At 37.8% G+C, this 144,179-nt stretch overlaps 3 protein-coding genes across 4 annotated transcripts; 2 read left to right on the top strand and 1 right to left on the bottom strand.

Annotated features, from left to right (window-relative positions):
* Positions 1 to 6,285: 6,285 nt before the first annotated feature.
* On the top strand, positions 6,286 to 37,871 carry HCRTR2 (hypocretin receptor 2). Its single transcript, XM_041410702.1, has 8 exons — positions 6,286 to 6,514; positions 19,967 to 20,145; positions 21,587 to 21,830; positions 29,059 to 29,174; positions 33,432 to 33,652; positions 35,063 to 35,184; positions 36,263 to 36,463; positions 37,678 to 37,871. Exons 1-8 carry the CDS (start codon positions 6,286 to 6,288, stop codon positions 37,869 to 37,871), a joined length of 1,506 nt encoding a protein of 501 aa, XP_041266636.1.
* A 4,896-nt stretch (positions 37,872 to 42,767) lies between these two features.
* GFRAL (GDNF family receptor alpha like) lies at positions 42,768 to 67,183 on the top strand. Its single transcript, XM_041410730.1, has 10 exons — positions 42,768 to 42,789; positions 45,916 to 46,050; positions 51,813 to 51,965; positions 53,458 to 53,892; positions 54,593 to 54,649; positions 55,711 to 56,038; positions 57,992 to 58,251; positions 60,903 to 61,001; positions 65,953 to 66,034; positions 67,053 to 67,183. The coding sequence occupies exons 1-10, from the start codon at positions 42,768 to 42,770 to the stop codon at positions 67,138 to 67,140; spliced, it is 1,659 nt and encodes a 552-aa protein (XP_041266664.1). The 3' UTR covers positions 67,141 to 67,183.
* A 7,240-nt stretch (positions 67,184 to 74,423) lies between these two features.
* Positions 74,424 to 143,501, bottom strand: HMGCLL1 (3-hydroxymethyl-3-methylglutaryl-CoA lyase like 1). Of its 2 annotated transcripts, none has more exons than XM_041410626.1 (9): positions 143,346 to 143,501; positions 124,061 to 124,138; positions 122,988 to 123,095; positions 119,527 to 119,622; positions 117,682 to 117,830; positions 102,776 to 102,839; positions 98,177 to 98,365; positions 77,447 to 77,572; positions 74,424 to 75,360 (listed from the first exon to the last, which is right to left on the bottom strand). In XM_041410626.1, exons 1-9 carry the CDS (start codon positions 143,448 to 143,450, stop codon positions 75,247 to 75,249), a joined length of 1,029 nt encoding a protein of 342 aa, XP_041266560.1. In that variant the 5' UTR covers positions 143,451 to 143,501; the 3' UTR covers positions 74,424 to 75,246. The 2 variants fall into 2 exon arrangements, with proteins under 2 accessions (XP_041266560.1, XP_041266561.1); XM_041410627.1 differs by having other exon boundaries at positions 124,061 to 124,156; positions 143,346 to 143,456.
* Between the last annotated feature and the right edge of the window lie 678 nt (positions 143,502 to 144,179).

Raw genomic sequence — 144,179 nt, 5'->3', positions numbered from 1 at the left:
GTTCACTTCCCATTCCTAATCTGTCTCATCTGCTTAAAATGTCTATGTTGCTAAAGGGCAGATCCAATGCTCTAATCACTATGAAAATATTGCAATAAATCATACATTTTTTGTGCTGATTTTCCTTTAAAATAACCAAAGTATTTATTCAAAAAAGCTGTGCTCCTCTTCCTTTTTGTTCCTAAAAGACATATGAAAGCATCTATCCAGTCTCAGATCACACCACAGATGCTCTGCTATTTCCAAATGGGTCAGAAGAACATTCCAGGTAAAATAATTTTAAGAAAAAGTTTCTATTCGAAATTATATTTTCTCTGGCTTCAGAGCTCTTGACTGCAAAGTAGAATTCAAACTGCTTAATTTAACAGCTTTTATGGACTTGTAATAAATTTGTCTTACCTTCTGCAAGAATAACTTTCAGTGCTCACATATATTTATGAGGAAGAGATTTTTTTATACATATTTAAACTTGCTGACTGAAATTAACATTGGACATGCCTTGACTTAACAACAACAAAAAAAAAGAGTAAACAGACATCTCTTTTTCAGCTTCTATATACAGTACAGAGACATTTTCAGGAAAGGCGTCTTGTAATTTGTTCTATCTATGTTTGGATTTGTGCCCTGATCATTAAATGTGTTTGCTTTTAAATATTTGTAGACTTGGTGGAGGAAAGAATACTGCAGATGGTACACATTCATTTTCATATATCAAAGCCTTTTTTTTTTTTTTGTAAAATAAATAAAAAGAAGTTTTAAAATAAATAAAAAGAAGTTTTAAAACCCCTTTTAGTATTGGCTGTTTATAAGCACATGGACCAAGAAAAGCATGGTACAGCAGTGTACTTTTTTATATATTTGCATTATATTTCCACCCTAGGAAATGATATCTTTAACAAAGAGGAATGATGTTAGGCAATTCTGTTCCCAGCTGGACAACAGTTTTCATCAAGAGTTTCAATATTGCTTTCAGTTCATATGAATTTAAACAACAATGCATTATATTATTCTAATTTTGATTACAGCAGCATAACTCTACTGACATGAATGAAGATACTTCTAATTTACAGTAGAGTGAATGAGACAGAATCAGAATTTTTCACTCCAAATATGTTCTGCATTGGTGGATATTAATAATGAAAATGGCATGAGCTAACCAACAGCTAATTTTTCTTATCTGATCACTACTAGAAACACAGCAAATTATCTAAGCTTTGACTTATTTTAATGGTGCTAGTCAGCTAATAAATCAATAGAGTGTTGCTCATACTCTTATTATATTGGGGTAATAATACCTTTGCAAGTTTTTTAATTGTTTAAAACCAGATCCTGCTTAACAGGATGCTGCTTTCTACATTCAAAGAGAAAAATGCCAGAGGTTGCCTAAACAAGGGTAATTGCTGGATGCTTCTCATATCCCCAGTTCAAAAAACTTAGCAGCAGGTTTGAGGACTATTTCTAATGTTAAAATTAGTTTTGAATCTTCAACCTACAATTCATCACTGAACCAATGCTAAGACAAGAACAGATCTAAAGGAAACATGATGTTGGAAATGCATTGTGTGATGGAACATTGTTTACTTATAAGGGTAACTGGTTAATTCATTCAAAAAAGTACAGTAAATTATCAATTTTTCTTTTGTGGTTCTTTTCACCTCACTATCTGATGGCCACTATCCATCACCCTAATGAAATGTATGGCTCTATAGATTTCTAACCCTGGCTTTTTCTTTCCGTCTTCCTTTCTTGCTATTACTTTGTTTCTGCTTGCTCATTTATCGTCTTCACTATTTAGTTGATAATAGCCCATCTGCTTTTCAGAAACTACTTAGAACTGCTGCCAGGGAGCAGCACTTCCACCTTGAAATACCATTATAGGAGGAAAGATACCAGAGGATCTTCATGCGCAAAATCTGGAATTTGACCAGGATGATGCAAATAAATAAACATTAAAGCAGGTGCTTTTCTACTCTTGGGGGCATATTTCATGAGAGAGACAAAAGAACAGAAAAAATTTGTTACATGAGGACTGAGGGAGGGAGGGAGGGAGGGAGGAAGGAAGGAAGGAAGGAAGGAAGGAAGGAAGGAAGGAAGGAAGGAAGGAAGGCATTCACACAGTCTGTCTCTACTGCCAGCACAGCAGTCTGTTTCTCTTAAGTGCTTGTGTTCATGTGGTTTGCTTCTCAACAACAAAATCACCTGCTAAAATGTTCAACAAAGGCAGAACAGAAACTCCACAGCTGAGCTGCCTCTTAAACCAAGTTGCAAAAAATTCAAAATTAATTCTGGCCTGAGAAAAAGGCTCCTAATTTAATATGGTATTTGACTAGTATGGAACTAATCCTATGAATCAAATAAATTTTAAAATGAAAGGGCTAGTCTCTGACAGAAGAGGAAAATGCTGTCTATTTGTGTGATTAATAAAAATGTATGTCTGCAATAAAATTATTGTTGTGGAGAGGGAAATGTGTTTGATGAAGTGATAAACTTGGATGCTGAAGTAAGGTTTGTTTATTCTCTATGAATGTCAGTTCCTGTGAGCTATCAGATGCAATAAAGCATAAAATTCTGTTTGATTTATATTCACTTGGTCTAATATCATATAATAAGTGATACTGAAAGCCACAAGACATATCTTCTAGGGCTGGTAATTTAATTTCAGTATTTTTGGATTAGTGATGGAAAGTTATGGATTAGATATCAATGTATGTGAACCTTTTAGATAAATAAAGTACCAGAAAATACTCTCCTGAGATAAGAAGGTTAATAGATATACCCTTGAATTTAAGCTTCTTTTAAGTGCTGTGTCACCAGTATATTCTTTAGTTATAGAAGTTTGCAAAACCATAAGTTAAGCAGGCTTTGAACTGAAAAAAACCCAACAAACCAACAAACGACCAGTTAAAATAAGACTTACATAATTTTGAACATTTGCTGTACACTTCCATATGAAAGGAACAGATTTAAATTGTTGCATCAAGCTTGATGCAGGTAGTATAATTAAAAGAAAAGATAAATCAGAACCAAAATTCATCATTAATTTAGCTAACACACTTTCACAAATTAGAAAGCCAGAGGGTGACAACCATAATCATCTAGTCTGACTTCTTGCATTCTTTGTCGTGTGATTTTTCTGAATTAATTCTCATGTCATCTAGCACTCATCTTTTAGAAATACATTTGATCTTGATTTTAAAATGCATAGCAAAAATGGCTGCATTTGAAAACCATTTCCTCAGTAGCAGAGGTTTTGTACATGGTGAACATTTTCACTAAGTTAAGATTCACTCATACTTTAAAATTTACTATGTTTTCACAGGTATACTCATTTATACAACCAGGGATCAAATGAAGCTTTCTGGCTCATTTTGTGATGAGCATGTGTGTTTAGCTGATCTTTGCAACACCTGCCAGCTTCTTCAAGGTCACTGAGGAATGAGCATAACAGAACCAAGAACTGACAGTAGGAATTCATAGGCTCAGCAAGGATTCTTTGTCTACCTTTTCATCCTGGGATCTGTTAGCTAACCCATTTTTCATCTTTATAATGTGTGCTACATTGATTTTTTTTACTAGCCTGCTCCCTGATTAGAATGTGTGGTATCAATCAAAACAAAGTCTTCCTATTCTTTAGGAATACTGAATTTAGGCAGCTAATTAATCTGCATAATCTATTATGTATGTATTTATCAATCAAATTTGTAATCTTGTTGAAAAAAAGAATGAGTCTCATGACAAGTTTTTCACAAATTCATGGTTTTTTCCAAATATTTATGCTTTTTTAATTCAATTCCTTACTATTCATAGGAATCATAGAATGGCTTGGGCTGGAATGGAAGCGACCTTAAAGATCATCTAGTCCCAACCTCTGTACTACAGGCAAGGAACCTTCCAGGAGGCAAGGTTGCTCAAAGCTCCATCCAACCTGGCCTTGAAGACTTCCAGGGATGGGATATCCACAACTTCTCTGGGCAGCCTGTTTCAGTTCCCCACCACCCTCACAGTAAACAATTTATTCCTCATGTCTAGTATAAACCTACTCTCTTTCAGCTTAAATCCATCCCCCACCTTGTCTTATCACTGCATACTTTTGTAAAAAGTCCCTCTCCATCTTTCTCTTCAGGTACTGGGAAACTACAGTTAAGTCATTCCTAAGCCATCTCTTTTCCAGTCTGACCAATCCCAATTCTTTTAACCTTTCCTGGTGGGAGAGGTGCTTCATCCCTCTGATCACCTTGATGGCCCTTCTCTAGACTAGCTCCAAAGGTCAATGTCCTTCTTGTGCTGGGGACCTCAGAGCTGCATGCAGCACTGCAGATGGAGTCACTGCTGGTGACAGAGGAAGAAACATTACGTCAAAAAAGACATTACTTGATTTTTTTTGGAAACTTGGAATCAAATAGTGGAATTACAAACATTTTAGCAGAAGAAACAAGATGGAGCATGAGTGTGATTGTCTGTTATTGATTACCAAATGGTCATTCTCTAAATCTTTTTGCCACTAGTAAAGACCCTTAAATAGGGCTGTTTTTGTGTACCAAGTAATCCTGCATTCCCACGTTGTCAGAAGAGTCTAAATCACTTCCCAATATTCATGCCTCAATTAATATAACCTTAGGTGTTTTCATTAGCTACAGACTAATCTTTCTTTATGGTGTTTTCAAACTCTACCCTTCTAATTTGTGTAAGATAGATGCTGATCTCCCCTGTATATCTGAGTATATTTCACTCTATAACATATTTAGGCTAAAAGGTTCACTCAGGTTCCCTGTGGAATAGGAAAGAAATTTTTTCTTTGTTTTACAAGGAACTAAAGCAAAGTAAGTAGGTCTATAGAAATAGGAGGAGGTATTTGAGGTGTAGGTATGCTGCATTGAACTTTGGAGGCAGTAGAGAAGGCTAAACACTGATAAAAAACAATTGGGTAGCCTAAAGTACTGTCTAGAGGTAAGCACTCTATGCACAGTGTTAATGAATGAATATCTGCCTCCCTATTATGCTTATGTTGGAAGTGGCATCACAACACTTTCTCCATTTCTATGGAGGTGCAGACCCTGCACTGAAATGCTTAACTGAGCTAGTTGTGCCATGTCCCAATAGAAATGGCACTTTTATCAGACTCATTAAATTATTCAAATATGAAGTGAACAGATGGCCTGAATGAGAGGGGATTTTATCAGTCATGGAGGGACAAGTTCAGACCTGCTCCTTCTCCTTCAGAGATTGTACATTTGGCAAAGTGTGAAAATATTTTAAGAAGTACTGACCAGAAGCCAGGAAACCTATCATGCTGTTTAACCAGCACTTCTGGGTTCTCTTGAACTGCTTTCTGCCAGCCGAGCCCCTTTCAGAATGGCTGAGGGGCAGTTGCTGTATCGAGATCCCAAGTTGGATGTTTGAAACATCCTCAGCGCAGTGAATGCATGCTAAACTCAAGCTACAGTGAGGTCTCACAATCTTCAAATCCAATGAAACCTCCCATTCATCTACTCAGCTTTCTTAGGGATTTTCCCACCAGTGTTGGGAAACCCGCAGTGTTCCTGCTTTAGCCTAACTTTCAAAGCTGCACAGAAATGAGGCAGCCTCATTAGCCACTGGTTTTTAATGGCTCCTTTAACCCTGTTCTTCCTCCCACCGCAGCCTTCCACAGCCTTTAATTTACAAATATCTTGAATATATCTGGAATCTAATGTAGAAATGTCTAAAGGAAGTGCTTGTGTAAGAGAGGGTGAGAAACCGAGGAGAAGCAGAGTCAGAAGAGGGATGGGCAAACTGGAAATAGGGTTGGGGAGAGGTGAGGAGCTGGAGATGAGCTGAAGCGGGGGGATGAAGAGGGGGGGAGGCATGCAGAGATGCGGGGGTGTGTGAGGGTGCGTGTGCATGGTTTGGGGAACAAAAATCTACATCGTCTGAACCGGACGTGACTTTTCCGCCGGGGGCGGGTGCACTCCGGCACCTGAGGCATGCAGCCTACCCCGACCAGCCCTTTCCACGACGGTGCAGGGGGTGAAGCCTCCCCCGCGGAGGCTGCACCCCTTGCCCGGTCGGGGAAAAGGCTCGTCAGGGCGGGTTGGGGACCGACGCGGATCCCCAGCCTGTTCCCGCATTGGTTCCCGTAAGTTCCCGCGTCATTTTTCTCCCCACACCCCGCTTTTCGCACTGGCAACCACAAGCCTCGATGGACGGGCGGGAGAAAGCTCGGATTCTCTGAGAGGGTCTAGGTTTGGGTTTGTGGGTTGTTGTTTTTTTTTTTTTTTTTCCCAGCCTCCGGAACAACCACTAGGGATGTCCGGGATTCAACCAGAGGATGGTTCCCCTCCGTACAGGAATTGGACGAGTGGGTCGGAACTAAATGAAACGCGGGAGGCTCTTTTAACCCCTTCCTCCGACTACGATGATGAGGAGTTCCTGCGATATCTCTGGAAGGAGTATTTGCATCCCAAGGAATATGAATGGGCGCTGATCGCCGGCTACATCGTCGTCTTCATTGTGGCTCTCGTTGGAAACGTCTTGGGTGAGTCGAGCTCCCCAAAACTTCCCGTTCTCCCTTCCCGAGATGGGTTTTGCACGGAGGGTGGCTGGAAGCCGGGGTGGGTTTTGCACTCCCCGCTGGAAAGGCGGCAGTGCCCAGCCGAGGGGGAAAGTCCGGGCTGCGCGGAAGGGGCCATAAAAACCGCTCCCCCTACGCGGGCGAGGGGCTGCGGCGGCGGCCGCTGGCGCCCAGGGCAGGGCACGGGGAGCGCGCTGGCGGAGCGCACAGCCGCGGCTGCCGGCCCTGTCCCCCGGGCCGAGGTGCTGAACCCTCCCGGCACGGCGGCGGCTCCGTCTCGCAGCCCGCTCGGGAGGATGCCTCTCCCTCGCGCAGCCCCGGCCCGGCGCTGGGGATATCGAGCGCGGGGTGATTCTCCCGAACAGAGACAGGGGCTCCGGGACGGATTCCGGCCCGTGAGGGCGGCCAGCGGGGTCCCCTCAGCTGCCGGCGGGCGCGAAATGCGCGGCTCCTTCTCCGGCTCGGAGCGGCCGCGCTCCGTCCCCCGCGCTCGGAGCGGAGCGGAGCGGGGACGTGGGGCGGGGGCGAGACGGCCCCTCCCGTGCGCTCATTGAGGGAGCGAGGCGGGGCGGCGCCTCTCCTGGAGCCCGCCTCCTCCCGCTTCCATTCATCCTTGAAGGAGGTGGTGGCGGGGGCGTCGGGGCTGCTCGGCGGCCGCCTCGAAGGGAGCGGTAGGGGCGCTGGAGTGTGGCGGAGAGCTGAGGATAGTGCAGGGAGGGAGGGCACGGGTGGGCTGTGGCAGCGGGCGGGAGTGGCAGAGGGGTCTGGCCGTCAGCAGCCCGCCCGCTGCCCCCACCGCTCCTCTCCGCTCCCCACCTCTCCTCTCCGCTCCCCCGAGTCCGCTGCCGCCCACGGCGAGGGCTCTGGCCGGGCTGTGGGAACAGGCTCCTGTGGGAGGGCGGCCACGCAAATGCACACCCCCGCCCGGGCCGGCCGTGCCCCCGGTCCCACGGCGGCCCTACTCCTTGTCCCAAGGCGGCCCTGCCCCCGTCCCAAGGCGGCCGTGCCCCCTCCCGGGCTGCGGGTGGCCGGGGGAGCGGAGCAGGCGCTGCCCTCAGCACTCTGCGTTTATGAATGGACGCGGTGTGAGCCGGCAGCCGGCTCCGCCAGGCGGACCCCCTGGGCTGCGGCCGCGGCCATTGGCGTTCCCTGTGTCCATCCCTGGGATACCGCCGCGAACGGAGCGCGCTGGGCCCCGCCCCGCCATACGGGTCCTTCATTCATGTTTTTGAGAAGGAATTGTGCGTGTCAGGGCTGTCGCTGCGAACTCTACAGGCTTCCCGAAGCGGCATGCAAATGAGACTGCAGCCAAAGGCAATATTTAAAAGGCATTTTTTAAAATTTCAACGGACTGATGATGGTGTTTGGGGGTTTTTTTAGTAATTCTGTAGCGTTGAGTGCCTGTGTGCACGTTCGCTCAGTCCATTGCTCGGCAGCCAGCTTGATCGACAGTGTAAAGATAACAGCCCTGGCAAAGAGGCTTTATTTTAAGCTAGGATAAAAGCTGTCCTTTTTCATGATTTTCAGCAAAAAACTTTTAGGAGTACCACCTGTACTTACCTATTATCCTCCACAGATTCTGTAGACAAGCTGTCCTCTCACCTGTAAAAATTCAAGGTCAAATCTTCAGCTGTAGGAGCTTTCGCCCTGTTTACACTTTTCCCCTCTGATGCCACGAGGAGAAAAGCTTTCCTCTCTGTGCACTCACAAATAGAGATTATTCCACTGCAGATGTGCAGCTGTTTTTCCTTGCGTGTTAGTACATTAACTCTTTGCTTGGGGTGGAAACTGGCATCTGGCTCTGCACTCACCTGGATTCCATCTTTTACTGGATAGAATGTGCACCGTTTGTCCTCTGAAATCTCTCTGCAAGTTGTAGTACATGGTAGCAAATCTCTGTCTTAAAATGGACAGAGAAGCAGAGCACCTTTCTATCTACTCTAAATCCTACAACAGGTCATTTAGCTTTACAGCTGGACTCAATGATCTTAAAGGTCTTTTCCAACCCAAATGATTCTGTGATCCTCCTCAAGCTATTTGCTCCATATTGCTGGTTCTGTTCATGGGTGAATTGTTTGTGGTCTCTGCAGGTGCTTGGTAGCTGAATACTGTCTCATCTTTATTCAAGGAAGCTCACACTGCACTGATTGCAGGCTCATGTGATTCTGAGGAGAGAAATGGATGTGATCTAATGCTCTTTACAAAGACATTTTTGAGGAACTTTTTTACTACCAGTGAAATCTGAGGTAGAACAGTGCACATGTTGATATCTCTGAGAAACTGATTTCTGCTGCTTGAAAATCCATATTCAGGCTTAATCTGGGATTTAGTCATGGGCTTTCTCAAAGAGCAGGAGTGCTTCTAAAGAGTGTTTTAGTGGCTACTAGTGCTTTACAGTATCATCTGTAATGCTTTATAGTATCATCCTTAATGATGCATTGAGTTCCTTTGCTTACATTTGCCCAGTGTTGCAGAGCTCGTGGCTTGTGGAGTCAGTGCTTAGGTATTATTTTTACACATCCTATTCAAATAACAAGCAACTGGGGAAAACCCTCCCTTTCCCTATGTGATGCTGAAAATTACATTTCTGCTTCTTATTTTGGTTTGTGCACTCACATGGGATAAGCAGTGTCTCAGAAATTGTATCTGTCCAAGTGGAAGGCACAGCACACTCCTTAGATATTAGTAATAAACTGGATTGAAGCACTCTGGCAGTTAATTAACAACCGAGGGTAGAATCAGAAGCTTGAACTTTGATTGACATGTATTGGGTTCTTGAGTGAGAGACACAGCAGGAATTCCACTAATAATAGCATATAACAAGGGCTGCATTGCTATTTAGCTTTCAGTTTAATTAGGAGAGTTGACACAAACTGTCCGAGCTGCTGCACAAACCAGATAAAATGAAAAACAGCAAGTCTCTGTGTTTGAATGCAGGTTTCAGTATTGCACACAGTGCTTCATGTCAGTGATTCTCTTGTGTGTCTGGGTGGGCTGCTCACCAGGTATTTCAGTGTAAGTCAAGGAAAAGAAACAGATTTTAAGATGATTTTATGACATATTTATGTGAACATTAAGGGAATCTGAAATCTAGATGGCAATATCAGTATGATGATTTATCCTATTTTCTTCTTCACTTGGTCATTGTTTATCGCTAGAAGCAGAACAAGTGTAGAGGGTAAGGACTTTCTGTTTTGCAAATAAAACCAAAAATGTTCTTTACTACTGCAGACCAATGAAACTCTTGCAATTTCTTTGCACATCTAGTGCAAAACTTAGAACTTCTTAATGCAGAATGTATGTTGACTGTAAAGACCTTTTTCTTCTTTATTTGAAAACAGTTCATTAAAAACATTGCTTGAAAATAGGAAACTAGATCATTAAAGAAGAAAAGGTATTTTTAGGATGTCTGGAGGCTCTGGTTACTGATGCCATTCCAGGCTGATCAGTTGCATTAGTTAATAACTGCAGTAAGACTACAAGGGATTGAAAGGCAGTGTACAGCTACATATATTTAACTCTGTTTATACATATGAAGAATGCAAATGACCCTTGTTGAAGTTACTCATTCACGTGGGTCAGGATTTTTCTAATGAAATGGTTTCTCTCAGGGAACATGCATTAATCAAAATGAAAATGTGCAGCAGAGATCACTTGGTTTGATCAAAGACTGAAGGCAAAACAAGCAACCTTGTGGCATGCCACCAGCTGGGCTGCTGGGCCTCTTGGCAGGCCTTCTCAGAGCTGGCAGGAGCTGCAGTTTTTAGCACATACAGCCTGCCAGTGCCCAGCTTGAAAGTCCTCAGCACTGCTGGCTTCCAGGGGTAAGAGACCATGCAGCACATCAGTGAGAGGTCTCAGAAACTTTATTTACTCACACAGTTTGGTGATACTTGTTTTTCATTCCAACTCAGAAGGAGATTGGGAGAGACTTATCCCTCTCTGGATAGATGTATTATTTATTATCTCTTTTACAGTAACTGCTAGTTTTGCTGAGATCTGTAAGAACCCAACTATGCTCCTTTCTTCAAAGAGTTCATAGTCTGACTCATAGAGTTCAACAGCCTCCATTTCATTTTTCTAGGGCTAGAGCAGAAAAAATCAGTGTATGGTTCTAATACCAGAGTCCTGCTCAATGCCTATGAATAGGCAACTCTCTCAGATGCTGCTCTGTTGTAGTTTTAAAGATATCCACTGAATACTGAGGTCTAGGCATACATGTCTATGTTGGTAGAATTGGATGAGTCATGTATTCTCTTAAATGATCTTCATGAATCCTATTTTATTGCTGTAGATGAGGCATATTTCATTTAATTACATTTTAAATTATTACATTTCATTTTTTTCAGATTCCTTGGGGAACCTGGCATTGAAACGACTTTGTTTATAATATCAGCATGAGAGTCACCTTTATCTGTTGGATGAATAACTAGAATGGCTTTATCACTGTTAAGAAGACAGCACATAGGAAATGAGACAATATGTATATTTTTTTCTACCTAAAATAGAGAAAGTATGAACTCAGTTTATAGAAGAGTTTGAGTATCAGCTGAAGTATATTGCTATTTGTATAATATAGGGATTACTCACCATTTTTCAAAACAAAAAAATTTTGAAGGGTTTGGGATTTTTGTTTGTTTGTTTATAAAGCATATTTTATTTTTTGTGTTGCATGTCAAGTGAAACTTTGTTTTCTTGGACATAAACAGCTGACTTACTGCCTGTCTCACAAGTGGAATGTGTCAGAAAAGAACTGTGATGGACTGTTCCCCAGGGGAAGGGGTGCCAGGAGCTGAGGGCAGCAGCAAGACTCACAGGGCAGTGAACTCACCAGCACAGTCCCACAGAGACTGAGAGCTTGGTAGGTCTGGGGATGTTTACCAGCTTTCAGTCACCTCCCAGCAATCACCAGACAAATCTATTGTGATGAAACAGGTCTGAGGTTAAGCCAGAAAATCAAGTCTGTGGATGAGTTTTACAATCAAATTCAGCGAGGCAAAAGCATACTTGCAACCTGGTCTTTGCCTGAGCTTAATGTGAGAGCCTGAGCTTAAATGCAGCTCTGGGGCATTTAAGGCTGACTCCCAAAAGAGTACTCCAAACTCCAAAAGCTCTGTTCCCAGAAGCCTGGTCCCAGCTTGCATGCTGCCCCATACCAGTGCTGGCCTCCAGCATGGACAGCCAGCTCCTGTGCAGGGGCACAGGTTGCAGAGCCTGGGGGTGCACTCAGCTCTGACAGAACTGTGCTCTTTCTCCTGGTCCTTAGCACAGTAGGACTGCAAGTATTTTAGCCAGTTTGTTATATTGACAATGAGGGTGTGTGATACAGATTCAGAAGTTTTATAATATGCAAGATATTTGCTGGAACATGTCACTAGCATAGTGAGTTGTATTTTCTTTGTATATCCTGCAGACAAGGCACTAAGTCTTACATCTCCAGTAGCAACAGAAGTGGACATGGAAAGGTTTGTCCTAGTCCAGCTCATGTTGCAGTGACTGATGGATGCTTTTTGAAGCATATTTTTTCAAAGTTACACAGCATTTCAGCTCTGAAACACACCTTCATTTTAATGTCATGCAGCTTTAAACTGATTCAGCCAAGTGTGAAATCTTTTTATCATAGTGTCATATACAGTATGACATCTAAATTTCTGACTCTTCCACCTGTAATAGGAAGTGTGAATAAAGATTTTCTGGGCTTTATTTTTAATAATATCAATTATTATTAAACATCTAGTCAATCAGTATAGTCAGCTCTGCAGAGATTACTGGGTTTACCCGTTAATGCTGGTAATGATTTGGGGGCATGGTGGGTGGATATTTTAAACCAATCTGTCTGTCTTAATCAATACAGTTAAATTAGAAAAACTCTGTGATGGAACCTTTTGCTTCCTCTAGAGCTGACCAAACCAGGCATTTTGGCCAGTCTGTTTTTGTAGCATAGCTGATCCTCTGCTAATAACTTCCATTTCCATTGGATTGTTGAACGCCTAAGATTATGTACTGTGGCCGAAGTAGAAAATTATTCCAGTGCCACTTAGATGGTTGTGCTTTTAGTCCCAGTTGTGATCCATAGAAGCAAACTTCCACTGCACAGAATTCAGTTCTTGTTTTCTCCTCTAATGCCTTGATAAGCCAGTTCTTAAGATGTAGAAGTTTGCTGGAGCACATGAGTAACCCAAAACCACAACTCTTAACTCTGGTACAATAGAATGTGTGGTAGGTAGAAAACCTCAGAAAACATATTGCTGCAAGCAAATTAGTTGCTGTTATCTGTTTTTCTTATTCATGTAGATCCTTGCTGTATTTTGTGGGTGACAGTTCCCCATTAGTACAATCCAGTGAAGCTGATATTCAACAAAATACTTTGGGATTTCATGTGTTCTATGTTATTCAAATACATTTGTTACAGTTTGGGTATTTTTCCTGTGTGATGGAACCTACATATGCACACTTGTTTATATGTGATACATAGGGAGCATGACCTAGCCACCTGCTCCTTTTGTCGTGTTTCTAAGAATTTCTTCACACATGTTTGAACACATCTGGTGTTTCCTGTTGTTGAGGAGCTATTACCTCACTGGTAGGCCATGTAATTCCTTTGCTCAGAGTATTGTCTGTCTTTTTAGCTATCACATCATGTATTCAAGGACAGTCCTTATCTGCCAGGCATTGTTACCAGACACAGGATTTTTTTTTTCCCAGTATTTCCTTCATAATAAACATTGTACAAAACAGTGTATTTTCTTTGTGCCATTCTTTCTATTACTTTTCAATTTAAGCCTGGTCTCATGTTGGTCTCCTTTCTTTCAGATAAGATTAGTTATGTAAAAATGAAGTAATGTGTGAGTTTAGAGCTTAATAGTGGGTAAGAGATGGACAGCCTAAGGATTAGATAGCTCCCTATTCACAGAAGATATTGCTTTGTTTTAGATCTTTTGTTCTCTTTGCTGTTTTCAAAAACTCCTAATTAAATATACTCTGCAATTTAAAATGCTTCTTTCCCCTTAATCAAGATCATCAATGAAAATTATTGAAAGACTCATGAAAAGCCTTCCTTAAATAAGCTTAGTCTTAAGCACCTAATTTTTAGACTTCTAAGTCAAAGCAGAAGAATCCCTAATCAGGAGTTGTTCATAATGAAGGTAGTTTTAATGACAGTATTATACAGGTAGTTTTTCCTTCCAGCAGTATACATTCTGTGTTTTCACAGGGGCTCTAGCTCTCCAGAATTCCCTTTGCTAACATACCTACTTAGCCTTCCTTTCAACCTTGTGTTGCTTGACACCCCACCACTCAGATCTTGATTTGCAGGGGGTAATATCACCTAAAGAGAAAAAGATGAAGAATTCCACACAGAGAACCAATTAATTGTGAGGAGAAAACAATTGGGAGTGGGTGGGTTAGGAGATAGAGAATAAATAACGTATAATTCAAAACTATTTATCCTGTTTTGTCACTCATTGTAAAATACTGTGAAAGCGTAAAGTTTTTTAGAAGCTTTCTGCCTAATGCATTTGGAGATGCTGATTACCAGGTCTTATAATCACAGGCATCAGTTCCAAGTAACTCCTGGATGACTATATTATGATATTTCAGTCAAACAGTTGTGAGACTGAATTACCAAAGTAAAATAAAATCATTGTAGTTTAGAATGAAATATGATAATTCTTTGTTTACTTCCATCTGGGATTTATTATTCATCAAAAATTAGATAAGAGATAAAGTCATTCCTTTATATATGAAAATGTCAGGTATTGCTGGTTATGGAAATTACATTTCTATTTTGGCCAGGAAGTTGCACTGAAAGATGACCCACTGAATAAGAGATTGACAAGACTTCTGGAGTGTAAGGGAAATGATTTAGGGTTGACATGTAGAAAACAAATTGACAGCTGACCCAGGAGTCCACCAGTGGAAGGACTGCAGCACAGTGTTTAATATGCTCAAGACAGCGTAAATCTTCCAGGAGGCAAGCAGCTGCACTTTATACCAGATGGAGCCTTTTTATTGTTTTCATATTCCATTCAGCTTGAGATACAATGAGCTGTGCTAATTGATTAAACACCATTACAGCCTCTAATTAAAATGCCTCAGGACACTAAGCCACAGGGACTAAATTTGTACGTGCAAAATACCAATCTCACTTTATTGTCATATTAGAGAAGGTTTTTTTCTTCAGGAATATGAGGTGAAGCTTTCTTGATGGATTTCTAACAGCAATCCATCTTAAATTTTAACTTAGATTTTAACCTTTTATTTTTTTGTCTTTTTGGGACTTTCCTGTGAGACTTTTTTGGGGAGTGGGAGATCATCAGTGTTTGGGGGATGGCTCCAGAAAGCAGCTCCGTTATCACAGAACTGTCCTGGCTTATGAAGAGCCTCCACAAATTTTTCCAAATGCTTTCAGCCTGGCGACTCTAGCTGGTTTCCGAGCCTTTACTGACCCTGTGTGGAAGAGGTGGGAATAACAAGTGCTTCGCTTTTTAAAGCTCTGCTAAGTCTGAAAAAAAGTAAAGGGACCCTGGTGAGATGAAGGATCTAACAGCCATTAGAAAAACAGCTGCTCCTTGTGAAACCTGGCCTGCCTGTTTGCACTTGCAGGAATAGCTCTAACTCTGACTGGTTTTGTAAAAATAAAAGCAAAAATATGGAAAATAATACAATAGATTGGACAGGTAATTAGGTTCCATTAGCAGTAGGGAAGATCATGCACAGGAGAAGCATGTTTCAGAACTGCTTTTTTACATTTCTCTCCTTTATAATCCTCTTTTCTTCAGTGTCTGTGTTAACACCACTTTCCACACTTTCTTTCTCAGTCCTGTTTATAGCTAGGAACATCAAAGGCTGCATAAAAGCTTTGCACATAATATTGAAATGAAGTTTTATTAAATTATTTTTACTATTTCACAGATGTTTTGGTGGAGGTCTAAAGAGCCTAGTTTGGGCCACTCTCCTGTGCTCCAACTAAAGAGGCATCCTGCTAACACTGTGGTATCTCCCAAGCTTTTTAGGAAGGCTGCTGCTGGCCTCATCTCCTCTTTTATGATTTTGAAGTACTTTTTGATAGAATACACTTTCAATTGAGAATCTTTACTACCTTTCTTATCCTTTCTTCTGTTCTTCAAGATAAGTGGACATTCACAGCTCTCTGGTATTTCTGTTTGGGTAGGCAGATGGCATTTCACATTTCACCTCCATGGAACTTTCTTTCTCTGACGTGTTCCTTGAGTGTTTCTATGTGAGCTGAGTGCTTCTCTGTAAAACTGCCTGGGATGAAAATGTGTAATCAAAGGAGTGTACAGAGTGGAGAGTATATGAAATTCTTTTGTTCTGACACTTAACTAGCTGCACAATATTCAGTGGCATAGTCAAACTATTTTTCATGCCTATAAAATAGCAGGTTTTGAGCACAGGATAGAGAGTCTTTATTGATGAGATGCTAGAACATTATCAATGAAGCTATTGTCCAAGACTACTGAGGAACCTTGGACTGTAGTAAACTCAGAAAAAGTGAGTCTGGAAGGAATGTATTCAACTTACCTTGTGTCATTTAGGACTTATTTATGACGTTTTATCTTTCTGTCCTATTCAAATAACTCGTAGCAGATCCTCACAGCTTTTTAGCGTTGCACTGAATGAAAACATTACCAATGCCTGTGGCAGGTTGAAAACAGGACTGCAAACAGTAGAGGGCAATAAGGGCAGAGCAGAGAAAGCTGAGTTTGTTTTAAAATACTTCCTCTTCAGAGGCTTTTTTTTCCACAAGCTCTCTCTTTTTTTTTTTTTTCTTTTTTCTTTTTCTTTTTTTTTAAATACATTAATGGAATGAGTTTCTGGGATATTTAATTGCTGTGGTAGTATATAAATACTTACATAAACTTAAAGCTGATTAAGGTGCTCTTGTGCTATGTGCCATAAAAAGAATGGGAAATATTTTATGCTGCACAAAAGAGAAGAAGTCAAAAGGGGAAAAACACAAGCATAAGCAGAGAAATATAAAGTAACAAATTCTCTTGCATTTCTATGCTTGTAAACTATTGGGCTTTTTCATGTTCCAGGTTCCTATCCCTATGGATTAGAATTCAATGGAATTCAGGGGTAGTTTCTGTGCCTTGGCTTTCCTGAACACTGCTACACCCTGAGTAGCAAGAGGCACAGTCTTTTATGTTACTCTGAGGAACAGCAAGTACTGAAGTTCATCCGAATTCCATCTGTGTTAGGCCAGTGGGATCTGGAAGGTTTAGTACACGACAGGGAATTAGGAGTCCAAGTTTCTCATTCTGTGTCTGATTTACTGTAGGGCCTTTAACAACTTCTTTTCTGCACTTCGCTTTCTTTGTGTCAGAGATGAAAATGGTAGTAATTCTTAGGTCTCTGGTGTCTCACAAGGTTTCATTTGCTCCTACAGCCTTGAACAATATGCAGAATGCCATGAATTGATTTCTGATACAGCTGGCTGCCCGTGAGATTGACCTCATATTTGTCAATTTAATGGATTTGTTTTACCAGAAATAATGTTTATGTTCAGGTCTTTTTCACGTGGACGAGCACAGGAATGGGAATAAGCCTGGTCAAAGACTAAACATGTCTGCTTAAACCTTGCACCTTTAGGCACTGACATCCATGGCTGTAAATGATGTACTTGTCTGAACTGGGTAGGACACAGGACTGTTGAAACCGTAATATAAGAAAAAAGTAGCTAAACTCTGAACTTTTAAACAACTTTTTATTTAATTTTTGCCTGTTGATAAAAAGAATAAGAAGTACAGAAAAACATTGCCATTTAATATCAACTTTTGACCAACCAAAAGACAGGACCATACTTTCAATATGAATTGCACTTAGGACAAAGAACCAGCCATAAGTAAATGTCCAGATCTTCAAATTTTTACAGTTAAATATTAAAATTATCGAAAGTGAAATGGTTTTTGCATTTTTTTTCCCCAGCATTGCATTTCCAACCCAAACAACGTTCCAGAGTGGGCAGCAATGTATTACTTCCCTAGTAGGTGCTGCCTCTGTACTATCAGACTATAACTGTGGTAACCCCATGCACAAACAACAGTGATAAAGCTCTGATTTGTTATGTTGTAATTATCATGCAATTCTGTATAAATATTTACTGTGGTAGGTACTTTAAATCTGACAAATGGGAAAAAAATACAATCAATATGATGTTTCCTTTAAGCCTTTAATTTATAAGCCTTGCCTTTTAGGTATCTGAGGCCAAAACTAAGAAAACCTGAAATTCTGTATTTAGGAAGAAAACAGTAGAAGAAATGTACACTGTATTCTTTTCAAAACCAGTGCAAGAACAGTGAAGGTCTTTGTAGAGAGGTTTTAATTTGCATTTATGACAGCATGATACATATGTAGCAAAAATTGAATTTATAAAAGCAACACAATCCAGACCTATCTCTGCAACACATTAAAATATATGAAGAGCATATGTTGAATCACAACAGAGGTTTTTGATGAACCTTGGAAGCCTATATCTTAAGATAGCTTATAAAATCACCTGGTCTTAGAGAAACTGAAGGCCACCTAGCCTCTCCCTTTCTCTGTGTCCTAGTCTAAGTGTGTAAACATAGCCCCCATGAAGAAGTACTGCAATCTCAGCTCCTGACACTGCCCTGGTAAGATCTTGAAAGGTTATTCTGCCAGTTTTGGTCACTGCATTCTCACCAAAAAGGTTAAATTCCATCTGAAAGTGTCCAGAGAGCAGCAACAAGGATGGTTGCAGAAATTCTAGGAATGACTGAAAGTAAAAGATAAGGAGCTCTGAAATTCTGAGGAAATATATAACAAAAATCCTTACATATGTGAACCATTGCTGCAGGAAAAAAGGTCTTCCTCATTCCTGCCTATGTGCAGAAAAAAAAAAAGTATATAAATAGCAGCAAAATAAAAGTAGATTAGACATGAGAAGAATTTATTTTTTTTCCTAGGGAAGATAATGAAACAGTGCAACACATTTAAGAGATGTGTGGTATCTTCAAATATAACACATTTTCAAATGTAAACTTGCCAACAGTTGCTTAGTTGTAGTCTTGCTGTAGTTCTGTTGCTCTAGAGACATAAGACAAGATTTGTGGAATGAAGTAATATATTTTATGAGATCAACTGATACAGCTGGAAGATAGACAGAAGCTTTCAGGCACATTATCCTTCTTAGGATCTAAAGAAGCTTCTGATCTCAAGAGCTTATGTGCCTTAAAGTCTGTGTATTTTTTTTCCAGCTGTTTTAAATAGTTTAATGACTACAAGGGAGTGGCTTAACTCTGGCAGATTCCATTTTAGATTTGGGCAACCTCTTGAGGACCTTTTTAGCTCACTTTTTTAACATTCTCTGATCTGTTTAGCATATCTAAATTATGCACTGTGCTATATCCTGACAGATTACGAGACTTTGAATCTTCATCTAGATGTGCATGATGGATGAATAATTGTTTGCAGGGAAGACCCTTTGATGTACAATGAACTGTATTCTTGTCTTAAAAAAAGTATTGTGGTGTTTCTGGAAAATTTTGGGCATCAGTTTTTAAATATCTTTGGGTGAATGAATTAAAAAATCTAAATAATTCAAGAGCTTTGATTGTGCCAGTCACTCAGTTTGACTTCCAAAATTATTTTTAAACTTACTTTTCTGCTACTTTCTTAGACTTAATTATGGCATTTTTAATTCAGCAGTTTATGAATGTACTGTAGTGATTTTAAAGATTGATTTGTCTCATTTCTAAAAGTCTTTCAGTTTGAAAAAGAATGACATAAAATATACAAAACAAGTTTTAAAAGCACATCTTATAAAGTGTCTGCTACATGCTGCTTTTGATCACCATCAAAAATGTAACATTTAATGCAGCAAAAATTACTTTTATTAACTTAATTCAAATCACAGTCATCCAGAAAATTGTTACAGATTCTCTGCAGATGCAATAGATACATTAAATCCAGCAAAATATTTTATAAAATTATATTTGTACAGCTTACAAGATTCTGTGTTGTAGTAATTTGATTTAAGCATCATGCTATCATAAGAAAATAGATTAACTTTTCCGGGTATAGATGTGTCTTGTAGACTAGAGCCAATGGCTTGAAAGAGAAATGAAGAAAGTTGTATGAGTAGTTAGTGAAGACTAACTAGCAGAGAAGTAAGATGCTTTATATATTGGATTATTTCCCACACTGCAGTCTGTGAAAAGCTATTCTTTGTGTATCAAGAATCTCTCTACATGTAGTCTCTTGTTTCCACTCTAAAAGAAAACTCATGGTTCTTGCACTGAACCCCATATTCAGATATTCTGTGTTAAACAAAGGACACAAACATTTCCTTAATTCCACAAAGTCAAATGTTTTCCTCTTAAAGCATTTCTAAGTCATTTCCATCTCACTAACTTGTCTTTCCAAATTCAGTTTGCCTTGCAGTGTGGAAGAATCATCACATGCGGACCGTTACCAACTATTTCATCGTGAATCTTTCTCTGGCTGACATTCTGGTCACAATTACTTGTCTTCCAGCAACTTTAGTTGTGGACATCACAGAAACGTGGTTCTTTGGGCAGACCCTCTGTAAAGTGATTCCCTACTTACAGGTATTATTTTTCTGTTTGTGTACACATAATCCATTTTATGAAAACCAGAAATGACAATAGCGTCTTCCTAAGACTTCTAATCCAATGGAAGTCCACACCTGATACTGAGTAGGTAGCTCAGAGTCCATGCTGAGGCCTAAAAGACTGTTCCACTTGGGAATATGATTATGCGTAATAAAGACTGGTTTTCATCCATCTCATTGTTGGACTTTGGCAATACACCTTCTGGGATATTTTTCAGATGCTCTTTAATTTTGTGATATTTTTAATGAAGAGATGTAAAGCAATAAAAATGTCTATAAATAGAAATAAAGTCATTAATATTCTCTCTGTGTGGATCTGAACAGCTACACAAATGTCCAGGACATAGAATCCAACTTCTGAAGGCAGTATGGGCTTTTTTTATGTTTACTGAGTTTGTGTCAAAGTATCCAGGTTCACTGGGACTTGTTCAGATTGTCTGCCTTAAGCAATAATTGCTTCTCATTTATCCTTGGACTTAACTGGTTTTGAAATAATTTGCATCAAAATTATTGATAAATACCTTTTCTAAGAATAGGTGTATGGATGAACTGACTGGGTAAACTAGAATGACAAGTGCTTGGCTTTGTAGTCATTAAAATTCAGAAGAATTAAGCAGTACTCAGAGTGTGTGCAGATCATCAGCTCTGTGCCTCCAGCACAATTTATATTTGCAGAAGATACCTCAATGGCCAAAGAATAATATTGCCAAAGGCAAAGTTCTTCAGCAGCTATGAGCTCTACTTGATACAATCAAAATCACAACTTTTTTTTTTTTCAAAACCTCCATTCTAGTGAAAGAAAATCTGAAGACTGAGTGATCACCAAGCATACAAATTGAAACAATAAAACTGAAGTGATAGGTTATTTCCTTTACTGAATGAAAGGTAAAATGTCTTAGTCTGCTTTAAGCTGATTGTTGTCAAGGACTTTTGAATGAGATCCTGAGTTTCAATGTTCTTGTAAAAATAAAAAGCAAAATTATGGCTCTGGTATGCCAATATAACACAGAAACCAATAAATTTTTTTTTGACAAAGAAAAAAAGTTAAAATTCACTGTCTAATGTTTTAAAAGCTTTTTTCAGATAAAGTTTTATACATTCCCAGTTGATTAAATTTTCTATTTCAAAATTTGATTTTGCAACACCTATTCTGTTTAGTTAGCATCTTAATGTGTGAACTGTCTTGTGGATTCTAGTAGGAGTACAGCAGATGAGGATATCTGTTGTTATTCTGTAAGAAGTTATTTTAAAAGGAGTCTTTGTTCTGGGAGTCTGTTTAACAGTTGCAGATAAAGAACTAACTATGCTGAAAATATAAATAATTTTTAAAACACTTTGGGGAAAGTATGATAAATAAATTTTCGAACTCTAGGTAAAAACCCTACATTTACATTTATATTATATTCCTTTTTCTTTAGACAGTTTCAGTGTCTGTGTCTGTCCTAACACTCAGCTGCATTGCTTTGGATCGATGGTATGCAATTTGTCACCCTTTGATGTTTAAAAGCACAGCCAAGCGAGCAAGGAACAGCATTATAATTATCTGGATTGTGTCCTGCATCATAATGATTCCTCAGGCTATTGTTATGGAGTGCAGCAGTGTGTTCCCAGGATTAGCCAATAAAACCACCTTGTTCACAGTGTGTGATGAGCACTGGGGAGGTGAGTCTGTCATTGCCCATACAAGCTGACTTTGTACTGCTATAAAGTAATCAAAATATCAGGAGGTGTTAAATAAAGTAATCAAAATATCAAGAGATGTTAATATGAAGTCAAGTCGTATAAACATAACACAAAATGTTCTTGATTATATAAGCTTTCCTGGAACTATCATTTTTAAAATTTTGTGAAATTTCTGTGAATTTCTTTTGTGTTGTTAAGGCTTAAAATACATTTTAAATTAAGTTTAAATGAATGAGGCTGACTAGTGTCTTGACCATGTTAATGCTTCCCAGAGGGTAGAAATGTTCCCACCCTTCAATGCTTATGCTTATGTAATTCCGTGACTGATGTACATTGAAGGTTGACAAAGACTTCAGTACTTAGTACTTTCAGTACTTAGCCTTAAGAAGTAACTATGCAAGAACAGATTTTTCTGTTTACCTGATATTTTGCTAATTGCTGGCATTTGACTAGTGTTTATAGGTGTCTCCTGGGAGTTCAATGCAAATTACATGTCATTGCAGAATTTACAGAGATGTCATCGATATAGGGTAGTGAGTTAAACTAAAATTTGAAATTTGTCATGGACAAAATAATTTAAATAACTTTGTGAAAGTAATCAGTTACAAATTAATCTACACAAGAAGTGTAACCGTGCCATTCCAGATTAACTTTGAATCTAACATGTTCTGTGTCTGACTGAAGCTGTGAGAGGCTGTAAGGATTGCCAAGGAGTAACTACTTCTATTTTGTCTTCGTTCACAGCAAGTGGTGTGAGCCACCCACCCAAATGGTTAGGGCTCGACTCTGGTGGGCCTTGGCACACCTCCAGTGCTAACAGAGTGCATGAGCTACACGCTGTGACTCTGACACTGGATATAATGGCCATCAGTAATACCATTCTTCACACACAGGAAAATAAAACCAAGTTTGCCAAAACACATAACTAAAAGGTGCCTGTTTAATAGCCTTGAGTCTGGCTGAAACACAATCAGATATTCTCCCAGAGCTGTCTCTGTAGAAGAAGATTCCAGTCCTGTCAACAGTTGTGATAAAATACAACTGGCTCACCTGTGCTTAATTATCATGATAAATTAGCTTAAACAGCCTGAACTGCTGGGGGCTGTTCCTTGTGCTATTCTGGAAGTTCCTTTCCTGCTAACGGCTTTCACAGAGCCACCAGAGGATTAATGAGAAGACACTTGGTATCACATTCCCTGTTCTTTCTCTCCTTCATCCCAGTTAGTCCTCTGGGACAAGGCAAGGGGCAGAGGTGGCCAGCAGCTCACTGGTACTCACTGCTGACAAAGGTGTGCTCTAAGTTCGTAGCTGAGAGGAAGCCTCTGTTAAGCTGTATTGTACTTCATGTCTCATTGGAGAGCGCAAATCTGCTCTTTACTTCTGGTATTCTTCCTTCATCTGTGAAAAATTGTGTATCCCCTTCTGCTGCAGGATACTGCAGTAGTTATGTGACTATTTTCTTTCACAGCATTCATTCCAAGTACAATTTTTGTCCACTCATTTTAGCGCAGAAGCAATTATTCATGCCTTCATCACTTCAGGGTTAACTCTGCAGCAAAGATTCTTTTATCTCAGCCTAGGAAATGATGTGGTTAATTAATTAGGAAGTCAAGAGAGCATTTCATCAGGGAATGTAATCTCCGAATTTCCAGATCTGTATTGGCCACTTTTTGATTCCCAATGGAAAAGTGCTGCTTTTGAACTACAGAGTCTGTAGTAGGTTTAGAACTATTTTAAAGAGTGCCTCTTGTTCAGTTGTGCTGAAGTAGTTGCAGCCTGGGGTAAAGCACCCACTATACAAAAAATCCCCAACAAGAAACAACCAACCCAAACTCCCATGTGCTTGCAAGCCTCTACTCCTATGGAGTGTATTTGTCTAAATTTAAATCTACTGGTCTTCAGATGATGATGTGAGCCTTCACTTGGATGTTTGGAGAGATGGAGGAATAGAATGTCTGTGTAGAATCAGGTTTTTTGTGTCTGGCTTCAGAAAGGGAATACAAACACTACAATTATTTTAAATTATTATTTATATTGAGCATGAAAATAATTTTATATTTAAAAGTTTTCTGAAATGGGAAGCTTTTCACTTCACTGGAAGATAAGAAGCCTATTCTTATCTTGCTGCCTTTTTAATGAATAATTCTTCTAATGGTAATACACCATCATTGCTAGTTATTCTGCTGGTATGTTTCAGATATCCTTTAAAAAATCTCCATGTTCTAATAATAGCTTATCATAGTAACTTGAAAGAAGAATCTTTATATGCATTAAATTATGAGCAGATTTCTCAAAATTGTGGAATTGCCTAGTAAAAGTAGGGCTAACTGTATTTTTTCAATGAGGATTTTATATATATATATATATATATACCTTTCAGACTGTAGTGAATAGAGTGTAATTTAAAAATAATTTCCATTCTCTTGAAATTTTCTAAGGACTCTGATTTAGTTCAAAGCATAGAATATGCAGTTTTTCTACTGAAAAATAGGGTTGGAAATCATGAAGATCCACAAAAAGAAGAACAGAAGAAAAGGGTAAGGCAGTGGTTTGAAAAGAGTGGTGAGCTTTAAAGCTGGAAGAAGAAATTAAAAACTAAGATTTTTAAAGAAAATAGCTACATTTTTGTTGGATTTTGTTTTGCCTCTTTTGATTATGCAAATATAGAAGGTCAAAGAAAGAGCTGTCTAGGAGGATGTTGAAGGAGAAAGAAATTAATGCTGCTACAAATAACCTATATTTGCAAAGAGAAAGTGGAGATGTAGATGTTGCATACACTCAAGAGACCCTGAGAAAGTCCTATAGGAAAGTCAAATTTGAGAAAGGGATTGCATTTTGGGTGTTTATTGCTTTGTATAGAACTGCATACAATTAATGCTGTCTAAAATTACAGTACATCTGATAAAATCTTTGCAGAATACAATGCACATCATATGTTCTGAGGATGTTAAACTGTGGATGTTAAAGTCTGAGACTGCAAAAAGAGAATGCTTAATAACACTTTCCAAAGTGTTTTGGAAGTCTGTTGTAATTCTGGGACCCCAGGGCCATTGAAGCATGAGGCACTGTGGAGGAGTCACTGGAAGCCATGCTCAGGAAGATGTCAGAGATGCCAAAGCAGAGGACAACACTGTACCCTACACAGACTTAGGACCAGCTGCTGGAGGCCACAAAAGACTGATGGGTGTCTGGAGGGAAGGTCTGATCAGCACTGTGACACTTGGGCTCCTCAATGGTGAACAAATAGTCGCCACCCTGACTAATAAGATTTGACCATGCTGTTGGAAAGCTGCCAGTGACTGCAAATGGAGCAATAGTTCAGCTTAAAACAGGGCTCAGTTTCTTTATAATTGCTTCTGGCATTCTTGAATGTAAAATTCATTGCCAATTCTAGGCTGAGGGTTTTTCATCTTGAGTACTGTCTAATAACAATATTTTATTTGGGAATGCAGAAGGATCCAACATGTGACCTATGCAGGCTCACTTAAGGAGCCAGAGTTGGCCACAGCTTTATAATAGTCTGTAATTGCTGTGCTGAATTTGATGATAAAGTGCCAAAATAAAAGAAATGTATATTAAAATGAGTTCACCATGTGTCCAAGTCAGCTAAGTACATTGTCTTAGAGCTGTTCAGGAAGAGAGTGTTAGCCAAAGTGCATTAGCCAAGCCCTTTGCAAATGATAAAAAGAATATGGAGATAATTCTTTCCCAAAACTGCATGGCTCAATGGAAACAAAGGGAAGACTTTGTGTTCCTTTTCCTCTTAGACTATTCATACAATAGTACAAAACCACATTGCCTTAATTCTGGAAAACAAATAGCTGGAAATTGCAGTACTAAAAGAAGATTTATACATCCTGTTTATCAAAGTGTTCAGAATTTAATGAAAAACTCGTGGGATATTTTAATGTAGAAGGAAGTCAGAATATTTCTAATACTAAAAGTATGCTGAGTGTTATTATAAGTTGATAACTCAAGCACAATATATTAGGTTTCAAGTTGTAACTTTAGTATTAGCTAACCCTAAGTGCCTTGACATAGGAACTTATCTTGGAAGCACTGCATTATGTGTTTGATTTTTTTTGTCCTCTAGGCACCCACTTTATAACATCCCTAATTATTAAGCTTTATTTTAAAAATATACACTTTTAGTTGCATTGCTTCTCTATGTTGGTAACTCCAGAACCTCACAGGCATTTTCCTGAGAGTAGGGAACCTGGGAACTCTACTGATGCTCAACAAACTTGATAGTCCTGTTTTGCCTTAGTCTTAAGGAAGCTGTCAGGAGTACCAATTTCGTTAAGCACTATGGCTAGAGGGACTGTTACATTTGCTAGACATATCAAAATGTTTTGAGTGTTTATTTCAATTCGATTAAATATGCATATATATGCTTGTATGTATATATGTATTTACACAAATATAGTAAAATTTTGGCAAAATCCAGAAGCCGTAGTTTCAATCTACCAATTTCAGGCTGGTACTGGAAGACCACATGGAGAGGGAAGCTTTAGAAAATTTTAAAATATGTTTAATAATCCCTGCAGTAGACAGATGAAAGCTTGTTTTACCAAACTGATCCTTTATCAGGTGGGGTAATTACAGTGTATGAATGAAGATGAGTAGGAATGCTGATCTGAATCCAGTCCAACCCCTATGACCACCTGTTTGCTTTATGTTTTATTCTCTCTTTTCAATAGAATAGCAGCCAGAGACATGAGAGTAATTGTTTTATTCTTAAAGAGGTGGCTACTCCAGCTAAGAACAATCTTCCCCTGTCCTGAAGTCCATTACATGACCATAGAAGGCAAGAACACTTTTCTCCTCTTCTGCTTGGCAGTCAGAGTTTCAGTCAGGCAGGACCACAGACTGATTGATGTTTGCATTCAAGGAGCCTGGAACTCACTTGATAAATGAATAGTATCCTTAGCCAGCCCTCCTCCTTCTTGCTGCTGTGATTGTCAAACAGCTTTAAAGCTTTTCTTTGGCTTGAGAAGCTAAACAGAGTCATGTTTCTTAGGGAAAAGTTCTGCAAAGGGCTTTGCCCTGGGTGGAGGAGGGACAGGTTTCCTTTGATGTTTAGCAGCTGGCACTTTCCAGGTGGCTAAACTTCAAAGGCAAGTGTTGGGATCTTCCTCCAACCTGGTCCTCAGTTCTTTGTAGATAGCTAGGCTCATTTAATGTTTTACTTTACTTGGAATGCTAAATTGGAAGTCATAAACTCCAGATGGCCTTTTAAATATGTACCGTCCTTCTACCTGAAAGGGGCCCGGCTGCCGGCAGAGCATTGATGAGGCAGGTGGCACCTCCTCCTGAGCACAAAGAATGTACTTTCCATTCTGACCTCCTGTGATCCCAGTAAGTCACGTTGCTCCAGTTTCTCCGTAATCTCTCCACCTGTGAAGCATGCATGTCAATACTTCCCTGGCTAGCAGGACTGCTGTGAGGCTGCATTTTCTGGAATGCAAAAGCAAGTTGGAGATCATCAATCAACATATAGTCTCAGGTTAACGCCAAATCTATAAAACCTGCCCCAAATGGTCTGGCTCCCCCAGGGACATTGACAAGAATTAGTAGCTGCAGCTGCTAGTTAGGAGCTGGCAAACAGGTTTGCTACAGGATCTTGGAGCAAGTAAGAAGTCAAATACTACTCATCTGAATTTTTTGAACCCTGATCTATCAAAACTATCAAATGTCAGTGGCAGCATCTCTATTACCTTTGCTGGGAATGAACATCAGCTGGATTTTGCTGTAGCAGGTTTCCATCTCCTTGATACTGAAGGTTTTCTGGGTGTACCATCAGGCACTTTCAGGTCCAATGGCAAGTGTGAGATTACTTGAGTCTGCATTTGAGAGTGATCCTGGAATTTACATTATGGTGTTCTCCCTGTTATGAGGATTGTGGGGCAAGTCTTTCTTTATCTTTGTCTGAACAAGCTCTGAAATTCTCCTGACATGCTCTTCTTTGATAGGGTACACAGTCTCAGTCAATTTAATAAGCAGAAAATAATTCTGATGCACCAAAGTTTTGATCTCATGTAACTCTTTTTTTTTCCCCCTTTTATTTTTCCCCCTCTTTTTTCTTTTTTTAATTTTTTTTAAATTAAAAATAAATCAATACAGGATTTCACTTGCAGATTTTATCATCCTGAAACATTTGGGAATTCCAGAAATTGACACAAAATTTCCTTCTTTATCCAAGATGCAATGTTTAGGATTACCTTGCAATTTAACTGCTCATGGGGTGCAGTTTCTCTTCTACTATGTCCAAAATGTTCATTCATTGTCTGAGGCCATCCACAGATGTTAAGTTGTAATTAATACCAACTGTTGGTAATAGCAAATTATATTTAATGTTACAAAATAGAAGACAAGGCACTGCACATTCTGGTGTAAACTACTAATGGAGCTTAAAATACAACATTCTTAAAAATCAATACACTCACAGCACTTCTAAGATGTGTTCTCTAAGCAAATAACATTCATAAGTTATCTTTTGAAAATATATACATGGGAAATTAGAACACAACACTACCAAACTCATTGTTTAATCTGAGTTTAAAAACATCTCGGAGTTTTCCTAGGTTTGAAGCATTTGAATGGATTGATTCTATTTTAAAAACTTAATCATAATAATTAATTATTGCTTCTTAATCAGATATATTCTGCCACCAGTGAGTGATTTATGAAATGCGTTCTCTCCTCCTCCCATCAGTGTCCTGTGTGCTGTAGTTTGCAGTTGCACTCTTTGTAGGAGAGGATTGTGCAGTTTACTCAGGGATACATAGTAGCCTTTGCAGAATTAAAACTAATGACACTTACACAACCTTTCAATATGCCAAGGACGAGGTAGGTTGGCTGATTACTTACTTATTTTTAGATAGAAAAATTTCTCATTTTTACATAACAAAATTAATCCATCACTGTTTTAACAAAAAGTAAAACTTCTTAAGACTCTGTACATAGAGTAATAAGATGATAAGAAATCAGTAATGTGATATAGGAGATCCTTGAGATAAAAAGCATGTTTCTAATAGAATGTATCTAGAAGTGATTAAAAAAACCAATCTTGACCATAATATTATTTGGTACCTCTTCCTGTTGTCTTGAAAAATACATGCATATCTATATGAACAATTTTTCTTAAGGTGATTTTGAAATGTATATATATTTAAATGCACCTTTCCTATTTGAATTCTCTTTCCAGCTGAGGTTTACCCCAAAATGTATCACACATGTTTTTTTCTGGTGACATACATGGCACCACTGTGTCTTATGGTGTTGGCCTATTTGCAAATATTCCGGAAGCTGTGGTGTCGCCAGGTAAGTCACTTAGCACTGGTTCTGTTCAATTGCCCTTGCAGCTTTGTGCAGACTACCATGTACAGCCTCTTCCTTTATAAACTCCATTTTGTCACTTAGGACTTTGCTTTTTATACCCATGCAGGTATACAGCCACCCTGGATAGGCATTGAGATGTATTGAAAAATGAAGGCAGTCAGAAAGTGAACAGCTTTTTCCTGTCTATGAAGGGCTTTCTCTTGGAGAGAAAGAAAGCAAAAGGCATCAGAAAAATTGATTATCGGTAGAAGGAAAATCTCTCTCACTGTATCTGAAATGTTTGCCAAAATACCTCAGGTGATTTTATTTATACTGCTAAAATCTCCTTCTAATTTTGCTAGTTTTATTTTTACTTTTCTTACTCAGTTGATGGCAGGTCCAATCTGAATGAAATGTAAACTAGAAGGTCCAGCTATCAGTACTGGCAGACTGGAATTGCCTGATGTGAAGCTGGCTGTTACCAATAACATTTGTTGTGAATTGATGACAAATAATTGACACAATTTCTAACGTGAACATCTTTTTTTCTTTCAAGATTCAAATAGAAAATACAGGCAAGAAATCAATAATGCAAGATATTCCTTCTCAAGTGGCTCTAATATTGTTCATATTTCCATCAACATATGGGCATGAATCACTTCTCTCTCACCAGCATGTTTGATACCATCCAATTCTGAGGCTGTCCTGGGCAGGGGAAAATACCTGTCCGATCAGGAACATTTTTCATGCAGCTCACAATGATTCATCAGAGAAATCACAAATAGACTTTGTATTTCTAAATATGCCTATGATTAAAAATCAAATCTTATACTGACAGAACATATCTCTCACAAGTAGCTCATAAACAGGAAATATCAAATCCACTTTAAGGCTTTTTGTTATCGTCCATAAGTCATAAGAGCAATTTTTGTCACTTCTAATCAGATTAGGTTAAACCAGAATTTCTGTTTATCCTGCTTGTCAGCTTTAAATTATTATTTTTGCTTTTAATTTCTTAGGTTGATAAGATTAAATAACAAGATGGCTTGGAGATAAAATTTAACCTTTACAGTTTGAGGGGACTCTTCTCCAGAGCAAAGGATTTCTTGCTTAGTTTTGTTATTAAGTTCAGTCTAAACATAGTTCTAATATGCTCTGCCTTACTGACTCTGTCCTGTATTACCCAATGATTTTATCACCATAATCCTTCTCAACCTTCTCTTCTATACCTTCTTTACAATCTACCTACCCTCTCAAGTTCTTCATTAACTAAGTTAATGCAAAGCAATTGTTCTTAACTTGCATGTAGTTGAAATTGCTGGCTCAGATGCAGAGCAGAAGTTGAATGACTGAAAACCAACCCTTTTTTTTGGGTTCCCCCCACCTCCACTCCCCAGTTGTTTTAGCTGATCTATTGGTTCTTCACGATATTTCTTCTCCCTATTCATCTTGCACGCTGGCAAGGTGAGGATGATCCTTTGTTTTTCAGTAACAAAAGGGAAAATCTACTACAGGCTTAGTGCTATCAGTGGTGCCAAATTACAGCTGTCTCTGCCTGGCCTAGATGATAGCACTATGTATAAGAGGCGGCACTAAGTGAAATTACAACCACTGCACATCTATTATCAACGGTGACTTGGCTGCAGGCATCAGGCACTTTTCTAAGTACAGCAGGTGTGCTCTAATCAGTCATGTAGCACAAATGAATGAAGTGCTCTAAATGTATTCTTTGGTAGCAGTTTCAATGAAAAATCATGCTGTTTACCAGAAATTCAGTTAAATATGGTGATCTTTTTGCAAGGTACAATGAGCCTTTCAGATGTGCATGATAGAAGAAACACAACTAACAGTGGATGCTTTCAATGCCCTACATTTTTTCTAAAGGTTATTTTTTAAAATGTAATGTGTTGTGCATGAAAATTTTCAGATGAAACATAGAAGACTGAATTACAAGTTATTGTTGCTCTACTTTGTGTAATAGCTCTTAAAATTTCTGATTGTGTAAATCAAGCAGATCTTTGAATTAATGATTCACCTTTATAAAGACAAGCACAATCTTGCAAAAAATACTAGAAATTTTGAGTCATTAATTTTAATTATTAGTAAGGAAATAGTAATTTAGAAGTCTATGTTCTTGTGTGGATTTTAAGAAGATTGAAAACAGCTTCTGTACAAATAGAACTGAATGAACTGAATATGATTAAAATGTTGATACACAATTTGTAATATCAAGTTCCTAGTATCCTTAAATTTTCTGATATCCAAATGCGTTGACACTAAAGCACGTTTGTATTAATAATTAGGAACTTTATCCATTTTCTTTTTGGTAGTTGAAATATACCCTTCCAGTCTTTGCAAGTTGATACTATGTTTGAGATATTTTCTTTGAGATTTTAGTGCTTGTTTATTCACAGCTAATAGGCTTTTCATAAAACGTTGGAATTGCACAAATGCTTCAAAATTATCTCTCTGACTGATTAATTACTGACAAGCAAATATATGCATTATGCTCCCATGTGTACACTTGTGTCTACTTGTACATACAGAATCACAGAATCATAGAAACATTTATCTTGAAAAAGGCCTTTAAGGACATTGAAGTCAACCGTATCAACCACAACACTGCCAAGTCCACCACTAAACCATGTCCCTAAGTGCCACCTCTACTTATCTTTTAAATATCTTCAGGAGTGGTGGCTCAACCGCTTCCTAGGCAAACTGTTCCAAGGCTTGGCTACCTTTTCTGTGAAGAAATTTTTCCTTAAATCCAATCTAAACCTCCCCTGGCTTAACTTGAGACCATTTGCTCTCATTCTGTCATTTCTCTGCTACGCCCCACAGCCAAGTAGGGTAAATCCTGTGCAATAGTACTGATGTGCAATTGTCAAGCTGGTAATTGCTGATTTCGTGCAAGGGGCTGAGTTGTTTTAAATCCATGGATACATTAGAAAAGACTAAATGTTATATAACTTATCCCAAATTTTTCTTCTTGGATTTCCTGCTCATTACATGGCAACTTTCCCAAAATGTTCCAATAGTTGTCTGATGTGTACATAAATGCTGAACTAAGGGCTTCTCTGAAGATATTCCCACACATACCCCCCCACCCCCAGCCAACAAATAAGTAAATAGACCAAAATCAAAAAACAACCAGAAACCCCCACCCAACCCCACAAAACCCTGACATAGTAGCTTTTCTAGAACTATTCTGAATGTGCATGCTTTTTAGCTTACTTTTATCTTTCTTAAATGAATACAAAATTTTCATAATTTTCTGGTCAGTTTGTCTGGATAAGCCCTGTTTAAAAAAAAAAAAGTTACAATAGACAATGTGAACTTTTCTGATACTTTTGAAGTTGAAATATTTCTCATGAGATTAGTCACCCTACACACAATTGTACTACACATAAATAAAACTGTATTTCTAGCCAAAAGGTTTTCACACTGTCTGACATTGAAAATATTATAAATGTAATTGTAATAGAGTTCACTGTGAAAGTCCTTGACATCTGCAGTCTTTCACGTTTTTCTGCAGGCAGGAAGCAATTTAGAAGAACCGAAGCAAAACTGTTTTACTTGGCTTGTCTTATGTGAGGGCACAGAAAACAAAAAAACTTTTTTTTTTTTAATAGCATGGTCCTACATGCAACTCATTGCAACATGTCTTTGACTAATCTAATTCTTCCTGTGTCTTGGCACTTTTCCATTATTTCCCTCAGTTTAGAAGAACTTTGCAGAGAGATCCACACTTCAGCTGTGATTATTTCTTCAGCTACTTCACTGTCATATAGGTTGCATGTATGGAAGTTTTATGGCACTTAAAGCTATGCAGGCTTTAAATCCCTGTTTTCCAGTGCTGAAAAACTGTTTAGTATAGCAGCATATTAATGGGAAAAACTACTCTGCTATACAACAAAACATTTAATGAAGAACTTTATAGCAATGTAATTGCAGCAATAGGGTTGATAATTTTGATAGTCTGAAGACGCAGGCAAGGCAAGGTATGTGGGAAGTAAAGAAAATTTGAGGACATCAGTTGATATCTGTGTATAAAACACAATTTTTTATGCAGTCCCTCTTGTGTGTCTGAAATTCAATTTGTTCCCTGCAGCTACATCATTTAAATTAATTAAAAAATCCTTTTTATCCCTGTGAGCTTACATTGTGTATGTTAAGGTGTCAATTTTTCTTGTTATATCTGCAGACAGAATCAGGTTTTTTAAATGTTTTCCAAAATGCCCCTTATTTTGTTTGCCTTAGATCCCAGGAACTTCTTCTGTTGTTCAGAAGAAATGGAAGCCTCAGCAGCCTTCAGCACAGCCCCGAGGGCTGGGACAATCAACAAAGTCAAAGATTAGTGCTGTGGCAGCTGAAATAAAACAGATTCGTGCAAGAAGGAAAACAGCACGTATGCTAATGGTTGTCCTTCTGGTTTTTGCACTTTGCTACCTACCAATTAGCATCCTTAATGTCTTGAAAAGGTAAAGTTTATCTCAACATATAAACACTTGGTAAAGCTTTCTGTCTAAAAACAGAATTCTCTGTTACAAGATTCCTTTTATTCTGACAGATACTTTTGAAGGATAAGCTTACTTATTGCATCATAAAGAAGTGGAAAATAAGCACACCATTGCAAGAAAATATTATATATAATATATATATGTATATATATAACCTATCTATAGTACTTAAACTAGAGGTCAGATTGTGGAACTCTTATTAACAAGATCTTCCTCATGAAAATGATCTAACCTATCTCCTCACTAAACCTCATCATGTACGTGGCATTACAGCTTGTTTGCTGTAAATGCCCCCATGGAAGTGCAGTCACCTAAAGCAGCAGCTGAAGGTTAGCAGCAGAGTGCAGTGTTGTGGCTTGGCTCCAAGGACTGTGAAATGCTGAGTTCAAATCTAAGCTACTCATGTACAGTTTTGAGACCTTAGACTAACATTTCCATTGGTCCTATGAAGCTGTATTTTAATTTTTCATCTTTTTCTCTCCATGCATCTTGTATGTAATTGTGTACACTTTTGGTTTTTGTACAGTGCCTGAAAAACTGAGGCTTTGGTAAAGTTGCACCTCATGAGCCCTCTGGAATACCAATAAATAATGGCACATAGCAGAAGATTTGAATATCCTAACAACAATGAGCATGCTATTGGTGCTTTTTAAATTGGAGTGTTATTGGAACATTTTAGTTTTTAAGGGATAGTTTCAAAGTTTAAATACATCCCACTCAATTCTGGCCCTTCCTTGAGGCCTAATTGAAATACTTTTCATTCTCAAGTCCCTTTGTAGAAAATTTAGAGAGAAAACTGTTTCCAGAAGATGGTTCACACCACCTACAACATGAAACAGAGGAAATACACAGGCTGCCTCAACAATAACAGTGTAGGCCCAGAGTTAGATTTTCATTGAAATGTCAGAAGTAACATGTAAAGAGTCTGAGAAATGCAGATTTCCCTGGAAGACAGAAGCTCCTATGGCAGCCTCAGGTTTGGGCCAGTTCAATGCCTTTTCAATTCCAGATATTTGGAGAGTGGCCTAGAGAGCGTCTTGGAGTGGGCCGACAGCCAGGAAGCTCAGTGACATAAGTACATCAAAAGCAGCTTGTCCTGTCTTTTCTTGGCTTATGTGACACCAGATGACCTTAGTTGCTTGGCAGAAAAGTTCACCATAGTAAAGTCTCAGTTGTGCCAAACCACCAAGACAGGAGGCTGAGGGCTGGGGAGAGGATTTCTTCCTCTAAAGTAAGAGAGCACTGCTGAATCAGCCTTTTTGTGGTACTGCAAATAGATCATCAGAGATAAAACCAGGCTAGAAGTTGTAAAATCTTTTTAAATGAATTCTACTTTTGCCATTTTTCAGGTTTGCTTTTCTCTTTCTGTAGGGTTTTGGGGATGTTTAATCATGCTGATGACAGAGAAACTGTATATGCCTGGTTCACATTCTCACACTGGCTTGTGTACGCAAACAGTGCAGCCAATCCGATTATTTATAACTTCCTCAGTGGTAAGTTACTGTTACCTGGAATTCAAGTTTAATGTATAATTTGAATGTAATGAACCATAGCAAAAATTAATAACTGTGTAACTTCAGCTCAGCTCCTCCAGTGGGAGCTAGATCCTCTTCCCAGAAGAAGTTGCCTGAAGTATCCCATTACCCTCAGACTGTCTACCAACAAGTAAGCTAGAGTGTGCCAGGGCCTGAGTCCAAGTGCTAGAGTGTGACATTAACGTGTTAGTGAAGTTCCTGGCACTTTGATGTGAAACAATTACCATTCCTCTAAACAGTCCTGGGTGCTCTCTGGCAGGTAGCACAGTCCGGGTGCTGTCCCCAGCTGGCGTGCTACATTCAAGTATTGGGATTTGGACGCTATGAGTCTTTAATAGTACCTGCATGGCCAGACAGTGCCAAGTAGGGTCAGCTTCAAAGTCCCAGCCAGGATGCTGTTTACTTACTACTATAGATTTGTCTTAGTTTATATTTGTGTCATTTGGCTTGTAGAGCAGAATCAGGACCTGACCTGGTAGTATTGCAGCTAAATACAGGGAGACAAAACTCTATTGATCCTCACTACATATCGGCCCACTGTAGTTTTTTGTGGTGTGTAGTATGAGAATGATCTGAACAATGTCCTCTGAGCCCCAAAAGCATGGGATTGTCAAACATTGTGAATCTTCTTTTAAAATCTATTAATGATAAAACATAGATTAGCCCTGCTCTCTCATTTCACGTATTAAGTAAGGATTCAATCATTCAAGCCTATATTTGCTCAATTATTTTTTGTTACATATGTAAATAATCAGCAGACTATCTATGAGATAGTTTCTTTAATCTTTCTAGTTTGTCTAAGCCAAGAATAATTCTGTCTTCACATCACACCTCACTAGTCTTCTTAGAAAGGTTGTCTTTTTTCTGTCTTTCTCCAAGTTGCTTAAACTGTGATTTTCTGCTTCTGCATTAGAAGAGCATCTGGGTGGTTCACATTAATTTTGCTTTAGATAACACCTTTATATCCGAATCTATAAAGTTTGATGAAATGCGTTTATAGTACAATTTTTTCATGAGTCATTTTTGTGGTTGACAGGGAAATTTAGAGAAGAATTTAAAGCAGCATTTTCCTGTTGCATCTTTGGCATTCGCAGCCACCGTGACGAACGGTTCAACAGAGGTCGTGCCAGTACAGAGAGTCGGAAATCCTTGACCACCCAGATCAGCAATTTTGATAACGTTTCAAAACTTTCAGAACACGTTGTATTGACCAACATAAACACAATTCCATCAAATGGTACTGCATCTATTACCCACTATTAGTATACTGGTCCCTATGTCTTTTGATCCCATAGAAGTAAATTCTAGTTCTGTATCCATCAATATTGGGATCTGAGCACAAAGAGAGAAGGGTGTTTAAAATTAAGAACTGACTGTAAGAAAAGAAAATTAAAAGAAATATTTTATAGAATATGCCATAACTTTGATTATATAATGAGGGAAGAAAATTTCACATTTATTTCAAGTTGTGTTGCAGATAGCTAAGGAAAAAAGTAGTCATATTTTATACAAATATTTTCTTTGGATACCTACTTCTTTTAGACTCCTAACTAAATACAGAACAAGTACCTGAAAGTATGAAAATTTTTTTCCCTATCATTGGACTGTGTTTATGAACAGCTGTATTCTACTCTCATCTAATTAGCTGAAGTTGTGGTATATTTTATAACAAATGTTTTAATCAAAATTGGCTGTAGAGATTGAACAACCATAATGTCCTTTATTATTTCAAATTATCTGCTTGGCGTGCATTCCGGTGTGAGTTAAGCTGATCAAATAAGAAATTCATATTAATTTATGTTCCAAAATTTTTTGTTCTTTTTCATGTTAGGTAGGGTATTGCACGTGTTCAGGAGCAGCTGGGAAGCCACTTTTCACTTGAAGGAAAAGTAGAAGGAGTGGGGTTTTTCACCTGAATTCAGTAGTAGTGCCATTCCGTTATGTACGGCACAAGCAAAGTTACAAATATGAAACTCATATGACAGTGTGGCTGTAAATTATGTTTTACCCTTTGTTTCTCATTTATTCTCTTCTCTCTGTCCTCTGTTCATGGCAGGGGAGTTAGACTAGATGGTCTTTAAATGTCTCTTCAAACCCAAACTATCAGTGATTCCATGAGTGACTTACAAACAGGAAGCTGTGGTGCTCTGCTGGTCTGATAAGGAACCACAGGGCAATTTACTAAATAGTGCCTATTAATAAGTAGTAGAACACATGAAAATGTTGAAAAGTTAAAAAAAAATCAAGATTTATGCATCAGAAAAGCCCTTAGTCTTCAGTCAAGAAGCTTTCATTGCAAATTTTCAAATGCAATTTGAAACATTTTCTGGAAGACCATTTTATTAATAGGTTATCACTGCATAGTGTTCAGAGAGAGATAATCAGAGAGTCAGTTATCCAGCCACCTGATACAAGCAGTGAAATGATCTTAAAATCTTTATTTTATTACAGATATCCCAGCTATGCTCAGCCCATTGAAGTCAGCAGAACGGCATCTCCACATACCTGGGATGAACATGACTTCAAATATAGATGAAGCCATGAGGGTTTCTGCAGAAGACACTGTCAAAACAGAGAATGCAGAGTGGGATAAATTTGTCCCTAGCATAACTAAACTTACTTCGATGGAGTTACAGCAAGGATGACTTTGGCTCAAAGCACTACAACTGCCACAGAGTGTCACATGCTTTTAGCTGTGGTACAGACTACAACTGGACAAAGGGGTTCCTTCAAAATAACTGCCTATCCTCTTTTTTCTCAGTCTTACAGAAACCTACTTACCTCAGTATGAGCTAAAGAACATGTCTTTACAATTCTTTTTAAAGATTGGATTGTATCATTCTTTGTAAATATTGTAGATATTTATTTTTATATATTTTAGATGCTGTGAAATGTTATAAAATGTATCATATAAAGAAATCTAAGTATTTGAAAGAAGGCTCAAACATCATTTATTTATATCCTCTTTCTATAAATGATTGACTCATGTACAAAGAATGCTTACTTATGCACTAGTGATATTAATTTGCACTTCTTTTCTGCAAATCCACTTGTAGTAAGTTCTATGTTTATTATGGAACTTTCACTTCAGACTGATTTGGGGAGAGTCCACATTACTTTTCTAAGTACAGACCTGCTTCTAAGATGTGAATCCAAAGTGCTGAAAGTCACATATTTTCATAAGATTACACTTAAACAGCCTTTTATTTTTTTCAGAGTGCCTAAAAAGTAACCATTTAAATAAAACTTATGTGATGCTCAAAGGTGCTATAGGCTCAAATTTCCTGCTCAGGCCAATAGGAATAACAAGTGTCAGCACCTCTGAAGGACTGGACATTTTAACTTTGGTAGCTCATTTTAGTCCATAATGTGTAAGTGTTGCTCCAGAAGATCTCTGAAAATCTTTAACGTAGGAAACATTAGCTGTCTTTCATTTTTATGACTTCTCTCTCAACTGCCATTTAATACTAAAGATACAATCAATTTACAAATCTATATATCTATTTATGGGATAATCTCTCTGGCCTGGAGCTTCCTACTATGTATTGTATTTTTCTCCTTGAAGGATGAACATGGTGCATCAGTGGAGACTTAGTCTTCTAGAAGAATGTGGTCTATTGGTTAGAAAAAGTCTAATTATCAGCACCTGAGATACAATTTCCCTGTGGCACTATTCTTGCATTTCAGTCCAGATTTTTCAAAAGAATAGGTAAGATGAGAGGGAGGATGTTTTTATTAAAAAGGGTTTGGTGTAGGAAGAAGACAGTCTCATGTATTCAAATATTTCTATAAAGCCAATTATTAATCGAGCAGGTGTTATTGGATTACCTTTTGTAAATATTTTTTCTAAAAATCTTTTACCTAATGTCATGCAATGTGTTATCTATCATGGCAACTATAGTTTTATGAAGTGCTATATCACTTTATGCTTTAGCCTTCCCCAACAGCTGTTTTACTTGACATTGTTGCAATTCCTCCTAGTTTACATTGGTGTTAAGTGAGAGAAAGGGATTTGCATTCATTTGGATATTAAAGTTTTCTATTTAAAGAGAAAATGGAGAATACTCTTTTTTTAATTAAAAAAGAATAAAGAAAAATATCTAAATGGAAAGAATGTTTAAATATCAAATAAAATAATAGGATTTTCAATATTCCTATGTGTAAGCTTCATTTTTAAGTATCGATATTATATCAATATTATTTTAAGAAATTATTTTGCTTCATCTCTTCTAAGAAAAATAAAACCTAAATAACTGTGGGAAGCACAGCAGGATTTGATTTCATAGCTATTGCAATTCCTTTACCATAAGAAGGCTATTTTTATTCTTCAACCATGGCAAATACAGAATTGTTAAAGAGTGTTGACCAAGATATATATTTTTTCTATATAATTTGAAATGATTGAACAAACACCTGCTGAATTAAAACATTACAGATATGGGAAAACGGAATTTTAAAAATCCTCTAAGCTTTTCTTTTGTTTAGTTATAAGCAAATAAATAGTAATAAAGTTAAGAACTAGTATAGCAACCCAGCTGCAAAATAATTATCAATAATCATTTATTTGAAACATAAAGTATCTCAGTCCATGGCTGAAAAATGTCTGTTATGCCCAAATTTGGGAAACCTATATTTTTATTTCAGAAAATGTAAAATGTAATTTTTAGATTATCCTTGAATAAAGACAACGTAGAAAGCAAAGGTTATTTAAGAAAACTTGGAGAGCATAAGAGGGGAGAATATATACTTTTCAAACATAGAAGGTCATGGGTCAGTGTGGAAGGCCAGCAAAATTTCTATGCCTTGCCAGGTGTGTTTCCCAGATCCCTGTGAGACAAGCAGAGAGGAAAAGGGTTCAGTATTCCTACCTGGGCCACCAAAGAAAGAACTAAAATATCGACGTTAGTGATGCTCATGGACAAATCCTAATTGGCATCTTTCTAACGAGGAGGTGAATACCATCTGCTGACACAATTTGTATTCTTTTTGCTGCTACCTTAATGCCAGGGGGATAAATTGTGTTAGCTGAGTTCGTTCTGAGGCAAGAACATCACTAAAGGTCAATGGCAGTTTTTGGAGGTGTTCTGTGCTGTGTTAGAAGGGGAGCTTCTGGCCTTAATTTTGTCTTTGTAAGAGAAAGCATATCTTGGTTCTCTTTTTTATCCTTTCTTATTTTCACCTAGATGTCCAGAATTAAAGTGTTGCAACAGTTCTGGGAATTTCTTTTAACCACAACTTTAACTTAGCAGTACTTTTTGTGTGGAAAAGATAAATAAAATATGAGACATTCATTAGCAAATGATTCTGGGTTTTCTCTGGACAATTTCTATTGAGTAAACAGCATATCTTTCAGACACAAATTATACAATCAGATGTTATATCAGATTTGAAATTCTAAGGATAGCTAGAGAGCATTAATTAATATTTGCCAGAGACTGTGGCCATCAAGCTAAATATTGGTGAAATATGGTTATCAAGATAAATATCTGGTTATTTTTATGAAAAGATTTTTCATTCAAAAATAAATTTTTTTTATGAAAATATTCCTATGCTTTTATTTCTTTAGTTTTACAAAATTCAAGAAATACCCTTTTTTAATTAAAATAATCACAGGGAGAAATAAACCCAACAGTGAGCAGTAGCCAGCAAAGGAGATAGAAATAGCTGTGAGAAGACAGTGTATAATGAATGAACATTTCTTATACAGCATATAAATACTGAATGTTATCTAAAATCTGAGCCATCATTGGGCTTTGCTACCTCTAGCTGCTTTGTTATTCTAATATTTCCACTATTGAAATGGAGATACATGGAGAAACAGAGTTCTCATGCCATTGTTTCTGCTTGTCCACAGCGGCATTAAACATAGGGTTTAAATCACAGCATATTTGTTCCTGCAGATATAAGTTCTTGTGCCACCATCATGATGGTGCTTTGCCTCTCAACATGTTTCACAGTCTTGAAGGTCTGATATTCTCACCTGTTTCTCCTATACTGTTGTCACTGTAGTGATAAGCTTGTGCCTTGCAGTCACAATGAATGCAAGATAATATCTCCCTGTCTCCACCTCCAAAACCACAATGTTTTTCTTTTTCTTCTGGACTAAATAGAGAGAACCATCTCATTCTCTGATTTTAGCAAAACTGATATGTGTTATTAACCTGGAGAGTGTTTTATAGGATGGAGAATACACCAAACATTTCTTTAAGTCAGACCTCACTCAATGACGTATCATAACCTACTGCTGCATATTACAATGGTTCAAGGCAAAGGCAAATTTAGCTTTCCAGCCTAGAATTTGTCTCACAGCTAAAATTACATTAATCTGTCAAGCCATTGTTTCTGCTTGACAATTAGGTTTTTCTGTGGCTGTTGGATATATTGGGTGAAGTAATATATTATTTATTGAACAATTAAAAAGCCACAAACAAATATTTAGTAATTTTGTCATTAAGAGCTTACACAAATAATGCAGTTTAAAAAAACTAGCTAAATATCTGTGTAAAATAGAATAAAAAGAGAAATTACAGGCAAGATCGATTTTTCCTGAGCTATGAAAAATAACCGAAATCTGGACTTTTGGTCAAGTTTTGCTTTGTCAGTAGGGACAGGATTTCAACCACTATACCTGTCTGTCTGATAGCTGAGCTGAAAATTTTATGACATCTTTTTGTTTAGGCATTTAAGGACCAAATACAGTTAAATATTTGTGAAAATAAGATTAATGAGTAGCATGGGGAAATCAGTAGGGATCTGTTGCTTCCTCCTTCTTCCACTGCAAAAGCAAAGCACACACACTGGAGCAGCAGGTGTATGATTGCATCCTTTATGGTTGACTGCTTCATTGTTAAGTACCAAGTCAGCTGCCGACTTGTATGGCAAACTGGTTTTTGAGGTATTTCAGTGAAACACCTGAGGTTACACTCACAGTCCAGTCTGGGACTAGACTATAGATTAATTATTTGTCCTCCTGGTCTGCCATCCAATATATTCCAAAGGTCTCTCCTTAACCAATCAAGATTGTATTCCACACCTGAGATGAAAACAAATTCACTTCTAAAACGGGTTGAAAAGTGCTTACAGAAGGTGATAGGACATAGCAATAGGCATTTTTCAAGGAGATTATAGGCAGCAGCCAAAGACCTGCTCCTGTTAGTTTCTCAGCAGATCAAATGAGAACTAAGTGCGGAGAGAGTGCCAGATCCCGTGGAAGATGCCGAAAAACTCCTGCGTGTCACTTGGACGCGGTCGGGCTCAGCGTTTGTGGCGAGAGAAGAACTGTAAGCAGAGGGTGTGACGAGGCCGCTCCCGGAGGTGGGAAGCTCCATTCCCTGCCCCTGGCCGCAGGAGGTGGGCAGAGGCAGAGGCACGGCGGCTGTCAGCGCTGCCCCCGCCCGTGCCGCGCTCGGAGCCGCCCGGAGCGGCGGGCGGGGCCGGCGGGCGCTGTCCCCCGGCCGGTGCTGAAGAGGCGGCCCCGCTCGGGCACCTGCGGCCCCGCTCCGGTACCTGCGGCCCCGCCGGGAGGCAGCGGCAGCGCCGCCATGGCCGCGCTCCTCGACCCCGGTAAGTGCGGCGGGCGGGCAGCTCGGGACCCACGCCTCGCCCCGCGGCCCCGGTTGTCCCTTCCCTCCGCACGGCTCCTTGTCCCGCGGTCTCCAGGCGGGAGCGGGGCCCGGCGGTTCGCGGCGGCAGCTCGGCCCCACGGCGGGGGAGCCCCGGAGCGCTCTGCGGCGGGGCTGGGGCAGGGCGGCGGGAAGGAGCGCAGCGGCGGGGACAGCCGGACTGAATGGACAGCGGCTGGTTCGCTGCCTGGGGAGCGCTGGGCGCTGCCAGTGCTACACACAGGGCTGCCGACACTTCCTTTGGGTTTGAGTGGAGAAAAAGGGGAAATCAACAAAGCTGGTACAGAAAGATTTGGTACAGGAGAATATGATGAGACAAGTGTGTTGCATGTTAATTTTTGTTATTCTCCTTTTCTCCTCACTATATACTGTATACATGCTGCTTCTTTTTAACACCCCACTACTCTAAACTTCTATTTCTGTGTTAAAAGTATTCCTTAGGTAGTTCTGCCCCAGGTTTTGTTAAAATAAAGTTGTCTTTTATCACTTTTCTACTATATTCTAAGTATATTCAGCTGTAGTTTGCCATTTTGCCTTCAGAGCTTGTTATCCCACTCCTCTTGCCATCGGATAGAAACCACAGTTTGGTTTCTCAATATTAATTATTACTTATTTGCATTATCTTAGGATTGCTGAATTGGAAAGTGTAATTCCTCCATTCCTCAGTTCCCAATCTGCAAAATGAAGGTGCTAAAATGTTTCTTTTTCTCCCTCCTTTTAATTTTAGGGACCAAATTCTACAGAAAACAGAACTGCACACCTACCTAGTGAATAAATAGACCTTTGCATAAAAATACAAAATAAATCTGTAAATACTTAGATGTGTGTCTTCTTGTCAATATGGATCCCTCCGAAACTTTTAGTTGCAAACTAACTCTTAGATGCCCTCAACTCTTCTATGCAGAATCATGCAGTATTCCAAATACTAGAGTAAATAAGCAAAGAGAACAACTGAAGTAATATCTGACAGTTTAAGGAACTGCATAAGCTACAGTGCCCTGGACTCTAAAATAATATAGGACAGTTTGTTTCATGTAGGTTTCTGGCAGTGTACCCCACTCTGTACTCCTGAGGAATCAAAGACCCATCCATAATATATCATTACACCTAAAGAAGCCCTTCAGCTGAAATGCCTTAAATCACAGATTATGCTACTCACCTCTTTATTTTGCAAAAATATCACCTCCTATTTTGGGCCTCTTTCCAAGTAGGTTCAAAATGAGCAGCAGTGTGAAATAATCCCTAAAAAGCAGCAGGAAGGCTGTGCAATCAGTCCTCTTTTGACTGTCTCAGCCACTGGTCCTTGAAAACTGAACATGAGGAAGAGAGCACAGAGACTTTGTGCTGTGAATCCTAGTCAGATGAGTAAATCTTCTGTTGTGTAAGAACCTAAACAATAGATAAATGGTCATCCAGCAAAATACCTTTTCTTATTAAATCTGTGGGTTTATAATTTTGTTTTGTTTTATATATGCAGTCATTTTGCCCTGTGAAGTATTTGGAATTTTTTTTTTTCTGTCATCTGAATAAATAGTGAGTAATTTCAAAATAAGTTAGACATTTTGGAGACAGTCCTAGGACTAAAATGTTGTCATAATAAGCCATAATTGTCCCTATGGATGGGCCAGCTGCACATTCCTCAAGGTCAGGATGTAGGAGCTGTTCCTATCAATATGTCTTCAAGGCTGATGGACAGACACAGCCTAGGAGTGTTTCAGGCTGGAACTCACCACCAGTCCTGCACGGATCTGAGAACTGCCAGGAATATGCACAACTGAGGAAGGATTAGCACCAGCTATAATAAGCACATGTGGCCTCTGTTGTCTCATAGGCACACTAGATGCTGTTGCACCTGTCAATTATTATGTATTAAATGTTGCTTCATTTTTATTGACATGCATCTGAAAATTGTTCCCTACAGCAGCATTATTATATCACTGGTAAATAATTTCCAGAAGGGATGGCATCACCTCTAAACAGTAGTGGCTCTTTAAGGCTATCAAGAGGGATATTTTATATATAATTTTTTATTCTAAAATGTATAATTGTAAAAAGTTAATTTCTTCTGATAGGGTCTGAACAAATCCTGAAGCAATATTTCATGCTTCTTGCAAATGGTGTTTGAGGAATTAAACAATGCTGGAAACCACTTAAATTCCATATGAGCTTACCTGAACGTGAGGTGGGGGGAAAAGAGTTATTTTGTCAGAGAGATGCTGTGTTCTTCAACAACTAAAGAAAACACATCAGGTGTTCAGCAGGTAGTTTGATAAGGCCTGAAATCAGTGACTGAAACTTAATTTTATTGAAAATAAAGACACTTGATTACAAATTAGAGGTTGTCTTACCACGGGAATGTTAATGAAAGAGCTAAACTCCAGCTGATCCTTTCTTAACAAGGCAATTTAATTTTCTACTGATAAGTCACAGGCAGTGCTGCTTTAAAATTTTTTACCTTGAAACCTCCAGGACTTTTTTGTGTAATTAGCAGGCTCAATGCACTCAGGAAAGCAGATGAAGACATATATATGAGGATTGCTTTCAAGAAGTGATGCATCTGTGAAGTAAAAATAAAGAGGGTGAAGAATACTGTATTTATAAAATAAAATCACATTTATTATCTAATAGTTGTGTAGTTGTCACATCTCTTTCACACACTCTATTCATAAGAATTCCTAAACAGCTTAGCTTGGTGAGATTTCATGTGAATAAAGTACTGTTTCTTCTGAATTTTATACTGTCTTCCTTTCTGTAATTTATTATGGATCTCAGAACTGCATGAATTTCTATATATCCATGCACTGATGTCATATATAACTATGGTTACTGTTATAATACTGGGGTAAAACCAATGCAAAATATGCCACACTGAAACTTTGAACATTTAAATTTAATTTTCCAGTTGGAAAACGGAGGAAAAGCTTTGTTCTGCTAAAATCTAATTTGATGGCAAATTTGAATACATAGAAAAACTATAGTAAATGATATTTTTAAAATCTGTGTTTAAAGGAAAAGGGTCAGTACAGTATCTACTGCTTTAAATAGTCATTATATTCTGTTTTTACAGTGTTGTTCATTTACTTCACATGTATATCTACTGTCCAGACTACTGACTGTCTGCACTTGAGGGAGCAATGTATTAATGCTGGAAATGGATGTGAGAGAGTCTGGAATGTGGTTGAAGATGCCTGCAATATTTCAGGTAATTCTGTATGGTGTACACACCTTAATTTTGAATTGCTATATGCAATTGCATATTCATACTTTATTACAATATTGCTGGAGTAACTAAATTAAGTCAGTAAGATTTCAAAGAGAAACATTATGGCAAAAGACAATCAGTTTTTGAAATCCTTTACAATGGCCAATGCTATTTTTAGTGACAGTCACACTATCTCTTCAAGAAAGTGACAAATGAATTTTCTGCGCTATGAATAAAGCCAGAGCCTGAATCAACTCAAGAAATCTGAATTCAGCAGAAATTAGGCTCTTGTGGGATCCTGCTAAATAAAGCTTGTGTGCAACTGGAAAAGAAATTCCAATTTGTTTTACCCAGTTGGTAGGAGTTGATCTGCCCCCTCCCTGGCAGTGTTCAAGGCCAGGTTGGATGGGGCTTTGAGGAACCTGTTCTAGTGGAAGACGCCCCTGCCAGTGGCAGAGGGGTTGAAGACCCCTTCCAATCTAAACATTCTATGGCTCTCTAATCTAACACAAAACCCAAAACAATGTAGTAGCTGCTTAAGAGTAATTTTAATTATTGTACTAGAATAAGAAACAGATAAAACATTCACCTCTACTGTGAGCTACCTGAATGAATGCCTCTGTCTGATCTGTTGCATGCATTTGATGTCCCAAATGTCCCAAGTCACAAGGCAATATTTAAAATAATCAGAGTAGAAAATTCTCTTAGGGGTCTTTCTTAATGTGTCCTTTTTCAGGTACTCATCTACTTTGCATAGAATGGCTGAATACTTTTAAAAACAGATTAAGTAAATGAAAAGTACATGGTAATATAACAGTTAGAACAGTTCCCAAAGCAGCTAGGCTTCAGCCTCTGTTCTATTGATCTGTTAAATATTTCATGTGAAATGAAACAGTTTCAAAAGATATGGCTGCTGTTTAGAAAAAAAAAATGGAATAGGCAGTACTTTCTGGCTCGAGTGCCCTAAAGATGAGCTCTCTAGAACCAAAACAGAACAAGCTGAGTTTGTTTCTCTCACATCACTCACAAACACATTAGCACCAGGACTACTTGCCACAAAGATATACATTTGTGCTGTAGCCTGTTAATCTTGATACCCTGCAGCCAGATGAAGTGGGCCAGCATGATTACTTCTGTGGTCCCCTTTTGGATGTACAACATTGTCCCGTAATATGGCATTTCTCTCTTACTGTCCTATGTACTTATTCACTGATATTAATGACATTTGTAACTGGGCCAGAGAAACCTTCCAGAAATAATCATTCTTGTGATTGCTTGTTTGGATTTGCATCTGTATGTTTCCTTAGGATAATAGCTTTTGGCAAGGACTCTCCAGCATTGCAGAGCACTCAGATATTGTGTTGGGTCTAGGACAAATTATACTAAATGTGCTCATTAGGTGCCATGATCCCAGGGCATGTAAATCCAGTCAGACATCTGATGGTACCTCTCAGACAGCCCACAGAAACAGTGATAGACTACCTACCAGCAGCATCATTAGTAAGAATAACATTATTCTGTCATGTGCAAGACTAGAAACTTCATGCTGTAGGAATGGAAAATGTCCTTTGAGCAAAAACATGTTACTTGGAGGCAATAGACAATGGGGTAAATATTTGTTTTGTTAGCTTCTTTATGTCACTATAGGACATAAGACAACACAACACAGACATGCTGCTGCTCTTAAGGCAGGAAAAAAGGAAGTTTATTTTCTGACTCCAACATTTATAGATTTCCAAAGGTGACAGTGGATTGGAGGGTGAAAGTGCCACCTCTCCAATGATACTGGACAAACCAACAGTCCATCAAGTTTCTCCTCCTCCATAAAAGAATGCAAAACAATAAGTTGTTTACAGAAAGTTTGCTACAAGAATGCAAACATCAGAAGGCTTAGAAAATCTTAAAAAATCAGGGCGACATCTTTATGCAAAACCTAACTACAAATTATAATTAAATTCCTTTGAGGTACAAGTTCAATAACTCAGTCCATCAGACTGTAACCTCAAAGTTAAACGTGTTATAATTGGAAATCTATCCAAACTGTGGTCTCACCAGTGCTAGAGAGGAAAACCTCACACTTTCCCCTGTAGTCTTCAAATTCAATTCCCACTGAGATGACTGAAGAGCTGATTAAGCAAAAGCAGAGATTATTGCTCTGGGAGTGTCAGCTTCTAATCTGTCATGCTTCTGTCTGTGGTCCTGTGTACATGAATTATGTACCTATAAATAAATCAAATTATGCATAATGGCTGCCAAATATTAGGTTGAGAGAGCATTTATTTTTGTAAATGCCTTAGAAGCATATGTATAAGATAAAATATATTACCTAGAACTAATCCCTGGTAAAGCAACAATAATTGAAAACCAGTAATAAAATATTTTCTGCTGTTCATCACAGCTGAATCAATACCATGTACAAACAGAGCAATACTGATAATAGGTTATTTCTACATAGTTTTCAAGAAGTCATGCAAGGGAGCCCCATAAATCTGATGTGCTTCCTGCCTCTGTCTGTGCCCTTTGCATGTTGGTGGCCCCACAGCCTCTGCCCCAGCCCCAGCCATCGGGTGCTGACTCAGCACAGTGAGATCACAGGGCAGGGGGCCACTGAACACAGCCCCTGACTGCCGGCCACCACTCGTCAGTGTCATGAAGAGAGGTGAGCTGAGTGAGGCTGGGGTGCTGTGCAAAATATACTGGGGTATGGGGGTTTATTCTTCTAGCTCTACTCACCTTCACCCTTAAAGTCTACTCTGGACCTTGAAAAAGACAGTCATAAATTTTGTGAACAAGCTAATTTTTACACAAGCCCCTCCTGGTGTTTATTGCTCTCTTTCTACTGGAATATCTTTTCCTGAAATTATTTTATTGTCCCTTACTTAGCTGATAAAATACAGAGTAGAATATCCACACACTCATCTTCATGGGCCATGTCACCACATCCTTTCCATCCCATTTTAATGGTCAGGGAGTATCCTCTGTCTGTGATCTTCAATAAATCTCCTGAGTTCCTTGACTTCTGGAACTGTGAGAGTTAAGGATCAGGGGTCATGGTCTACTTCTGAAAAACCAGAAAGACAGCTGAAGATGGGGTTGCGATACAGGCAATCCCAGCCACCATAATCTCCTTCTTTGCTGAAGCAAGAGGAGGAGTGGGAGCAGAGGCTGGGACCTGCAGCTCTTGCTGGCCTGGGACATTCCCCTCTAGTAATTATTTGATATATCCCCCAAACCCTCCTTACTCAATAACTGGAGAAAGGGCAATGCAGAGATGTTAGGAAAAAGGGGATCAGAACAGGGATGTGAAGTCAGGAATAGCTGATTCTCATTACTTCAGGCAATGGCAAAATGCACTGTTTCCTCCTGCAGAGCTTTGCCTCCACTGCCTTCCACTGCTATTTGTGTCAACAGCATATAAGTGATTTTAAAACTCTGCTCACATCCAAGCTTACCCATGGTGCTGGTGACACAGGACTTCTTGTCACTTTGCAGTTTTACTGAGTGCAGAGTCTTTGCTCTCCACACCTGTGGGGAAGCAGCAAGGCAGGAGGCAAGCAGCACCATTTGCAGGGCAGAGACATCAGCCTGCATGCTCAGTAGACTGAAACCAATCCTTGTGCTGCCCTGTGACCTGGCTGGATCTCGTGAACCACATACTGCTTCTCTTACATATTGGGAGACATTAAATATCTATGAGGTAAAGAGAGGAAATGTGCTGGTTTGGGGATCTACATTTTGGGAATCTGTTTTGACAAGGCAGATCACGGCTTTCACAGAATAAAACCTATCTAAATTAAATTAAATTAAATTGTAAATAAATTCACTTGTAACATTCTTAAGTAATGTGTAACTTTGTTAAGCAATAATAAATCATAGAATCATACAATATTAAGGGTTGAAGGAGACCATCTAGTCCCAACTTCCCCTGCCATGGGCAGGGACATCTCCCTCTAGACCAGGTTGCTCAAGGCCTTATCAACCTGGCTTTGAGCATTGCCAGGGATGGGGCATTTACAGCCTCTCTGGGCAGCCTCTTCTGATGTCTCATCAAAAATTTCTTCCTAAAATCTAACCTAAATTTCTCTTCTTTCAGTTTGTGCCCATTACTCCTTCCTGTCACTATAGTTCCTGAACAAGGGTCCCTCTCTGGCTTCCCTTAGACCCCTTCAGATAATGGAAGGTTCTTGTGACGTCTCCACACAACTTTCTCTTATCCAGGCTGAGCAGCTCCTGGCTTCCCTTAGACCCCTTCAGATAATGGAAGGTTGTTGTGACGTCTCCACACAACTTTCTCTTCTCCAGGCTGAGCAGCTACAACTTTCTCAGCCTGTCCTTGTAGGGGAAGAGCTCCAGTCCTATTATCAACTTCCTGGCCTTTGTCTGGACTTGCTCCCACAGTTCCATGTCCTTCTTATGCTGGGAACATCAGAGCTGGATGCAGCACACCAGGTGGGGTCTCCTGAGAGCAGAGTAGAGGTGTAGAATCACCTCCTTCCACCTGCTGGCCATGCTGCTTTTGATGCAGCCCAGGGAATGTGTGGCTTTGAGTGAGCACTCGCTGCCGGCTCACGACGGGCTTTTCATCAGCCTTTGCACCCAAGTCTTATTCTGCAGAGCTGCTCTCAATCCCTTCTCTGCCCAGCCTGCAGGTGTGTCTGGGATTGCCATGACCCAGGTGCAGGACCTTGCACTTTGCTTCATTGAACATCACAAGGTTTGCATTGGCCCACTTCTCAAGCCTGCCAGGGTCCCTCCAGGGACATCCCTTCCCTCCAACGTGCCAACTGCACCGCACAGGTTGGTGCCATCAGCAAATTTGGTGAGGATGCACTCAATCCCACTATCATAATAATAATAATAATATTTTTGAAAAGCTTTTAGGTAATAAAGGGTTGATTGATTTACCTTTGTACCACAAACTAGTGCATGCTCTTTGTTTTCACCACACATACCTGGAAAATATGACGTGGCATCCTGTGTGAGTGTCTTTACCACTGAGTCCAAGTACACATGCAAGCAGACTTGACACTGGGCCAGTAAACTAAAGTTTCTGCACTTTTTTTTTTTTTTTTAATGTTAACTTCTCCCTCATTTTAATTCTAAAAATCCTAAAAATCAGGCTATTCTTGGGCTACTTTAATTTTGTTGTCATTCTTAAACTTAGGCAGTGAAGTTGTTCTGTGGGGTAGGGGTACAAGAGAATATCATTTGTAGGCCTGCACCATCCTCACATGAGAGAGAATCTGACCCAGAGCAAGCATCTCCTCAGCCTTCGGTTCTCATCCCCATTATCATGGGGCTGGGTCTGCCCTCTGTGTCCTGCCTCTCACTCCATCACACAGTGATGCCTCAAGCCTGCACTGTGTATTCCTGTCCCTGTACCAGGCACCTCATTTCTTCTACACAGGACCAAAATAAGTCTCTCAGTTCAGGGTATGTCCCTTCCACTCCTAGGCACCTTTTTAGCTTGCTCTCAGTGACTTACCTGCCTAAAATAAAAGGTGTGAGTTTAAGGTTTTATGTACTTTGTAAAGGAGAGCAGATTTTCAGGCAATGGATTAGATCAAATAAAAGAAGTAAATATTGTATCCACGGCTTTATTATAATACTTTGAATATTATTTAAAATTTGTAAACTATGACAAACCATCTCTCTTGGCAAAGCATATTATTTTTGTTCTTCAATTGAATTGTTTTATGTAACCATATCCCTTAAGCATTCATAAGCATTAATGAAATTATAATTTTAATGGTGAGTTCTAGGTAATAGATGCAAGGCAGAAGACACTGTTGGATGTAATAGAATAATCCAGGTCCTGGCTGACGAATACCCAGAATTTAGAAACTGTGTCTGCACTGCAGATGATATCTGTAGCATCACAACTTTGCTTGGGAAACTGTGCGGCATTAATAAAGGTAACTGAACATAAAGCTGGAATTGTGAAGACCAAACCCAGTAATTTTAAGTAGATTCAACTTTCTTTGCATATTCTAAAGTCTGACAAATGCCCCCAAAAAATTAATCTTGTCTTTTGTGTGATATTCATGCTCCAGCATGCATATGAAAGAAATACCACAAACAAAGCAGTAAAATTCATGTGAGAAATTCAAATGGCTTCTAAAACTCTTGTTGAATCCACTGGAAAGCAAGAGTGAATACACAGTGTGTGTTGAGGCTTACTCAATGTCCAGGGAAATTTGAGAGCCACTGGATCTAGGTTGTGTATATAGACACATTCAATGAATGGGAGGATGAGTGAATGATGACACAGGGGTGCAGTTGTGTCACACTGTGTTGCAGGAGGACCTTCACTACATCTAGGAGAGGCTACTGGATGTGTGAAACACAGTCACCTGCATAAAGCTGTACATAATATATAGAGTGCATCTTTTAAAAATTCTATCGTACTCAATGGGCCAAGCTCCCCTCAATTTATTTTGATTTTTCTGAGAACTCTTCTCCCTGCAGAAAGTCTATCTCTGTAATTGAGAATTGCTTAGTACATGAAGAAGTTGCAGTTTCTGGTCCAAAGTCTCCTGGCATAATAATTAGCAAAGCTGACACAAGAGAGATAAAATCAGCCAGTGAATGAGAGTTTGCAAAGTGAGTTTCAAAGTGATTCCTGGCACTGATCCATCACACCCTACTGGCATCACACAGCATTCATCATAGTACTAGACTGGACATTCATATAGTACTAGAATATAGCCTTATTGTAGAGGGAATAATAACATCCTGATCTGCCCCAAACTCCTTGCCTCAAACAAGAAGGATGGATATATGAAACCTAATGTCGATGACATTGGAACAGTTGCTTTTGCTTCTAGCAAAATAACGTAATGTTATATTTTTTTGCCAATTGAGATTACATCTCTCACCACTAAAGAAACTATAAGTTTAGATGGACTTACAGTAGTGTTGAGTTTACCTACAAGAGACAGCATATGGTGTTGCTAGGCACTTTCAGGAGTAATTCTCCCTGTCTAACTTAAATTGATATTTTAGGTAATGAATCAACCACCTTCTGAAATTGTCATTCTCTCTTTAAAAATTATGCATAAGCTTAAAATGATAATCCATGATATGTCCAAGCTGTAGGTGGTTAAAATTACGTGCAGTTAAACTCTTTCTGCTGTAATTTTAGTGAGGATTTTTTACTACTGTTTTGCAGCTGACCTGTCAGAGTGGACTGTGCTATACTGCTAACAGCACACAGTAAACATGAGGAAGATTCATTAGTTTGTAAGACTGGAATTATGATGTGTTTACACACAGCACAGAATTAAGCTGGGGCTGTTTCACTCACTGTAACGCATTAAGACAAGTACCCTTTTCCTGAGTTTTTGTGCTGTGATGATGATCCATCATCCATTCGATTTATAACTCTGTTTGTACCTATTTCTGCAGACTATTTGGAGTCTCCCTCAAGGTCAGCCACCGAACTGGGTGTCAGGCAACCCAGGAACCGCGAAGACGGCGGGCGCTCTGCGGAGCCGGAGAGCTGCAGCCTGGCCAAGCGGCGCTGCCGGGAGGAGCCTCGCTGCTCTGCCGTGCACAGGAGCTTCCAGCGGGCCTGCCAGGCAGCTGCAGACACCTGCAGCTTCCCCGGGCCTGCAAAGTGCTCCTTAGCCTGGAAAGAGCTGAGGAAAACAGCTCTGGGAAGGTGCACCTGCTCAGAGCCGCGTCAGACGAGATGCATTAAAATCTGGGAGGGAATATTTAACAACCCTTGTTTACAGTACTCTCAGGAGAGCCAAGCCTCAGGAGCTAGTGAAAATGATGGCAGTGATGATGACTATAATGCTGATGTTGATGGTGAGAAAAATCTGGTCACTGACACAAGTTAGTGCTCTTCCAGCAGCCTGAATGCTTTCATACATAGCAGTAGTGTCCACAGTCTACAAAAAAGGTTTTTTTGTCCATTTGCAATTCAACATTGGAAACATGATCATTTTAGGAGGTTTATTTATAAATAAATTCCGAATCTGATACAAACTGGTAGCCTGAGTGCAAATACTGTTGTTCTTCAATGTGTTAATTTGATACAACCTGTTCTAAATCAGTCAGTTTCAGTTTTTCACTATAACTAGAAGCAGTATAAGACCAACAAAAATAATTTACTAATAGCAAGAATTGTCTGCCTGCCTTGACTATAGCTCATGACAAGCAGTTAGTTGAACTTGAAAACTGGTCCACTGATAAACATATTAAGGCTCCTGGCTTTTATGTATTCATAAGAAATCTGACTTTATAATGAACTGAAAAGCTCTAAAAAACTCTTCTTGAGTCCACATGATCTTTAATTATGTAAAAACTGCTATGAGCAGCCTTTGAAAAATTGTGCTTTGACCCCAAAATTTATGAATATATGTAATAATGAATTTAAAATTTGTTAGTGGGTTCTATTTGGTCAAACAAATTTGTTTTATTCTTGTTTATTTTTATTCCTGGCACTATGCTTGCAAGACAGCCAATACTTTAAAGTTAAAAAGCTAAGATGTTATTTGCAATTTATGCCTGTACCTGTATCTTTTTCTTATAGACAATATTAGTATGGAAACAAAATTACAGTGGGGTTTATCTGCTCTCTCCAAACAAGGTAAGTCTGAATTTACTTATGAATCTTAATAAATAATTTTAGGTCAATTTTCAGACAGTGTACAACATACCTTCAGATTAAAATTAATGCTTTTCATTGAAATGGATGAGCAGGGTGCTGACAGACCCAATATATCTTCAGTTAAGGTACAGGGTAGAGTACCTGTTACAAAAATGTAACAGGTAACAGTCAAGTAATGTAAATGGAAATCAGGTAACAATCATGATTCTGTCAAACTTACAGAGGCAAATCTTATCCCGTAAACATTTTAGGGGCTAATATTTTCTAGAAATCTTTGGAAGGTTTATTTTACAGTCTTGAAATACCTAAACTGATGTTAAAAGCACAAAAATGCCATATATAGTCTCTTCTTCATTACTTATTACTTAGCCTAGCTGTGGCATTCACATTCTCTGACCATGATTCCTTCACCCAGAGTTTTTCTGCTGGGAAGCTGAAAGGCAGTGAGGCCACCAAGAAAAGAAAAACAATTCTTACCTCATTTGCTTTTCCTGTGTTGTGCTCATGTGGAATGAGTTTGGAGATTGTTTACCCAAGGTGATTGCTTGACTCCGCTCCGGTGTGAGTTGTTCTGACTCATTGGCCAGTTGGGGCCAAGCTGTCTCAGGAGTCTGGAGAGAGTCACAAGTTTTCATTATTATCTTTTTAGCACTCAGTAAGTACCTTTTCTGTATTCTTTAGTTTAGTATAGTATTCTTTAATATAATAGAGTACAATAAAGTAACAAATTAGCCTTCTGGTAAGACAGAGTCCTCATCATCATTCCTGCCTTCATTGGTGGCCCTGCATTTACAATACCCAGCATAAGACTGCACACCTGGGGATTTCAGCTGTTTCAGGAGGGGTGCTTGAGAGCAGTGCAAGAAAGAAGTATGAAGTTACTCAATAGGCTTAAAAGAAGCAAGACAGAAGGAAGAGCTGGATCAGAGTTTTGGGAATCAAGCTTTATTTACTGGAATTACGTAGACAGGACACCTACCAGTCATCACTTGAGAAAAATTTTCTTGAGATTTTATTTTTAAAACTGTTATTCATTTTAGTGCACACAACAAACAGGAGCTGTTTGGATGTGAACAGGGAGTGTGTTGAAGATGAAGTGTGTAACAAACAGTTGTCCCTGTACCTAAAAGTTTGCTCAGTAAATAATAAGTGCAGCATGGAAGGATGTCAAGCAGCCATAAGGTTCTTCTATCGAAACATGCCTTTAGAAGTTGCCCAAATGATGATATTTTGTGACTGCATCCAACATGATGAATCCTGTCACAGAGCCAAAGAACTTCTCCATGGCAAGTCCTGTGCAGTTACTGTAGTTCCACCCCCATCATGTCTGAATGTAATCCAGATGTGTGAAGAGAATCAATTGTGCAGGTGAGTAGAAGTATTTTTCCCACTAAAGTGCTTTTTAATAATGGTTCTGTCAAACCGTCTTTATTATACTCTACATATCCCAGCTATAACAAAATTATTTTCTGCAGTGCATCTGCTGTGTTTGACATCTTCACAGATATTTGGATCAACTGTGGTAATTCCAGAAGTAATTCCACAAGTAAACTGAAATCATTAATTTTCAGAAAGGTTTGGAATCTAATGTTGGCTTTTCTTCTGCCTGTATCATGACACTTAACACCATTTCTGCTGGACAAACTATGCTATTGCATATTTTTATTACCCCTTTCTTCAGAAAACACCTGCCTGTCTGCACCTTTGCCCTCCAGCAATTTGCCCAAGGTGTGCAGCAGACCAGACAGAATTTGTTTGGTAAAAGTAATTACCTTTCAAGGGCATAGTCTGACCCTTTGTACCTGACAGCCATGCAACCAGCTTGGCCTGTTCAAAAATCTTTTATCTTGTTCGCTTCTTCTCAAGAATACTCACAAAAAGCTTTCAAAAATCTGGCCTGAAACGTGCACAGACCACCAAACTCATGAAGGATAAGGCCTTTTCAAAGTTTCATTTTATGTTTTTAAAAGAGGATTACCCATATTTGTAGTTCAACCTATTTGCCTCCTTTTATGGACAGTCAATTGGCCCACTTTGTTTTTCAGAGTGGTCACCTTGTGGATTAGAGTTGAATTTTACCTCAAAGTGCTCAAATTAACCTTCAGTCAATAAACCAGGAGGCCAAGAGATGGTTTTGGTTTTGTGCCGATTATTCAGATTGATATAGTGAGAACAGCCAAAGGGCTATAAATGTATGTCTGTACATCTATAGACATGTAATGTCATTATGGCTGAATTCCCCATCATTTTGGGAACATTATTGTTTCCTGGCACTGACAATAAATGCATATAATTAGCAAAATTAGTCTGTGAATTATGGCTAGCCACATCCATAAATCAGGAGGTGAATGAAAATAATTCCATTAGAACAGAGGTGGCATCTGCTTTGAGATCTTTTATTGTGTAATAAAAATATTGACAAAAATTTTCTAGCCAGTATTGCAACGGTCCATGCTTTTCCATGTGACATGCTTGTGGCTACTACACAATATCAACAGCAAATTAAAAACATATATAACACATATTATGTTATAATAACATATATCATTCAGGAAGAATATTTTAATAACTGCATGTACAATATACTAGACTTTACCTTTATCATCCCCTAAAATTTAATATGATAGATTTGTTTTTAACTATTACCTACATATTTTTTAGTTAATATATAATGGATATTTTCTATTGTCATATACAGTGCATTAAAGGCCAATTTTATTCCATCCTAACAGGATTTATTCCAGCAATAAGTGGAAATAATTTGAGATTATTGAACTGGGTAACAAGTTAGTTCTTCGTGTCATTTTCTCTGCTATCAATTTATCTTTAAGTTCACTGAATTGTACTTTTTCCTGAGGCTTTAACATTTTGTATTGTGTTAACAATTGGGGGGCCAAGGGGTTGACATTGGATGTAGATTATTTAATGCAAAATAAGTTGAATGTTTATTCCTCCTTCACACTGCTCAAAAATGGAACCACTAGAACAGCACCTGGTGTGGTTTCATTGGGATAACCGGTCTAATTCCTGGATTCACATTTCTTCTCTGAGTATCTGAGGCTTCTATGATTTACACTGTATTTTCTGGACTCTGGGAAGCAGGCACTGATTAGAAGTGCAGTTGCTTTTTCTCAAAATCAGAGCAGAATTTATGTCAGCTATCACTGAATATTGCAGTTTTTAAGGCTTAAGTGGTACCTTGGAAATGCACTCCCTTTAGTAGCGTTCATTAAATGTCCTTTTTATGAAATAACATTTGTTAAAGTGTCATTGTACACTTCTTTTGTTTTCCTTTTTTTTTTTTTTTTTTTGCCCTACCAGGAAAAAATACACAACTTTTCGGTCAAAGTGCTGGAGACATGTGACAAAAAAATGTTATAATGACGAAGCCTGTCTTGAAACTTTGCTCAAGGATGACATGCCCTGTTCTGCCACCGCTGACTGCAGAGCAGCCTACGTCAGCAACTGGGGCACGATGCTGCACACGGAGTGCACCTGCCAAAATCTGCCTCCCATGGAGCAGCCTTTGTGTGAGCTCTTCCACCACATGCTGCACAGCAAATCCTGCTTCCATGACTTACGTGAGTAACACCTACAACTTTACAGAACAATTAGTTTTAAAGAGAATTAAAACCCTAATTTACATCAAGTCTTTGCTATATCTTTGCTACCACTGGTTTCAGCAAGATCTGTAGCTGTGGGTTTTTTAAAACACAAATCAAAACAAAAATTCAGTAAAAACACTGGGTGTAATTGAGATGAAATATAGGTACTTTCTGAGGTCCAGTAATGACTTTCATGTTAAATATACATGTCCTTGCCAAGCCTTGGGTTTAGAGAATTGTTAATGCAATAAATGGCAATATAGGAGCAAATATTAATGTTTTAGTCTGAATCTGCAAAGTGCTTTCAAAGCAAAGCTCCTCTTTATCCCCACATATTGTGTCTGGGTCACATCACAGGGTGGTTCTCTATCATAGGGTGATTCCTGGTCTCCCACAGTATAAACTGAACCTGAAGGTTCATCTGCAGCCTGTGCAGCGCTTCAGCTGCATACAGACATCTGGCCCATCAACCAGATCAAAGACCTAAGTATTCTCTTCTCAAATTTCTGATTTATCACACCAACTATTTTACAACATAGATCCTCTTAAGATATACTTCTCTCTAGGGCATCACGCCCTGTGCCAGCTATCTTCTATATGTATACTCCAAAATTTATATATATTCTTAAACTAACTCAGGAGAGGTAATGATACCTAAAGATTTCAATGAAAAGAAATGGTTCTTTCATAGTTTTACCTGATGGACAGTGTTTTGAAAACATCTATGGATTGCATGCATGCATTTCATTGAATGAAGTAGCTACCCTTTTAGTTCTAGAAACCAAAATGGTACCACTGATAAGGGTGAGGGTTTTTTTTGTGTCACTCAAAGGCTACCCAAAAATTAAAATCAAGTTGCTGAAACATTGTTTTTGGTTCAGTTAATCATTACTCAAATCCAGACTCTGAGAAAATACTAAAAATCTTATAACAACTCCCCCTGGAAAAGTGATAATGTAACACACTTATATTTGAGACTTCTAGCAGTGATTTTGCTGATGAATATTATTTACTTGCTTGCTTTAGGGCTGAATTTCACAGTCCAAATGAGTGAGCACATCATCATGTTAGTTATTTCTTAACCTACAAAGCAAAAAAATTATTCTCATGTCTGAATAATCAAATAATTGCTGACAAGCTTTTGCCATTCCCTGAAGCAGTCTCAGGATAAAATGGTTTGAGGATTTTTGTGATTGAAACTTCCCTAACCTAATTGGGACTGAAGAATGGAAGCTTATGTTTCTTGTGTTGTGCAGCAATTTCCTGGAAGTTAAACAAAAAGAATTGGGGGATCCAGAGCCTTTGATGGACCAGTACTGACGCTACAGACTACTTCCAGCTTATTTTTGTTCTTGCCTTTTTATTTATTTTTTTTCTAGATGTCTAGTTGTGATGCAGCTAAACTGATGGTGGTGATGATTATAGGTTTTATTATAAAGCATGTTTTTAATGCCATTCTCTGCGTGGCAGTATGGAGATGTGAAGTGACCACTGTGCTGTGCCCACCCAACCCCATGCGCTGACTTATTCCTCTGGCCTGGGGGTGATCTTTGGCTCACTTTCAGTCTTACAATGGCAATGATCTGTAACTCTGAAACATTTCTGGACAGGCAAATACCCAGGGTTTGAGAAGGGGATCTTTGCCTCTAGAACTGGTGTGAACAGACCCACGAGTGGTGTTGACGCCATCTCATCTTCCCACCCTTGCATGGCACTGCCTTTGCTACAAGTGTTTGCCCTCAAGGCTGTGCTCACAGGACTACATTTGCTTCAGGCTCAGTAAAAGGCAAGAATTGTGACTGACTGCTGCTGTGTGAAGCAGAAGCACAGGGTGGATCATTGCCAATGTAGGATCAGTGTCTCAACAGGAATAAGAAAATATGTCTGTGAGGGAAAGAAAAAAATTAGGTTTCTAAAATATTTTAAGTCTGGGTTGTACTTTTGGATCTCACAGAAAAAAAAAAAAAAAACAAAAACAAATTACAGGTAGGTTTAGTCCATTGTTATTTGGACAGTGCTCCAGGCTGCAAATGTGTGCCTTTCTTGTATTACAAAAATTTCTCAGCTTGCTGCTCCTGTGAGTGAGCAGATGTATACTTGTATGTTTTAGCCTTCTACTCTGTGAACTATACTACTTAAGTAAACCTCTTATTTTTCATTTCAACCAGAGCTGTATTTTCAGATATGTTCATGAAATTATGCCCACTGAGAGGACAGGCCTTCCTGAAAAAATTTGTTGAGGTGTAGCAGCACAGCTGGAGAATAAACTCTGCCTTGTGGAAATTACTTCAGACTGCTACCTCCTTCTCACCACTTCTGTATTGGTTGGGTGGACCCAATTCTTTTGGTGGGCCTATTTTTAAAACAGTTTATGTGAAAAGAGAATTTAAGCTCTCTTGTGGCAGAGAATATTTTCAAAGCATGCTTGTCATCCATAAGAAAAACTGAGCTGGAACAGGAAGAACCATTATTAACTCATTCAATTTGTTCATCAAATATCAGTAAACAGTATTGGCAAATAGCTCCCTTTTAAAATTATGTGGCTGTTAGCAAAATATTAAAGAATATTCACTTACATATTATTTAAAAGTAATATTTTAAATGGATATTTTCTTTCCAATATCCAGGTGAAATTTCTATTCAAAAGAAGGGTTTTCACTGGGTAAATACAGAAATGCCAGGGGAAAAGATTTCTGGAGCACAGCTCCATTCTTCTGCAATTAATGGTGAGTTTGGGCAAGTCACTCTTTCCACAGCACTGCTCTCCTTGGGTGGGTTCAGGCAAGTGAGCTCGACCTGTTGCTCCTTCATTTGGTCTGGAAATCTCCCTATCTGTTTAGCTTATATATCCACAAAATAATCAGACTGAACCAATTACTCTGACAAATGGTTTTGAAATAGATGTCTCACAGTCACTGTATTATAATTGGGGGAAATTAAGCTATTAAGCCTGCCAGAGCCTGAGTCAGTACAGTCATTAGAGAGTAGTAGTCATAATGTGTAACACAAATTATTATCTTTGATGTCACACCTGCTTCTATCTCTCTTGACTTTCTGTAGTAGTTACAGCAACAAAATCAGAAACCACAGTAAGTGGTCTGAGGAGTGGATTGTGTTACCCTCCATCAGACTCTACCTTCTTCCATAACAGGAGGGCACACAGTATCCCATGGGCTGAAGAGCTGCAACTTTTATTTCCTTTCATTTCTTTTATTGGAGCTGCTACTTTTATTTCCATGCATTTACAGTAAGAAATTAAACAACATAAAGCTAAAGGATATTGAATTAATATAAAAATGTTTTCATTGCTGAATTAATATTATTTTATATTTCCTTTTGAGGGGCCCAATTACAGAGGGAGAACTCTAAAGAGCTTAATGCACAAATATCACCTCTAATGAGAATGACCTGTTCTACCTTGTGCAGGGCAGATTACAATTCTCCAGACTAACACTACAAATTAGTTCCCAGAACTGTTCCTACAGAACATTTTTGACTGTGAAAAAAAATAATTCAATCTCCGCATGCATTAGAAAATGAAGTGACTTCTAACCTCTCCATTGTTCAACTATTGCTGAAGTGGGCAACCTGGATAGGGGATATAAAGGATATAAAAATGGATGAAGGGAATGGGATTCCTGAGACCTGTGTGTGCAGAATTGAGCATTTGGTTGTGGCATTAGCATTAAAGTTACTTGAGAATCATGCATGTCATCCAAGTGCTCTGTGTTGCCAGAGAAGAAAGTCAGGGACTCTCAAAGAGTAGTCCAATCTTTTTGGACTGCATTTGCTGAGTATTGACTTCTCCTTGCCAGTTGCAGAGGGAGCCTGAATCCCTAGTTGGAATGAGACTCTAGAGGTTAAATAGTGCAAGTCATGATACAAGAAATACTGCACTAAGTGAGAAAATGCAAAATGTGAGATATTGCACCCCTGTGACTAGTTCTAACTGCAGACCCTTTCAGTGGGTAAAATGCATTTTACATTTCACCCAGAGATTCAGATAAATATTTGTAAGAAGCAGCCTGCACCCAGTTAATTCTGTTCACATTGGAGAATGAATACTTTCCAAAAACCTTTCCTTGAAGTCTTAACAGAACTTTGGATAGCTTTAGAAAAATAAAAAAATGCTGACCAGCCTAAACCATATAATAAAATATTCTTTCTATTGTAGCTGTCATGTACGTGAGATGGGAACTTTAAGCCATAAAAGTCTCATAGGAAGACAGGTCAAGAAGAAGGATTTGATTCAGGATATCTGCCTGATGGTAACAACCATACTGCAAATTGTTTCATAAATCCCACTGCCAAAAATCTAACTCAGTGTCCTAGATTCAAATGCTAATAAATGTGCATTACTCAGGCTGCAAAGGGAATTATCATCTTTACAAAATACTTATCTTTAACGAAATCAAATCCCAAAAAGAATTGAGGGAACAGAGGCAAAACAATTAAGTTGTCAAATATGGCCTTTCATGTGTGTGAAGGTTTTCAAAGACATTTGCTTCTTGGCTGTTTTCTACTTGAAAAACAAGAGATAAAATCTGCTGATGTCTCCACATAAAAATCTCAGAAGAGTCCTTTACTAAGTTTGTCATTGAAAGATACAAGGAGCTCTTCCACCAGATGAAAGGAATGGCCATCTACAGATAAACATGCTCAGAAGAAACTCAGTATGTCTTCAGCTTTTTCTTAGGTTTATACTTTAAAATATAGCTTACTGTTCAAAAAACCAGTTAGATTTTTCTATTTATTTCAGCAGCATTGCAAATCATCCCATTGGGTAAGATTGTTTTAATAGAAGGAGTCTTTTACAATAAGTAAGAAATCTAAGCATATATACATATGTTCAAATATATTTGTAAATTAATAGAACCATGGAAGTTGAAAAATTATTATTCCACGTTTGGTGTAAAAATGTGATACCAGGATTATGTGAAAATCTTGGCTGTATTTAAACACATTCACATTCTCGGGAGGGAGAAGGTCAACAGAGTCATCTTTGGGCTGGTGCAACTGTGTTAGTAAGATGTGATGTGGGCAGAGTCAGAACCATATAAAAGTTAATGAGACTTTTCCTGTAAGCCTGAATTTGATCTCATTTTGGAAACAATATCAAAAATTATAAATCAAATAAAATTTCCCTAAACTTCTAATGTGCCTACCTAATTATGCATCTTTAATCTGGTTTTGGATTTTTCCTATGCAAATGACATCAATGACTTTACAGACCCAAATAATTTAAAAGATTACTTCCTGCACTTTGGTTTGAAAAGTGTTTCATGTGGGAAGATAAGGATTTATTTTCATCACCATGGAGCTTTGAGTCTAAGTTGTGGGGTGTTTATGGAAGAGGAAGCTAGAAGTACAGAACACTTACCCTGTTCTTGTGAGATACAATAAAATTGGACTTGATCCAAAACTGTTGAAATTTGATCTTAAATTGTAGTGTTATCATATATTTCCTACTGAGGAGTAGAGTATTTAGATAAACAAGTAATTGGCAGGGTTTATCTGTAAGTATACCAGCTGCTGTGGGAACTGAGATTAGTTCAGCTCCAGTGACTGTAATGTGTAAGGTATCAAACATTGTCAGGCTGACAGTTTTATAAATGTAGGAAAAAGCTTCCCATGACAAGCTGCAGGTAGCCAAGAAACCTCTGAGCAGAGGCTGGTGTCAGTCTGTTCGATGAATATGCACTAGCTGTACCTAAGCAGGTGGATCCACAATAGAGTAAGATTCACCAAAATCCTTCTTTGTTCCTGATAGAATGGAATCAACATCGCTTTTACCCGCAATTCATCAAAAACATAGCATTTTTTCAGATTTTGTAAAAAAAAAAAATAGAAAAAAAAATCAGTTGGTCACTTTGGTGTTTTGTTTGATTGAAATGAAGCACCTTTTACAAATTTTATAAGAAAAAGATCAGAATGTTTTGTTGAAAATTTATTAACCCCTTTTTTAGCCATCTATGACTGTACAATATATAATCTGTTAGATATAATAATTTTTGTGGTGACATATTTTAAAGTTTCAGTTTGCCTAAAATATGTGTGAAAGTCACTTTCCACTTCAAAAAAGTAAGAAACTCTTGCCCCACAACTGCTCCTACACTTGTAAAAAGTTTTCAAAAATAGCTGCATGTACAATTCAGACTCAGAAACTGAAAAAAAGGCCTACAAGTTACTCTTTTTCTAAAACCCATCATCTTAAACAAGTGCTGTAACTTGAGAGCTAGGCCAGTTGCTGATGTAGTTTTTAATGTGCATTATTAGCAGTCCTAAGGTACGACTAAGATAGACCTCACCCCTCTTTCTTCAAAAATTCACCATATTAAGTATCTTCCAGTAGGTTACTGGATTAAATGGAATGTTCTCTCCCTTTGTGCAAATTGTGTCGGTTTGATTACTGCTTTCATTTCCTTGCATTGGAAAACTTGAACTTGGAGTAGTTTTTTGAGAAAAAGTGAGCACAATCCTACAATGACTGTCCAACACCCTGCTCAGCTCCTTGTTTTCCTTGCTGTGGAAAACATATTCACTCTCTCTTCCCAGGCTGCTCCAGCATCCATACCACCTGTGCTTGGATTACATGATACACTACTCCTGCTGCATGCATGCAGTGCACCCAGAAATGCCCCATTTAGGTTTTGTGTGTGAACATATAATAACTGATAACTTATTCAGAGACCCGAATATGGCTTTCTCACAGCCCAGATAAGAGGTTCAGTGCTGAGTCCAGGATCCATCCCTTCCTTAGTGAATGTTTCCCTGGCTATGTAGGACGGAGAAGCTCAGGCACAGCATTTGGGCCCTCTGCATTTGAATTCCCCTGTAAACAGAACTTACCTGAGTGTACAAAGACAACAGAATCAGAGCAACAGGAAAGGCACAGAAAGGTCTCATGTTTTTTGCTTGTGGCTCTGCAGTTGTGGCCACTTGTCACACCTCTCCATCCTGTGTCCAGGGCTTATACTGCGCTCCCAACTGAAATGTTTCCTTCAGATATTTGATCAAAACCAATGGATTCATGACATCAGGGAAATAAGAGATACTCCTCCTTTGGAAAATAAAATTTGTAACAGCTCCCAGTTTTTCAACAGTTGGAATTTTTAGCACATAAGCCACCTAAGTGACTTTTTGGTGAGAAGCCTAACAGAAAAAGGAAACTCCGTGGGAATGGGGCCCAGAAAAATGGTGTTAGATCCCATTTTAGGTTAATTTGATTCTAGGTGGAGTATTGCTCCACACTGTAATTACAGTAATATGTGAAAAAGAAAAGTAAGTCTAGTTGATAAGTAAAAGCCAAGTCTGCTCTGATACACAAAATAAAATTAATATTTTAAAATCAAAATGGAGAATATTCCAAAATAAAAATCATAGTAACAAACTGTTCCCCTGCAGCAGAGTGAAAGATACTGCTATACATATGAAGTGCTATTGGAGCTGGTATTTATGAAAAGAAGTCTGAAAATTGCATTGGATCAAATGGCAAAGGTAGAGTTATTCCTGCCACTGACATACATCTAGGTCTTTTCCCTCCTTTTAATACTTTTGTCAAAATTGATAGCTCATTATTTATTTCACATATGTATGATTTCCAATACAGAACTCAAATCTGATTCTTATTACTAAGAAAGCAAATTTTTCATTTCTGTTTTCTGTTTTTATTTTTAGGTGAAACTATCTACATTATTGCTTACTCCTCCTGCATAGCTCTCATCCTAGGAATAGTCCTATTGACTCTCCTAAAGATCAGGTAATTTGATAGGGATATTTATCACTGGTTCTAGGAAATTAAAAAACCAGAAAATAAAATATTTTGACTTGGTTAGAAGGCAGACATTAGTGATTGTCTTTAAAAACAATCCAGCGTGCCCCAGTGATGGAAAGAACTGACATTGCGGGTGTCAGCAGGGAAGAGTGAAATGTGATATGTATCTACAATGCCCTCCATTCATGCAGAGATCCCAGGCTTTGGGAGCTTTCATTTCCTGTCCCATGGCAGGGGAAGGTGAAATCTGAATTCAAAAATTCTGTGAGACTACGTTCCTAGCCCCATAGCAGGCAGGGGTAATGCAAAAAGGAAATGAGAATATTCAGCATTATAACACATTTTGAAACCAAATCGTGAATGCTGCTATTGTAGCTAATATTCTTGCCAAATGCCATTTTTGCTCACAGGAGTCTGTAAACAACTCCCACCATCCCTGCCATCCTTTCCTTTTCTCCCCTCTCTTGTTCCCTCCCTCCCTCCGTATGAGAAACTGCCCATACACCAATGCTTGGTAAGAAAACAGAAATGTGCATTCACTTAGTTAAATGAACATGGCCTTTCTTAAATGATACATTTTCTTGGACCAAATTAAATGGCCGGATTTCAAGAATTACACTGTCAGATGATAGGTAACAGAACATGATGTAGCAGGAGCTATGTATAGTGGGAGGGATATTGAGTCAAATTTCATTATTAAATTCCAAGGCAGATCAAAGAGGAATTGTAGAAAAATGCAAAAGGCAAGTCAAGGATATATGGCAACAGAGGTTTTCTCTTTAGGTTTGCAGTTACAGGAATATCAGCATATAAAGAAAAAAATTTAAAGAATACAGAAAATGGAAGAAAGAACAATGCATTAATAACAATGAAGGGGATTATTTTATGCCACAATGTTCATCATAAAAAGAGAAGAATTTTGCCACTGATTTCAATTAAGCCAAAGTTCAAACCAAAAGCTGTACAGTTTATTGTTAAATACATGCACATTCTTTGTTTTCAGAGCCTGCAGAACAAAATATGAGTCAAGAAGTCCTTCGCCAGACCATTCTTCTGAAACATTTATGACCCATTATAAAAGTCACAGATGAACTACTCTGTTGCTTATGCTTTTTAAGGCTATTCCTGAAAGCCAGCCTGTTATACATATGTGATAATAAAATATATATTAGAAAAACTATTACAAATTGTGAAATTTTGTAGTTAAACATACAAAATATTTTTTTATATTTATTAGCTTATTTTTAGCCTTTCAAAAGCTGAAAAAAGGGGGTAAAAATGGTAAAGCTGTGTTCTCTCTTATTTGTGTAGATTCACAGATCTGTCCTGAGCTGTACATTTCCTACATTTTTAGATGCACATGACAGTGGTATAAATGCTGTATCAACAATGACAATATTTGAAGTCCATTCTTTCTGATCTCAACTCATCTGGAAGAAATAAAAAACATCCACTCAGAAACATTTTAGAGAGCTGATAAAGAGCACATATGTGGCAGTTTTGTGTACCTGGCTCCCAGGTACCAAGTACCTGAAGCAGCAGTCACAGCAAAGCTGTCTGTAGTTTGATGGTAGAGCACTTGCAGAGTAGGAAGAGATCAGGATTACAAGCCCCTTAAGAACTAAAATGACTCTCTGGAATAATGCTTTGATTCCAAAATGCTGTTGCTGAAAATGTTTTTAATTTCTCCCCCAGTATGCTTCTAAAAGAGACGAGTGTGGTTTGCCACTTTGAATACAATAACTTTAGAAAGCATTTTTTTGTCTGAATGCCCAGTGGAGAAAGTCACTTGTTTGGGACTGAAGTGCCTGCTTCTCAAGAGAGAAGCTGTGACCCATCTCATCATCTGTGTTTCCTATTCATTGTCTCTAGGCAAGACACGAAGTGCCTAATTTTCCCCTTGCACTGTCCTGGGAGCCATGGTCCCTAAACACCATCCTGGATCCCACTTTGTGGCTATGAGCTCTGGATTTCTCTCTATAGATGAGTTGTTTTGCTAGATTTAAGCTTCTATTTATTACCAGTGAGTTGTCTTTGTTAAATATTTGTAGCAATCTTGTTCTGGTGAGCACAAAATAATAGACTGCTGTTTCTTATTCAGCTGTTACCAGGAATAGCACATGTATGGTCTTGTTATAACAGCATTTGATTAATTAACTTTATTTTGTATGTGGTTAGTTTTAATTTTGTTTGAATTATCACTAAATTTAACTTACCTCCAGTTTTGACCATGAGACCAATGGTCTAGGGCCACATCTAGTGCTAGATGACAGATCTAGGACTATAAATTAATGTGATCAGAAAAGCAAGAATCTCTGCTCTTCTATGTGACTTTTGCTTCTGGCTTTGGTAGCTTGCAAAGTTATTACTGTAGAGCAAAATCTTAAGTGTGCAGTTCTGTTGGAGAGAGGCTTAGAAATCTTAAACAGTTATTACAACATGGATTTTCTCTGTCTTTATTATCTGCATAAACCAAAGAAAGTCCTTTTTGTTTTGCAATCAAATGTTTTGTCATTACTAAATCAGCATTTGGACAAAAATACAGAAACAGAGAAGTGAAGTTTGTTTGTTAATCAAGTCCAGCAATTTGCAGCATCTGGCTTAACTCTCACCAAAGCTGTATATTAATATTCTTCATTTTAAAACTGTGAAGTGGGAAGATTTCAAAATGAAAATACTGTTGAGGATATGTTGGATAAAAACATTTCATTATACAGGAAATGTTCTTCTGACATGAAACCTGTGCTGGTTTTCAGACTGACTTCAAAAACCAGTGAATCCTCCATGTCACAAAATTTGAGGAGATACATGTAAATTCAGATTTTACTAAACCTCAATCAACAACAACAACAAAAATTACCTTCTGTCTTACAAACTTTTTTTATAACTATCTTACATTTAGACACTAGAAATGCAACTCAAATATGTGCTTAGACACACACTCTGAGAGACAGCAAGATATTTAGTGGCTATTGTGTTGTTCTGCAATTTTGCAGGTTCTCTCCTAAGAGATGACTTAGATGCTTAATGGGAAAAGTACATTCCCTCCACTCCATGTGTACAAAGTAGTCTGTCAATTGTATCTAGGTGTTAGTTATTAATAAAGGAATTTCTGCTGGGATGATCTGTATTCCTGTGATTCTGATTATACTCTAGTTCACAGTTTTTTGAACAGAGAATCATAGAATCAGTTAGTTTGGGAAAGACCTTTAAGACCTTTGAGTCTGACCATGATGGAAGAAAAAGCAGTATTTTGTAAGAGCTTCATTATTGAAATATTTTCCCCTGAAGTATGACATCTGCATCCAATACCCAGATGAAGAAAGTCAAGTCTGTTGATGACAAGATTCCCAGGACACATGTCATTTTGTAGCATTCATTCCTCTTTCCACTGGAGCTGGGACATCATAAAGTGAAGAAATGAAGGCTCATAAATTTTTGCCTTTACAGCACTCTCATCTGAAAGGGAGAATGCTGGGTTCCAGTATTTTCTTTGAAAATTGTTTATGCATTTTATCTAACAATTTTTTCAAATTAAATGTGCGATGATTTTTTGGGACAAATCTTCCTTATGTGAAGATACAAGGCTGCAAACCCAAGTTTCTACTTCTGTCATGCCACAGTGAGTCTTGAATTCTTCAAAAGGAACATTTTTCCCTGGCTGTCTCCCCTGCTTGTCTGGTCAAAAGAATGAGCTCCTTGGATAGGCATGGGCTCAGCCTTTTGAGGCTGTTGTGGGAATCACTTCCCAGTGCTCTGGGCTAGACATCAGACCAAACCTGGAACGCAGAAGGTGGAAGCACCAACACCAGAAGATGGTGCCGTAAAACAGAGAACATCATTCAGTTCTTTTTGAAAATGACTGTGGCTGTATTTCCACCAAGGAAAGTACTAACCCTTATGTTCAAGATAGTGAAGATAACTAATTGCAGGTCATGTTGAGGCCCTTCAAGAGTAGCATGGGGTAGGGAATTTTGCTGTTGATTTTGCCGAGAAAGTTCCCTCATCAGCATTTTGATGTTTCAGACCACATGCTGAAGTCATTCAGTCTCCCATGAAGTGTGTAGGCAATCTTAGACATCACTTAGACAGCACAGATTTCTATCCTGCGTTGGAACATCTGAAGTTAGATAATGCCTCATTGAATTTTTTTAACTCCTATGCCCATTCCTGCCTGTAGCTTTTAATGTTCAGTTGATGGAGGAAAGAAATATTTCCCCAGTAACTTAAAAGAGATTTGTCTACTATAAAAACACACAGGAACACCAGATTAAAAGGTAATCCTAAGAAAAAGCACTCAAAATGGATTACAAGGTAACAAAGTCAACAGAGGCATACACGTCAGTGACAGCTTATATTTGCTAATGTTGTATGCATGAGCTGGTTAGTCAGAGCTGCTGAATCTGGCATAATACATGAGCACATCAGTTTCCATAAACAGAGAGACAGATTTTATTTCAGCTGTAACACCACATATTGCAAAATCACAAATGCATTTAACCAGGTGGATACATGACAATTCCTTGACAAACATATGATCTCTTTGACATCGGTTTCAAAGGACTAAATTGACTTTGGCTGTAGTCCTGCCTGCCGTGTTATTGCAGCAATGAAGCTCAACACTGCATTACAGCAGGACTGTAGAGAAAAATAATCTTAAAAAATATAACAAAAGAAAAGCTGATTAATTTTGATCAGCAAGTCAAGAACTGGAAATAATTTACTTCTTACTACTCTTATACCTGTTTAGCTACTTTTCTGGATACTTCACAATCAGTGAAGCAAACTGAAGGCAGTGTCAGAAATCACAGAAAAATTCAGTGGCAGAAAGTACTGGTTTTCTGATATCACAGTAACTAAACAATATTTCTACCCCTTAAAACAAACTCAGTGAAAAAAAATGAGCAGATCTTATATAATCACACTAACTCTTTGGATAAGCATTATTTCATTTCAACAACACCGATCCCAAACATAAGAATTTTGTCTCACAGACTTGTAGTCTTCATTTGGTGACTCCTTAATACAATAATAAAAGTTTTATGAACTCAAATGACACTATTAAGAGAGGAAAATTAGCCAAAGCCTCTCTGGACTTATTCACAACACTAGAATATTTAGTTCTTATTTCATAAGCTCTGGTTATACACAAAAATGAGCCATTAAAGTGCTGGTCCAGAGCCAAGTTGCCCTAATACATAAAAGTTTAAACTACAAAGCAAGCTGCTGCTGGAAGACATTAGAACTGTATGGGATCTATGTCATTGCTGTGTTCTGGAAGGCACTGAAGAATGATTATGCCCGTACTACTGGAACTGATCAACTTTTTCTCCAACAAAGCACACGACAAAGCACATGACATTGTTGAAGTCATGCCTTCAACAATGCAATATCTTGACTTATAATTTTTATAATGACACTGTGATAAGAACACCTGCCCATGGAAGCCAAACACCTGGATGCAAGCCCTCCAGAGCCAGGGGCCTACTTCAGGGTGAAGTGACAGCAATGTATTCAGCTGGGGACAGTGACAGGGAATAAAAGATCAGACATCACTAGTGATGGATCACTCTGAATATAAGCATAAAGGTTTAGGAAGTCGGAAGCACTGGAGAGCCTCATCCCATGCCTTGGCATGTTTTTGAAGGGGTATAATCTCACCTGTTTTACTACGTGCTGAATTCAATGCTGCCAATGTGAGTGATGCACACTCATGTCATGGCTATTGGATTAGCCTTTGCTATTAGAAGGAATTGATGCTTATTTTTTGAAGCTAGAGATTAGGTGTCAAAATGTTCTGCATAGTCAAAATGATGCCAGCCCAGGAAAGCAGAGCAGCAGCATTTTACAAACCCAAAAAATGTCAGTAAGCAGAATATAACATGTCTCAAGATTCTCAATCATACTACAACTAAACAAGGATTTTATAGGGACTGCTCCCCTGGAGCCACAGACCTAAATTCATCCCAGGTGGCAATTTTGGCACATAAACACTGGGTTGGGGTTTGCTTTTTTTTTTTGTTCTGGCTCTATGTTTCTTTCTCTCATAACAATCCTGACAAACAATCTATTTGTCTGTGACCTCCACCCCGGATTACGATAACTCACGATGTGGTTGAAGCTGAACATGTGGGTAAAGTACAGGCTCCAGATGTGACTGCTCATCTTTTCCAATGCTCACATCATTACAGAATAACAGACCTGCAATTAAGGCTCTCCACAAGTTTCCAAGTAGTTTCTAAAACAGACCCAATAAAGAACTGAGGCATTTTAGGTTGTTCATCCACATGATTTAATAGGTACCCTGTTTCACTGCATGGGGAGAATCAAGAGCCTTGAATCAAGAGCCAACTGTCTGCAAACCAGACAGTCCAGATGCTGAGAAGCCTAGGATGCACTGTGCACACAGGCATAAAAATGGACACTATCTGTCCAGTTCCTTACTTGGCTGATAATTGAAGGCCTCTCCACCACCATCAAGAAAAAGAACGCTGCCATCTGTTGCAGAGGCACTGACATCCTTTTCTTGGGATTTTTCGGGGCTTAGGAATTTTTAATTCCATTCTACCCAGTGGCACAAATTCATCCAGATTTATGAGAAAGTGTGTCCTTTTTCAGTTCATAATCACAGGATTAGCTGAGCTGGAAGGGACCCACGAGGATCATTGAGTCCAGCTCCTGGACCCTGCACAGGATAATCCCCAAGAGTCACACTGTGTGCACAAGAGCATTGTCCAAACACTTCTCAAACTCTGTCAGGCTGGTGCTGTGACCACTGCCCTGGGGAGCTCTTCCAGTGCCCAGCCACCCTCAGGGTGAAGAACACTTCTGTAATATCCAACCTAAACCTCCCCGATACAACTTCAGGCCGTTCCCTCGGGTCCTGTCATGGGTGTGTATTTAATCTCCCCAGGCTGAGCAGCAAGGTCAGTCTCACTTCAGTTGTTTAGTCTCACATTCAGGTTTGCATCACAACTGCTTTTTTTCCAAGGGCTGACTTCACTTTCAGTCTTTGAGAAGCTCAATATTGTTTATGTTAATTAAATATGCTTGCTCAGAGGGTCTTGGGTGGAACAAAATTCATCAGGACCTACATGAAGACTGCATAGTTCACCTCAAAATGAGCCAATTCTGTGCCTACAGAGAAAACTAAACAGGAAAAATTATTATTAAATAGGAAAGTATTACAGAAAGGTTAGTCACCTTCAGGGGTAAATGACACATAAATTAGGGAGTTTTTAAGATGTCAATTCTGGCACCACTTTTAGGCTTAACTGTACTGCTGTAGTTTCCTTACCTCTTCATTGGGTCTAATCCATTACAGAATTTTTAAGACTGTGAATGGTTCAAGACCTGGTTTTATTTAAGTTCATGTTTTGATATATGAGTTATAGCGGCTGCTAAATAGCAAAGTCCCAGCTGAAACATGGGGAAAAAGAGGAAAGAGTTTTTTGTGGTGATCCAACCATGCATCCAGGGCAGGTCAAGAAAATCAGGATGTTTATACTTTCAGGAGTACTTGAAAGTCTTCTTACTAGACTCTGCAGGAAAGGTTTAGTATTTCGGAATGATAGGCAAGATATTTCTTGCCTTGCCTGAACACATTTCTTTTTTTATACTTTGACTTGCACCAGGATAAGAGTGAAACAAAGTAGCTTATATTAATTTTGACTATCATTACAACATAAACAGAATATCAAATCTCAATATCAAATTTATAGCTTTGTGTTGCCTGGAATGCAAAGACTGACTTCCTTAAATTATGCCAATTCTAAACTACACAACTGGCTAAAAGATCTCAGAAAAAATCACTTTGGGATTTCAAAGGCAAACCATGACTCAGCTGTGACTTGGCAGACTTGAGTTGCAGACAAAAAATTATTAAGCTTTTTCTTTTTTTATGTGTTATCTTCCACTTTCTTTCATCTTACTTTTTGACAAGATTTCACATTTTTGAGGAAAATTGGGAATATGGATGAAGACCACAGTCCAGGGTTTTGGATTTTCATGTCAACAGGCCATGTTCAGAAAAAATATAGATCAAAATTAAGTACACAGAGACGTACAGACAGGTCCAACACAACCAATCAGTAAGAGTATTGAAGTTTCAGGATGAAAAACATGACAGTACTTTCATGGCACGCTTGAACATTTATATATAGGATAAGGCTCTTTGAATTTGTCCATTTGTTCATTATTGATCTAATCTATTGATTATTGAAGAGTGTAGTTCATTGGCATCTTGTTGAACTAAAAGAAGAGTATGATTATCAGTAGAGCACAAAAAAAATTCTAAGTGGTCTCCTTTGTGTAAGCTAGTCCAGCAAAATACTATTATCCTAAAAACCTGTGATTTCTGAATGAGAATATCAATTCATAGACTACAGAATGAAAAATCTAATTTTTTGATGAAACCTTGGATGCAAATGTAGCCCCTTCTACACCACTATGAACCTGAATGATGTTGAAAACCTCACCAATTTTTATTTGCTTCATATAATTAGGTTTTAATAAGTTGACCAAAAAATGCAAGTACAACAAATTTAACATATGTAACAAATAAGGAAATTTGCTGGAGGATTGGAAGGATCTGGAAGAGTGCCATTCACCACAATGTCTTGGAACAAGATAAAGTCATCCATAATTTAGCAGATGTTAAACAAAATTTAAAAGAAGTTCTATTGCTAAAAAATTCTTACAGTGAATTCAGATTTGGCTCTGTGTTCATAACACAGTGACTTGACAAATGAAAAGTGAGAACTCAGATAAATAAAATACATAATAGAAAGGCCACACACAGTGTGAGATCTCATAAACTACTGAAAATATTTATACTGTTCTGAAAGACATCTTGATTGAAATTTAACTATGTATTCACTGTTTCTACCCGTTTTTCCTGAAAAGAACTAAAAATTCAATTTAAAACATGGTAAAATTTCCTGGTGTTTATACATTTTCCTCATCTGGAGAAGTACGAAGTACAGGGTTCTGCACTACAGTTGTTTATTTCTTACTTACAAATCAGACAATTCCTGACAAGACAGTACAGTACAATAACTTTTCCCTTAAAAAAAAAAAAAATATTGGTTCTATTTTGTTTCTTTGATGCAATGGTTTTCTTGTTTCTTTTCCTAAAGCAAATGTCCTTGATCAAGGTAAATGGAAAATGTAATCAAGCTGCAAAAAGAAAAATCCATTTAATTGATAGTTCCAGTACTGAAGGAAGCTTGTGCAACTTTTGAGTTTGTTTTCTTGTTCAAAGCTCTGCAGATGAAGTTTCCAGCTTCCATCACGGCACAAAGATTTACTCCCTAGAAAAGAGGTGAAAAATGTTAAGAATAATAAATGCACATGTTGAAAATGCTTAGACTCCAAGTTTTTTGCTCCAGGGTCTAATTTTTGCAAACAAAAGGCCTGATTCATGTTATAGGTCAGTAATGGGGATCAGTAAAGCTACAGTGATTTACAGATAGTTACGGCTTCTAGTTGTTTGAAAGGTTCTACTACTTTGAGAATGATTTCTTGCCCCATCAGCAGTGGACCAAATACTGGAGTAATATCTTTCAACCTCAAAAGAATCTGGAATAAAGAGCTGGAATCACAACTAGAAGTTAGAAAAAAATATAGTCTAAATATGTACTATACTTATTTATTATCCAACACTACAAAACTTCATGCAAAAAGCATGAAAAAGGATTCAAAAGCAAGGACTTGTGTTTTGCTATTGCATAATCTAAAATTTAAAATTAAACAAAACCTAAACAGAATCACCATCAAACCAAACAAAAGAAATAAGCATTTGATGGTGAGATTGTCTCCATGGGATTTGGTATCAACCTTTAGGACAAGACATATTCTTGCTTGGCCACCAGATTGTTAACAGATTAACCAATCTTATCAAGAAGCCTGGGACATGGTATATTTCATATAATCCAACTATTTTTACTTAATTGCTTCCTTTTGTTATGAGTCAGTTGGAAAGGTCAATGAGTATTTTGCCCAAGGAAAGCTATACTGAAAGCATAAGTCTAAAGTACACAGCAATGTAAAGTGAAATGCATGATTTCTCCCCCTTATTTCAAAGAATTGTATTGTTTCAAAAGAATAAACACTTCATGAAGAAAAACTACCCCAAAGTGTGTACAAACAGTTCAAAACAAAGTCCACCTGTACAGTGGACACTGATGACTGAACATTTTCTGATATCTACCCTGAACTCCCTAAAAAGCAAACGAGAGCAGATAAATGCTTACAGTGAGCTCTGTAAGGAACTGAATATGCTTTAACAGTGCCCAGGGAAAGTGCAATTCAGAAACAAGTTCTGCAATCCTTTCATGTCAAGGAAGTCCATTGGCCTGTACACCACACGGAACTGCAGCCTACAAACAAGTGATAAGCTCCAATGAGCTCCTCAATAACTCAAATTTTCTTATTTCAGATATCAGGCATTTGGATTTCTTTTTGTGGTAGTTTAAGTGCAAACAACGCACTTCGTAGTTTTGGCTGTTCTTTATATGTTCTCCTTTGAACTTGACTCTCCATGTCCATGTGGAAATTAAACATAAAGTAATGGCAATGCCTGAGGTAGCACGAACTCATTATGCCACATATCCAGATAAATGGGGATGGACAGGAAGACCAAAGAGCACATTTATTGAAGAAGGCAGTAAATGAGTCCTAGGAACACAGAATAATTAACATGCCAACCAGCCAGGGATACTAAATGAGTGCTCTTGAGGTGTGGATGCTCACTGGTAAGGTTCATTAAAGCGCAGCTCAGGGCATATAAGCTGCTCTGCCCTCTCCTCCAAGAACAGGACTGATAATAAAAATGACTGTGAAGCCTCCTAGCCAGTAACAGGTTCTGTACAATTTTGGAATATATTAAGTGGATACCTGAGAAATAACAATGATGTCCTATGCCTGGGTGCCAAACACCACAATTTTTTTCAACTTTGAAGTCAGAAAAATTGACAACAAATTAATAAGCACTATGAGCCAAATCCAAAGCTGTGACAAAAGCTGAGCTCTGCTCAGTCTTTCCATTGTTGAGATGATCAGCCTTCTGTAACAATATCTACAGTACTGAATTTTTTGTGGTTACTGAGGCAGAGTAATGACACAAAGCAGCTGACACTAAGTTCCTCATAGCTCCAGGTAGGAAGAAGTGGATTATTCAAATTATGTTAAATACATAAACCATTTCTAGTCTAAATTGCTGATGAAGACAACATCATTCCTGTTATGTGTCAAGCCATATTAAAGCACTGAGTTTGCAAAAACTACCATGGGGTCTGAATATTTTATTGTACAGCACAAGGTATTGTGAGGTACTATTGTATGCTTCCTATAATTTTTTTCCCTTAAAATCTTAAGTAGAAAGTAAAAATATCTTACTGTGTTGATCCCAAGACCATTCAGCATGTAGATCACATCTTCTGTGGCTACATTTCCAGTAGCACCTTTTGCATAGGGACAACCACCAAGTCCTGCAACAGATGAATCCACCACAGCAACTCCCATCTGGAAAATAACAACACAAAAATGAAGCATCAGCACATTTTCATAAATGGCAGGCCATATGTATTAGTTACCATGCATAATATACACATTTCTCCACAAATGGATGTGTTCCTTGGAGGAAATTTCTTATAATGGGTTTAGTCCTGACATCTTTATAAGGTAAGACTTTTCAAACACAGGATATGGAACAAAGAACTAATGGCCCATTACATGTGATTTTGGCAGATAAGATGATTGCTGTTTTATAGAAAGAGTTTTAAAGTATTTTCTCTCTTTATCTTTCAACTTGGTGCTTTTAAATAACCTGCATCTAGCATGAAAGGTTTTTATGCAAAAAAACAATCAATGGAAGTTCCTCATAGATATATACAGGTTGAGCTTGGGATATTTATAAGAGAATACTTGGTGCACAGTGTTAAGCTTTCTCATTTAAACTAGACTTAAGACTTGAAAAAATACTCAGCTGTGGTAAATTCATAATTGTTTGCTTTTTATTTTCTTCCTGCTGCATTCAAATGTTTTCTCTCTTCTGATCCACTCAGCATATTCATGATAAAAAGTAGTAAACCAGTTACCAGCTCCACCCAGGAGATAATACTACATTTCCTATGGGATAAAGTCTTCCCTAGGAGACTGATAAGGGAGTGGGCAAAAAACTGAGCCAATGACTTCCATTGATAATTGAGGGAGCTTTTGCACCCTCTTCTTTCTATGATTTGATTTTTAAAATAAAGCTGAAACTGGAAAGCAATAGTTTTCTGTTACAATATGTTAGGTATGTGATCCAGAACACTGCGTCTCCCTTGTCAGAGAAGGCTCTTCAGTCTTCCCCTGCCTCTGGAGGCATTCAGCCTCTACAGATAATCAGAAGCAGGCAAGGGAATTAGGCAGAACAATTATTAGGTTTCAAAGAACAAGCTCCTCTCTGCCTTAAGAGCACTAGAGGGTTCCCTTCTCCACAGGAATAATTTAGACAGACATACACCAAAACTGTTAAGACAGGTCAGGCAGACTGAAATTCAGGACAAGAGTTCCTGTGCAGAGATAAATTTTCAAAACCCTGTCTGGGTACAGAGAGATTCAGAGGTTAAGCCATGCTTTTTACCTACAAATGCAGGTCAGGAAGTTTGGTTTAGAGGTCTGACTGCACAGATTGCTGATCCCCCTTCTGAGGAACCTCCTGTCCCTGCAGGCTGCTCTGGGAGACTGAGCTTCTCCTTCCCAGACATGCATACATCTAGCTGGCAAGGTCAGCAAGTGATACATCCTGCACGTTGCAGTTGCTAAGTCTCATTTCCAAATATACCTAGTATTGTTTTTTTAGTTCTGAAATAAACTACCCTAATGTGGTTGGTTTTTTATTGTTGTTGTTTTCTTTTTTGAGTTTTTTTTTTTTTTTGTTTGTTTTTTTTGGGTTTTTTTTTTTTTTGGTTGGTTTTTTTTTTGGGGTTTTTTTTTGGTTTTTTTGTTGGTTTTTTTTTGTTTTTTGTGGGTTTTTTTGTACTTGTTTCTAGTTTTAACTAGTTTTATCATTGGCCTTACAGACTGAACTTCCAATATCTCTGGAGATCAATAATAAAGGAAGTGTTGTCCCAGGTCCTATTCTTGGACAGAGAATATTATCTTGATCTAGGTAGCAGCTCAAAGCCTGTAATAAAGACCTCAAAGGAGATAAGGTGCAGAACTGTGACAGGCAAGAGAGTACTATTGAATATTGCTCACATAATAAGAGTCTCTAAAAAGAGACACTGTACTTTAAAGCACACTAATTTGTGATTTATGGAGTGAATCACCAAAATGCATGTTTCACATTTCAGTCACTTGTCACACTCTTTGTGTAGGCCACCAGTCAGAAAACGTGTTATATGACACACTTGTGTCCAGTACACAGATGATATGCATTCACAACAGCTGGAAATTCTGTCTCTTTTTGCACAAGCTGCTAAGATTCATACATTTACTGTAGAACTCATTGGCCCAAGCTCCACAGTGGCAGCTCTCAGCTCGCAAGTGTCCATGCAGACACACACACACAAGGCTTCTTACTGGAAAGATTTAGGGTATGGTGGAGGTCTGCAGAAAAGGGTGTCTAACAGGTGGATGTACAGGTTGACACAAGCATGATCCCACTACTGTGCCTGCTCTCTCAGTTTGATTTTAAGATTTCCGTCAGAAATTATTGTTTCACAGAGGAAAAGATAAAAGAAAGTGTCTTTCATGGAGGTTTTCCCAATCTGTCATAACTGCTAGAGCATTCTTCTTCATGCACTCATTTGCAATAACTTTTACATGGGGATAAAACTATAGGCAAATAATGTGGTGAGGTAAATCGATGTTGTTAAATTCACAAGGAATATCAGCAAACTCAAACAGCTTCAGTAGCAAATAAACAGTAACTTTCTAATCCCAAAAAATTATCTCAATAAATTCTTGTCCTTTTGCACAAACAGGAAAAAAGTACCAACTAAATAGTATTTGGCAAAAAACAGCCAAAAATGTCAGTAGTCTGCTCCAGTCCTTCACAGGTCACTCACTGTAAGCAAAACCAAAAACAATATCCTCCAGCATTAAAAAGTTATGTTTTCTAAAGACATTGAATTGACACATATTAATTCTTGATATCCTTGTACAAACACTAGTGATGGCACTGTAATTCTGAATTTGCAGTGCAAATCTCGCAGCAGTGGGATACAGGTGGCTTATAATTGTTTGTTGAAAGTGTTGGTGACTATAGGGGTGACTACAGGACATCACGGCGACTTGAAGGTAATATGAAACACCTATTTGTGTCTAGCCACACAATTGCATTCTGAGGCACTCTTGTCTGAGTTATTCAAAGCATCCTCACTGGAAGCTGGAATAAGCTCAGACAATTTATCTTACTGTAGATGCAAGAGCATATAAAAACCTGGTGCCTTCTGCTGACTAAGCTGTGGGAGCAGTAATTTCCACATGACAGACAGTGATAATTGCTCTGTCTTCTAAATCATAGACCATTTTGGCTAAATATAAAAAAAGGAGAAGGTCTAATAGCACCTTTACATTGGTAGCATCCTTGTGGGAATGGCTTTAACCCTAGTACCGAGATAATTGCTCTGTCTTCTAAATCATAGACCATTTTGGCTAAATATAAAAAAAGGAGAAGGTCTAATAGGGAATGGCTTTAACCCTAGTACCGGACACTTAATCCATTACTTCCCAGAAACAGTGCATAAACACAAAGTCTCTAAAATTGTATCTCTATCAGGATATATTTGCTGTTTGACCATTAAGCCACTGGTAGACAAGGTCTAAACATGGCATATATAATACAGCAACCCTGACTGACCTTCAGATCTACAGTTGTTCAAATCAGTGGTCTTAATATGCAGTGAGCAGGTGTCTCTCCTTTAAGATAATGTCTTTTAAAGTTCTCTTCACAATGCTTTTGAAAGGATATCTACTGCAATGTACTACTATTTCAGCAACAGGGTCAGCTGCATCTGTCTGCTCTTGCATGTTGTACAGACAGTTATAATATGTTTGCTGACTCAAGCGCAGAATCACTCCAGTTCATCTTCAGTGTGGTCCCATTCAAAAAAAAAATCCTTAAATAATCCATACTCTAAGCTCCAATCTAGCAGTACTAAAAACACATGTTGGAAAACATCCCTCAGCAGTGCTACTAACTAATTTGGAGGTTGATATTACAGCCCAGCCTGTCCAAGCACAAAGTCTGAAATAGCACTTAATAAATAACTCTTCTGCACCTTTGAGCAGCTATGAAGCTGTTTTGTTTTTGCAGCCATTAAAAGCACAAGGAGCTCTAAAGTTAAACCTAAAAATGAAAAAATATGTAAAACAAGGTGTTTTCCTTCATCACATCTTCCATATTTGTCAGACTTTCACAGCAGATAATGAGTTTCAATCCTTTTAGCTATCCAAACTTGCAAAAAATTCACTGTCAATATGACATTTAAAAAGTCCACAGTCTCACTGTCACGTCCTGACAGGCACTAAATTGTGTTGACACTCATGAGAAGTTGTTCTGCAGCTATTTCATAGGATATGTCCTAAATGAGCACTCACTGAGCTGCTTCCACATGGACATGCGTGGGGGTGAACAATGGCTTGGCTTCCAGGACAACTACAGTACTTCAATATTTTTTGACACTTTTTGACAATCACAAAATTCCTGACAGTGGTTCCTGAACACCTTCCAAACTTTAGCTTTGGCTAGCTTTAGCTTACTCTCTAGAGAAGGCAGAGGATTTTTTTGCTCCTGTCCCATGCTAACTTCCTAATTCCCCAATGAGAAAGCAAGGAATTAAATTCATCACCTTTGTCAAACAGCCAATTTTAACAGGAAACCATTATTGCCAGTGAATAATAAATGTTTCATGTTTCTCAGTTTGCTTTACTAGCTCCCCATAACTTCTTGTTGGGACAGTCAGTCTCCTTCCTCACTGATCTTTAAACCTGGTTTGTCTGGCAGAAGTTTAACTTTGTTTCTCTCTTAAAAATGGCAAGGTCAGCATCAGCAACTCCAGGAAAGTATGTGGTATAAATCAGAAGCTATAAATCAGCTCTTTCATAAATTAGGCTTCTTCTAAATGATGAGATTTTGAAAGCATAATATCAAGGACACAAAGTATGGATTAAAGAGGAAAAGATTTGTGCCACAATAGGGCCACGGCACTGTGAAGTTCAGTGCCCAGTGCCTTAAAGATAGGGGCATGTAGATACTGCAAAGAGCGGCTGCATTCGTTCAGCTTTTGTTCAAGGAAGGGAGCAGGCAGGGAGGAAGAAGTAAGGTATGTCAGGTCAAAGGCTGCCCACACAAAAGGCAGTAGAAGACTAATGCTATTTAATCCTGCAGCCCAGTCAGTGCCTAGCTGGCACTCTTGGAGTAGTGTGCTTCTGCCATGTTACTGCCATGTCTCTCTGGCACCAGCCTGCTACCCACCACTGCAGGGCATGCCCCTGGCAGAAACACCCTCTCCTGCAGAGAGACAGAGAATCAGCCAGACACAGAAATGACCATGCCAGCAATGCTTTGTAAGGTTCAGTCAGTACAAAGACCCTTGCCTGATTTACATTGGCAAGTTGTCTAAAATCAAAGTTTGCCGTTCTCCTGTATTTCAATATAATAAATGTATGCAAATAAATATTATTTTGGTATTCAATAAATTAAAAGCATAATTTTCTCACGTATAAGACAATAAAATGGGATAACACCTCTCTGTGGAAATCTGTGAAAGTTATCTGCATTTCCTTCCTGCTTCTTTTTTTCTCTGCTTTTGCTAAACGTCAACACGTCACAAAACTGCTTTTGAGTTAACACCATCCCTACTGACCACAGGGTGTCACTGTAACATTAAAATACCTAATTTCGCAGTTCACATCGTTTGAAAATTAATACATTCATCAGGGGGAAAAAAAATCCTTTTCTTCCAAAACATATTGAGATGCAAGCAATTTGTGGGCAGACGTGCCACATAAAATAGGTTAATACTGCATTCCTTTAACTCATTGTACACATCTTTTCATATTGCTACTGACACATTTATTATAAGCAAAGCTGGCAATGACATCTAGAGTTAAAGTTCCCTAACACTTTCCATCATAAGGCCTCACTTTCAGTTGTTTATTACTTTGTCAGCCTTTAACTGCTGGAACTTATATTTTCCATACCTTGTCTCTGCCTCAGACTGGATTGTTTTGAAAGTTTCAGTGAAAAATGGGCTTGGCCACTTCCGGGAACAAGTTTTGGGGAAGAAAAACACTCTGTTACATTAATATTCAATAAGTTTTACATGAGTTTCTTGGAGATATTTTTGTAGCTTTGCAGTCTCAAGTTTGGCACAGAAGGGATACTGATCTTAAGAGATCCCAGTCTGGACTTAGTTACAAGCTCAGGAAAGTTCCACTTTATTTACCACCTTGTCAGGAACTGGTCAGTCTGGGAGTTAAAATGCCCAAGGGTCAAGAGAGCAGCAGCTGACCATGATTTTTTTCCTAACCTCAACAAAGAATTGTGAAGCAATTTCTCTGAGGCTGAGTTGGAAAATCTGTGTCCCTGACTGACAATGCATCACCTGCACAAAAAGCCTGAGCAGTGAGGTCTGTGTTGCAGATCTGGTTCTTCAGAAAACATTCATGGATGTTTAGGGGGAATCAATTCCATTCAACATGAGACTGGTTTTGAGATTTTGGAATGTTAATAAAAATCCTATGCCATAACACAATTAATGAAGCAGATGTTCACAAATCATTATTTTTTATTGCCTATGTGGGCTGATTGTGCTCCTTTTATGAATATGTGCACTCTTATATTTAAAAACACTGGGGTTTGCTGGTGTGGGGCTGTGCTCAACTCCAGCTCTCCCTTGCTAAGGATCACAAAGCTGCAGGGGGAGCAGGAGGCACGACAAGGTCTTGTTGGAACCCCTGAAGATGCAATGATCATCAAAATATTAAGTGACTTTCCAGTCTCCCTTCCTTCCCTCCCCAGGCAAGCCAGGGCATTGCCAGATGCTGCTGCTGACTCAAAGTGGAGTAGCTACTGCTCCAGATGCTTTTCAGCAGAAGTTGCTGCTCTCAAGCAAACCTGTGATGGTTTAACAATTTATCTGCTTCCTATGTCATGAAATAACCTGATCTATAAACACAAGGTATTTGTTCTATAGACAAAAGTTTGAACACAGTCAGGAGACGAATGAAATATGTAGGAAAGAGAAGATAACAATCTTGGGGTCTGGAGGGAAAGGGGGAACTAGACAGAAAAGGCAAAGGGGAGCTTTGGGGTAGGCTGGGATACAACTGTCCAGTCCAGAGATGCAAAAGCTGTGCCAGGTTGCCTGTGCCCTACATATCATCAGGTAACAACAATGTCTTTCTCATATGCTACATGCCACTGTAAATTAATAAAAATAAACTAGAAAATAAACAAATAAACAGAGAGCTTTGAATGGACAGGCGAGATAAATTATTACTTAACTCCATGGTAAAGCTACTGAGGGCGCCTTTGGGAGAGGAAAATTAAGCTGGGACTGGACAAAGAATACTTGCTGGCTGTTATGGTCCAATGACGAAATAAAAACAAAATCCACTTACTTCCATGGGCGGCTCACAGAGGATAAGCTGAGTAGACACATACCCACTGAAGCAAAATGGCTTAATTATCATAATATGGGGCATCAGCTGAGAATGAGTTGAATGAAGGACAGAACAGGTAAAAATCGATGTTTGAGATGCAGGCTGCAGGCAGTGCCCTTCTCTGTGAGCCACAACACTGAAAAGGGCAGACGACTACTACGAAGAATCAGGGAAAGGTACTGATTAGAAAGGTCTAGTATTTGAAGTACATGTGGCAAATGTGACTCTGTCAATGAAAATGGCATGTGAACATGTGAATCAATCAATGAAAATGCAAATCTGACCCAAGCATTTTTCCTACATTCGGGGAGCATATCAAGTTAATCTATCATGTGTACCCCTCTTACTGTATCTGTACCTTAGAAAGAAACTATAAATTCTTTTGATCTTGTTTTTTTGTCCTCGCTAGCTTCTGCCAACTCCCAACCCTTCTAGTTACTGGAAGACCAACTTGTGATGAGCCACTCTTCAGTTTAAGCTGGGTGACCAAATTGTTCCTGGAGGTGAAATTTCCCTCGCTTTTTATAATCAGAACACTTGCAGCATTATGCACTAAGTGGCATTGGACACTACCTTGTACCAACGTGAGCAAACAAAATAGATTGATGACAGAAAACATCTATTGTTTTAAAATAAATTTGCAGCAGTAACAGCATTTATAAAAACACAGGGAAAGTAGAGCAGAACTAGTTTCATTAGTACCACTATTGTATATCATCATCAGGGTATCTAAAAGACCACAGCATTTAAAATGCCATCTGACTTCAATTCAGCCTGAGCCTTCATGCATTGTTACAATTTTTCATATTATTTTAGAATGTACTACAAGGATATGTAGAATTTTGAATCCTAGTTTGATCTTTACATAATCCATAGTATCTTTCGCATTTTGTATTAATGCATAATAGATGCTTTATACTTGGAATACATAATATATTTTTAAAGCAGTTATTTTCTAATGCAAGGGATTCCTTTTCTCATTTCTGGAGATAAATCTCACAACAGAAATGAACAATTGTGCATCCTACTCAAGCTGAACAAATATGTATCTCCATCATTCACTATTACTCCGTATTAGATTTCAAGTCAACCAAAAATAACTGGTACAGTCAATGCTGTTAAATAAAACCTGCACTTTTGATTCAGACTTAACGACTATTTCAAATGTCTCTTAGTTCTATTTTCAGAATCCCCTGAGTGAAACAATACTTAATTCTACTTTAGTATGTAGGATGTACGGAGGTTCAGAGACTCTGCTCACCAATATTCATTGACAAACCACACTGAGCATAAAGAAAGGTGGATTTCCAAGACGTATGGTAAACTGACCTTAGAAAATACTCCTGGCATTCGTTACATCTTCTGGATTGCACAGGTGCACATCCATCTTCTCCCATATATGGAAAATACGAACTGCATCCTCCATTTAAATGCTTTAAACTTATTTACAGCTAGACTGGAGACAATATTTATCATCACAAAGTATAAAGCCAAATGTCCTTTTTCTTCAGGAGCACCAAAGATTAACAGATTAGAATGTTTTCCACATGTCCACTTTACTGTCAAGAGAATATTAAAGAAGTTTTCCAGCTTCCGCAGCTCAGCCAGATGTCAATGGATCCCACAGTGAAGCAAAATTGGCAGAGTAGCCTTCTCATGACCCCGGCATTGTTTTATCAAGGATCAGTTTAAAAGTATAAAGGGCCCATTTCTTGCTGAGATCTGTAATGTTTTTCAGCCCTTTTCCCCTGCAATTACACAAAAGTGCTGACTTTGTTGAACTACTGATATGCAGTAGTATTTCTTATGACTTCTCTCACACTGTGCTGTAATTGCTGTTTGTGTTGGCACAAGAAAAGTACCACGTCTTGTTTCCACTGTACATTTCCGGACTCTGGTTTCAGTAACATCAGTGTAGGATATTGTACTGAGCATATGTTTTGTTGTGTAAACATTAACTGGTAATTTACCCTGTCAATCTCCACAGTACGGCTTCTAATTACCAGAGGTTGAGGGGCTTCAGATGGACATTTTACAAAATATTTACAGCAGTTATCCTGCTTCTTTTTTTTCTTCTTCACTGCTATTTGTGTTTTGAAAATCATTGCAAGAGTAGAAACTCCATCAAATGGAGTAAACAACTCCATCAAATGCCATAAAACAAAACTCGAAACCAAATGTATTCATTCTTGTGCACCTCATTCTCTAGAGTGACTAAAGACTAGTTTCCCAACTAGTTAAGCAAAAATCATGGCAATATTACAGTAAACATAAAGTACCAGATATTTCTGTTTGCTTGCAACTTGATTACTCCCTTTGTATTTTTTTAAACAAGGAAAAAAACTTCTATTGGCATTTTTTTGTTAAAATTCATTCTTGCTAAATAGCCTGTGAACTTGCAAATGGCTGTACACATCCTTATTTCATTCAAGACTCAGACAAATGTACTTAACAAATGGGACCACTAAGGTCTTGTAAGAAAATCTACTGCAAAAATTCAGAACTAAGGAACAATCTCCCTTTAAGAGCTATGGAATGTATGTTTTAGTCATTCATCTGTATAATTTCAAGGAAGTAGCACTTTATATTTTGTGCAAAAAATACAGTGTCTTGAGTAGAATTCCAGGATCGGAATAACTCCAGTAACAATAACTACAGTAACATGGGCAAAGAAGATACAATCAAATAGGGCAATTTTTGGCCACCCTAGGCAGAGAGAATTTTTATTTCAAGTAAAATTTTCATCACAATTTTCATTATAATGTGAGAAACTTTTTTTTTTTAAAGTGTGATAGTTTCTCATCTTCTACTGTTTCATCATAATTGGATCAACTTCATAATGTTCATCACATCACAGTACCTTAGCACATTACACTGCCTCCCCTTCAAATACCTTGATTAATTAAGTGGTAGCATTAAGGTGGGGGAGCCAAAAAATGTAAAATGTCTTGAAAATATTTTTCTCTTATTCTGATGGAAGCTCATTTTTATAAAAAGACTTCTGTAATTGTCTATCCAATGCATCTGTCATCAGTACAGATAGAATACTTATTTTGTTTAAAAAGGTATTCAATTTAGCACCTTGTATTTTGCTATAGATGCATGTTATATTGCTCTGCTAAATCGACTTTTATTTTGTTTACTTGATTTATTCTTCAGAGGAAAAAATACTACACCAACTAAAAAATTATTTCCTATTGTTGCAGCTCTTAGTGCAAGCAAAATTTAGCTTCTATGAACATTGGAGAACAACAAATCTTTCTTTCTATAAGTGTTTACTTTATGCATTTGAATGGCCTCCGTTAAGCATATCACATCATTTGCCCCTGGCAATCTTACCACATATCATTTGCACTAAGCAACAAAGAAGAAAAAGGTAAACAGGCAAGCTGGAGTGTATAACACTACCATTCATTTATGTTTAAAAATCATAAAAACATTTTTATTTCTGAATGCCTGGCTGTTTCAATTCATAGTGCAGTATTTCAAAAGAAAAAAATATAAGTGACATATTATTTGACTCAGGAGACTGTTTGTGTTGCTTCTGCACAGCACAGAATGAAAAAATATTACTGTCATACTTTAGGTACTACATCAGCTTTGGTTTCTGTCTTAGCTGAAGAGTCATCTTCAACTTATTCCACTTATGCAAATGCTAACTTGTTCTCCCAAGCTACTAAGATCCACCCAACACTCATTTGGAGGGAATTCAGAACTCCAGCCTTCTGGTTACAGTTATCTACAGATTTTCTGCCATTTAATTCACCTTAGAAAACACCCTAAGATCTTGTTTAAAGCCACTTGATACATCTCAAAATAGGAAGTAAGTCTCCCTCCTTCATTGCTTGCTAGATGATAATAAAATTCCTTCTGAGGAGCTGTAAATACGCAAGAATGGCCAGAGGTTTAGTTCCACCCCCTCAGCACAGCTGTCTGTAAAGCTGCCCAAAAAGGAAGGAAGCAGCATCCTGTAAACACTACACTTCCCTACTGCAGACCCTGGGATTTGTCATTTCCCATGTCTGTTCCAGCCATGGCAAACTCCTCTGACCCTTGCTTAGGTCTGAAATTCAGGTTCTATGCATGGCCTCTTTTTCCAGCAAAAACTAGAATACACACACTCAAATAATGAAAGGTCATGAAAACAATAATTTCCAAGAGGGAAGCATTGAAGTGATTCAGTCCTATTTTTTTTTTTTTTTACAGTTGCTATTAAACTTTAAGAAAAACTACTTCAGGGTAAAAAGGGAAAGGGAGTAATTCCCATCAAGTAGAAAAATAAACATGTCTAAAAGCCATTTATCTTCTTCTAGCTGATGTATTCAGATTAAAGTTCCATATGATTATGGGAGAACGTCTAAAAATAAGTCAAGCAACACTTACAGAAAAAATTTATTTTCAAAAAATAATACAAATTACATGAGGAATTAAATTCTGAAAAATGGTTTTAAAGGTACTTAATTGCATCTTGACCAAACTTTTGAAAATCTTCTTTCGCAATTCTTTTTTAAATTATTTTGAAATATTGTATTTTATTTCTGTCATTGCCTACATACCTTTTTAAGTGTCCAGCATAAAGCTCAAATCCCCAGAGACATTAGCAGCACACTCAGAGCTGACCAGAACCTCTGAAATCTCATCTCCAGAGACATCCTTAGATGTCATTATGGAATGCCATTTGTGGAATGCCACAAATGCTACTAGGAATGACAGCAAAAACCTCTCTTTTGTGTGGCTAATGCACAGGAAGTTGTGCTCTTTTGTAGCCATGTATATGACCAAAAACCAGAATGGCATCAGGACTGGAATTCAATTCAATTGTCCACTGTGTGTAACTCTTGCATAGTCCTTGGCACAGCTTTGCCCTGGGGCAGACAGAGCTCCACCAAGCAATTTCTGGCATAGTCTGGGAACTGGCACCCTTTAGGGACCATCCATAGCTGTCAGTCTGGATTTTTTGTTTTCAGGATGCAAGCTTTACACAGCAATTGGCCACAGTGCCAGAGAGGCCAGGATCTGCAGAGCATGGCAACCCTTCAAAGGAATGACACAGCAACTGTAGGAACACAAACCCTATGGGGTCATACAACCTCACCTCCAAAATTTCCAAGGCAGCTGATGAGATAGCAATTGAGGAAGAAATGCATGTTGTGGCAGGGGGGCTGAGAAGGGAGAATGGGATGGGCCTGCAAGGATGGGTTCTGAGATGAGCCAGTTGTGTAGGACTGTATTTGTGGAAATCCTATTTCATTTGTTGTGGAAGTTGGAAAGTGTGGGAGAGAAAAGCAAGACACCACAAAACTAAAAGGGACAAGTAACAATTGTGGAGAACTAGCTGGTCTTTCTGTGGGTGACAGAGTGCTTATGTAATGCTGAATAAGGCACAAGAAACAATCTGCAGACCAATGAAAATTCTTTATTTTCCAGTCATCTAGATAATCAAGACTTTCACTTTAGGAATTGAATCAAACACTGTTGTAAAATAACAGTTATCAGTTCAATTTCTGATGGCTACAGGCAGTCATCTCATTAAACCTAAGCCAGTCCCTATCAATCATGCAAAAAACCACCTCAAATACTACCTTTATGCATGCAATCCAAGGCACAACAGAAATACACATGGGGAATTTGACACCAGTGTGCCCTCACCATACATTTTATGCATGCTAAAGATCAGTGATTTCAAGGTTTTAGGGATGTATTTTCACAGCTTCTGAAAATACTAAATATTTATTTTAAATGTGGCTTAGCATTTTGAAACCTATTTTATACTAATTTGTTCTATAATTCTGAGATGAGCCAGTTGTGTAGGACTGTATTTGTGGAAATCCCATTTCTTGTTAGCTTTCAATCTCAAACAATTCTACTCTCATGCTTCCCTAATATCATGTACTTCTTTGTCTCCAACATCTGCTTTTTTAATTGCTAACTTTAGCTAAGTGCTATGTTGTTTCCACAGGGAAGGGGGAATGAAAGGAAACAGAAAAAAAATATGTTTTCTAAAGAGTTTTATTTTACTGACAGCATTTTGCCTAGCTTGCTAACAATTCAAAAGTACTGTTTATACTTTCAGACCCAGAAAATATCCAGTAACTGCCCTGGATAACTTAATTCTTAAAAAAATCCAAAAGTAGAAATCTGGGAATACCCTTATTTAAAAAAACAGGTATGTTGCAGTAAAGTCTCTTGCTTTACCTAAAATTTTTGTGTATTCCCATTCTCTTATGTTTGATCTCAAACATTTTCTTTTGCATGTTTTAGAATATTACACAGATTTCTGCTTAAAAATTGTGCTAGCTATTTCTCACAATTGAAATCTAAAATTTGAAAAAAAAATTCTACAAGTTAGAACAATTATCTTTAACATGAGCATTACAGTATTGCAAATTATTCATTTAAGCAGGAAAGCCTAGGATCCACAAGCCAATATATCCACAACTCTGCTGATGGGTGCTTTCCAGCTTAAAGAAGTTCCGTTTCATAATTCCATTTGTTTCCTGCCATTTAGCCAACTTTCCACTTATTACATGCCTCTACACCTTAGTATGAACTTCCAGTGCAGAGCACTGTAAATTGTTTTCTAAAAAATCAAAGCATATGATGGCCATTGTACATCCTTTTTCTTTGGCAGTGATTGCCTTGAAGAATTCCAGCAAAATACTGAAGCATGACCAGCCCTTCCTGAATTCTGTACAGCTACCCTCAGTCAAGCTGAATTTTTTTGTAATGCCTCCGTATCTGAACCTTGAAATTAGTTTCTGGAGATCTCTGTTAAGTCTTCTGCAGTTTCCTAGCATATATTTGTAAACAGCAGAGGAAAGCAAACTTGTGAGGTCTGCTGAAGCCTTTCCATTTCTATGCTTTCCTCAAAACAGGAATGCAAGCATATTAAATTTTTTTTCAATGTCCCCAAATATGTGGATACTTCATATGGCAAGTCTCTCCTATGCTCACATTGTCTTCAGAGTGCCAGGTTGTCTAGGATAAAAGAAATGGAAGGTTATGGGGCTCCGATGATTTGATTAGGCATATATGTATTTTGATCATTTGCTCACTCACATATCTTAGTTTTTTTAACCTAAAAAGTACATTCGACACAAAACTTGAAACCTATTATGTTTTTCAATTTCAATTTCAATAATTAAGTTTTAAATCTTCATAAAAACTATCTGTACTTGTCTGATGATCTTCCTCTGCTTTTTTTCCTAGCACTACACAAAGTTAAAGAGATAAGCCTTATTTCAGTTTTACAAATTTAAAAAAAAAAGTAAGAAAAAGCCATGACTACAGTGACATGTCAAATTAGGAAAGGACCAAGCCGAGACACGTTATGGTTCCTGTCTCCTGTACCTCCTTAATTCCACACAGTACCTCCCTATTAGCTTAGAAAAACAGCCTGTAAGACAGTGTTGAAATTTTAACTGAACTGTCATGATTATTTTTTGCTCTGCTAAAATTGAGTTCAGGTATAAGTAATTTAATTGCCAGGTAGTGAGTGCTGCAGCACATTGCCGAAAAAACCCCAAAATACTAGTATCATTTAATGCATTATTGAAGCAAGAATTTTGGCAGGTCAATACAAGTTCATTTTGTCAGTCACTATAGAATTCCCCAAAACTAGTATTTTTTGATGTGTGTAGCAACAGACAAATCTGTCTGGAGCAGCTTCCTCAGCTAAAAAGTGCATATTCACTGTTACAGGAGAAATTCCTAGCACAATGAGTACATGCAAGACTTCACACTTTTTCACAGTTACTTGTCTATTTTCTCTGCCTTAAAACAGAAGTGTCAATTCATTGTATTGCACTATAGCTCTGGATGATTGTGCTTTTCAGGAAAATAAAAACATAATGTTGCTTACCAATGAAGAATGATAAGGTATTGGTTTGGGTTTTCTTTTTTTCTTTCTTGATCAGTACATAAAACTCAAGAAAACTAAATTAAAGGTATTGTGCTTAGAACTTTTTACAACATAGTTTCATAAAACTATACTTGAAGAAAATTATCCTGTTGCTTTTTTTTAAATCAAGAGATTACTTGGTGTAAGTTTGTATGTATAATTCAGTAAAAAGGTAATAAATAACCAACAGAAACCTTGAAACAATTTATCTGGAGCTACTATATACATGCATTTGCCTTTTTCCCATTTAGCCTTCCACCACTTCTATCCATATTTTCATGCCATTTTACCATTATTTTATTTTATCACTCCTCTATTCAGCTATCTAACTTGCTTGCTTCTAGCTGTAACTACTAGTCATTCACTGGGATAAGCTAGGATGAGCCCTTATCCTTGTACATGTCGACTAAAATATGCCAGACAAATGCAAGGTGATAGAACTGACTGCAGGACACAAATGTTCCATGAATTTTCTAGTACAGAAGTGTTCTTACATGTGATGTATTTATTTGGAAATGCATCACTATGGACATTACAGGTTCATTCTCTTATGTCAGTCACAGAAATTCAGATCTGAAAACATAAGAAGAAAATGTCAGCAAACATAATCTGGCACCTGACAGAGATGTTTGAGTGCTGTCAGACACCAACAACAATTTCTCAGGCTTTCTTGAGTCTGTTTTTTTTTACCAACAGAGCTCCAAGTAGAGAACTGTTAGGGCTTTGTGTACACCCAGACACCAGGAAATGCTTTCTGAATTTAACTGAGTAGGAGTATCTTGCCTCTGCAAGACAAAGCCTCCAGCTCAGCTCCAAGACCAAAGCACATGAGACCTGCCAACTCTCAGCACCCACTCAGCACCACCTGCCATTAAAAGCCATCCTTAAAGCTCAATGTAATGGTTGCCAATCCCTTCTCTGAAGACTTGACTGTCCTAAAAAGCAGCAAGGACAGATGACTCCATAGAAGAAGGCAAGCAAGGAGTCCAGAGTCATAGCCAGGAAGACAGTGGCAGCAACATCACCAGAAAACCAAAGCCATGAGGCTGAGTCAGAGATTCAAAACTGGACTCAGGTCTGGACACAATAACCAGGATCAAATGAGATCAGCCAGGTCTGAGGGTAAGCCAGTAAGTCAAGCCAGCAGGTGAGGATGAGGATGAGAATCAGGGAGGTACCAGATGGCACAAGTGCAATTGCAATGCTGTTGCAGAGTAGCTTGGGCAAGGGCCAAGCACCAGAGCTTCAGGTTTAATGCCACTGCCAGATGGAGAGGGAGCCTGCACTGAGGATCCTCAGCAGCAAGCTGCTCCTGGACAGGAGATCTCAGCAGCAAGCTGGCCTCTAACCTGCACCTGAAGGGGCCATGACAGCTTGTGAATTCAAGCAAGCTCAACAGCTATAAAAAACAAATCCTACATTTGGAAAAAAAAAAAAAAAAAAAAGGACAAGATGGACAGATACATCCAGGAGACCATTTGACCATTTTAGGTGGAAAATTAAACTCATCCACTGTTTTGCATGGAAGTTCATGTAAATCAGGGAAGAGGGAATTTTAAACACAGGGCTTTTTTAGCTGCTTAACTTAGGCTCTACCATTTCATGCTGCTGGCTGTTGTAAGCTCTATTCCTGTAAAAAATGGTCCTTGTCAATTAATAAATCATGAACTTCAGCACCTACATTCAGATTCCTCTCCTGTCTCTGGCAGTTAAAACAGCCAGGCCAATACTGAGCACCTTTGAGTGAACCTAGATGATTTTACAACACAAGGAAACTGGATGCACAAAAATATGCAGTTTAGTTAGGGTCTCTAGCATACAGCAAGAGACTAGAATCAATTTAGTTAAGTGATGAAGGGAAAAGGTCAGCAGTCAGCCATTTTTATTTGGATTTACTTTTCTCTTAAGTTTATTTCATCTTTAAAATGCAAGGATCTTAAAGAAATTAATAAAATGTTATTAAATATTGTAAGCTCTCTAAAAGGGGGAATATTATGTTTGTAATAAAAACCTGTACTCTGGATTTTGCAGTCTGAACCTTGAAAGTTTAATTAAAGGCTTGATAAATTCTGGTTTTGGTACTAAAGTGGGGATTTTACATTAAAAAATCCTTTTCCTGGAAAGACAGAACTCATAAAATGAAGTTTCATTTAGCATGTAATCAATCTCATTCATCTCTCTGTGTCCAATGGGGTGAACATGATTACACGAGGTGATAAAAATCCTTGGTCTTTCTAAGTCATTAGGGTTTTATAATTGTTTTCTTTAAGTTAGAATTTGATCCTCATAGTGTAGGGATCAGTTCATTTTAATGAATTAGAATAGCAATTTGTATTTGATAAAATTCTATGGGACAATCATATGGTTGTTTCCTTTATTCAGGTATCACAGCCAGACAAATATCTTCTTTGCCTCTTAGCATACTCTTTCTCTTGTTTGAATATATGTTATAAAGACAGACAAATCTATGTCTGGTAACTACACAAGTTTTACAGGAAAAGAGTTCTTTAACACTTCCATTAAGCACTTTCCTTTCCACACCCCTTCTGTACACACAACAGAAGTCAATTGCCAATGAAACTCAAATCTCCTTAGATCTTAAATAAGGTAAGCCCACCTTAGCAGGGCCTCTCCTGAAAGAAGTTTCCTGACCCATCTTTTTAGCCTTCCTTGGAGGTCTGTAACAATTTCCTATAAATGTTTTACTATTTCTGTTAGCTACACTATGTGTTTGTGACATTATCTAATGCACACGTGTAATTTTACTCAAAATACCATAACCTCTAACTAGATCTTTACATCATTTCCCATCTTCTGAATTGTCTTTTTAGTAAATTCTATACTCTGGTAGTTTTATATTAAGACATGTAACCAAGAGCCAGTCATGTTTCTACTTTAAATGTTTACTGGTTTCTTTTGAAGCATCACTTCGTGTTACTCACATTTTTACACAGATTATTTTCATAAAATGAAGTGAATTTCCTTTCTATCTGTATCATTTGCTTCGGCAATTCAAAAAATTACTTATACTTTAAAAGTTGGCTAACCTCTCTCCCATCTTTCACTACCTATCCTTTTGCTAAAACAACACATATAAAACTGAATACTAAAATTGCGAGACTACTGCCCTCCTAATTTCTTATACAGATACGGCCTGTCAGTTCTAGATGACTTTGGATCAGCCCCAAATGAAAGAAAATATTCTGGGTAGTATAATCCTGCATGAAACCATGTGATCTGTATAAAAAATCACTTACTGAATTACTAGCAACTCTTTCCACTCCTAGGAGATCTCCCAGCGAAGCAATGCCTGAATTAGTGCAGAGTGATTTGTGGCTTTCCAGCTGTCATTCATTAATTCTTAGGAAACACAATATACAATACAACAGTACTCAGCCTGGGGTTGTTCAGCAATGTCTTAGGAAGAGTGTAATTTGTCTGCTGAATGTTCTTTAAATGTGTTTTCAAACAATAACTGTAGCCTATTATTTCTATGACCCCCCAAACACATTTCACTCTTGCTGAAATATTGTGTCGGTCACGCAGACCCATAAATGGGGAAGGGAAAGGAATTGTGTCTGAGAGGAGTTTGGTTTAGGAAACAGCAGCTGAGTTGAAGACATGGGCTTTTATTCCAGTGTTCTGCCATTCCTGCATCTTGGCAGAAAGGAAAGCACAGGCAGGGACTAGAAGTGACCTGGGCACTCTGATTAGCACTTCACCACACAGCTGACCTGCAATTTAGGAGTCCCTCTTTCAGAAGGAGTATTGCTTTAGAAGGAGTTATAATTCACTGCTAGCTGCCTTGGGGTTTTGACCAGAGACAAGAGAGGACGCCGTGAAGTGCAGGATGTGTTTGAGGATACAAAAGCCTGGGGACCTTCTTCTACATGAGCCAAGGAGCTGCTTGCACAAAGCCAGTCAGAGAGACTGTGTAATGCCTGCTTCATCAAGGACTTTTGGCAAACTCTATGACAAGTTCAGCTCAGCCAAAACCACTGCATCTTTAGACATGTACTTTAGGAGACCTTGACAACAGAGGGAAGTTTTCTGGTAGGTCTCAGGCACCCTTGCCTTCCCAGAAATCTGAAAAGGTTGCATAAGAATTTAAGTCTTTTGCTCTCTTGAATTTGCATGTTAATTATCCTAAACTGCACATTAGGTACCTAAGAGATTTTTTTTTTTCCTTTAGCTCTTACAGAGTTGGTTTAAGAACTAAACGGAAAGATAGCAAGAGGTAAACATGAGACAAGAATCACTTCCAACAAATGCTGGAGTTAACAAAGCAAAGCCATTGTTCAGTGTTTAGTAGGCACCATGACAGCAATTATTTAAAAGAAGGATTTGAAAAACAATGCTTCAAGTATTTTTATGGCCAACTCCTCCCATGCTCAGGGGTTTATATGCTTTTAGCTATTGCATCTGCAACTGAAGCTAACTGTGAAATTAGCAATTTATTTATCCCATGATACATACATGTTACATTTGTAACAGTAAAAGTGAGTAAGGGTGAACAGTGAATGCTGTGAGTAAAAGTTAGAACCTTTCTTAAGAAAACCAGATTTTGTCATTCCCTATTTAATCAAATACCTGTGGATTCCCACATGGAAACTTTCCTTGTTCCTTCTTGTGGCATATGCCACTAACACTGTTAACAGAATTGTAGCTAAAAAACGTAATATGAGGTCTGCCAAAATAACAAGGCAGACAAAGGAAACTTTGACCTTCAAAATGACTGCCTGAATTGCATGCAAACAGAAGACACCATTAAGTATAAAGCAGAACATTAAAGGCCCACAATTTGTAAATAGCCAATGACTCTGTAACCCTTAGTAAAAGTAGGTCTCCTTAGCAAAGCATATGCATTTTAAGCAATTTTTCAAGAGTGTATCTTGACAAAAACTACATTAGAACTTGAAGTCCGTTTTCTGCATTGTGTCCTATTCTGAAACTCTTATGGAAATTAACTCCGATAATTTAGGCACAGATTTGAAAGCTGATTAAATAAGATATAAAGTTGTTTCTAATCTTTCTTGGAAGGCATAACTGATAAACAAAAAAGAATAATGAAGGCATATGAATAGTGATAAAATTATCTAGACTATTCTGTGTACATAACTACCAATCTTTTAGATTCATCCATCTGAAATCAAGATGTAATTATGCATTATTCCATTTTATTTTTAGACACATCCACAAAGCAGAAATTTTAGTTTAGTGAAAAACAAACATACAGCTGTTCCTAAGAAAACTGGAACTTGAGATACCAGAAAAAAATATTTAATGTCCCTCCTTCATCTAATGTCACTAAAATGTAATAATCATAACTGTTTCTTAGTTGTTTTGTATGGAATTGAAGGTAATTAATATAAAAGGTTTGACATTTCCTGGTAAAAGCAGCAGCAATTAATACCAGTAGACAATCTGATGCGTGAGGAATATTTTCTGAAAGTTTAGTGAGTGCCTTTTTGCTCTTCTAATGATTTCTTTAATAGCAGGATTTTTTAACATTGCACACTGAATTAAAATACTGTTACTGTATATTATAAAAGGAAAAATCAAGTCACCTGCATGGCTGTGAGGATATTGGCTAAGGCCTGGCCATAAGTGTCATGACAGTGAACAGCAAGAGCACTCAAAGGAATTTCTTTCATAACAGCTTCCAGCATTTTTTTCATACTTCCAGGCGTCCCCACACCAATTGTATCTCCCAGAGAGATTTCATAACAGCCCATGCTGTACAGCCGCTTAGACACCTGATTGGAAACAGAAAAACACCAAGAGGTCAAGATGAAAAAGTACAAAACAGGGTCAAGAACATACACTAGAAAGGACATACTTCTGTACAGATTTTGGGGTTTGACCTACTGAGGTGGATCTATTTATCAGACAACCTATATTCATTCTTGAAAACTGCCATAGAAGAAGAAGAATATCCACAGATTCTCTTATTTTAAAATTGTAGTTCTGCTACATTCTGTACATGGAATAGCTAACCAACTCAAATCCATCAAAAACTTGCTTTCTGACTCTCCTACAGAATCCAAACAAAATTTTAAAATTATGAATGAAATTTCTGTCAAGCCCTTTCCTAACATTTTCTTCTCTCTGGGGACTTCCCAGCTGTTTGGTTTTCTCCATGTACTTTTCAGCTTACAAGTTGTGCAGAGCAAAGACCTGTGCTTTTGTTTGCATATTACATGAAGACAACAAAGATAATAAATAATTAACAAAAAGCCTCATTTTTCTTTCTCTTGGCACTTAAAAAATCAATGAAAACTGAAATTTTAATGTGCTGCAGTCAACATTAATTTTGCTTGCTTTTTATGAAATCAAACATTAAAATAATAACAAAGTAAAACTGCAACTTAATTAACATTCTAGTCCTTAAGTTTTAAAAATTTTCTTAATATCAAACAAAACCATATACAAATAGGTCTTACTTATGTAAGCAGAGCCCTAAATATTTCTGGAATTACGTCTTCAAGGAGTTCTTTGCATGAGTGAAAACTGAGGTCTGGCTCCATAATTTTTGCATGGAGAGAAACACATTCAGAAGCACAAAATCATATTTTCATTGAAAACATTGCTTCAGGAATTGAATGCAAGAGCTTTCCATCTTATTTTTGTTGGATTCATTTGGAAAGATTCCACCTTATTTTCAGCTGCTCAATATGTTTGTCCCCTTTAGCATTCCCCACTGTGTATGAAAGATCCCAAAAGACCACTCCACTGGAACAGAATCCCAGTTTAGAAACTAACTGTTTAGAGATGAAAAAATACAAGCCTCTTCCAAAAAGACATCTTAAGTCACACTGCAGTCTGCTGTTAAAACAATTCCAGGACTCCATCAGTGGGATTGCTGTGAGCATGTCTGAGGAAGCGGACAAAGTGCTGCACCAGCAGTCTCGGAAGCGCTGGATTAATATTGCTGTTCACTTAATTCAAAGAACAGCTGAAAAAGAACAGCTGAAAAAAAGAAATAGTCTGAATCATCCTGTTTAAGGCTTGGAAGTGCTATGACTATTGCAAATGTGGTAAAACTGTGCTTTAAAGTCAGATTCCCTGGTTTATACACACATAAATTCAACATACATTTTAAGACAGAGACATTCACCGGAATGCAAAAGGGATTCATCTCAAAGCATATTTTTATATCATCAGCACATGGCAAGCATTTTAACTAGACTACTGTTGTAAGAAAGAAAAAGGATCATCTGCAGTTAGCAGTGGATTAAGTTCAGTTAAATCCCAAAACTTAGTGTTTCTTCAAGATCAGGGCAAAGAAACGTACTGCATTTTCCCCTCTCTTCTTTTTAATGCATGAGTCAAAGTTTTTCTAGGTAAGCATTTTAGTCATAACTTGGACTATATAAACTGCTAGAAATCATATTGCATCCACTTCTTTTTCATACTCAGTCCTTAGGTCTTTCCTTAATGCAGAGTTCTGAAAGATGGAAGAAGAGAGGATTGAAGAAGCTGAGCATCACCACTGACTCATCACGATCTAAACTGAAAAAGAGATTTATATTTAATTTATAGCTTGGAAGCTGAATGGGAGTTTTTGTACTGAATTTTCTATTCTAACATAGTAGAAGGCAGCTTGTTAGTTATAGCTTTGTAAGTTTTCTAAGTGGATTTTTGGGAGCAGAGTGTGGGAGAAGAGAACACTGTTTTTTCTATGTAATCAGGACGTGATTATGAGCTTTCAGCTTTGTTGATTGAACAGGGTTGTGTGCTGCTCCACTGAGCAGTTTTGCTATGCATATGAGTCTTGTGCTGCTCCCTTTGGAAATGCTGCTTGACACCAAGCATTGATCAAATGGGAATTGGGGAACCAGCACCGCAACCTCTTAGGCACGTGAACAGTCCTACTCCTGGAAATAATATCGAACACTATACTCCTATATTGAACACAAAAGTCAATAATTGAGTTATAATTATTTTAAGCAACTAACAATCAAAACAAAAAAACAAACCTGCAGTTCTTGTGCTGTAAGGGAAACTTTAATTATCCAATAATATTCAAACAACAGTAGATACGTTTCCTATAATTTGATCAGAATGTGTCCTGGACAATATTTAATTTAATGAATTCACTGCTTTAGGTTAAAAGGAAGCTAAGGAAAGAAATAAGCAGACACAAAGACAAAACCAGCCAAGTATATGATGGAATTATATGATAATGGATTATACAACTGGCTTCAAGGATGTTATACAGTGTTTCTGAAAACTTTCAAGCTTTATCTGCCTAAAGTTGAAATACTCAAACCACAAAATGATAAATGGTTAAGCAGTGACTTCCTTTCAAGAATCAGCAGAGTAATAAGATAAGACTAGGCAATTTATTTTAGGATATGAAAACTGTTTGTTTGTTTTAAATAACGAACCATACAAATACACCTGACAGATTCCAGAAGTCTGAAGGCAACTGAATTTTGCACTCACTCAATAACTTTGTGTAAAGCAGTTACGTATCTAGTATTCCAGAAATTAATGTAGTCTGCAACAATCTGTAATAATGCATGTAGTCTGAAATAATCCACCTCTTATGATTGTTTTTGCTTCAGTTAAAAAATATTTTGCTTAAAAAACCTGAAAATGGTCACTGTTACTGACTGCAGGAGAAACTGTCTAAACCTTTCAATCATAGCTGCTGATTGCAATACACAGTCAAAGGAGTCAAAATACTCCCATCCCAAAAAGATGATGACCAGAGCAGCAGCTCTCTGAAAGGGTTTAGCAACTCAAAGAGTGTAGTAATTTTTGTAATGCTGATTCTGTGCATGTATTTATATAAAAGTTATCAGATGCTTCTATATATACAGCAGTGATAGCTGAATCAGAGATGGAATTAATAAATTTAATGTGGTAGTTTTTGTTCATGAACACATACACAGTGGTATACAGGTGTGCAAGAAGACATTTATTAGGATGAAGATAGAAAATAAAATAGCTGTGTGAGCAAAAGTTTGCAGGTCTAGAAGAGTAAATAGCAATCCCACTGGCAAACTGAGAAAGAGCTCTTCTGTGCAAGGAGAGTCAGTAAAAAACAGGCAATGGAAAGAAGCCTGTTGGGGAACATGGTAAGCAGTATGTCATCACTGCTCTAAGTAAAGCTGTGCCATTTCTAACATTCACTTCATATTAAAATAAATCCATTTGGAAATACCATCTTCCAAATTAGCTTTTTTTTTTTTTTTTCCAAATTAGCTTTTTTTTTTCAAAGAGTCTGAGTATGTGTGGATGCTGTGGGAGAAGTATTATAACAAATTTCATCTAGAATGTATACTAGAAGAAGATGCAGGCAAATAGGACCCGAAAACCACCCAGAAAGAACATAATATATCATACAAGTGTTGACTATTTGCTAGTGCTACAAATTAAAAAATAATGGTTTGGATATTCTGCTAGATCAACAAAAACAGGTGATTAAGTGTAACAGAGAAGACAAGTCTGTCTCTAGGTGGAAGGCCAGCACGTTCTGTCTTAAGCCTCCTGGAATTTTTACTCCACTTTCTTTTTTTTCCAGTCCATTTAAGTTTTGATGCCTTCTCTGCCCTCCTACAAAATTTTAACACTTCTGTTTCACTCATCTCTCTTCTGGAAAAAGGGCTGGACTAAGATATCTTCTCCCTTATCTTATATTCTAAATGGAGAACAGGGGCAGGGAGGGAAGGTGCAACTTACTCCATCATGGCACTAGAGCAATTTAAGAAATCGTAGTGGGGGTGAGTTTTGGTTCATGTCAATCACATGACCCTCACTAGAAGCACAATGACAACACAGTGTGCTTATTCCAGTATAAAATGAATTTAAAAAGCAAAAAGCTGAGCAGAAAACCCTCTTGTACAACATAGTCCACTGACATATGTGCTAGAGTCTATTTTCTTAAGTAATTTCTTACCTTCTTGTTAGATGAAATAGTGCATAATATTTTTTCTCATGACTGATAACAATCAAAATATGCTATTTTTCTCACATTTGACTGTATATGGTTAAGTGAGGTTATGCTGCACCAAGTTTTAGTATTAGGTTTTTTGCTTGTTTTCCTTAAATTTTATCCATTAAAGATCTTTTTATGGTTAAGTAGAGATAATTACTTATAGACATTTTTAAATGTATTTTTGATTCATTAACAAGACAAGCCAGAAATTAATTCTTACTTCTGCCACTTTATCTGGTGCAACGTTTCCTTCATATGGGCATCCCAAGGCACAGGACACATACCTATAACAAAAAGAACACACAACGTTCTGGTTTATATGTATGTATATATGTATGTGTGTATATATATATATATATATATATATATATATATATATATATATTCATCCACACTACATCAAAAAATAGATTAAATATAATTTTGAACACATAAACCAATCAATGTACAATAAAGATTTGAATGAAAAGTTAAAATTACATCAGATGACAACAGAAGGTTTATCAATTTTCCTTTCAGATCACAGAACAGCAATGCAAATCTTTATTTATGCTCAATATATGTTACAAGTTGTAAAGGACTGCCAACGTGGCCAAGTTTACAATGTTGCAGGAGACTTGGTTTTTCTTGGTATTTCCAGCTGAAGTTGCAAGAGTCAGCTGAAACTTGGCCTTGCCTTGCCCTCACAAGGTATTCAAAGATATCACTTTCTTCCTTGTACTACTATCCATAGTGAGGAACCACGGACACAGAATACTTCTGACAACCCCACCATCTCATCAGAACTGTAATGAGGACATAAGTCATCAGAACTGTGGTGAATGGGGAAGCTTTCACGCTCTCTCTGTACTGGCATTTCTCTCCCAGTGCCCCAGAAGAATTATAGCTCCATTGCAAGCTGTAATTTAGGCATGCCTTGGGACAAGAAGAAACTGAGAAGCCAAACTGTGTCCCTCAGCAGCTATTGGCTCCACAAAGAACAAAAACTGAAAGCCACAACCAAACTTCCATTGTTCAGCCCTAATGCTCTATTAGCATAGAATTCAGTTTAAATATCCTCTTTTTAATGACAATTAAGACCCATGAAATTCTAATTTAAACTTCTAATTGTTTATCTTAAATTGATCAGGAATATGATTAACCAGAAACATCCAGTCAAAATAAAAAGTGTGACTGTAAAAGGATTTACAACAGATTCAGAGGCCTGCAGAGCCCCAGTCCCAGTGGGAGGTTGCTCAACTGCTTAATAGGAGAACAAGAGCCTTCATCGATCTCCCATCATTCCCTTTCGCTCAACACTGAAGGATATAATGTAAAATTATACACTGTATAATGCAAAAGGGATTGAACAGATGCCAGTTTGTATGTAGTCAAGGTCCATGGGGTAAAGGATGTATTGTTTCTTTGCAGTTGAAGGAGAAATTGATTGATAGAATGTGAAATTAGGATCAGTAACAGGCAAAAACAAATTGTGAAAAAAATGTCCATATTTTAATGCATAGAGCATATTCCATCCCTTATATGAAGACATGTTACTAGAAGTAACAGTAAGAATGAAGCCAACCTTAAATCTAAAAAGAGCTTGATTAGCTCTGACAAAGAAATGGAAATGAATTTTGTTTCCACAAAAGTGGTTGGGTCCATTACATCCTGCTCATAATTTTAATCCAGATGCCTACTAGGCATGATTTCAATTATCTATATGTCATTATGAAAACCAGGTTTTTGAAACTTGGCCACAGAATTCATTAACTATCAGCCCCAATTTAGATGCCTCTGTTTAAATTCCAAAATTCTGAATTTTCATATCTACATTAAAGATAATGTAGCTACTGTTAACAGTTAAACACTGTCCTGATTTTCAGTGACACAGAACTGAAATCAATTCAGGATAATTTCCTTAATTTTTTTTATGCTCACAGTTTTTCAAATGAAACTAAGCGTGAAGAATTTCAGACCCAAAGGATTGCTTTTTACATAACACTACAGTGCCTAGAGCTAGTGACTGCATACACCTACTGAAATTATTTTCAATATCAGTCACAGCACTTTTTATGAAGTGATTAAGAACAGTACTAAATACTAAGTAAATGCAAAACATATAGTACATATGTGCACATGTTCCCTTTACTTACATATCTTCACACATTCCTAATAGCTGCATATGTTAGATCAAGAAGACATGCATTTGGTAGTGATAATGTGGCATGAACGACATCTGGGATGGAGTAGGGCAAACAAAAGTAAAAGCAGGCCAAAAGGTATCTAGAGAACAACAGAATACTCCCTGTGGTTCACACCAGAGAGCAGAAACTTGCCGGAGCTCACATAATTCAGCTGGGCCTGCTGGGGTATGAAAGTATGTGGTGACCTGAGGAATCTGCCTGCTACAATACACAAATCTGTTTGAGATTATGAACTCTCTGCATACTTACACCATTGCAACTAGACTGACATTTTAAACAAGGAAAATATGATAGATATAATCTATCTGGGCATCTGATATTTAATATTAAACTGGAGAAAACAGGGATTACTAAAAGAATTTGACAGGAAAATTCTCTTCCTACCAGAGAGACAACAAAGTCCTGTGAATAATGAAAAAAAAAATTTCAGTAGAGTTCATCAAGAATGAGCTTGGCAGAATTTGATCTAATATTTTCACTTAGTAAGTTGGAATAAAAAGTAGAGATGTGACAATAACATTAAATTTGAAAGCAAAATACTTAAAATTCAGCTATAAAAGAGCAAAGTGCACTTCAGACATACATCAGGATAAGCATTTTTAATAGAGGACATAAAATAGCAGAATCACCAAATAAGCTGAGCTGGAAGAGACCCACAAGGATCATTGAGTCCAGCTCCTGGACCCTGCACAGGACCATCCCCAAGAGTCACAACATGTGCCTGACAGCATTGTTGAAATGCTTCTCAAACTCTGTCAGGCTGCCCTGGGGAGCTGTTCCAGTGCCCAGCCACCCTCTGGGTGAAGAACCTTTTTCTGGTATCCAACCTAAACCTCCCCTGGCACCACTTCAGGCCATTCCCTCAGGTCCTGTCACTGATCACCACAGACAATAGATCAGTGTCTGCCCCTCCTCTTTCCCTCCTGAGAAAGCTATAACTGCAGTGAGCTCTCCCCTCAGTCTCCTCCAGGCTGAACAGACCAAGTGACCTCAGCTGCTCCTCATACAACTTCCCCCTCCAGGCCCTTTGCCATCTTTGTTTCCCTTCTTTGAATGCTCACAAATATCTTTCTTGTATTGTGGCACCCAAAACCACACACAACTGAGGCCACCCCAGAGCAGAGCAGAGCGGGACAATCCCTCCCTTGCCTGGCTGTCAATGCTGTCCCTGATGCCCTCAGAACAGGGCTGGCCCTCCTGGCTGCCAGAGCACTGCTGACTCATGTTCAACTCGCCATTGACCAGGACCCCCAGGTCCCTTTCTGGGCACTGCTTTCCAGCATCTCATTCCCCAGTCTGTCCATACACCCAGGCTTGCCCCATCCCAGGGGCAGAATGTGGGACATTCCCTTCATATGGTTGGTGATTGCCCAGCCCTCTAATTTGTCACTGTCTCTCTACAGGGCCTCCCTGCTTTCGAGGGAGTTGACAGCTCCTCACAGTTTTGTATCATTTGCAAGCTTGCTTAGTATCCCTTCCAGTCCTGTGTCCAAGTCATTTATGAAAATGCTGAAGAACACAGGATGAAGCCCTGTGGAACTCTTTTTGAAAAGGTCTTGCTGTATTCTTACAGGAAATGAAATACAATCTGAGTCAGTTGCAGAAAACTACATGCAAGCTGGAACATAGGCAGGCAAGCATTGAGTACTGCTAGTGGGTGTACAGAGTGCCTAGCATGTGAAAACACAACGTCTGTGTGGAAGATAGAAAATAATCATATGTCTGGTCTGTGTATTTGCCAGGAAATCTAGAATTAAGGCAGTGCTGTGTGGGATGTTTCGTAATTGCATTTGTGTGTTTCCAAACCATTAAGTGCATGTGTGAGGAAATATGTTTCAATACAAAAGCAGATCTGTTATCTACACATAAATTTGTCTGTTACATTTTTCTTTTATTTTTGGGTATGAAAGAACCCAAAGGGCATTAAAATCACAAGAGAATACAGAGCCCCAAGACCTCCACCCACATGACTCAACTCCAACATGGGAAACAACTTTGAAGGCATTCTGCAGAACTGCTTGGAAAGAAGAAAATTACCAAAACAGAGCCACAGAGAGCAGCAGAAGACACAAGTTAAAGGAATAGTCTGGTCAACTGTGGCAAACACTACTGACAAATCAAGAAGAATGAGGAGAGACTACTGTTTCTGAGATCTTGTCATCAGGGAGTTTGGTGAGAGTTGTTGCAGTTGCAAGCAAGGAACAGAAGCCAAAGTGTAGGAGTTAAAGGAGGGAATCACAGAAGAGGGTCTCTAGACAGTAATTATAAACAGCGCCTTCAATGAGTTAGGAATGAAGAAGAGATAGGCGATGAGATATGATATGAAGAACCAAGTAGGGTCAAAGGTGCAATTTTTAAGAGGCAAATGCTTGCTTATATTGCAAGTGGAAAAGAGCCAGAGGACAGTGAGAGGTTAAGAAAGAGAATAAGGGAGGGAAGGAATAAGAGGAAGAACAGTGAACATGGGGTCACTGGGGCAAGTGGAGGGGGTACAGATGGAAAGTAGACAAGAAACTTCTGCTGCTCTGACAGTGGAGGAGAAAGGACTGAAGGAAGAGGATATGGTATCTATTTCTCTTAGGAGAAAAAGCAAGATCCTATGTGAGGAAAAGCAGCAGAGGAAAGAGAAGAGTTTGAGCAATAAATTACAGAGGCAACTGGGATTTAATTTGTGAATTCGATTAACTTGGAGAATACAGCTGTTTTCTAAAAAGATAGCAGGACTGAAACTAAAAAATATACCATAATGAAAGAGACTGTTCTGGTCTCAGAATATTCACCAGAGACACTCCACAGTATGAGAGCAGAAGCAAATATCTGGGAGTTCACAAAGTGGAATCTGCAATGGAAGTGTTTAATTCTAAGTATGTGCTTAAATCTTTGTTGAATCAAGGCCAGACGTAGCTTTAACTAAGTCTTCAGCACACAAAAAAAGACAACAGCCCATGAAGCCCGAGATGGAAAGAAGGAAGTGAACACATTGCAACTGAACACATTGATACATGATGCTTTAGCAACACACAAGTATATGCTGTTTTGCTCACTCAGGTTTTGAGAAATCAGAATCCTTCTCTTTAAGAAAAAGTGATAAAAAGTTTTCTACTTGTTTCACCTGGCAGAGTTTACCCAGTCTCTCATCTGTCTGCAGATTTCCCTGCAGATCAGTATCATTCAGTCTTCTACTAAATTGTTTCCTATGCATATAAAACAAAAACAAAACCAAAAAAAACACACAACAACTTGACTGCGTAATATTTTGAACAAAAATGCTGAACAGCCTCTGGAGATGGGGAGGGAGAGAGTTTTCCATTTCTTCCAGTATGCCAAAACCAAATTTCAGTGTTCCACAAGGTCCCCATGTACAAGGTCCCCATGATCAAGGCCACTAGGAATGGTGATAATCACATCAGCCCAGTGCCTGTGAAGTGAAGGATATAAACCACAAACAGGGTATATGAGCAAACATTTCTTAACCAAAGTGTGTTAAAAGGAAAATGAATCCAAGCAGAAACTGAACTCCATGTTGTAATCAGCCCTTTGTCAACTTGTTTCAGCAGGAGTCCCAGAGCCAGATCCACAGCTGCTACCACAGCTGGAAGCATGAAGCCTCCTGAGAAGCCAGTTGCAGACTCAGATGCTGCTGTTTCCTGTTTATTATTATAGTGTAAGTTTGCATATAATTTACCATGTTCACTGCAGATGTATTTATTTTTATTGGATGTTTGTGCTAACATGTACATGCCTATCATTTGATGAATTCATATTAAGGTTGATCTATTCTGTCTCTTTCCAAAGAAAACCATTTATTAAAAACAGGGAGTCTTTACTGTAAGGAGAGAAAAAAACACAAAGAAGTGAAGAGAGAGGGAAAGGAGATTCCTCCAGAAATAGATTCTCCAAGGCAAGTCCAAAATGTGTAAATAAAGCCAGGATCTTTTTTCCACATTTGATTTTAAAAACAACCAAAACCCCCCCCAAACACCCTCCCTCCCCCCCACCCCCGAAAAAGAAAAAAGGAAACAATCTCTCCATGTATTTAGTGCCCAGTTACAAGTAATATGCATCCTTTTCACAGTGAATACACAGAAAAAATATTTGTTAATATTTTTAAATGCCAAAAAAAACACTATTAAATTATGAACTATGATAAAATACTGAACTATGTTCTACAAAATAGTTACTTCTCTAAAAACTAACCAAACTGTTACAATAATGAAGGGCCACTAAACTGTTTAACTTTCAATAACTCTCTGTAGTTACCTATGGAGCTATCAGTAATATACTATCAAGCACATCACAATTTCATATTAACATTTCACTTCTGATTTACCCTACCCTTTAGGAAGACATGGGGATAATTTTTACTTCCCACAGAGATCCCTCTTTTTTTTTCCTTCTTTTTTTTTAAAAAGCAGCTCTTCTGGCCTGCTATTAATACTTTTTCTCTGTAGATACAAAACAATGGCTAAAAGTTGGCAGAAATTTATTCCTCAGGAAAACCTTCACATAGTGCAATCATCCAGTATGACAGAGTCAGTACAATGGCTCCAAGAGCCTTTTCTTCAGCTGTTCCCAGTAAGAGAAATTCACTAAATCCCTTATCCCAGCAACCTCTGGCTTAAACTTCTCAAGGGCACTGATTCCAGCTGGCTTAATACTGTGTAACCCTGTAGATTTGTTTACCATTCACCTACAAAATTGTGTTCCTTCCAAGTCTATTAAACACTCATCTACATTTTGTTGTTTCTATAACCCCAACTATAGGCTCACTTATAGTGACATGAAGGTGTTACACTGGTTTTAGTATTTAGAAAAGTGTAAATAGTATAAATCACAATATTCTCAAAATAACTGTGAGTATGCTGAACTTCACAGTGTAGTCTTTACAATGGGCAATCCAAAGCAATGCAAAAAAACATGCATTTGAGCCCTAAGTGTTCCAGAATAACAGAAAATATGAGCTCTGAGTTTCTGGCTGTATTTGTAAGGCACACACAGCTTCGAACTGTATGATTTGTGCAAAACCGAATTATTGAGTTTATCTTATGGTATTTCTAATTGCATCTAAAAGATCTGCTAGTATAAGGCCATCCAAATATCTCAACTTAAGTTACTTGGGATGGACTGTAATACAAGAAGAAAAAAAGAACATTGTTGAACTGAATTATAAAAATCTGATTATCTTGATAAACAGGAGTTTTAGATAATCAGGTTAATCAGTATAATCTTTATAAACAAAACAGGCTTCACTATTAGTTTCTAAAAACAATTGTTGCAAGTACATTAAAACAAAAAGAATTTATTCTTCCACATCTTTCTTTTCCAAAAGAAATCCCAATATCATTAACACAAGACAAAGATAACTAAAATAATTTTTTTAAGTCTTGGTTACATTTTGTTTAATATATGTTAGCATCAAAATGAACCAATAATTATTTCCTATAATCAACAAAGAAGTATGTTGGAACCTGTAAGTTCCTGTAGTATACAACATTGTTTCTTTATCTATTTGTCAAGGAAAAAAATATTTCTATATTTCAAGTATATCAACCAGTATTAGAATTATGTACAAACACAGATGTAAGCCAAATAGTGATACATTTCAAAATGCTTTTATGTACTGTGAACTGCACCATACAACTTATTCTTAAAAGGCACAGGACATAAACAAAGAAATTACATAGAGCAGTTCAGAATTAATGTGTGATTGCATGTGCTTTAATTTATGAAGCAGCAGCTTTGTAAGGAAATGCCTCTGAGGTATTCTACAGCAATCATATGCATCTGTTTTTTTAACACTGAATCTCTAAATATTTGCACGCACATTCACATTTGAACAAATGGCCTTAAAAGGGCTGTTCACATAAACATTTTTCAGGTCTGGAACATAAATACAGCTTTTAATTGCTGACCACGGAGAAGTGTTTTTTTAGTAAAGGAAGAAAAGTACAACCTTTCAGGCTTACATCCCTGGTTCATTTTTTGTTAGGAATAAGGAAGTCCTATATAGTATTGAATGTTTCAGAGTGAGATAGTCTGATTTTATGTCATGGTCAGGACCCAAAGCACCATTTTTGGAAAAGAGAGAAAAATACCAGCCCTTGCTTCCTTTACTGTTCTATCTTACTAATTGCAATTCATTCCTGGGGTTTTTTAAATTTTGGAATTCATAAACTTCAAAGAATCTAGTTTAATGGAATACATTAACTTGGAAGAAACTAGCTTATTCAGAGTTTACTTAACATTTTCTTCATACCTACATTCATGGTACACAAATTAAAGGACAACCCAAGTGACTACTTCGATTACCATTTCCCACAATTTTTATTAATCTTGACTGTTAAGACTTAATTTTTGATCACTAAAGTTGTGATATCTTTAATAGTACTTGAATCATGCATTGCAAGGTGCAAATTTAAAACCAGCACTATTTTGTGTCACTTTACATGTAAAACACACATAGCAGTAATTAGCTGACCATACAGTTCATAACTGATTTGGCTGAGTGTCTTCACAGAGTGTGTCCCAGATGTTATTGTAAAGCTTTTATGCATGTATTAAAAAACTCCCAAACTAACTCAAAACCCCAAACAAAAACCAACAGAACCCCGCCCCTTTATGATGCTAATAAATGGTCAAACTTCTAAGACCATATGCAACATTTCAACTCTTCATAAACATTTGAACTGATTCAGTAAACATTTAGAAAACTGCAGACTGTGCTACAGATTTTAAATGTGACAGCTTACAACATAAATTTTCTGGATGATGATGGAGTCAATGTTAGTGCAGCTGTAGTAACAGTAAGACATGCAAAAGCTAAAAGTTTAGTTTCAACTGTTTGAGTGCATTTTTCATAAGATTCAAGTATTGCCAATGATTTATGCCCACTACATAAATTGTAAATTGCCAGTAAAAATAGGAAATACAATTTGAACACCTTAAAATTATTTTTGGAAGTATTTTTCTACTGCTCAAATAAGTAGTTAGGGCAAGGTACTAAATTATCCATTTCCTGCAAATAAATAACACTTTAAACAATAATAGTGCTTTAGAAAAAAAACAATCTCTGTATTGAAATGAACACAAATACAGTTTATGCTTATTGTTATTTTTATTACTTTAGTAAATGTAGCAAAATATTTAGCCTATAAAATGTATATTAGAATTTAAAATGTGTAGTCCTGGGAGCTTGTTTGAGAAACGGCTGTGGGTTTTGGTGATGTTTCTTTAAATCAGCCAATGTCTAAAAGGATTATTAAAAACCAAGTCCACTGAGTAAAAATCTTTCTGTGTATAGTCAACAGCTTCATCTTGTGACACCTTGCAGCACAAAGCCTATTGTTACATTTCTTCTATTGTAATTTACACAAAACACAAGGTTCTAATCCTTTGCCTATGCAGAAGTAGAATGGGATTCACTTGTTCTTATTCCTGATATCAGAGACAGTCATCCACAGCCTAGCCTTAGACAGGCCACGCATAGAATGACCAACACCAGATGGACCTAAACGCCTTTGCAACCAAAAGGATGGATCATCCAGACAGTGTTTCATCTTATCCTATGGCAGGTACTTTTAAAAAGCACATACATTAGACCACAGCAAGAAGGTTGCCTAATTCCTTCTAGTAACTACTAGAAAATTTAGGATGACAAACTCAGGCTTCTTGTGTGGTCATGCTCAGATGTGCCTCATGTTACAACAATAGTGAAAAACAATATATAATTATTTCCAGTAAATAATTTCTACACAACAAAAAACCTGAAACTAATCTTCTTCATTGAGTAACAACCAGTCAAACCATGAGCACCTATTCAAAATACTGAATTTCAAAAAAAACTTGCCACAAACCCTTAACTGTCTCAGCATTTAAAAAAAAACTGCAAGGAATCAGGATACCAAAATGCTGTTTATTGTATATGTCACTAAAAGCAGCTTCCTTAGCAACAGCTAAAGATGAGATCAAAAATCACAGAGTTTAACAGCTAATTCTTTTTTTATTTATTTCCAAGTAAAAGTCACCTGGATTGCACTGAATATTTCTGCGAAATCTGTTTAACTTTTATGTTCTGATTATCTTTTAATTTTTTTTCATTGAGGAAGAGAAACACATTTATCTCATTAAATACAATTAACAACTCCAGAAGTCTTCCAAATGTACTGCAATATTTGGGACCTAATGAACTACTTTCTCTCAAGTACTAATCAATTCCCTATAGCAGTACAGGCTTTTCTACCAGAGAAAATCATCGTTTAATTTTCTAGAATTAAGTCTGAAATGTCAGACTGCTTCCATAACGTCCCTCCTCACAAGCACCTGAAATGTTGTAAACAGATCACTTGCTTCCTGGATTGGGTACTCAAAACTGATGATTCTTCTTTAAGGGCATTTTTAAATTTTTTTACTAATTGAAAGTTTATGTCCACCTTTTAGACCTTTTTTCAACTGCTGGGAGATCTACTATTAAAAAAAAAAAAAGTCCTTGTGAATCCTCTATTTCCATATTCAGGCTTCTGCTGTTTTTTTCTGGTCTTCAGAATTCTACTCAAGAAAATCCACTGGAGCTTTAAAGAAAGTAGTGAAGTAAATGGACACTAAACAATCCCTTTTGATTATTGCTTCTGAGCAATCATTCTGTCTCAATGCTTTCCATAGGCTCTTGTAACTGCAACCCATGAGGACTGCATCTGAACGAGCATGAATAGGGAGGGACACAAGTCACAGTATCACAATACTTAGTAATTATTCTCTTTAAAACATATTTGTCTAGAGTCTGATCCATAGTACTATTTTATTTCTCATTAATTACTACTTTGACTCCTCAAAATCCTCCTAGGATGGATTTTTTAAAACCCAAATGTATGGGGTTAACCAGTTCTCTTTTATCTGCTAACATATAGTGTTCAAAACCTTCTTTCCAATACTTATACTGAAATCCATATTTAGTGGATACTGAGACTTATTGCCTTAGAAAAGGCTTTTTGCTATGAAATAAGGCTCCATATTCTGCAGTTTAGATTCTCAGCAGGTTTTTTAGCAGATTGTCTACTTTTTAATTGAGTTATAGTAGATGACCTGGAAAAATACCAGCAATTCTCTCTTCAACTTTTGGATTTGTCAAAGTGTGTCATTAGTCCATCATCTTACCTCTTATGCCTCAATTTCTATTTTTTACTGGACAAATTAATATGCAAACTAATATAATGTGATGAAGATACACGTAACATTCACATAAATGTAGCTTCTTTTCAATATATGTATCTTCTCTATTTGGATCCTTGACATCATTACAATCCCACTAATGCCAAATGATTTTCTGCCTTTTCTTTTATGTACCTTTTATACAACTTTAATGTACCCTCAGTATTCTTAGCATGCATACTTGTAATTCCTTAAGTCGAATAATTTATCATAGCCCTAGTATTTTGTTAGGCCAGCAGACCAAACATCCTAAAGGCCTCATAGTAGGAGGCCAGAAAACCCCACGCTATCTTGGGAAACCAAGATCCCAAACCTAGTAACTCTCTAGAACACATCCTGTAAACTAAAGATTTGTCCCATCCAGGGGAGAATTTCACGAATGGGGGAATATCACAACATTCATCCAAGCCTCCCATTGGGACATCCTTGTTAGATATGCTAGTTTGCAAAGTCTGTAAAACTATACACGGATTTATTGTGTGTGTGCATTGTGGCACATTCCACCTTGGTGAAGTGGCGCACCAATAAGGAAGGATCCTTATTAAAATACCAGGGTAAAACCCCTTATCCCTTAACTATGTCTGGCTCTCAATTTTCTAAGATCAGGGAAAGGCATCACCACAAATAATCACCAAAACTAAATTATTCTGTTAATGGCTATTTGACTCTGAATAATTCACTTTTCCTGTAAGCCCAAGGAAGAAAGCTGGAGTGCACTTACATGATTTTCATTCACAACTTTGAATCTGCTCACTTTGTAGCATATGTGATATTAAGCATTCTCTGTTGAAGCATTCTGTAACATACTGCACCTGGCATGACAGACTCAATAGAATTTTCCTGCATATACTGTATGAAGTTTATCTTATGTTTGCATATTGCACTGAAATTAGAGATACCTCTACTGGATACACAAAGTAAGCACCTTCAAAATATAATCTGATTGTATTTTCCCTCAGTTCAATTATATCCTTTTTCTTCATCTCTGTACTGTTCTGTTTGCTTCACCACCTGGTTCTTGATATTCCTCCCTTTTATCTCTTTGCCTTGTGTTTTTGTTCTTTAAATTATTACTTTTTCTTATTTTTTTTTGCTGTGTTCTTCTGTTTTAGCTTTTCTGCCTCCTCTCTCTTCTTTTTTTTTCCCTTTTATTTTCTTTCTTCTTCTGAGTAAAGAAAAATAAAAGCCACATGGTTTGTCAGACAGTAGATAATAAATGTTTGGGAATGTTATAGAATCCTGTCATGGGAACAGTTACTTCCATCACATCAGTGTATTGGTGCCATAATAATTGCTTCTGGTATGTCACAAATGCAATAGAGATAATCTGGAGAGGGGAGGGGAAAGCACCATGCTGCCACTTTTTTAAATGTATGAAAACTAGTGCACAGAAGATAAGTTAATATTTTAAGCAGAAAATCAATCTACAGTATACCACAGGGGCTCCTTCATCACCAACAATTTACATCTTATGGACAAGTTGCAAAGTCCCTTTTTTGACATCCTCCATAATTATCCAAAAACTTATACAATACATAGGCTTTGAGGATGGTCTGTTGCTTATATTGTACCATTTAGTTGAATTTTTTTAGTTAAACACAGGTATGTAAAGGAGAAAATATCTCCTGACATGCCTAGACATCTGAAAAAAACCAGAAAACAGAAGTTTAGTGTAAAAGTGTTCACAAGTGGATAAGATTTGTTGTTATACACTTGCTGTTTTGTCTGAGTTCCCTTAACCACATTTGTCTGGGAGCTAAAGTTCAGGCATCCCTGAGGTTAATCTTCCTGGAGAATTCAAATTGCTAGTTATGTTCTCAGCTCAGAATTTAGTTTTAGATAAAATGTGATGAACATTGGTGGCAGCCAGCTTTTAAATAACAGACCTCTTATATGAAAAGTGGCTAAGGGAGGCAAATCATGACTCTACTGGCAGATTAGCAACCGGAAAAAGTATTTAAACTCTGGTACAAGTTACTATTCTTTAATAAAGTGAACATCCCTACTTCTCTATTTGGTGATTTTTTCTCCTGAAGTATACCCAGGCTAAGGAAAAGGAATCTGAGCATTTATGAGCTATCTTTGGTTGGCCCGTGTGTGCATTTGAAAATCATAGAAACACAACATGGTTTGGGTTGAAAGGGACCTTTAAGATCACCTAGTTCCAACACCTCTGAAATGGGCAGGGACACCTCCTTCCAATAGATCAGGTTGCTCAGAGCTCCATCCAACCTGGCCTTGAACAACACCTCCAGGGATGCAGCATCCACATCTTCTCTGGGCAACCTGTGCCAGTGCCTCAAGATACTCACAGTAAAGAATGTCTTCCTAGTATCTAACTGAAACCTACTCTTTCATCTTGAAGCTTTTCCTCCTTGTCCTGTCATTACACTTCCTGATGAACAGTCCCTCTCTGGCTTCCCCTTGATCCCTATGAGGTCTCCATAAAACCTTCTCTTCCCCAGGGTGAACAGAGTCAACTTTCTCAGCCTGACCTTGTTAGTGACATGCTCCAGTGCCTCTGCTGGACTTGCTCCAACAGTTCCATGTCCTTCGTATGCTGGGGAACCACAACTCTATGCAGCACTCTAGGTGGCATCTCATCAGAGCAGAGTAGAGGGGCAGAACCCCCTCCCTTGCCCTGCTGGCCATGCTGCTTTTGATGCAGCCAGCACACTACTGGCTTTCAGGGCTGGGAGCACACACTGCTGGCTCAGGTTGAGTTTTTTGCCAACCAAAACCCTTGGGTTTGGACAAGATGATCTCCAGAGCTCTCTCTCAACCTAAACCATATTGCTGTTCGGTGATCTTCTGGAACACAGTTATAACTAGAAGTCAGTCCCCTTTCTCCAAACAAATGCCCAAACATCCACAAACTGTTGTGAAAAAACGTGTGCAGTAGCATCAACTCATCACTATTTCTGGAGCAAAGAGAGAAACCAGTATTTATTCCCAGACTGGTTTTCACATACTTAGTCTCTGAAGTATATACCTCTACCTATTTTCAAGTCCAGGTAATTTCTGAGCATGAAGTAGTTTACACTACTTCATTCCTCAGGGAATCCCACTGCTGAGTTTCTCTTTGAATCTATGTGAGCCCTTCTGCATTCACAAGAACCTTCACAAATAATCTTAGGTAAGTAGCTCTTACCTGTGCTGCAAAGAAAATGGAAATGAAAATCTATACTGTTCAACAGTGAGTACCATTTACGACAATTTTAAGTTGAAAAATAAATGCTGGGTAATTCTTGAGTTTCATGCAACGGAGACTCAAAAATTTCAATGCTTGGGTTTTCAGGATAACTTATATACAGAATAAGTTTTTTCTTAGGAGTAAATTTTTCTCACTTTCATACCTTAATGCTGCAATGTATGTAGTGATATATTATGAATTCTACAATAAAATAAAAATTTGTAGGGCATTTTTTAAGGTGCTTGTGTTACAAATTCTCAACAGCACAAAAGAAATTTTATTCTGCCATCTGTGACAGTATGAATTAATTTTATAATAGACTCTAATAAATACTCCTTTATTTTTTCAATTTCCACAGCAAAAGTTACCATCAGCTGTTAAAAATGCAAAAATAACTAAATATATTCAATCCTAAAGTAAAGATTATTATTACAATTCATCTAGAATGTAAAAATGTGGTAATAAACCTTTCCACTGGAACCAAATAACCCCTGTAACAATGACTTCAGTATCTCTGTATTACTTTAGAATCTGTATATTTACCCACGCACTGGAATATTCATATTCCTTGCAGATTTAGTGACTTCTTCAAACCTTTCTATGCTTTCTTCAATTGAACAATTAATATTCATTTTGCTAAAAGATTCAGATGCTGCACCAAATACCGAGACTTCTGTAGCTCCTGCTGCAATCTGAAAAAAACATTTCAAGGAAACAGAATCATAATACTATATTAAAGTATTAGATTGAGCATTTAATTCTGTACAACATTCTAAAATGTTAAAGTACATTAAGTATATCATCCATATCTAAAATATAACTTTAATTCAAATTTTTTTAAGCTATAACATACAGATAGATTGAATCAAATATTGAGATCATTCACTATGGCATATTTTCTGCCTCTTCTTAGCAATTAGTTAAACATGTTTTTAAAGTGATGAATGATAAAGGGAATAAGATGTAGGAATTCACATGAACCAGCTATACAAAAGCAGTTATTAATACTTGTATATATTTTTTCAGAAAAGGAAAGGATCATACAACAGCTGTCACACTGTCTGTTCCTCCTGAATACCAAAGTCTCTCTCATGCTTGGGAAAGCTTTCTGTGTGCATATGCCTAGAGCAGCAACAATAACCAACAGGGATTTCTTTGTTAGAGCCAACTCTAGGATCAAGGGCTCCATTGGTCTTGGTGTCACAGTCGATAAGGATAATACGGAAAATGTGTACATGAGAGTCTGCTGAGAGAAATCTTAGCAAACACCAGTCTAGAAAATGTGTCAATGTGGTGACTTCACTGAAGGGGCAACTAGCCTGAGCTTGTATTCCATACCTCAGTAAATCAACTAACATGAGGCAAAATAGAAGGCTGAAAGCCAGCTGATAGAAGAAGAAAACATTTTAGCTTAATAGTTAGAATAGTTAACTAACTCTCCAGTCAGAATAATACTCTTGTTCAATAGAAAAGTATGGAGCTTTTGCCTATCTCTGCTTCTGCAGGATAATGTCTAAAATTCAGCAACCCATACAGGGACAAATATTCTTTCAAACAGAGGGAAAAAACCATCAGCAAGGAAGAATGTAGAAATCATCTACAAATATTTTTTCATTGTTTTCCCCTCATTATATCACTAAATACAGCATAGAGATAAAACACTATTAGTTAAACTCATACAAGCTACCATTGAGACAAATTTACAGCACTATAATCGGACTGTTGACAGCTAAGTCAACTATGCGCAGGATTCTGTTTTAACAGGTATTTCAGTATAGGAACTGAATGACAGACTAGACCACAAATGTCCACCAAGCAGTATGCTTTCCAAATACAGCCTGTCCTACATCAGGACAAAAGCAGAAGCACTAAAAATTTTCAAAAAACAAAAGTGTAAAGATTAGACTAACAATGTGTATATTTTAAGAAGACTGAACCGCTCCATTTTCACTCCTTTACACACTTCAAATCTATAATTTTGAGTATTTTGGAAGAACTGAAATAATTTAAACTTTCAAACCAACCAAAATAAAATCAAGAATTGCTATAAAGCTTTTTCATTTAAATGAATCTTTCCTCATTGTTCTTCAGTGTTTTCCACCAAGACACTCTTCTGAAACTTTTCTAGGGCCAACAAGTCAAAGAGAAAGAATTGTCTTGCCCTTTATATACAAGGAATTTACAAAGTTCCTGGTCAATGGCTCCACTAAAATATGAACTTAACATCACTCTGTGAACTCCCCATTTTTCATAAAGAAAATTGGGAGTTTTCAGTGAAAAAAACCTATATCTTATTTCTGACATTAAATAGCTAGATTCTGGTACTGAACTGAAAGTGTCTGAAACATAAAAGAGGTAAATGTGCACAACACCTTTAAAAGCACTTACAGCAGAATGAAAACCTTGAAGATTAGGAGTGAGAACGGGATACTGGACTCCAGGATGCCGCTCAATGCCCCTCATTACTTCTTTGTGATCTGCCATCTAAAATAAATAAATAAATAATTTGTATTGATCAGCAGTTATTTTCTGATTTTATACAGCTAAATAGAAATTGTTTTAGACTGTGTTTTTGCCTTCATTACTATTACAGTTCATATGAAAAGTCTAACAACAAATGGGCTAAACTGATTTTGTACAAATACTCTTTTGTAATTTCTTAACTTTTGACTATTTGTGTTGTAATTTTTTTTAGATCTATGTGAATACAGAACTGGGGCTAAGACTTCAACAGTATTCCCTTGTGTGTATGTGTAAAAATATAATTTGCACCATAAATTGACAGACTTATAATCATGCTGTTCATGAAGTGTTACAGCAACATGAACTTTGCTTCACTGGCCTTAATAGGTGGAATTAACAGAATAACTGAGATTTAAGAAACATAGAAATCCTGAAAACTTCAGCACTCTGATAAATGTAACTTCACAATGTTAAGCATAACTGAACTTGAATTACTCAACACTGTAATCAGAACATTTCAAGACTAAACACATCTATTCTTAAAGAGACAGCAAAATCCAGATGTCTGCATAGTGGAATGTTTTAATATAGTCACAAGTTTCTTTCTGAAACTTCTTTATTATAGCAAAGATCAGAGTACTTTTTTTCCTTAGTCTCCCCTCACAAAAGAAAAGCTGCCTTTTTAAGATACTCTTACATTTTTACTCATACATTCAAGATTAAATATTCTCCCTATACTGATGAAGAAGATGAATGAAACACTTATTCACTTAATAAAAGGCAGATTCTTTAGAGAAACACATTTTCTTAAAATAAGTGGGTTGAAAACAAATATTTTTCAATGGTGTGCACACCTGAAAACAATACAAAATAAAACATATCCCTCTTATTTAATGTCTTAAAGATTCCGAGTTTTAAAAAAAGAATAGTGCACATTAAATGCTTTTTAAATGAGTTCTCATAAAAGCAAATCTCTCAAGCAAACACTATTAAGTTGGATTTCTGTTTCTTTCCACACTGGTGAAAAGTATTTTGAGAAGTACCATGTAAAAAGATATATGAACTACAGAGCTTTCATTACTCCTTACTTTCAGCAGATGCCTTCTTGATAGCTATGCAGTACCACAATTCTAAATACATGGTATTAAATTATACCACACTATTAACTAAGAATACTGCTTGTAGCCTGGAATCTTCCTGTCACCAGCTTCCTTCTGTGAAAATGAATGGATTAAAAATATCAGAAAAAAATATGTACTCCTCTTCAAATATAAGCCCAATATGCATGTATAAGGAAGTGGATATATGGTACAAAAGGTGTTCTATAGCCAGACACAACTCTCTTCTTATCAGGAAGTAAGTGATAAAACAAAACTTTTTGTATTTGATTCTATGTGAAGTAAATTGGTCTGATAACCTCACAAAAAACCTCTGTCAACACCTTAGTTATTTAAGAACAATTTTTCATTCCTTAATTTAATATAAGTAGTAGCTACATTTCTCAGGGCAAAAAAGAATGTCTGAAACCAAATGATAAATTAAATGGCATATGTTGGAACTAAATTTACTCTCCACAATTATAGCCTGTCTTAAAATATACTGGAAAACCAAAATGACACTTTTTCAACCAGTATAAACCTGCCAGATCCAAATAATATTATAAATATTAAATCTGTCCCATTGCTATTTTTCCTGTAAGTAAAATCCCATCTTTGCACATATTGCATGTTATAAGATTTTAAATTGTAATAAAATACTACTTTTCCCAATTTCTTTAAAAATAAGCTTCCTAATAGTAGATATTTATAATTTTTGGCTGTTTATGTTATAGGTGTGGGATCCTGTTTTATATGGCACCTTGCTACTGTGGAAATTTTTCTTTTAGATTTTTCAGTAAAAAAATTTCTTTGCCAAAAACAACATTGGATGGGAAACCATAAAAAATTTAACGTACTGAAAAAGAAAGAAGTGAATGAGTGATCTAAAGATAACTGTAAATTCTATTCCCATGACCTATGAAAAAGAGAAAGAAGCAAAGAAAAGACAAAGTCAAGGCTGCATTGTCAAAGCAACACAATCTTATCTTTTAAATAAAAAAAAAAACCACTAATTAAGCCATTAAAACAAAGTATTCAGTGAATGAATTTGAGATAAAAAGGGATTACTCATTTTTTCTAAACTGACAAACTTGTGCTAAATTTGGTACTCACAATGGCTCACAGGAAAAGGAAATAATTAAACAAGAAAGGAAGAAATACACTTTTGCTTTAGACATTTTCTTCTAACATTTGACAATATTATTCCCTGTTGTAGTAACTGACAAAGTGTGATGGCACTTAGAAAAACTTAACCTATTCCCTTTTAGCAGACAAGAGACCATTGCCCCTGCATTGATGCCAAAGAAATTCTGCACTGTCACTCTTCTCTTCACCTACCCTATTACCCTTCTTCTAGACTCTTCTCTGGTGACCCTGAGAACACTGAAATAAAGCAAAGGAGTCCCTCAGAATACTGTATAATTTGCTTTCTTAACTCTTGAATAAGCACGGCTGTACTATGTTTTTCTCAGAGAAAAGCCTAGAATACAGTCCAGGCCCAGGATGTATTCTCAGTTTAAAATGGACAAACTTTACGTACATTTTGTCAGATGTGCAACATGCAATAGACATAGTTAAAACTGAAGTATTTTCTCAAATTCATTAACTTCTTGTTAATTAATGTAAATTTGTGAATATTTGTAAGTAACTTTTATGCTCCCTGTCACATATAAAGCATTCAAATGCTTCTATGCAAACAAGTGTGCAATTTCTTGAAAAACAGTTTAAATTATATAGACAAGTACTGACTTATTTCCATGTTTGCAGGAAATAATTAATTTGCACAAAGAGGTGCTAATAGTAAGCCTGAATTTGCAGCGTTAAATCTCAAATGGAAATGTGGCACTCTAATACCAATGCAGTTTTGCTGCCAGTTCCAGAAAGGCTAGGTTTCTGCTGAATTCTACCAAATGTAAAAATTAATTCTGGAAAAATAATAAGCAAATTTTTATGATTCATCAAAATTTAAGTGAAGTTCCTGATAGAGCATTAGAACTCCAAAATAAGTAATGTGCTTAACTACTACTACTTATACAGAAGTCCCAAATTTAGATCTTCCAAACACATTTGCAAATGTGGAAAATTACATTTCATTTAAAGAAAAAGAAAATAACATATACTAGTTTTCTTTTTTACATCAATGACTACTAGTTTTAGTAAAGTAGAAAAGAAGTAGGAACAACATTGTATTATATTAATGATGTGTCACCATTACAAATTGAATGTTACATAAATAAATAGAATGGCATTTAAATTTATATAGTTATGAATAGAGCTGATTTTACATACCTGAGGCACCCATTTGGATGAAACAAAACTGGTCACTTCTATTGCAGGCAGGCCTGTTTTGGAAAGCTGGTTGATTAACTCAATTTTTATATCAGTTGGGACTATCACCTATAGATATGGAGATATACTTTAGCAAAGTATTTTATACATAAGAAACTTTTTAAAGTGAAATGTTCCCTGTATATAAGCAATACTCTTTTATAAAATAATGAACTACTCTTACACATTTTACCATAACTCTTCTGTTTCCTGACAGTAGGAAGTATAAGGAAGGCATAAGGAAGGTACTAGGCAGTATACATGATCATACTCCATTTTCTGTCCATCACAAAAGGAAGCACTTCTGTGTAACTGGTTATAGATCTGGCCTCATTATTTGTTATTAATCAAACACCAAACTAGCAAGAACTGACAAAGGAAATACTAACAGTGTGACCAGTGAAAAATGGGAGGAAAAAAGCTTCATGGCTGTGGCAGAGTAACTCTATTGCGCTAATACCACTAACATCTCTGGTATCAGTAACAATGACACGTGAGCTTATCCTTCTGTTTGTAGAAGTAGATGACTGTTTCTATACATGTACCCTATAATCTCTTTCAATCTTCTTCTATGCTTCCCTACCACCCTTTAGGTAAATAATGCTATCAAAAGAGTAATATTTTTCTCCCATGTCTCTTCATCAGGAAACATGAAAAAACTTATTTTACTATTCCTTCTGCATTAACACATGAAGCAGAAACACAAGTTACAAAGATAGTGTTTCATAGTGTTTGCCAATAATGTCATTACAGAATGTTATTGACTGACAAGACAAATTCCAGTAAAATGAAATGCTGAGTAACAGAAAGGCTAGTTAGCCAAGTATAGAAAGAAATTATATGATATAAAAGCTGAGTAAATAGGAATCCACTTTCATTCTAATATAAAGGTAAGTTATCAATATGAAAATAGATATATTTAATAATACAAAATGAAAGAAACATAATTAGCAGGATGTACATATTCTACTCAATGAAAATAACACTAACACCCATGTCAAAGCACACACACACACAAAAAAGAGAAAAGTTACCTTCTCATTTTGTAATCCATCCCTTGGCCCAACTTCTACAATTTTTATGTACTCAGGCAGTCCAGATGCTTGAGATTCCTGAAATAAAAATCAATACTGAAAAATAAAACAATTAAGATCAACACCAAGATCAAAAGATACAGCTTGTACTTGTCCTTTCATATGATTCTGGGTATAAAGTTATATTGTCAACATTAAGTTTGCTCAGCACATTTAAAAATCTGTAAGAACATGTTCCACACCTTGACCTAAGGGATAAAAGTTAAAAACAGAAGTTAGTGAATGTTCCACTGCTCCTTTGAGGTCACAAAAGTTTATTAAAAATGTCCATAGAACCATAAAGGAACATTGAGTTTTACAGTGAGAAATATTTCCATTTCAAAAGTCTTTCCAATGAACAATCCAGCCCTCCAAACTTATAACTGAATGTTCTCAATTTAACTTAACAGGTACTTCTCTGTAAATGTTTGCAAGACCTGGCTATAAATCGGAAAAGAACATAGCAGTCAAGAAATGTTAAAGAGATTATTAATGAAAAATGAAAATTATTTCTCTGACTGAAGATGAAGGTTTTAAAAAAGGATTTAAAGGCAAAAGGAAAGCCTCTAGTAGATAAGAAGGAGAATTTTTCAAATGTAAGAGCAGCTTTGGAAAGGCAGGAAGCTGACAGGGACAGGAGGGAAGGAAGGCAGCAGTAAGGTCAAAGGGCTAAGGAGAGCATGGGGAACTGGAGGGGGAGGAAGGAGAAATGAGAACAGGAAAGCAGGTGAAGGGAAATGAAACTTCCTTTTTTATTATTTAGCTGCTCTGTGACTGAATCAAGTTGACATGTGTGGCAGCTAATGTAAACTGGGCCTATGAGTCCTAGAACAGTTCAGAGCAGTTGGCTGGATTGAACCAAAAACTGTGTGCCCTTAAAAACACACCCCAAGGCTAATTTGGGGCATGCTGTCCACGCTCAGGAGTGGACAGGAGAGATACAGGCAGCTCTGCCAGGAGCTCTGGAAATACCCTGTTTTCTGTATTGCACTGAGGACAGAAGCCAAACCAGTTCTCCATTCCAGTGCTGAAAGCCTGAGCTGGGACTAGCACGAGCTACCTGCAGGACAGCTGCTCCAGTCCCCACCACTTCTCCCGGGAGTTTAACACCACTGGAAGGGTGACACTGTCAGCACAGGGGGACAGCTCCTGCCCGTGGGAGTAACAGCTCCCCCAGAATGGAGACGCTCTGTAAATACAGCCACTAATCTCAGAACATCCACAAACAAAGGAAAACCTATATTTTATTCCTCCCTGAGTGGTATCATCGGAGTTGTTTAAACCAAACAGCTGCTAATTTCTCCTCAGTAATGGAAAATGAGCATGCCAATGAGCACCCTTGGTTTCTCACTGCATTCTTGGTGCCTGTGGGCAGTTCTCTGCAGGACTTGCCAAAATACAATAAATATATTTCAGACCATTTACAGTGTATTTATCTGAGCCCAGTAAAAAGAATAGGAAACAGCTGTAGAGCATCTACTTGATCACATGGAACATCTGGTAAGTTGAAACTCTGTCAGGCCCTGCTAAGCCCACACTCACTGACAGTATAAACCTACTTAAATGTGAAGGTAAAACCTTCACATCTGCTGCATATTGTTCCTCTTAAGTTATTTTCACAAATATGGCACTGCTTCAGCACTACAGGCATAAATCTGGGTTATTTCATGATTATCAGATCCTTCTTGTTGCAAGACAAATGCCACAGCTGTGTTATGAGTGAAGCTGTGACTGGAAAATAAAAAGAGAGCTAAAATAGTTTATGTGAACCAAAGCATAATTTAGAGCATGAAAAATGTCCATAAAACTTTGAGAGCAAAAGCATTCATTTTCTAGGCCAAATCTTGTAAATCCTATTTAGTGCCTACTGTGGCAAAAATTTGTGGAAATCAAGAGCTGTACTTGTCTTTTCAGATCAGTTCACACAGCCCCATCAGGTGATGTCCACAGCCCTTGGAGTTCACAGGGGTCAGAAGTCTGGAAGAGATACTACAGAAAGGCATTCAAGTATTGGTTTTTATTTTCTATCTGTGATATTACAGATGCACAATATCTTTGAACCACAGTCCAGGCCTCTCAGCCCCTGATTTTCTCTACAACCTTCCTGTCCACTAGTCAATCTCAACTTGAATTCATTGTTCATGGAGTGAGAACAACACTGAGAACCACATAGGGAATGACTCCCACATACTGGAAACTCAAGGCAGTACTATAAACAAATCTGTACACTCTTCAAGCTGATGAACTAACAGCTTAAGAGTAAACTTCTTGGCTCTGAGTCGGGAGGAGTGTTGCTTTGCATCATATTTCATCTAATTTTATTTCTGGTACATTGAGTGCTCCTATCTTCAATGTCACTCAGTCTCTCCTGTATGGCATCCAGTGTTGTACTGAAAATGTCTCCTGTCCTACAATTATCAGCAGATATTAGTACCTTCATACTTTCCTGTGAAAACTTTTGGACTATCATTACCTTATTTTAGTACTAACATGTATTATCTCAAAAAAAAATTAGAGTAGTGCTATAGAAGAAAGATGCTAAGAAGAAAGAGGAATTCTATCAGCAATATCTTTCCAGTCTAATAAATCTGCTTTCAACATTATCTCCTATTTCCTCCTCAGCCAGTTTCTTAATTCATCTCACACATTCTGTTCTTATCATCCTTCTCCCCAGCATAACTAATAATTTCTCTTATGCTGCATTGCTGAAGCTCGGACAACTAGCAAGTCAAAGACAGGCAGAATACTTAGGTTCAGGTCCCTGTATACTATTTATACAATATACAGTCCCTTTCTGCTGGATAGAACACAGAAACAAACTGGAAAAATATATATTTAGAGTATGTGTACCATCTTCTGCTAAGTGACTCTAGCATTTTTCTGTGCTGTGGCCCAAGTTGAATCCAAGGAGTAATGGAATCTCACCTGTCCTGTGAATGAATACTCAGTAACTAGCTGTTGGGACATTCTTCCAAGAGAGAAAGAAATATGTACTTGGCAAAGCTATTGGGAAGAAAAAGGAGACTCCGCTTTCTAGGAAGTTTTCTAATCACAGTGCCACGCTTGCAGGACATTACTTAAATAACATCTGAAGAATTCACCTGAGCCAGGGGTCATATTCTGTACCAGGCCCAATGCCATCTGCACTCACTAGTCAAGCTTCAAGTGCACAGAACACACTGAAGTCTGTAAGAACTGAGGCAGAGTTCAAACACTTCTCTGTTTACTACCTGGATGGCATCAGATCTCAACCAGGACTTGGGCTTCATAAATTGAAGGACTCATTTCCCCAAACTCTGACTGGAGCATTTCAAATGTACACCACACCCTTGGATAAAAGGAATGATTTTCAGAACCAACGAGACCAACTTAGAGCATTTCAGCATCTTTAAGTATGGCATTAAATGCCCTGCAGATAATAATTAGAAAATAGGTAAACAGAAAAATGCAAACCTGTTTTCATATTTTAAATGAATGAGAAATGGTGAACATTGCAGAAATACAAAAGTACCAATTTTAGTACCACTAAACTTGTCGGGTATACAATTTTGTTTCAGAAAAAATATTTACTAGATTGAACTATATGAACGATTTTTATGTAACAATATATGAAAAGCAGTAATGGCAAATACTTAGGGGAGACTGCTTATTGAATAATACAGGGTCTCTGTTAAAAAGTAATGACCACCAAAGTATCATGTTTTAAATATCAAAAAGGAAATAGCTGACATAAAAGACTAAAAGCCTGGAAAATTTGTTTTTCCATGTATCAAGCCTTGCCAAGGGAGCACAAAAAGCATATAAAACCACAAAAAAATTGCCTCTCTCAAAACAGAATGCAGCCAAAGAGTATTTTTAAAAGAAATAGAAAAAGGAAAACCAAACCATTTAGCTTGAGACATTGAATGCCAAATTTCTGTATGGAAACATTTTCTCTCAGCTATAAATAGCTGCAAATTTAGGTTCATTACAGAAAAACCTAGTAACTTTTAATTAAAGCAGTATAATCTCCCTAATGTAACAATAAATGTAAAAAGATTAAATAAACACACTTTTTAAGCTCTGTCACTACTTCACTACTTCTACTTAAGGTGCTGAGGTTCTTTTAGCCTTCTGATTTTTCTTCCATGAAGGTCATTCCTACAATTACCCAGAGCTTCTCAAAAGTAACTGAAAAACACAAAAGAGAGAAGGATCTGGAGGTTCAGGTCTTTTCAATCCTTCTAAGATAAAGCTCTGCTTTCCTTTTCCACAAGGTGGTGTTCTGGCACAGAGGACAACTGAACAATGGTAGGTCCATCCTGTACAAAGAATTACTCAGGAAAGCAGTTTTCGACAAGAATCAGCAGGGAGGTGGCATCGTAACTCCATAATGTATACCTGTAGTGACATGGAAAAATGCCCAAAACCAGGGAGAAGGTGCTAAGATAAATAACATGATTGCTGGAAGGAGAACAAAGAAAACCGGTCAATCTTCTGAACACATAGATGTCTCTAAACTTTACAAGACATAGAGGAAATAAACAGGAAGAAATTAAAATTCTTGTTCACATAGTCCACACTACTAGAAGGTAGATATAAAACATACTAATTCCCAGCTTAACTAGAGAAAAATTGGAGAAGATTCAAAAAACAGTGGGACACACCTGAGGAATATCCCTCAGTAAAGATAAACCAAGTATTCATTCTAGAACTGCTGCAAGCTGATGACATGACCACTGGGAGAAGAGTAGCCATGAATGGACCATGACCAGCAAAAACCTTCAACCCCTGAGAATCTTTCATCACGTGAAGTTTTCGTGATATATCACTCCATGTTCATGACTGAATGTTAACACAGACATGCCAAAACCAAAGCAGCTACAGCAGAGTACAAAATTCCATTGAAATCCCAGATGAATCTCAATAAAAGCAATGTGTAAGATAACACTTAGGACTCTCCATATCGTTTTTGATGCTGATGAATAAGAAAGTGAAATGACAAAACTGATCCTGAGCTTATAACTAGGATGTCATAGATAAAACATTAGCCTGACACTTAATGAGTAGAAATATTGGGACTTCCTGCTTCAAAAAACAACTCAATCAACTGGAGATTGTCCATTGGATGGCAAAATATAAAATCCAAGTAAATCATTACAGAATAAAATTAGTTAAGTGCAGAGTTAACTCACCTGGAATAAACCAAATAATTGTTGAGGTCAGAAGATTTGTTAGAGCTTATGAAAGAGTAGTGACTTATATATATCAAGAGATTGTCTGAACTGGGAGAGAAATCACTATAAGGATTTCTATGGTAAAATTATAGCCCTAATATTTCTACTGTCATTTACATTAACTTTTAAATTCCAATATAATCTACTAGTATACTACTTCTTATTGTTGCAGGGTTGTTTACAAAAGAAGCCATTCATATGAAAATGTAAGAAATATGATTTTAAACAAAAATGAATTTAACTGAATTATGAGACTTATGCTCCCATTGCTGGAGTGCCCAGTTGTTTGATCCAATCCTGTTTACAAAGATTATTTTAACGGTAAAGGCAAAAGTGATAAAGTGCAAATAATATTAACTAATAAACAAAGAAAAAACTATTACTTTTATTTAGAAAATAGAAATTAAGATTTGGGAAAAAAGAATTCTGTCAAGTATTCTGATGAGCTAGCAAATCAAAAGGCAACAAATGACATTACTAAGGAATGCCCAAAAGACTGAAAAAACCCAGTTGCTGTGTTAAGAATACTATTCTTACACGAAACTAGAACATTGAAGTCACACTCAGCTACACTACTCATAGACATAGTTACAAACTTCAAAAATCCAAACACCACCTATAAATCACTATTCCTTTTGAAAATCCTTTACAATAGGTCTTCCAAAGCCACAGCAGATCTAGCAAAGGTATTCAGATCAAGGTTAAACCTCAGCTAGCATCAGCCTAATGAAGAGGATACTTCGTCATATCAGAGCATCTCTTTGGAGCAACTGGCATAATCTCTATTCTTCTGCCCAAACTATAGCCTAGAAGAAATCAGACCAATTTAATTCTTGTCTCCTTGTTTTCCCATGACTCCCCTGTAAACAGAGTATTCAAATCAATACAGACCTAGACCCATGGACTGACTTTACAGTTTGATCTTGGATCCCTCTCATCACTATGGACCTGCCTGACGGGCACAGGGTTGCATGGCCAACTCTGTTTACCACCAATGAACTAAAGCCTGACCATGACTCACTGACCCAAGCTCCCAGCTGAAACTTGGTGTTGAACTTGGGACCTCCCTTAACACCACAAACTCACCCAATGTCCTGGACTTGTGCTTGAACCCCCTTCTAGGCCTATCCTCTAGGATACCACCTCTAGGCCGACACTTCTCACCCCACTTGGCTCCTGCGGGACTGCATGTTTATAAAAGAGAAAACTTGAGCATAATATGCAATTCTGCTAAATCACCTATCACATAGACAATTGCCACAGAGGTACTAAGTTTGCAAACCAATTTCACAGCACAGTACTTCCCTGGTCTTAGCAAAATGCAATGAGATGTAGCAAAACAAAGAAGGAACTCCTTTCTATAAGAAAAAACATTTATTTCAGATAAACACAAAATAGCACATTTTCTAAAGAGCTACAGAGTTAATAAATCAATATAATCTCTGTCTACAGAGTCTGAGAGAGGGAACAGGAGGAATTCCTCACTTCCCAGACTATTTTCCTTTATATCAGATCAGAAGAGATCAACTCTCACATACTTTGGATGAAACACCTGCTGATTATTTTCTATTACTTGAAGTTTACTCTCTTGCTTACACTGAATGCTCTTAATGGATGGGAAACCAGAACCTGCAGCTGCCTCCAGTACACAATTTACCTCATATAACCAATTGAAGTGAACTCAGCTTGATCTATGAACACACATAAACTGAAAGCCTGGAACTGTCTGTTTTGTTTACTTGAGAGTGCAGTCATATATTTGAATACTGTTTGGAGGTATCTACTTTCACTTTTATTTTAAAAACATAAGAATAAAATGTAATAATACTACATTTTTAAATGTATAAGAGGGTGAAAGTTGTTTTCTGTTGTACTTTTCATATCACAGGGCAGACTAAACTCAAGGTCCTTCTTAGGATATTACTAATTTTCCCCTTCCATGAGGAAATGCAGAGTTCAGAAGTAGTAAACAAGCTTAAAGATTCCTTAATTTTTTTTTTAGCGTGTCGTGGGTTTGGAATGCATTCAGAAACTACTACTTTTAGTCAAACAAATGTCATCTGTTACCATACTGATTTTGCAACAATATTGTTCTATATTTCTTTATGACTTTCTCAGTTTCTGCATAAACTAGATTTTCTTCTTGATCTCCCCATTACACAAAATGTAACAGTCTTTCTTTCAAAACTGATGAGCTACACTGAACTACTATGGCAGGCAAGTGTTTTTCTGAGTAGCAGGATATAAAGCCATGAATTGTTAGCCCATATTCTTTAGCTTTAGTCCTGATTAAATCCTTGCTTTGTAAGTTTTCATATATCACTTTCAACCCCCAAAACTGTACAAAGCATAGATCTGGCAAAATTATAGCACACAACCTAGCTGGTGGTGCTATCTCAGGGACGCAGTAAAGACCATGATGGATAGAAAATCAATAAAGCAGTATTTCCCACTTTATATAACAGTCATGAGCAAAATCTATTAATATAAATATTCACAAAGAAACATAAGTTTTGCATAAAATACAATTACTAGTAGTATTTCAAATAATATAAATAAATATGGGGAAATATAAGCATATAATGATCAACATTTAAGATTTATTATTAATTAAGACATTTCATTGTTATTTTTATAACTCAACAGAAACAAAGCAAGTGAAAGTTTACTGAAAAATATCTATGAAGCATTTTTGATGTTAAGATAGTTACAGACCCCCAAAAGTTTTTCCCTTTAGTAAGCAAAGGGAAGAAACGTGCATTATATGCATTGAATTATATACATTACACATTTTAAATTGATCATCAAAATCATGAGAGTCCATGCTACATTCCAATTATGCGGCCAAGGACAACTTACTGCATGTCAGTATAGAGTCACACAGACATCTCCTGTGGTCATGGCTTAAAATTTACCTAATGCAAGCTCAGTGGGTCAGAAAATTCCACAGGCATATGGCAGGCTAACAAAACTACTGTTCTGACAGCTCTTCAAAGAAGGAAATCAGGAACTGGAGACTGAGTGTCTAACAGACACGTCCAATTCTCCTGCTATGATGTTGGATGCTCTTGAAAAAAAAAAAAAAAAAAAAAAAAAAAAAAAAAAGAAGCAGAATTACAGGACAAACAGAAAGGTAAAATCAAGCCCAAAGATTATTCACTACCTCTGAAAACAAAAAAATACCTTATTTAATATTCATGCCTATATTTTACAAAAATTCATTCATAACCTGACAACAAAAATGACAGACCACATTTGTCAAATAATGGTCTCCTGCATGACACTGAACTTTCTGAATTATCACTGATGACTTGACACCTTCTAAAAAACATTTTATGCTGTTTTCAAGAAATGCAGAGTACGTGGAATAGCAGAGATCTGAATACCCAAATTACAGCCAACAGGTCATGCAACATAAAGTCACATAGATGTGCTCTAGTCACAGACAATTTTTGATAATTTGAAAAATAATGATCAAGGAATCTATTAGTAGCATCTGGTGGTAGCAGAGGCATAGACAACCACAGTTAGACTTGTGTTACAATGAAATCAATAATAAATGGTACTAGAGACCTCTATTATTAACAGGAGGCCAACACAGCCAGTCATTTCAGGAAAAATTAAAAATGTATTTTCAGGACATGGTGTATACATTACCTTTTTCTATTTCCCTAAATGCTTCCCTTGGCTAACAAGCAGCATTTCTCCATTGACCAAACTGATTTACAGCCAACTCACTTTCATCCATATCCCTATCTTGGTCAAAGCCTGGAAAAGCAATTATACTCTGCCATCTGGGCTGGATGAAAAGGATACAGAGAACAGAGATCAACAGCATACTGATGACACTGGAGCCAAAACCTCCCACACTTTCCTTTACTATTATTTATGGTAATAGTATTATGGTGTGTACGGTGTTTTACAGGCAAGACTAAAAACAGAATTCTAGAAGGGAGAAAGAGTGGTGTTTTTCCACACACATTGAAAAAGCAGAGGCATGATCATCATTACAAATCCAACATGTGCAAGTAATTTGCTCTTTAAAATACTTGGGGATATCAGTGGGGGGAAAATGAATATACTGCCCACCCACCCTATCAGGTAAGTCTCTCTAAATAACTCATTGTCAATAAAAGTGAGTTATGCATAGATCTTTATTAATTAAAATTAAAAGCTGAAAGTAAATCAACTATTCTCCATTACAATTGCAATCAAAATCATCTTCTGTGTCCAAAGGCTGGGCCCAAAAGATCAAGTAAATCATGAACTTAAGTGCAGGTGGCCCACCACTGTTTTCCATAGCTCTCTTTCCAAAAGGTACAAAATGACATGACAGTATTTTAATGGCTTTTTATTTCCTCACTGTTGGCAAATCATCCTTCAGGAGAATCTGAGATTGGTAAAGTTCTTTAGAAAAATAACATCTGCAAAGGATTACCAGAATAATTTCCCAATAATGGTAAGGAAATTATAACTTTAGCACTACGCCATTCATAATGTTTTAAAAATCTTAAATTTTCACTATTAGTCAAATGTGAGCATTTTTAAAGAATATAGTTTTCTTCCTATTTAGCTGAAAATAATTAGGGGCGTTAAAAAATTTCTTTATATGAAATACAAAAAATATATCATGGAAACATGAAAACATTGAAGTGGAACAAGTAGAAGACAATATATTGGTACTGGAGGAACTATGACAAAGACAAAATCAAATTGGGAATATATCACTTCAGACTCTTTGAGAAGATTAAGGGTTTTCATGGAAAAAATGACTGATGATATTTCCCAAATTTCATTGCTTTCACTTCTAGACTTTGCACATTTAAGAATTTTGTGTGGTTTTTTTTAAGCCTCCAGATTCTAAATAATTAAGTGCTCAACTGATGAGAAACAAATTTATGTAGCTGTAGAATTAGTAATAAGACCAGTATTAAGTAAGGACAAAAAAAAAAGGGAAAAAATATCTAATAGTACTAATGTTAGCTGTACTTTCATTTTACTGTGACACATAAACTTAACTGAGGGATTTTTCCAGTGACTGACAATAGATAATACTAGTTATGGACTAAATGGCAATGCAGGCAGACCACTCATTAGGCTCAAAATGTCCTGAAGTGTTCTTAATGATAGGACTCAACTGGACTTTAAAAATCCTTAACTATCTACACAGTTATGTCTACAGGTGTCCTAGGTATCCCTGCGCAGTCAATGTATATATTCACATAAAATGTCTTAAGGTTCTCTCAACACAGCATGCAGGACACAGAGCCTGGGCTTTTTGGAAGCTGGAGATAAAGGAGGATATTATAGGGCATCTTACATGGTGCCAAGAATGAAACATGGCCAACTGAATGAAGGCACTTCTCAGCACTGTCAGCAATGGCCAAAAGCTTATCCAACAACACAGCAAACGGTAGGGGCACACGTCAGGTGGCTAAGTGCAGGCACCCTTGTGCATTTGGGATGCATCTGACTTGACCTCTAGCCACTGAGCCAGAAGGCACGAGTCTGCAGTAAATCCTGTTCAATACCTGCCAATCCTATAAACCATCTCAGCTACCTCAGGGCATCTCACACGGCACCAGACAAGAGTGCTCAGGAAATTGAATCAAGTAATGGATATCAAAAAATGGGAAGGAGACAAGAGAAAATTCTCAATCACCAGTTGATTCCTCTCTGCATAGCCAACAGCCAGCTGGCTTAATAGCTTAACTTTCCACCATCTTCACTCATCCCATTTGGGCAAAAGTGATGTGCCAAGGCCACTGAACTGGCCTATACCCTGTCTTCTGTTTCCCCAATAAAATATTCATGTACACTGCTTTACTTTCTCTGAAGCTAGTATATAGTTCAATTCAAATTATGTTTCCAGGGTTTTAAAAATTCAGCTGTGATCAGCTGCAGATTCTGTTAAATCTTTTCCCTAATCCCAGTGTTCCACATGATATACCTTCATCACTTACCTTGTTCCTCCATTTCTCACATACTAACACCTATATTTAATCTCATCTTAACTACTTGCATTAAAAGTAAGCCCTAAAGCCACATACAGTTCCTTTCCAGATGCTGCTGTTGAATTATTTCCCTATGGGTTTCACCTAACATTCCGGCAATGTCCTCTGGCGCTTCAGTCCACACATCTTATCCATTCAAAGCCTTTAAACTTCTTTTTCCAAGAAACTCATAAACTAACACCTTTATTCCCATACAAAACAGCTAACATCTGTGGACAAAAAAAAACCCATTCAAACAAAGAAGAAATGTCTACCCAGCACAGTTTTTTCACCAGTGCACCTTTTAGCAGTTTCTGCATATAATAAATCTGTGTTTTTGTCACAAGAACTGCTGAGAATGACTCTCATAAGAATATTTAATCCAAATAAATTCAAATATAATGCCACAACTGGAGTAACTTTCATTCATTTACACCAAACTGTAAAATAAATTTCCATTTAACAAGGGAATTATCTAAAAATAATATCGGCTATAAAAACATTCCAACAGTAAATATAATTTCCTTCTTATCATGTGCAGTATCTTTCCCATCTTCTGCAATATTAGACCTTTCTCCCAAATGTTAATCAAAATCTTCACCACTGACATGATACTTAAACCAGTTAAGTTATAAAAGTTAGGGGGAAAAAAGCTATGAGCTGATTACTTCTAACTGTAATAACTTAAGTTTGAAACACAAACCTTAAAACTGTCCGTGGAAATAATTTTCTGAAATGTAAACCATGCATTTAGCAGTTTTCCTCTGAAGTGACAGCTTAAAAGACCAGATAATAAAATGTGTCTGATTAATAATACCTTATATAATAAAGTTCTTATTATTCATTGCATATTATGTCCCTATCAACATATTATGAAATATAAAAAACCCTTCATCTCTACTGCACTGCTTAATTTTAAAGTGTGTGCACCCTTGTGACATTTCTACCCCAGAAGGGCTATATAAGCATACATTAACACAGCAGTAATATTTCCCTTTCTCTGAAAAGCAAAAATGCTGAATTTGTTTTACGGGTGTTTAGCACAGTATGAAAGTCTATTTTGATCATGCTCTTATCTCAGAAATTTCTTATCAATCAAGAAAGCAACTTCTCTCAGAATTCTAATGAGTTTTCCTAAATGACAGAAGATAGATGGATTAGATAGACAGAGAGAACCTTTTCCTACAAATTTCTGCATTACTTTTATTCCCACACATAAAATTATTATTTTTCTGTTCTAGCATTTTCTGAGGATCAATTAATTGATGAGCCTTACTGAGTGCATAGTACTTCATAACATTGTATGTCAAGGTCCACATCTGCATTATCATGTGCACCAGCAAACTTTTAGGGTGGAACATTTTGCCCAGCAAGTTCACAATGCCACACAACATCATCTCTTCATCTATCTTTTAAAATATACATTTGGGGGAAAAGAAGGATGCTACAGAAAATCTTATACCTTTGTTAAATGAATGAGAGAGCTAAACAATAGAAGAGAATTCAACACAGCCTGAAGTACTAAATAATTACTTTTCTGAAGCTCTCCACAGTTTCTTTAAACATAACACCTTTCATATTTGACACATTAAAGATTCTCAATAGCCTTCAGTTCCTAAAATTTCAGAGAACCATCACCTTGTTTAAGCACCTCAAATATCTATGTAGTGAAAGAAGAATGACAAGAACTCAGCTTTATCTCTGGACTACACCTACACTGCACCGGTTTCTTACTGCATGCTATTCACCTATAAACAGAAATTCAAACACACGCTTCCATAAACATGTGAATCTTTCAACACAGGTGCTGCAAGAGTTGAAGCTCCCTTTTTCATCAGAAGTGCCAAAAAATAGTCCTATCATTAAAATGTAGAGAAAACAAGTAACTTCATCCTGGGTACTCAGCATTCCACCCTTACACATTCCAGGTACTCAGCATTCCTTCTAAGTGGAAAAAAAACAACCTAAAAGCCACTATAGTGACAACAGTTAATGCTGTTTATTAGTCAGCATATGAGAAAGTTAAAAAACAGAAAATTTGATTAATTAGGAGCAGTACATGTTTTGCTTTATGAAAACTTCTATGTCTGACCAGATGGTACAGCAATCTTCTAAGGTGAGATCTCCTTACCTGAACTAAAAGACAGAAGATCTACAAATAGTAAGTAAGAGTCATATTAAAAGATATTCTAACTTATTTCAGTAGGAATTAAACTGGGATCTGAGTGATCTTTGGCAATTCACTTATCTTCACTCCCAGCCAAAGCAACGAGAAAAGACTTATCTCAAGCTGCATGAATTTTAAAATAATTATTCGATATGTGGGGTGTCTTAAATCAATCCTCTTCCTTGAGCTGGCATGAGAGGAAATGAACATCACTGTGCCCGTATTTAGGCTTTGAAGGAGATGCAGGTGGGAAAAGTCATAAATGGGATCTCAGCAAAAAGCAGATATGGGGTCTGAGCAAAAACTTCCTGTGCATTCTTTTAGTTCCCAAATTTGCAAAGCAAATCCTTTACAGTATTTCCATCTTTATTATAAATTTTTAAATTCACTTAATAATCCCAGTATAGCATAGATCTCTATCAACCAAAAAGCTCCTGTTATCTGTCCAGTACTTACAGGCCAATGGTATAAAAAAACTGAAAGTCAGTGACTCAGCTTAGGTCAAACCTACACTTTATCACCTTTGGCACCCTTAACAAACCAACTACTCAGTCTTTTCAGACTTACTCTCTTCAATGCTCTTGAGAGCTTACTCTGCAGCATATAAAAATACCTGACTGAAAAAGCTGGCATGAGTGTAGTGACTTGATCTTCTGAAGGGGAAACTCCTCTTGACTTCAAAGAACATTTTAGAAAGAGCTCTGCATTGCACTCCAGTTCAATTCAGGGGGAGGGTGTTTTATTTACTATCGTCAGTGTCAGCGTGTATCACATCATTTCTCATTTCCAAATCTGACAAGAAAAAACCAGCACGCTGATACAAACTTAATAGATTGCTAAAATTTAAATGATAATCTCTATTTTAAATGAATCCAATTTAAAATTTAAATTATAATTACTCTATTTATTTTATTATATATATTTAATAATTGTATTAATGTATAATATATAAATATATTATTTCTATTTAGTAACTTTGTATGCTTTAAATCTTATAAAGACTAAGAAAATAAATAGTTATTTGATGAGAGCCTGCAAATGTTAATTTATTCCTGGAATATATAATTATGTGGAGATAAAAAGAACATGAAATACAGTATGTCTCAAATCAGTTGCTCTGAGGTGTACCTAAAAGACTCAAATAAAAGAGATCTGCTCTCTCCTCCCAGACTGCATAATACCATATGCCTCATCTTTGATGCTGTAATTTGAATCAAGAATCAAACATAAGTGAGTAAGACATATGTAATTGTCACATGGACTGTGGGTTTTCTTGTTATTCTTGAGTTACTTTAAAAATAAATTTGAGAGGTTTCTATCATATGTTTAAAACATGACAATCTGTTACAAAATCTAAATTAGCACATTAAAAGTGAAAAAGTAAGTCAGTTGTGTGCATCTCTTGATCCAAGAGTGTCATGCAGTGAGGAGATGAGGGAATCTTAGTCTGTGCATTTTCAGTCTGAATATTTAGGCACGTAGCACATAAATCATTGGAATCAAGGCTCTGAAACAGAAGTTAGCTGTCTAAATTAGAGGACCCAAGTTTTTGCTCATTATTTTATATATTTAGCACCTGGCATTTCTGTTCCCCACCAGTTATAAAACTTTCCAATGGTAATATCCTGAACAACTGTTAATGATTCTGGATATTGCATTCCATATGACAGCCTAAGTCTGTGACAGAAATCCTACAACATAACAGAGCACACATTAGCAGTATTTAGTCAGATTACACTTCCCAGAGTCACAACTATATCCAGCAAAATAAGAGACTAGAGTCTTATTTTTGTCTTATTTTTGCTTTATTTGTTGTAAGTGTAGGTAGCCCTCACCAAACCATGACTCCTTATATATTCTTATTTTACTATACCCCTTAGTACACCTAGCTAGTAGTACATAAATGCAATGGTTTAAGAAAAAGATGCATATAATTTAGTTGTATTTTGCCACTACCCTACTGCAGAGTAGAATTCCCCGGTTTAAAGCAGATGAATACTCATGCTGAAGTTGACACTCTGACCTTAACAAAGTGCTGTAAGCCAAGCAACTAAAAAAACTGGACATTGAATTGTCTCTTTTAAAACATTTACATATCTATCCTCTATTCCTTATTATATAATCATTAAAATTCTTAAGGACCAAATAATTTTCACTACTATGGAAAACACATCATATAATCCTTTCAGTAAACCTAAATCATATCCTCATTACTGTGATTAAAAAGCTCCTAAAGAATTCTTCCAATGGGTAATTTGTTTTTAAATTTCTACTTTATATTTATTATATGGTCCAACATACCCAAGTCATTTTACATTTCACCTCCGTTTTCCCAACCAATGTTCCCAAATCATGCTCCAATTCCAGTGGTGCAAGACCTAACTTATCCCAGCCAGAATTCAACTTCTTGAACATGACTAACCAAAATGGAACAGATACAGTTTCTTTGCAATGTCATCAACATCTCCCTCTTTGACTGAAAATACTTGATCTACTCTGTCTGAGGACCTAACTTGATTTTTTTTTTAACAGCTATACTGGCAGCTCATTGTCATCCTATGATTTGTGAGGATTCCAAGGTTCTTCTTCTATCTCTTCTAACAATAAAGTCAAACTTTCTAGTTTGGGTTATAGGTCTCAAAGCATCTAATCATTCTGTATCCTTGAATTTCATCCCAGTCTTTTACACTTTAGCCCTCCAGCTCTTCCCTGCTGTGTTCTTAGCATATTCCTAATGCATCAAAATTCTGCTCTAGCCTACATGAAAATATAACATTAAGTCTGCAGTATAAGACCAATGTCAATTACTCTCAGATCATCTTTTTTCCAGCAAGAAGGTTCCTGCTAAACCAGGACACCAGCTGGTGTGGATTAACACCTTCCCTGCTGCTCAGCTCAGATCATCTTTTTTCCAGCAAGAAGGTTCCTGCTAAACCAGGACACCAGCAGCAGATTAACACCTTCCCTGCTGCTCAGGCTGAGCATTTCACAAAGCAGACCACGAAGTAGTTACACACTCTGGTCAAACACACTCTGGTGACACCTGTGAGTGACCACTAGTAATGACCTTGATCTCTGCAGAAGTACCACCAACACTGCAGTATCTACAGCCACCTCTTTTCTCCATAGATGCCAGCACATTTTACAGTTAAAAAAAAAAAACAAAAAAAAAAAAAACATGTCTTCAATAAAATCTTGTGTGACTATAGCTCTTATTTAGTAAAAATAAATCAGACCTTTAACATTAAGTTAATCAGACCTGGTAATAAAAACCATATACATATAGTGGGGTAATGCTAAGGAAATGAAGCAGAACTGTATTCCTTGTATGAAGCATTATGGAAGCGTTCTGAAGCAAACAGTTAAGAAATTAAGAATCTGGAGAAAGATGAACACACTGCAACAGGAATGTGGTGTCTCATTGACCAGTCAGGTGTTCAGTAATTTTTTTGATGCAATACAGACTAGTCTAAATAAGACTGAAATAGGTATTAGTAACTTCTACAAATACATAGCAGAAAATTCTATTTACTGTCTATTTAGCCACCTAGCCAAATTACCTATGACTTTGCATCTCTCATTTTTAATAACTTTACTACTCAAGCAAATCTATCTTTTAAAGTCAAATATTGTTCTAAAAATACCACAAAAATAGCTGGCTAAATGAAACAGAAAAAAGAAGGGAAAACAAAGACTAAGATAGCCCACTACTCACTTTAGAACCCATTATTTCACCTCCAGTAGAGCTTCAAGTGGTTAAACCTGGACAGGACTACAAATTAGTCAACACAGTATATAACCAATTTATTATATATTTGGGGTCTTTAGACAAAATAGAATGATTTTATTTTTATAAGAGCCCTGGCAGCAACATTTCCATTTTACTTGGTGGTTAAAGAAAAATCCTCAGGAACTCCTGAAAATATTTTAGCAAGTAGATAAACTCTTTATTTTTATCAGCCATGAAAGCACTATTTCTGGGAAACTTCTTGTACCTAAACCCTCTTTCCTATTTTATTTCTTAGTGTACTCTCATAAATATCATTGCAGTGGTGCTGCCATATCTTGCATATGCTGGTCATAAAAAAAAACCAAAACAAAAAGACCAACAAACCTTTTACAATCATTGCTTGAGCCAGTGTAGTTATAGATCACATAACAAGAAACACTTTTTTTCTTGAATGCGATAGGTACGGAATGCACTCCTACATAAGGAAAACCTTTGTGGACATCCTCTGTATCCTTGGACGAAGAAAAATGGTGATGAAAATAAAAGAAGAGCATGGCAAAAATTAAGTAAAATGATCCATCACAATAAAGAAAACTTTTCTTTTAACCTACTCTTTTCTGAGATGTTAATGGTTGTGTTTGACTGCAAACCCACTCTGCAAACCCACCACTGTTGCAAGACTCTTCAAATGCTTCATCTGATATGGGGAGAGAGAATGACACAATCAAATGGCATATCAAAGTATTTTGAAGGAAACTTTTTGAAAAACGTTCAGATCTTTTGAAAGGAAATGATACACCAAAATGTAGCAAGGGCACGTGAACAGAATTATAGTGCTTTGCTTCAGGCCTAGTACATCGAAGTTCATTAATTCTATTTTATTTCTTTACCATTAAAAAAATTCCACTTACAAAAAAAAAAAAAAAAAAAAAAAGAAAAAGGTTTTTTTCCCCCCAAAATTTAATGCTGGATAGACACTATTCCCAGGGAAATATGATAGCTGGAAGTTGTATGGGGCTTACCTACAAAGCCCTATGCTCACAACAATGTTGCTTTGGGTATTCCATATATGCATCTTTTGAGATATGAGGCTCAGAGCATCTGAAGCAAAACTAAAATGCTGCCAGTTTTCATACTACTCAGAACATTTTTCACCATCTCTCCACCTCTGAAGTCACATTGCTATATAGGAATTAAATTTCACTTCCAAAGAGTGCAGAAAAATGGAAGATGATAACAGAAGGTGCAACAAACATCTATCTGAAAACAGAAAGATGCAACAAACAAGAGCTGCTCTTAAAAAAGAAAATTAAAAATGCATTTAAGTACAGTTTAAACTATTTTGTTCTAGGCTTGGCTTATATTTTTAAAGGTTTGAAGCATTACTGATTACTGGCGCTGGAGTTGGACTGAATGACTGTTCAGAGGGTATCCTGGTAACTTCACTTCGCTTCTTCCCCTACAAAGCCACGTTTAGGACAGTCATGGCCCGCGCTGTTGATATGGCACCTGCCCAGGCGCCTCAACCAACCTACACTGCCTGCAGCCACTGTCCACGCCTGCTCACAGCTCACGGACCGGAGGGTGAGCAGCCAGCTCCGCTCACCCGTCCGTGACAGCGCCCGGCTCCCTCTGCCTCGCACCCCACGGCTGCAGAGAGCCTTCCCTCGACAGCAAACGCGCCCGCGTGGCAGCAGTGCCAGCTGCGGGGAGCAAGGGCAGTGCCGCCCAAATGCGCCTTACCCTGCTATTTTAGCATTTTCACACGGGTAGTGACCACGCGTGGCGAGAACCACTGCTGAGTGGGCTTGCCACTGCCTCACCGCTGCCCCAGCTCCACCCACCCGTGTTCGCACTGCCTGGAACACGGTGTAACACCGGCCGTGTGCTGGAACACTGACCAGACACACCCCAGCGGTGCGGGCGGTAGGTAAGGGCCTCCCCCGCTGCTCCAGGCAGGACGGGAGAGGGGAGATGGGAGAGAGGTGAGAGCCGGGCGCTGCCGGCGGGCATTGGCAGCAGCGGCGCGGGGGACGTGCCTGAGGGGCGAGGGGGCGGCGGCGCCCCGTCCTCCCCCTGGTGGCGGCCGCGCCCCGTAGGGCCGGCCCCGTCCCATCCCTTGACCCGCGCCGGGCGGTACCTGCGCGGGGTGCGCGGCCGCGGGCGGCTCCGCGATCCACAGCTGCTCCTTGAGGAGGTGCTGGTAGCTGAGGCAGTGCTTCAGCGCGGACGGCACCGTGCCCATGGCTCGCCCCGCAGCCGCCGCCGCAGGGTGGGCGCAGCCTCCCGGCCCGCGCGCGAGAGCGCGAGCGCCGCCGCGTCCCCTCCCGCGCGGCTGCGGCGGCCGCCGCCTCACGCCCGCCGGCCGCGGGGCTCGCCCCGTGCCTCTCCTCGCTTCCTGCCCCCTGGCCTCCTGCTCCTCCTCGCCTTCTTCCCCTTCTCGCCTCCTGCCCCCCTGGCCTTCCCTGACGAGGAGCCGCGGCAGTGGGTGGCCGGGCTCGCTGCGGGTTCGGCCGGCGCCGCAGCAGCCTGCAATCGCGGGGCGTGCGTGCGGGAGAAACTGCTGAGGAGAGCCGGGAGGGCCGAGCGTGGGGACAGCAGCCGAACTGCCCCACACGGCCCCTGCCCCCGCACGCCCGCGGGACACCGGGCCCAGCCTGACCTGGCAGGGCTTTAGGCAGCAGGGGGGAAAGAGAGGAACAAGGGGAAGGGACAGGGCTGCTTCCAGACCAAACCTGTGTGTCCTGTTCGGCATCCCTGGGCTCTGCAAACGATACCAGATAAACCAGATCGTGCTCGCTCGGGCAGCCAGGTGACACGAGGCTTCGTGCACACACTGGCATTTCTGCTTTCCATTTAGATAGCAAAAACGTAGTGCTTTACAAATGTAATACTGTTTAGGTTTCGACAGCAGCAAGTTATATTTTGTCTGCTCCCTTACCTTCATTGTGTCAACCAACTTTCCAAACTCCTC

The sequence above is a fragment of the Onychostruthus taczanowskii genome, unplaced genomic scaffold (assembly GCF_017590055.1).
Source record: "Onychostruthus taczanowskii isolate IOZ18803 unplaced genomic scaffold, ASM1759005v1 scaffold33, whole genome shotgun sequence".
Lineage (NCBI taxonomy): Eukaryota > Metazoa > Chordata > Aves > Passeriformes > Passeridae > Onychostruthus > Onychostruthus taczanowskii.
The sequence above is the reverse complement of the archived record's forward strand: the minus strand, read 5'-3'. Positions and strand labels throughout refer to the sequence as shown.

Bases quoted from the DNA above. Each gene is read 5' to 3' on its own strand.
- HMGCLL1 (XM_041410626.1), bottom strand. From the start codon at position 143,450: ATGGGCACGGTGCCGTCCGCGCTGAAGCACTGCCTCAGCTACCAGCAC. The intron at 102,840-117,681 runs GTAAATATACAG...TTTTTGTTATAG, and splicing joins ATGAATATTCCAGTGCGTGG to GTATGTGTCCTGTGCCTTGG. The intron at 77,573-98,176 runs GTGACTTGATTT...GTTATTTTCCAG, and splicing joins ATATCCTCACAGCCATGCAG to ATGGGAGTTGCTGTGGTGGA.
- HCRTR2 (XM_041410702.1), top strand. From the start codon at position 6,286: ATGTCCGGGATTCAACCAGAGGATGGTTCCCCTCCGTACAGGAATTGG. The intron at 29,175-33,431 runs GTAAGTCACTTA...TGTTTGCCTTAG, and splicing joins GGAAGCTGTGGTGTCGCCAG to ATCCCAGGAACTTCTTCTGT. The intron at 35,185-36,262 runs GTAAGTTACTGT...TGTGGTTGACAG, and splicing joins TATTTATAACTTCCTCAGTG to GGAAATTTAGAGAAGAATTT.
- GFRAL (XM_041410730.1), top strand. From the start codon at position 42,768: ATGGCCGCGCTCCTCGACCCCG. The intron at 46,051-51,812 runs GTAATTCTGTAT...GGTGAGTTCTAG, and splicing joins AGATGCCTGCAATATTTCAG to GTAATAGATGCAAGGCAGAA. The intron at 58,252-60,902 runs GTGAGTAACACC...TCCAATATCCAG, and splicing joins ATCCTGCTTCCATGACTTAC to GTGAAATTTCTATTCAAAAG.